General features: G+C 41.1%; 2 protein-coding genes across 4 annotated transcripts; both read left to right on the top strand.

Moving 5' to 3' along the window:
- Positions 1-31,952: 31,952 nt before the first annotated feature.
- On the top strand, positions 31,953-91,331 carry FMR1 (fragile X messenger ribonucleoprotein 1). 3 transcript variants are annotated; one of them, XM_073358398.1, is made up of 16 exons: positions 31,953-32,328; positions 43,039-43,091; positions 44,625-44,718; positions 46,766-46,837; positions 47,110-47,258; positions 49,619-49,712; positions 49,800-49,916; positions 56,785-56,955; positions 57,047-57,125; positions 60,904-61,013; positions 62,488-62,550; positions 72,185-72,271; positions 76,159-76,354; positions 79,551-79,730; positions 80,493-80,575; positions 86,346-86,420. In XM_073358398.1, exons 1-16 carry the CDS (start codon positions 32,278-32,280, stop codon positions 86,349-86,351), a joined length of 1,605 nt encoding a protein of 534 aa, XP_073214499.1. In that variant the 5' UTR covers positions 31,953-32,277; the 3' UTR covers positions 86,352-86,420. The 3 variants fall into 3 exon arrangements, with proteins under 3 accessions (XP_073214499.1, XP_073214497.1, XP_073214498.1); XM_073358396.2 differs by having other exon boundaries at positions 31,956-32,328; positions 86,341-91,331; XM_073358397.2 differs by lacking the exon at positions 62,488-62,550 and having other exon boundaries at positions 31,956-32,328; positions 86,341-91,331.
- Positions 91,332-91,471: 140 nt separating this feature from the next.
- Positions 91,472-108,591, top strand: FMR1NB (FMR1 neighbor). The gene is made up of 6 exons (XM_073358394.2): positions 91,472-94,092; positions 95,895-96,008; positions 97,800-97,940; positions 101,513-101,609; positions 105,523-105,665; positions 106,496-108,591. The coding sequence occupies exons 1-6, from the start codon at positions 93,987-93,989 to the stop codon at positions 106,552-106,554; spliced, it is 660 nt and encodes a 219-aa protein (XP_073214495.2). The 5' UTR covers positions 91,472-93,986; the 3' UTR covers positions 106,555-108,591.
- The last annotated feature ends 35,588 nt before the right edge of the window (positions 108,592-144,179 follow it).

The raw sequence follows: 144,179 nt of genomic DNA, 5'->3' as shown, positions 1-144,179 counted from the left end.
CAAAATGTTTTTGCTTCCACTCTTATTATCTCTCTCTAATACTAAACGGCTTCTAATTAGTGATACTTTACAGACAGCATATGTTTTAACTACAGGTGAAGAAGGGAACACAGAGGAAATGGTGGTCTGCTCAAATACAGGCCTAACAGTCCTAAGACATGGGTTCTCTTCCTAGTTGTGCTACCGACTTCCTGGGTTACCTTAGACGAAGTTCTACAAAGTTTTCCAAAGGGTTTATTGACTATGGTTATCTCAGTTGTTGGGCATCCAACTTGAGACACCTAGTTTGTGATCTTTAGAGATGTCGAGCACCAATAACAATTTGAAGTAGGAGCTGCGGGTGCTCAGAACACCTGAAAAGCTGTCCCTAAATGTCTCAAGGTGGGCATACACAATCAGTGGCCACACTTGCAAACAGCTTTTAGCCTGTGTCTCCATTTCCCCATTTGTAAGTGGAGGTAATAGTATTTCCCTTTGTCATTCTATTATGAAGCAAACAGTTGATGTTTTAGTGAATTCTGAAATCCATAAGTGGAAAGTGGTTTATATAAATATTCATTTTCCTTATTCCTTTTGATAATATCTGAAGTCATAAATGGTAGGAAAATACTCTGTTGGCTAGGAAGGTCTTTGTTCCTTGAATGGCACACTGATTTTCTCTTTCTAAAATATGGCTTCTTCCAGTCTGGATATCAGACGCAATCTATTAACCCTTTACTAGGCACCATTACAAAAAATCTGTTTTAGGGAAACAAATGTCTTCTATTCCCTGGAAATCACATTTATCCTCCAGTACCCGAGTAGTATCTGGGATAGGCTCTGTGTAAAAGGCTGGAGAGGAAATGGCTGGAGTTTTGCATGCTGTCAAGGTTCCTCCCCCACTCTGAACTCTAGGGTACAGATGTTGAAAAACCTGCATGAAAAACCTCCTAAGCTTATCTTTACCAGCTTAGGTCAAAACTTCCCCAAGGTACAAAATATTCCACCCGTTGTCCTTGGATTGGCCGCTACCACCACCAAACTAATACTGGTTACTGGGGAAGAGCTGTTTGGACACGTCTTTCCCCCCAAAATACTTCCCAAAACCTTGCACCCCACTTCCTGGACAAGGTTTGGTAAAAAGCCTCACCAATTTGCCTAGGTGACTACAGACCCAGACCCTTGGATCTTAAGAACAATGAACAATCCTCCCAACACTTGCACCCCCCCTTTCCTGGGAAATGTTGGATAAAAAGCCTCACCAATTTGCATAGGTGACCACAGACCCAAGCCCTTGGATCTGAGAACAATGAAAAAGCATTCAGTTTTCTTGGACTTTTAATAAAAATAGAAGTAAATAGAAATAAAGAAACCCCCCCTGTAAAATCAGGATGGTAGATACCTTACAGGGTAATTAGATTCAAAAACATAGAGAACCCCTCTGGGCAAAACCTTAAGTTACAAAAAAGATACACAGACAGAAATAGTTATTCTATTCAGCACAATTCTTTTCTCAGCCATTTAAAGAAATCATAATCTAACACGTACCTAGCTAGATTACTTACTAAAAGTTCTAAGACTCCATTCCTGGTCTATCCCCTGCAGAAACCAGCATATAGACAGACTCACAGACCCTTTGTTTCTCTCCCTCCTCCCAGCTTTTGAAAGTATCTTGTCTCCTCATTGGTCATTTTGGTCTGGTGCCAGTGAGGTTACCTTTAGCTTCTTAACCCTTTACAGGTGAGAGGAGCTTTCCCCTGGCCAGGAGGGATTTCAAAGGGGTTTACCCTTCCCTTTATATTTAGGACACATGCATATTTGGTTCACGTTACAGAAAGTACATTGATGAAGGGATACTGAAGAGAGGAAGTGGGATGTAAGAGTTCTAGGGCCTACTGTATAATGTAGGCATGTGGAGGGGATAGAAAACTGGATTGTGGTCATTAGAAGGGAGGAGATGAATGATTAAGACCTATTAAGGGCCAGATCGTGGCCAGTCCTGATACAATGCAGCAGGAAGAGGTAGCAAGGGGGCTCCTCTCCCACCATGCACAGTTCACATAAGAGCCAGGCATAATTACTGCCCCTATGCGTGGGACTGCTACAGAGTTGCCCCCCACGTATGGAAGCAATTTGCTGAAAAAAGGGTATGGAGTAGGTTTAGCCCTCTAATCCCCTCTCCCTTCACGTTTCTTTCCATTTAGTTTATCCCCTTTCAACTCAAACCACCTCTCAAACCCTCCCAGCAAAAAAAAATTTGCTATCCCCTCTCAGCTCAAACCCCCCCGACACCATCTCCTTCCCCTCCCACCCCCTCACACAAAATATTGTAAAACCAACATGACTTTTACTGTCATCACATTGGTCACTCCTCTTGCGTTCTAACCCCTTTCCCCTACCCTGTTTCTGTCCTGTCTATTCAGACTGTATGTTCTTCGGGGAAAGGACTGTCTACTATTCTGTACAGTGTCTGGCACAATGGGTCCCTAGGCATTACCATAATAAACATGATTAATACTAATAACAGCCTAAAGTGAGAGACACAAAGAAGTTGATTTGCTGCAAAACTAAAATCAAAAGGGAAGAATAACTGAAGTTATTTGGGGATAAGGCTGAAAGGAGTCTTGGATCCATTTCTTTTGTTAAAAGAAAAATAAAGTAATAGATGGAATGGAGGGCCAAAAGCAGCCATAGAAATTACAGCTGCACAGCACTTTAACCAAGGAGTCCAAAAGAAACTTAGATGGGAAATAAAACAGAAATATCGCATCATAAAATCAACATATTTGTTGGAAATTTGAGACTCTCTGCAGATGTTCCAGACTTAATCCACCACTGATAATTCCTATTTATTCTAATTACAGTTCTTTTTTTAAAAATGGAAATAGAAACTGCAATCTGTCTTCCAACAAAACTGCCAGAAAAGACCATTTACAATGCTTGTCCTTCATCTTTCTTTCAATAAAAAGGTAACTATTTAGGCTAGATATTTTACATGTGATTTGTATATAGAATGAAAGCACCACAATTAATCAAATGCATATTAAATTTATCTTCACCTAGGAAGATGTGAACAATTGAACATTCCTTTGTATATTACAAAATTAGTGGCCACTTCAGAAAACGTGACCATAGGGTGAATTGGAGACAGCTGGCCACAATATCTAGCTAAGCTTAGCTGGGCACAGTACCTAGCCAGGCTCAGGTAGCTGCTCTGAGACAGCAATCACTGCTTAGGACTTTATGAAAAACATTTTTTATCTTAATTTTAGACATCTGGATTTTTAATGCTCAAACAATTTTCAAGTACAAATTTTTGCATGTGCAGATCAGTTATGCAGAGGTCAACTTAATTTGCATCACAAACATCAGTTGCTCTCCAAAATGTACATCCCTAAAATTGGGAGCCACACACTATAAACACTCAAACTTCAGAAGCCAATTACAGACTGCTTTTTGACAAGTTGTGTGTGTGTGTGTGTGTGTTTACACACTGTACTGTTCATGAAACTCTTAAGTGCATACACAATCCATATTACAAACATTTTACAAAATATATCAGAGTTGACACAGTGACAAGACCACCAAAAACTGCTAAAATTGTAAAAACTAAAACCCTTTCTGTTCAGCCCACCTCAGAGAGAACCTGAGTAAACAGATTTTCCTATGGTCCCTGAAGGTCAGCAAATCTGAATACTTTTGGAGCAAGCATATGTGTAGGAGGTGAACGAAGTGAATATCAGTGTTGAGGGCCCTCAGTAGAGAATCTTTTAAACCCTTCTAGAAATAATAAACTGGGGAATGTAAGCAGAAGCATCTCAGCTGATCAGCTGCAGTGGTAGAAGATCATAGAATCATAGAATCATAGAATATCAGGGTTGGAAGGGACCCCAGAAGGTCATCTAGTCCAACCCCCTGCTCAAAGCAGGACCAATTCCCAGTTAAATAATCCCAGCCAGGGCTTTGTCAAGCCTGACCTTAAAAACCTCTAAGGAAGGAGATTCTACCACCTCCCTAGGTAACGCATTCCAGTGTTTCACCACCCTCTTAGTGAAAAAGTTTTTCCTAATATCCAATCTAAACCTCCCCCACTGCAACTTGAGACCATTACTCCTCGTTCTGTCATCTGCTACCATTGAGAACAGTCTAGAGCCATCCTCTTTGGAACCCCCTTTCAGGTAGTTGAAAGCAGCTATCAAATCCCCCCTCATTCTTCTCTTCTGCAGACTAAACAATCCCAGCTCCCTCAGCCTCTCCTCATAACTCATGTGTTCCAGTCCCCTAATCATTTTTGTTGCCCTTCGCTGGACTCTCTCCAATTTATCCACATCCTTCTTGAAGTGTGGGGCCCAAAACTGGACACAGTACTCCAGATGAGGCCTCACCAATGTCGAATAGAGGGGAACGATCACATCCCTCGATCTGCTCGCTATGCCCCTACTTATACATCCCAAAATGCCATTGGCCTTCTTGGCAACAAGGGCACACTGCTGACTCATATCCAGCTTCTCGTCCACTGTCACCCCTAGGTCCTTTTCCGCAGAACTGCTGCCTAGCCATTCGGTCCCTAGTCTGTAGCTGTGCATTGGGTTCTTCCGTCCTAAGTGCAGGACCCTGCACTTATCCTTATTGAACCTCATCAGATTCCTTTTGGCCCAATCTTCCAATTGGTCTAAGTCCTTCTGTATCCTATCCCTCCCCTCCAGCATATCTACCACTCCTCCCAGTTTAGTATCATCCGCAAATTTGCTGAGAGTGCAATCCACACCATCCTCCAGATCATTTATGAAGATATTGAATAAAACCGGCCCCAGGACCGACCCTTGGGGCACTCCACTTGATACCGGCTGCCAACTAGACATGGAGCCATTGATCACTACCCGTTGAGCCTGACAATCTAGCCAACTTTCTATCCACCTTATAGTCCATTCATCCAGCCCATACTTCCTTAACTTGCTGACAAGAATACTATGGGAGACCGTGTCAAAAGCTTTGCTAAAGTCAAGAAACAATACATCCACTGCTTTCCCTTCATCCACAGAACCAATAATCTCATCATAAAAGGCGATTAGATTAGTCAGGCATGACCTTCCCTTGGTGAATCCATGCTGATGAAGGGACAAAACCCCAATCTTGAAATGTACCTGGAAATGAATTGGAAGTCAATGCAGGCTATGGAGAAAAGAAGTGTAATGTGTGTCATTCAGAAAGGACAGTGCATTTGGCATTATGGCTGCTGAATTTTACAACGCTTCTTCCAGGGTAACCCTGTGTAAAACACTTTGTACTAATTTATGCAGGAAAATTGATTGAAACTATTGTAGGAACAGAATTATCAGACAAGTAGAGAAACACGATTTGTAGGGGAAGAGTCAACACGGCTTTTGTAAAGGGAAATCATGCTTCACCAATCTATTAGAATTCTTTGAGGGGGGGTCAACAAAAAGGGTGAGCCAGTCAATATACGGTACTTGGACTTTCAGAATGCCTTTGACAAGGTCCATCATCAAAGGCTCTTAAGCAGACATGATAGGATCGTCCCTCTTATCCCATGAATCAGTAACTGGTTAAAAGATACGAAACAAAGGGTAAGAATAAATGGTCAGTTTTCCCAAGGGAGAGAGGTAAATAGGGGTGTTCCCCCAGGGCTCTGTCCTGGGACCAGTGCTGTTTAACATATTCATAAATGATGGAAAAAGGGGTAAACAGTGAGGCAGCAAAGTTTACAGATGATACAGAATGACTCCAGATAGTTAAGTCCAAAGCAGACTGCAGTGAGTGGGCAACAAAATGGCAGATGAAATTCAGTGTTGATAAATGCAAAGTAATGCACATTGGGAAAACATCATCTGAGCTATACGTACAAAATGATGGGTCTAAATTAGCTATTATGACTCAAGAAAGAGATCTTGGAGTCATTGTGGATAGCTCTCTGAAAACATCTGCTCAATGTGCAAAAGCAGTCAAAAACGCTGTTTCTTCTGGCTGCTTTCCCCCAAACCAAGAAGAACTAGCTCTGGTTTGTTCTCGACTGGGCTTCAGTCAACTTAGTCTCATCCAAGCTGCACTCTCAACCAGAAATGGTGAAATGAAACAAGCAAAGGGCTAGATTCAGAAGGGGGGACTTAGGCACCTAAAGTGGCAGTTAGCCTATAGAGCTTAGCGTTATCCGCATATATCATGGCACTATGACACAAATCCAATCACTGTCTCCCCTCGTGGTCTCTTATGTACACTGAACAGGAGGGTAAAACATTACATTCAGAGTTGAAAGTAAGTCGGTATGCCCCGGTACGGCGTACCAATAAGAGCCGGTGTGCCGTACCAGGATCGGCTTTCCCAGAGGGCAATTTAAAGCCCTGGGGTAGTGGCGGCAGGGCTGCGGCAGGGATTTAAAGGGCCCCAGAGCTCCAGCCACTGCTACTGTCCTGGGGCCCTTTAAATCCCGGCCTGAGCCCTGCTGCCCGAGCGCTGGGGTAGCGGCGGCGGGGCTCCAGAGGGGATTTAAAGGGCCGGGGCGGTAGTGGTGGCAGCCGGGAGCCCCCAGGGCTCCTCAGTGATTTAAAGGGCCCGGGGCTCCACTGCAGTAGAGACAGCTGGAGCCCTGGGCCCTTTAAATCGCCCCCGAGACGCGGGGCTCCCAGCCGCCTCTGCAGCTGGCAGCTTGGGGGTGATTTAAAGGCTCCGGGCTCCCAGCTGCCACTACTGCAGCTGGAGTCCTGGCCCTTTAAATCTTGATTTAAAGGGCCCGGGGATTTAAGGCCCGGCCTCTTCTGGTTGAGGCCACGCCCCCTGCTCAGTACACCGGCATACCGGTAAGTCCTCTAACTCACTTTCACCCCTGATTACATTCCTATGACACCTCTTGTAAGAGCAATTGATTACCCAATACCAGATTCTGAGACCTCACAAAGTCTCCTGATGACCAAACAAATACTGTAATGTAAATTTATGGTGAAAAGAGAGAATCTTGATTTTTAGATTTAAAAGGAAACTCCTTTGTTTCTTTGCAGTATGTGTTCTACTCCAACAACAAAGACTGGCTGCAACAATCCCATTAATGTTGTTACCATCCTTATTAGCATATTTTTACCACAGGAGACAAGATGTTATTGTTTCTAATCTCTAACGTATCTTAGATAAAACGTTCAATACAATAATCCCGAACACATTTCCTCTGGTAGCTATTTCATTACATTTCCTGCAGATGATGCAATACACAATTTTCTACCTTGTTATTATCATTATAGCCTGTGGTTCAGAACGAAGCCAAACCCCACAACTTACTGGATATAAACTGATCCCTGTTTTGCATGTTTTATATTAGCCTAATAGGGTTAAACATTCCACTAACCCCTATTACCAAAGTTTACAGAGACACAATGAGAAATGCCTAGATGCACTGAATATTGCAATTTTCCATAAAAATCTTCAATTAATTGCATAAGTCCGTCTGCCATCTCTATAGCAATACCTTCATGCATCAGTCATCCTTCTCTTTTCAAAAAGGGCAAAAGCATCTTCAACACTGCATCTACTGAAAGGTATAGTTTGTTTGACTTGAGTTAAAGATTGGAGAGCTCATGCCATGGTTTTGGGGAAAACGCAAAACCAAATTGAATAATCACTTGTTAATTACATGTTTTCACACAGATGATGGGAAAATCAGTGTTGCAGCTTTATGACTTCATCTGAAACCATGGCGGAGATGGAGAAAGAGAACTTGTGTGAGCTATTTTTATTAAGGTTATAAAGTTGTTTTATTTTTTGGCCTGATAGAAGAAAAGGAAATTTTAAACCTGGAACTTTTTCAGAGGACACAAAATCAGCCTTTTTCTTCCCCTCCTCCCCCAAAAAAAAACTTTGCCCAACTTAGAGGAGAGGAAAGTGAGGAAAGAGATCAGGAACAGTCAGCATGGATTCACCAAGGGCAAGTCATGCCTGACTAATCTAATTGCCTTCTATGACGAGATAACTGGCTCTGTGGATGAGGGGAAACCTGTGGACGTGTTGTTCCTTGACTTTAGCAAAACTTTTGACGCAGTCTCCCACAGTATTCTTGCCAGCATGTTAAAGAAGTATGGGCTGGATGAATGGACTATAAGGTGGATAGAAAGTTGGCTAGATTGTCAGGCTCAACGGGTAGTGATCAATGGCTCCATGTCTAGTTGGCAGCCGGTATCAAGAGGAGTGCCCCAAGGGTCAGTCCTCAGGCCACTTTTGTTCAGTATCTTCATAAATTATCTGGAGGATGGTGTGGATTGCACCCTCAGCAAGTTTGCAGATGACACTAAACTGGGAGGAGAGGTAGATACGCTGGAGGGTAGGGATAGGATACAGAGGGCCCTAGACAAATTAGAGGATTGGGCCAAAAGAAATCTGATGAGGTTCAACAAGGACAAATGCAGAGTCCTGCACTTAGGACAGAAGAACCCAATGCACAGCTACAGACTAGGGACCGAATGGCTAGGCAGCAGTTCTGCGGAAAAGGACCTAGGGGTGACAGTGGACGAGAAGCTGGATATGAGTCAGCAGTGTGCCCTTGTTGCCAAGAAGGCCAATGGCATTTTGGGATGTATAAGTAGGGGCATAGCGAGCAGATCGAGGGATGTGATCGTTCCCCTCTATTCGACATTGAGGCCTCATCTGGAGTACTGTGTCCAGTTTTGGGCCCCACATTATAAGAAGGATGTGGAAAAATTGGAAAGAGTCCAGCGGAGGGCAACAAAAATGATTAGGGGACTGGAACACATGACTTATGAGGAGAGGCTGAGGGAACTGGGATTGTTTAGTCTGTGGAAGAGAAGAATGGGGGGGGGGGATTTGATAGCTGCTTTCAACTACCTGAGAGGGGGTTCCAGAGAGGATGGATCTAGACTGTTCTCAGTGGTAGCTGATGACAGAACAAGGAGTAATGGTCTCAAGTTGCAGTGGGGGAGGTCTTGGTTGGATATTAGGAAAAACTTTTTCACTAGGAGGGTGGTGAAACACTGGAATGCGTTACCTAGGGAGGTGGTGGAATTTCCTTCCTTAGATATTTTTAAGGTCAGGCTTGACAAAGCCCTGGCTGGGATGATTTAGTTGGGGATTGGTCCTGCTTTGAGCGGGGGGTTGGACTAGATGACCTCCTGAGGTCCCTTCCAACCCTGATATTCTCTGATTCTAAACAACCACTCTTAGGAGACAAACATCCACAAAGAAGGCTACAAATCTTCAGGAAAACTACTGTATGATCTTACAGAGAGTTAAAAGGGGATATCTGCTATTTGTTCACTTAGGCTGTCATCTGATAGAGATTCTTCCTTTTGTTCAAGTGGTCTGGATACTGAGTTTAGATACAAAGGTTCATGCTTTAAGTACCAGCAGTTTCAGCAGGTAGGCTGCTAAGTTTCACTCAATTCAGGTAAGAGTGTTAATGAAGATTAATTCAGCATAGATCAGTTAGCATAACAATTGTGGGGGATCTCAAATCGTGGTTACACCCAGTTGTTGTTGTTCTCCTTTTCCTTGTCCTTGTCCTTGTCCTTGTCCTCCTCCTAGTCCTATTGGCAGGAGGTCAGCTCTTCAAGTACTTCTCCATTCCAGTCTGTCTTGAAGCATTTCCTCAAAAGCTCTGCAGCTAAAAATCCTTTTGGATGACATCCATCCACCTAGTCTTCCAACCCTTCTCTTATCCTCCACTTCTAGGTTTAACACAATTTTCCTATATAGTCTTCCAATCCTCTTTCACATGCCCAAATCTACGCCTAGATTCCCTCAGCTTTTCTATAATTGGTACAGCCTTCGCCCTTCCCCGAATTTGTTTGTTTCAAACATGGTCCATCCTTATAACTGCAAGCTTCCATTTTAACATTTTCATGTCCACCATATTCAAGATCTACTCCTGTCTCTTCTTCAGTGTCCTGTTATGCGTATAAGTTCATTGTTGAGTTCTCCATTATCGGGTCGAACCTAAGTACTTGAACTTCAGTATCTTTGGTAGTGGCTACCCCCCGTCCCCTGCCCCCGACTTACAATCTCTTTGTCTTCTGCAAGGTATCATCAAACCTACAAACCATACACTGTTTTACTTCTGTTGATTGTCTTGCCATTTCTTTCACTTCCATCTCTCTAAATCTCCTTCCACTTCATCTGTGCTCTCCCCCATGAGCACTAAATCATCTGTAAAAAGCATGCACCAGGGTGCCACTCTCCAGATGATTTCTGTAGGTGCAAGTACCAATGAACAAGAAAAGGCTTAGTGCTAAGCCTTGATGTACTCTGGTTCTTACTAGAAACTGTTCTGTTTCTCCACATGTCCTTCTGACTGTGGTAACAGCCCCCTTGTGCATGTCCTAGAGAAGTCTGATATAGTCTTCAGGTATCTGTTTCATGCTCACATGCCACCAGATGACTTCTCTCAGCACACAGTCAGTCATAAGCCTTCTAAAGACTGAAGAATACTTTGTACAGGGTTTTCATCTTTTCTCTATATTTTTCCACAATAAATCTTAATGTAAAGATAGCAGCCATTGTTGATGTGCCTGGCATGAATCCAAAATGATTGTCACGGACATTTATGTCTCTTCGTAGTCTCATTTATAAATAACTTTATCCCAGATCTTCGTTGTGTGGCTCATGAGTTCAATGCAGTGGTTACCACAGTCTTGTACGTCTCCTTTTCTCTTAGAGCACCCAGGAACGACTATTTTTCTCCAGGCATCAGCCATCATGACGAAAATAAACAGTTGAGTCAATATGTTCACTCCTACTTCCCCAGGCACTTCCATACTTCTGCTGGTATGCCAATGAGGCTGAGAGCTTTCATATTTTTCATGTTGCTCCATACTCCTGCAAGTTCTTCTAGGACTGGTGCTACCAGACTCTGGTTTGCTTTTATGATAAAGCCTGGCTCTCTTGGATTTTATGCATAACCCTTTCAAAGTAAATTATCTTTCATTCCTTAATCTGGTTCTCATTGATTAACGTACTTCCATTTTCATCTTTAATTACGTTGATCTCACCAGTGTTGATAGTTCTCTTATTGTAGGTCTTTGCCAGTCTAGATAATTTTCTCACCATACTTCATTTGAAGTCAGCATGGCTTTAGCCGAGTTGATGATAGCTATTAAAAGGCATGCATATGAATTTCCCTTGTATGCACAGGCAATTAGATCAGTAAGTTAGGGTACAAATATTTTTAAGGCAAGTAATATTATTTGATTTGTAGAAACTCAAGTGTTTTCCAACTTGTTTTCTGCTCAATCTTTCCTACTCCCATTGAAATCAGTTGCAAAACTACCAATGGGCGCAATATTGGTCCCGTGGTGCTTTAAGTGTTGATTACCCTAACCTGCTTGCAAATCCTGTGCTTCAGTTTTTCCTAGTTAGTGAGTAACACACAGATTAGGGCAATGAGTCTATTAGTAATGGGCAGATCAGGAAAAGCACTTGTTCATTAACCATACACCTCATTTAAATGGAAAAACTGTGAGATGGTTCTTACAATCTGCTAGGGAGGCTAAGATATGAAAGTGGACCCACCAACCGCAGTTCTTTGCTTGTCATTCTAACTTCATAAATCATTTTAGTTTTAAAGTATGTCCCCAACTCTATCCTAAGAGAATTTTTGTTTTCTGTTGAGATATATTATTTCTTCATCCAGAGAGTGCATATAGCCTTTCTGTCATTTTTCCAGCATAGATCATACCTGCATGCTTTCATGACTGCTTGTCTCAAAATATTAAACTTGTGCTTTAATAAAAAAATCAAACAAATTCAAAGTCAAGACTACACATCAACCACAGCTGATCATGATATGCCCAGATATGGCAGAGGCTTAGGAGACCTATTGATGTGTATATAGTACCATTTGTCCAATTCTGCTCCCATTGAAGTCAGTGGCAAAACTCCACTTTGAGAACAGATTATTATTTGATATAAATATTATAACACCTGATTAGAATAATTGGTCCACTGTACTAGGTCTTGCACAAAAATATATGAAGACATGGTCTCTGTTTCAAAGAACTCAGTCTAAAAATGCCCCATATGTGTTGCAGTTTCCAAACACAACAGGACAAATTGAAGATGGAGACAGAGCAAATCCAGAGTGTTAGCTTTAACTTGCCTTCTCCTTAATTTTGTGACAATCTTACTCTTTTTTTCTCTTTCTCCTCATTGTGAACCTTGAGATCTCGTGTCTTCTCTTCACTTCCAACCCTTTGGTCTGTCCCAGTGATCACATTTGTTCCTGACTCTTTATTTCAATTTCCCCTGTATTTCCCTTCTTTTTCACCTTCCCTCTCAACCTTTCACTGTCCTCTGATTCCTTCCCTTTACAAAAAACATTTATGTCCTGGTATTCCCTATCCCCAGAAAGCCATCCCTCAGTCCTACCTGCCTCTCCTACTATTGTCCCATCTCCCACCTCTAAACATCGGAATTCAATGGGTGAAATCCTAGTCCCACTGAAGTCAATGACAGTTCCTGCATTGATATCAGTGGGGTGGGGGTTAGGATTTCACCCATTGACTATGCAGTTTATGACCAATGTGTTGACTTTGTGTCCTTTCCAAGCTGGCTTCTGACATTTTCACACTAGTGAAACTGTTTTCACTATGTCTCTAATGTGACCTGTGGAACTCGTTGTGAAGGCCAAGACTATAACAGATAAAAAAAAGAACTAGATAAATTTATGGAGGATAGGTGCATCAATGGCTATATGCCAGGATGGGTAGGGATGGTGTCCCTAGCCTCTGTTTGCCAGAAGCTGGGAATGGGTGACAGGGGACAGATCACTTGATTACCTGTTCTGTTCATTCCCTCTGGGGCACTTGGCATTGGCCACTATCGGAAGACAGGATACTGGGCTAGATGGACCTTTGGTCTGACCCAGTATGGCTGTTCTTACGTTCTTAATGACCTCTTTCTGGCCAAATCACAAGGCCTCTACACCCGCCTCACCTTAAAAACATAATAGCATAAGAATGACCGCACTGGGTCAGACAAATGGTCCATTTAGCACAGTATTCTGTCCTCTGACAGTGGCCTGTGCCAGATGATTAGGAGAACCTGCTATTTACCTCTTTCTATTGTGAAAACTGACCATTTGTTCCTACATTTGGTTTCCTATCTTTTAACCAGTTACTGTTCCAAGAGGACCTTTTCTCTTATCCCATGGCTGATTACTTTTGCTTAAGAGCCTTTTATGTGGGATCTTGTTAAAGGCATTCAGAAAGTCCAAGGACATTGTATCAACTGGATCACCCCTAGTCACATGCTTGTTGACACCCTCAAAGAATTCTAATAGAATCGTTCAGTATATCTTTGCTGCTTTTGATACTGAAGAGCTTTCTCCTCTTCTTGGCATCTTATCCTCACTGAGATTAGCGATATTGTCCTATCCTGTTTCTTCTACTACCTCTCTGTCCTGTCCTTCAGAATCTTTCACGTGGGTCTTCCTCCTCTTCTTTCTCACTCTCTGTGGGGTTCCCCAGGGCCCTGTCCTTGGCCCTTTGCTCTTCTTACTTTAGAACCTATCTTGGAGTGGGAAGGAAAGAGGGAAGCTCACACAGCTTCATGTTGAGCTGTGTTGATGACTATCTCTCTATGTTGGTGACTCATAAATCTATCTGTTCACCATAACCTGTGTCTATGACATGTCCTCTTCGATGTCATGTCATAATTTTAATCTTAATATGTCCAGAACAGAAGTCTTTATCTTTTCTCACAAATGTTCTCTGTCTAATTCCTTCACTATTTTTGTTAACAACAGTACCATCCTCTCCATCACTTGGGCCCACAATCTCAGGGTTATTTTTGACTCCACTCAAATGGCATAAGTGAGGAACTGATTAGCAATATCATTTTTACCTCATTTAAAACCTTTCCAGTCTTCAGTTAGCTACAATCTCCCCATTCTTCCTCTTGCCAAGAAGATAAGCAGACAACCTCTTTGAGCCTTCTTGCTCACAGATTGGCTATAAACATTCACTGATTTCCTCTTCGTTAAGGTGATATAATAAGAGGGATTGATCTTCCCAGCTATTTTGCTGCACAAAGCAAGTCCAACAGAGTTTCAGCTCATGTGAATTTATAGAATGTAGTTATAGTGTGGAAGATACTCTATATGAAACTGCCAGTCTATTTCATTGAGAACAGGTTCTTTCAGGAGTGAAAATGCCTATCATCATGTCATATAAGAACAATTGGCATCCTACAAGTCTGACTGAGACACCTGCCTTTTCCTTAGACATTTTGTACAGTAGCTGCACATACAGTTTTTTTCATATTACTGCAAGGAGTTTTTTCTCTGAAGTTTAAGTTCTCCTTCTGCTTAACTGAATCCTTCTTGTTCCTTGCTCTGCATCAGCTACTTTTCATCAATACCCTTCTTCTTGTTTAATGTCAGTGTGGTAGGTCCTTATGACTTTTTTACACTCTTCCTACTTCCAGGTGACATGGTTTCTAATCTAGTGATGTATTGTAATTGATTCTGCAGCTGCTTTGCTCTGTGTGCTAAAGATTCAATAAAGAGGGCAAGGATTGTCACCTAACTCTCTTTACTGAAGATATGGCCTTTTAATCTTCAGTGAAAACTGACTGCATAGGGGATTACTTTTTGACCCATCAAATGGTGCACACGTGCTCTGAAGCATGATAGTACCCTAAGTGATGGACACCTGGGGTGAAATCCTGGCCCCACTGCAATCAATGGCAAAAGTCCCATTTACTTCAATTGAGCCAGGATTTCAGCCCAGCACTGTAACTACTACACAGATATTAGCCTTAGCATTACAACAGTTATAATCTGAGACTCATGAGGAAAGGTCAAAGTCTTGAAAACTTTGTACAGGTGCACTAGTCTGCTCACGTGATCACAATGTAGGATTGTCTAGTGCTTAGGACAGGGACCCTACAGTTAGTGGACTGTCCTCTCTAACATCATCCCACGGTGCATTCAGGATGGGCAGTATCAAATAGTGCCAAGCTGCGAGGAGGGCAGAAGAGATGGGGCAGCAGGGAGCTGGTACAGAGGCACAAGATCTCTGCCTGATGTCCTTGTATGTCCAGCAGATTGCATGAGTTTGCAGGACTAAACCACCTGCTTTTCCCATGGCTCAATTATCACCTCCACCTACCCCTGTTGGAAGAATTTGGAAGTGACCCTCCATTGGTTTTCCCGAGGGACAGGGATGATTATGAAAATAGTCTACAATGATAATAGAATATTCAGAAACTAAATTTAGGTGTTTGTTTTTCCACACATACATCTTTGTTCAGTACAGAAGGGTAAATGTACAGAAAAATGTTAAGTACAAAGGGAAGAATGATTCTCCAAGGAATTGGTTTCAAAGGAAAATCAATAGTAACGTCTGACATCAAAACACTTGAGTCTTGCCAAGCCTTTTACAAAGGTGTGAATCCCTAATCTAACTCCAGGGCAGGACTGGATGTTTTGACAATGATTTGAACAAAAGCAAAAGATGCTTTATGAAAAGAAACAAGCAAGGTTTGCTACCACATGCAGTAACCTCAAACTAAAGGTATGACAGCTCAAGGAGACTCGCGCTAGCTAGCTGGGGTGCTACAAATAGAATGTAACAGGGGAAGCATGAGCACTGGGAGGGGCTAGCCACCCCAAGTGTGTAGCCATCAGAGAGTAGGTATGGATTTGTGGCCCAGTGGCAACTAGCCTCTCCCGCCGCTTATACTGCCGTGGCTACATTCTGTTTGTAGTGCACTAGCATAATGGGAGCTAGCACAGTTGTGTCTCTTTGACATGGCCGTCATACACACAGCATGAAGAGTAGACATACCCTATAAGACGACAACGAAATCTCCGTCTCTCACAATCCTTTTTTAATCCTCTCTGTCTCCACGTAAATAAAAACATCTTCCAGAACAATAATGGTGTTTACAATGCAGTGCCATTCTTTACAATTCGGATATATGCCAAATATTTCAAATACTATTTTTATTAAAGATCAACACAATTGTTAACAGTACAAGTTATTTTCTTAAGTAGAAAAAGAGAAGGTGTCAAATATACAAGAAAGGGGAATATAATGGAGCTGGGTGTGTCAAATCTAGATATACAGCTATTATCAATGTTATTTAACATATTATCTGGGTTCACTATCTGCAAATGAAGTACATTTCCAAGATCACATTATGCTCGTATCATTGATCATCTGTCACACAACAAACAATTGTGCTGCAGCAATTTTTGAAGCTGCATTTTCAAGAACAGATTTTATATTTGCTCTCACAGTTTTTCATTTGCAATAATTTATGCTAACATATAACTGAATTTGGGCTTGCAAATGAACTTACAAATCAGGTACTTGGATATCTGCATTTTTGTTATTTGGTGATGCAAATATAAAGGCTGGGTCTGAGTACACTTAAAGTATAATATTGTAATTAAGGAAGGAAGTTATTTTGATAAATTTAAATTGGCTCCAGCAGTGTTCTTTCACATTTTTCAAAATGGCAAAAAATTAAGACCATTCAATGGGGTCAATTGCTTTCACCAGTTCCATCTGTTTTCATATTGCAATGATTATTTCTCCTGGATAGAGAATAACAGTGAGACTGCGGTTAATCTTTCATGATCCTGGTTACTAAAGGGATACGGACTAATACTGAATAATCTAGCTAAGTGTATTTTTGTGTCAGTGGTTAAATGATCATTGCAGTCTAGCTGCAAGGATATATTGCTAATATTTTAATGTCCAGATCAAAGGATTTGGGGAAGGTGCTTTTGGTGAATACATAGGTAATAATAACTAAAAAATGGTTTGCAAAGTTCCTGAGAATATTGCTTGTATATTTCCACCAGTAGGTCATCAGGCCTAGGGCTTTTCTTGGCCATAGTGCTGTTACAGAAGCCTCCACCTAGGAGGATTTGATGTTCCAGTGATAGTGGAAGATATGTTTTTCTTGATACTGTAAATTTGAATGGATTGTTGCAGTTTTTTATGGTATCAAAATATGTTTTTTGTTAATTTCTATGGGGTTATATTTGGTTGAAACCTCATTCAGTGATATGTCAGGTACTGTACAGTATGTACACTTTTGTGCTGCCTGAGAAGTCTTGGTAAGAGTCCCCAGTTTTGTCTGCACACTTATAACCTGGGCTTTGGGCCCTTAAAATACAGGTACATTTAGTTCTTTTGGAAACCAAGTTCTAAGCTGGGTTGATAAAGGAGTGTCCTGCCCCTTTGAAAGAGAGCCCGGGACTCACAACCAAAGCAGCCTGGATGCAATTAAGAGGGCTTCTGGCTCTGCGCTAGGGATGGCCTATTTCAACAGGAACAGGAAGGAGGGTGAAGAAGCCATCCAGGTTGCAAGGGTTGATGATCTCTCTCCTGCTCTGAAGACTAGCTTGACCAGTGCAGAGATTTTGGTTTTGGACACTGCTATTCCAAGTTCTCCTTCCATGAGGGTTTATTAAAGGAGACACAATTATTTTGATTACTATGTTTTGGTTCCTTATTGCTCCAATATGTGAACATGAATTTACTGATGCCCAATTGGGAAAAGTAAGGCAGGATTCAACTGCAGTGCCATACTTGACCACAGGGGAGCCACAGGGACAGCTCACTCTTTTGCAAGGTGTTTTTAGGATTTTGGGACAGATTTAAAAAAAGTTTCCTAAAGTTAGGCTCCTTAATCTATATTCCAGGACCTAAGTAAGTGGCCTGATTTTCAAAAGCACTAAGTACTAAGCAGCCCACATTTTAAAATCTTTGCCTTTGTGTTTTCTGTTGTTTGAAAGGAAAGATAGGCTTGTTCCACTTCCAACATGAAGAAGATTAAGGGTTTGGGCAATTCTATATTACTCTATAGTTGAGGGGTGCTCCAGCAGCATAATCGGTGAGTCCATGAACTTATAAAGCAGTACAGGGTGGAGCAATGCCAAGGCTGTGAGTGCAAGTCTTGCCTGGAACACAAGATTTTTAGTTCAGAGAGTTAGCATGACCTGTTCTGCAGGTGGTCAGACGAGAAGATCACAATGGTCCCTTCTAGCCTTATATGCTGTGAAAATATTATTAATCTTTTTTTAATGCTGTATACAAGATTAAGTTATTCCAGATCATCGCTTTGAAAACTTCCCGACTAATGTCTCAATTGGTGTCAGATAGTTTTGTTGAAAATGTAGTTTGATTTGAGAATGAAGGGAATTATTAAAGCGAGACCTCTGAGAAGTAAGTGATTATAGAATCAAAGCCAATCTTGTGAAAAGGGAATGCTAAATCTAATTTTCACTAGGACAAAGGAAATGTTCCACTTTCAATATATGACTCTGTCTTGAAATTCTGTGGGAATTAAAAAGAAATCTATTAAAGTGAAAGAGTCACAAGTGTTGTTTGCTTTAAGGGTTAATAAGTCCGTAAAGGTTCAATGTATGTGTTTATATACTTACAGTTTTCTGATTCTTCACCTGACTTGAAGAGTACTATGAAAGAGCAATCTAGATCCTGGTTTCTAGGACAGTTTCCATTACTCATATATGTTTAACCATTATAATACTGCTTAAAAGTGCACCAGCACAATGTAACAGGGAAAAGATTTCCTGCAGAGGGCATTAGGAGTGATTATAGATTACTTGGGGTCTGCCTCAAACATTGTTAGTCCTAAACAAGTCTATAGCTAACCTTTATGGCATCATATCATATGCTAATTCTACATTAGAGTAAAATATATTACACTTCATTATGTTCTAGAATGGGTATGGGAGACATTGGCACTCTGAAGCCAAATACGTATTTCCTCATTTTTCCACATTACCTAGTGAGTATATTACAAGACAAACTGTCTTTGGATGTCCTCTTGTGGTAAGACTCAACTATTGCATTTAAAATCTGGATGGATTTTATGGACCTATTCTATTGATCCACCTTCCAAATCCTCATGTGTGGTTTGTAAAGTTACAGAAAATAAATGTTCATATAAAGTGGCTTTTGAAAACCACAAAAACACAGAAGGGTCAAAATAGATCAAAACATCTACAGCATAAATGTATGTGTATGAGCATGTAACTGAAATGTCAAGAATTGTGTTTTTGAAAATAAGAATGTTAAATGTAGCTGAAAACAAAACTGAAATCGGGACTAAAAGCACCCTAAATAGTTCGATTGCTTCTTTTGGTCTTTACTCTACTTTATATTCTCTATCTACAACCACAGTATAAGATCACAACTTTGTTTCCCGTAACAATTTAGTGCAGAAATACAAATCTTCCTGATTCTATCTGCTTTTAGTAGGGAGTGAAATGTGACAACCTATCTGTGGTGGGTGTGATGCACTGAACCTCAAAGTGGCATCCTATAAACCCCCATATTCATCATTTGTATATAGCTGTGATATTTCATACAAAGCATGCCATGTAAAATGCCATATGCTGAAACTCCTTGTTCTGTCAAAATATGTATCTCATTAGTGTGTATGAAGTTATGAGATTTTTCTACCTGTTTCTGAAATATGTTGTGAATTTGGAAGATGCCTAGCTCTCCAGTGACAACAAAGATGATGAGCCACATCCAAACGGGCATTAAGCGACCATCATGAGCCATTGACCAGCAGGGGAATTGTAAACAAAAGATTTACAATTCTGTAAGAGACAGTTGTGCAAGCACCACAGAACGGCGATTGCTCAACTCTGTGACACAACAAGGCCCACCAGGACATGTCTGCGCCAGTATCTTTCCTGGAACATGAATTGAGAGTATAAAATAAGGGACAGTGGCATCATGAGACCACCTTTCTTTTCCCCCACCTATGCTAAAGGCAACAAGAATGCTGGGAAGACAAAGACTTCGAACTGAGGAGATTGGTCCCAGGCTGAGAAGGAACTTCAGGAACTATAACATGCCTGTAACCTCCAGTGGGGTGAGAAAAGCCATTTGAGTCAACTCTTGCTTAGTTTAATAAAATTTAGTATTTAGACTGTGGTTTTATTTTTTTTTCCTTAGGTAACTATCTCTGACCTTTTTGCCTATCACTTATAATAACTTAAAATCCATCTTTCTGTAATTTGTGAACTTATTTTAATGTTGTATCTTTACCAGTGAGTTTGTCTGATGTGCTTGGGGAATCTGTTCAGATTACACGGGTTGGTGCATGTCCACTATCCCTTGACGAAGTGGTGAACTAACTAATGAGTTTGCATTGTTGAAGAGAAGGTCTTGAGCAGTGTAAAACAATACATTTCTGGGGTGCAAGCATAGGCTCCAACTTCTCCTAGGGCCAGTGGGTGCTCGACCCTCCACTCCCCCCCCAGCCTCAACTCCACCCCGGGCCTGCCCCCATTCCAACCCCTTCCCCAAATCCACTCCCTGGCTCCTCCCCCCCTCCCTCCAACAGCTTGTTTCACGAAGGCAAGCACTAGGAGTAGAAGCGGGGACATAGCATGCTCAGGGGAGGAAGTGAAAGTGAGCTGGGGCAGGGAGCTGCCAATTTTTCCCTGGGGGTGCTCCAACCCTGGAGCACCCATCGAGTCGGCGCTTAGGGGTGCAAAGCTGGAGGTTGGGCATGTTTATTGGTGTCTCCCTCTGTATAGTTCATGAGTAGTTTAGAGAGCATACATGCAACTTGGTTGCATGTATCTCTGTATGCTGGTGGCTGAGTGAAAACAGCACCTGGAGGTGTTTTCTCTTGCCACTAGCAAAGCATTGTTAAAGCCCAGGCTGGAGAGTTAAAGGGGCACAGTGGTCCCACAGTTGCAGGCTGTAACCCGGGGATGCCTGTCACTGATGGAGTGTACTCCCCACAATGTCCCTGCTACAGCTGAATTGGGCTGCAATCTGGGAGAATTAGGCCTGGGAGGAAAACCTTAATTAGGGGAATCTCACCTGTGTGGGAACAGGTGGGATTTATATAAAGACAGGACATTGGAAGCAGAGGAGGCTATCGCAGTCATTCCCTAGGAGGAGGGAGGTGTTTTGGGAAACTATAGAGACAAGTAGCCCATGGTTACTCCCTGGGAGAAGGGATTTGAGAGGCTGGCAAACCCAAAGGAATGGGAAGGGCCAGTAGTTAAGGAAGAGGCTCGGGGAAAGGCAGCAAGGTGCAAGAGGGGACCACACCTGGGCTGCTGTTTAGACTCTAAACTTTAGAGGGTCCCTGATCCAGAACCCAGGGTACAGGGCAGACCTCAGTTCCCCTACCAGCCACTGAGAGAGTGGCGGCTGGGGCAGTGAATGGGAGACTACTTCAAACTGCTTATGAGCAGGGACTTTGATACACATCCCTGGAAGGGAAAACCACACAGTGACCTGGTTGGAGGATTTAGTCATGAAGCAGAGGCTGCAGTTCCTGGAGCGAGGGAGAAAAAAAGAGTTAAACTGTAGGAAGGAGCATTGGCCATGCAGAGCTAATCCCCAGAATGGCCAGGAGGAGGTGCCATCCTGCGGTGAGTAGATCACCCCGTCACACTGTCATATTTAGTTGCAGTGTAATTCTCATAACTGTTATGAGGGAAGTAGTGTATCTTTGCTATGAAGATTACCTGAGGAATTGACTTCTCCTAGCAAGAAAAGTAAACTTTACTTGTTGATGGGCAAATGCTACACAACTACGTGAACTATCTTCATTTCCATATCATCGTCATTTAGTTAATTTTTAATTGAATGTTCATTATTCATTAACTGAATAATTAACTCATAAAGTTTACATTTGAATGCAGGAACACTAGCTATTAGTATAGAGAGGGCTCCAGTTTGTGACAGCAACATGCTGCTTGCTGCGGATATAACACACAGGCTTAATGTACTAATGATCCAAGAGATGGACGGAACCAGCAAAATGGTGTGTGATATTTTTAAAATTAAATGTTATACTTATCACCAACTTTCAAAAACAGAAATCAGAGTTAATGAATCAACAGAGAAGTATATTAAAACTGTTTGGTGAGAAGGAAATAACTATTAAGACCCATTATTCTAACACATGGAGAGCAAACAGAAAGGCAGGAAAACAGCTAGACAATTATTTCATAAGGAAACAGCATGGCAGAATGATTTTTTATTTTTTTTTAAACAGGATAATTGGGTAGCCTTGAGATTAGGCAACAGTCAAGGTATTTTCCAGGGTATTTTTTAAAAAGATATTGTTTCCATAAATTGCTGAATTCAGTAATCTTGTGACTCTTAGACTCATACTGTGACTTTCTTCGCTCAGTTTCAGAAAGAGAGAAATCTCTCAAACTGCAGCTGCAAAGTGAACAGAAGTGGCTTTAAATCCAAAAGGATTTCCTAAAAAGCCACCTGGATCAGGAAGACCCAGCGCACTGAAGAAGACTGAAAACGGTTGGTGGGAAGCAATGCTTATACAAGTAAAGGATTTGTGGCAAAATAAAGCCTAGCCAGTGCATCCCAATCCCCAGTTTATTGAAGGAGTAATTGTACGAAATGGGCGAGAAGTGGACATGAGAAGCAATGAGTCATTCAATTAAAGAGTACCTAGAGCAATGATAACACAAAATCGTTACCCATGTGTCAAATAGAGTATGTAGGATTTTTGTTTTCGATATTGTTGGTTAGATTAACTCTAGCAACTTTCCTTTGCTCTTTTTGTGCTTATACTAGGATTTTGTCAGATACTGTATAAAAAGGTTTTAAGTTACCTGGGTGGAGGATAAGATTGAACAGACATGGATGGAATGGTCTTATTTGCATACAGGGCAACATGTGGAAATCTTCTCTGCTTGAGTCTAGTGCTGCCCTGGGGATACTTGGAGATATTTTTGACCCTGTATCTTCCTGTCTGTCTGTAAGGTTGTGTTACTAGTATGCAATACTGTTGAACGTTCAGGTACTATTGGATAATCGTATTCTAAGTGTCTAAGAACACTCCCTCCTACCCCCACATTTTATATGGCCTGGAGACTGCAGTGGCTTTGTTGCTGACCTTGCTACTATAATCTAGGCCTTTGTCGTATCAAGATTAAATTACTACAAAAGACTATATTTGGGAACATATAAACTAATAAACAATAATAAAGCATAATAAACAATAATTTATTTATTTATTAAGTCTAATAAACAAAGCATCTGAAGTTGGTGCAGAATATAGCAGGTCTCATATCACCTGATGTATCTTTTCATAGTTGTGGTCAGCAGAAGCACTCCAACTTGAGTCCCCTTAGTGTGAAAGGAGGGAACTGCTGGAAGGGACCCTTCTATGAAGAGCCCTCAGTTATCCACATTGGTCCAAAATTGCCTAAAGGTGTTGACTTTCAGGGAACACTGCAAAGCTAATCTTTTTACCCAGGGAGTAATGTGATGAGGGCTGGCATTTGTGACTGAGGCAGGGTCTTGCTGGCATTTGGTTTCATGAGAGGAAACTCCTGATTTTCTCTCTTTGACATGGTTAAAAATACAGTGCAAAGATGACTAAAGCTCTGGATGGGCATTTTAAAAAATGGGTTATAAATGTAAATAAACAAAGTTTGAGATCTCTCACTAGTTTTGGGTGAGAATGCCACACGCTCAGGTCTGAGACACTCAGTTTATTAATTCAAACCTTGATTTTAACCACAAGCATTCCTTTTGATTACAATTCTTATTAAACTAAGAAATGACACATAGAGGAAAAGAGCAGTGGCCTGTTACCTTCTCCTGGAGCATAGGTGGATCATGATAAATTTCTCCTATGAAGCTCCAACTGCCTCTTACAATCTCCCACATATTATGCACATCCAAATTAGATATTCATTAGCTCTCTTCCAATCACCATTATGTAACTCATACAAGACACGTGTGAACTTTAAATGACAATTTTTTGTTCTTTGGTGTATTCGTATTAATATTTCTCTTTTTTAAAAAAAAATTGGTTTATTACTACTGCTTATGCACTCATTGAACATATTTTGGTCAGGTTACTTTGACCTGCTTCTCTGCATAGGAACTTTTTTGCCTGTTTTTCTCTAATTGCCTCTTGATATCATGTTTTATATATCCATTGTCTGCCAGTAACTCCATTCCATGTAATATTCTCCCTCTTAAGCACATCCTGTGGTTATACAGCAGTCATAAACAAGTTTACAGAATAACAAGGTCACTAAGACAACATTTCACTCAAACTAGACCAAAGCCAGGCTTCTTGTCATACTTAGGCATTAGACATGATCCTTTAAAAATAAATTCTCTATACCAGGCAATAGATTAACCCAAGCAAGAACAAAAGGGGCCTTAGGGGATAGGGCTGTCCCTCAGACAAAAAAGACATCATTATGTCCATCAACTGAGGGAAGAAGTAAATCCCAGCTCAGATAGGATTTAAACCCTCAGGTTTAAGAGTTCACTATAGCAGTTGGCATGAGGCCCCACTGTACAGGGTGCGTGGGGGATGTGGGTTTTTTGGCTTTTTTTTTTTTAAAAAAAGAACATCCAAATTAGTGGGTTGTGGGTTTTTTTTTTTTTTCCCTTCACCACAAAACTAGAGGAGAAGATGCATTTGAAGGTTGGAGAAAATAGCACATTGCACACTTGCTGTGTTCTATCTTGCTGTCACAGGCACTAAGAAGGAACTGAGGGAGGGTTATGACCACTCCACCCTTCATGCCTTTGCACTGGAGCATGAGGCAACACAGGACACGTGTGCAACCCCAATGGCTACTGCTATTACGTTTTTTAATCTGATAGTGCGTGCATGAGAGAAGTGCACATCAACAGTGGGATCTACTCTGGCCCATATATGAAGAACCCACAGTATTTTTTTCCAAACCTAAATCTATTGCATATCATTTTTTCATGTACCAGTCATTTTGTTAAAAGTTTTCCTGGAAGAGAATGGCCATTACCATGAACTTTATTTTTCTATTTCTAATTTTACAAATATTTTTTATATTTGAGATACTATTGAATGGTTCTGCTTTAGGTGAGAGATAGTAACTTTTCCACTGGACAAACACTTTAAAATCTAACTATCAACACTGGCTTTTCAGAATGACAACAAAGGGGGTAATATTACATCTTCCATATTTACCCTGAATCCATGGAAAAAAGTCTCTTGATACAGACCACAGGGTAAGAATGATGGGAAAGGTGCAGAGTCTGAAGATAAATAGCATTTTAGCTCATCACCAACCTAGGGCAAGATTAAAGAGAAACTTTTCTCACATACACCACATACTAAAGAACTCCTTTTGAGATTACACCATTGAACAAGAAGTGCTTTAGAAGTTCCTTAAAACAAGTGTATTTTATATCATTCCTGCAGATGAGAGCAAGGTAGTCCAAATGTGCTGTGCTATAAATAATATAGAATTTATTCATGCAAGGGGTGGGACCCTCCTGTGAGGACTGTCAGATCCACAAATTTGAAGGGAAGATGAGGAACCTTGCAGGATTAAGCCATAATCTGGAGTAGGTAGATGAGTTGGAAAACTGCCAGAGGCTATGGAAGAATTCAGAAAGCAAAGGGGTACTATAGTGTATTTTAATTAATTATTACCACTTCTTTCTTTATTGTGTGGATATATTTTACTTAAAACATTGCATACAATATACTTCACATATAGAAGTCAATGGAGAAGCACTCTTTGCCCTATGATTGTAAAAGATTTATTTTGAGAGAGTCCCTGTGCGTTTGTAATGCGTACATTTCAAAAGGGTCAATAAACAGCAGTCTTCTTTTGAAAGGTGGTTTTGATAAAGTGCTAATCTATTGTGACCATTACATTTTAAAAAATGACAAAGTAGAGACAGTTCAAAGAGAGCAAAAAAAATGACCATTTCGAAAACAAGATTTATGAGGAAAGGTTGAGATGTCATCTGAAGAAAATAAGACTAAACCAACTGTCTGCAAATATACAATTTGGGCTTATAAAGAGGATAGGGATTAAATATTCTCACTAGTTAATGGTGACCGAAGAAGTAGTGATGAATTTTAGGGTATTCGGGAAGAAGATAACTAGTATAGCAAGGTTCCAGCTCAAGGAAAGTTGTGAAATTATCATTTATGGGTGACGATCAGAGCTAAATTAGACATTGATCTATTCTGCGTGCTTTAGAAACAATAAAATCAATACCACCAAGGTAAAGGGAGACTAATAAATTATGGCTAGCAGTAATAATGTAATAACACCCAAAGGCTTCAATCAGCATTGTTCTAAATCTGGGTGTCAAACCCGTAGCCCAACCTAGCCTACTTGATGTATTTACATGGCCCATGTGCCACAAACAGCTTATACAGAATCTAAATTCGTTTTTAAAGTAGGTTTCTAGCTGTCACATTTATGAAGAAAACATGTAAACCAAGTGTAACCAAATACACTTTTCTTTGTGAGTTCACAGCCTGGAACAATGAATTAGAGGTGTGAACTCAGAGGAAGGAATTATTAAGCACTGACAATGCAATAGGTGCTACATAAGAGACAACAGTCCCTCCCAGAATTACAAAACGTTTGTTTATGAAACCAGCTATTTTGGATAGTAGTAGTCAATAATTGTGTTTTCCCCCTCTGCTGTAGAATCAGACTGGGATCTAAATGGCTGTCTGTCCTTTCTTATAAGGAACAGGTGTATCTGTCAACTAGCCATGTGTAATCATTTTTACTGTGTGATTCAGATGGTTAAGGCAAAAAAAAAAATCAACTCCACCACATATTGAACAAGGGTCTGCAGGGCAGAAACACAAACTATGTTAAACTGAACCATAGCTGACAGCTGCTTTCAAAAATCATTGTGACTAACATGGTTTGGGTTGTGTGGTTTTTGTTTTGTTTTGTTTGTTTTTCATTTTTAAAACCAAGGTGGCCTAAAAGACACAGGAAAACTGTGATGTGATTTCTGTATTAAATTCTTCCTTCCTTTGCTTACAGTTAACACCAGAAGAATCTCTGAAAAGATTACCTACATTTATCTCCTCTTGTTTACTTCACAGGTCCTTTAAGTAATTGTTTGATTATATCAAGTCTTCCTTTGCTGCTAGCACTTGTTCCCACACAGACTACAATCAGTGAGAATCCCTCTCCCAAGTCTTTCAAAAATTCTAGTACCTTTGTTAGGATGTCCTTGCACCTAAAGGCTTATACCATTCCATCTATTTTTTAAATGTCTCACTTGAGACCCAATACTGAGAACAGGAGTCAAAACAGGCAGCAGAATGGTGCACTTCCAGAGTAACTTGAAAGATCTTTAGATACATACACGTTTACTTTTTCTGAAGGTATGCTTTCATATCTCAATGTACATGGTTTACTGTTTAATTAGGGGGTGGTAACCTCATTGTAAAGGAAATGCTAACAGAATGTTTTAGGCAAAATACCTTTAACAAGAAAAGGGAGGGAATGTTTTGGAACTAGACTGTTCTATAACAACTGAAGACCTGCCCTCACAGACATGGAAGAGTGGAATCTGAATGTTCTGTAGTAATAGGAATGATGGTGGGCTCCTTATGCTGGTGTTCTGCAAACTGCAGGGAGAGTTTCTTTTCTCTGAGAAAGGTGGTAAAAAGCAGAAAAAAGAGAAATTTCCAAAGAGTGTCTCACAAGGCAAGAGGATACATTTATTGGCTAGCAAGTGTTAAGGAAGAATTTCTGGTAGACACAGCAGCACTTCAGAGAGTGTGGGTGGAGATTAACTGGACTAGAAATTTAAGACATTTCAACATCTTTTTCCTGTCCTGTTTTATACAGGTAGTACAGATATTGGCTACAAGGTCCAAATACCTGGACTCCTTCCTGAACAAAGAAAGACAAGCCAGTTTTATTGGCTTCAACTTTCTTTTGACAGAGTCCTATATGTAACAATTAAGCTCAGAGGGAATAGTGGGTACATACATAAGGATGGATTCACAGCATTTATCATGCAAATAAACTCATTCACACAAAAATTCAATGTTTGCACACATGTTCATTCATGAATAGCAATATTCATAAAAATAGATTCCTCCCCTCACATCTGAAAGGAAGTCACATTTTTTAGTGGAAAAGCAAATAAGAGAATAAGTATGTAGTCATATCAAATCACCAGTCAAATGCAGAAAACATGTTCACACACACAAATCTCCCTCCCAATACTGTGAATAATTTATTCTAACTCTGTTCAAGTACAGTCAGTAATGCAACTGTAAGTAAATACAAACTTCTCATTCTTGTCTTTATGGCCTGACATTTCCCCTTTGCAAGTGACAGTTAGCCAAACACAAAAGTTCAGACACCCCATAAAACCTATTCCCAACTATGCATGCTTTGTTTCAGTCCATTTTTGTGAACAGACTGGCAGCATTAAAAGACAGCAGTGAAAAGGATATCATACAGTGCTATATCTACCTACCTATTGCAGTTTTTTTACACTATAATCCAAGCACATACAGTTGTTTCATAAAATACATATCATAAGAAGTTACTTTGAACTTGAAAGTTAAGGACTCTCACTGTGATGCTCTTTCCATGGAATCCTGATGTTAAGGCAACACAAAATGAATATATGTAGTATTCCCCCTAGGTCTCACTGAAAAGGAACCTTTATTTTAGAATGCCTTTATAAACATCTAATTTTTATTTATACTATTAAAATAAGAGTTAAAGCAAAGGTCAAATATTTGTCCCACTGTGCCTCATTTATGAGGCCAGAAGTTGGCCCTTAGTGACAGAGGCTGATTGTCTGTGAAAGGCGGAGATGAGAAAATCCATGTGTAATGTCTACAGGGCTAGCTGCTCTTCTGATCCCTCTCTTGTCTCTGAGTGCACCTGCTTAAGTGTTAAGACTTTGTGCCTTTACCTTTCAAGGGGTAGAATCACATAATGTCCCAAGCCTGTTTGCCAGAAGCTGGGACTGAACGACAGGGGATGGATCACTTGATTACCTGTTCTGTTCATTCCCTCTGGGGCTGTCGGAAGACAGGATACTGGGCTAGATAGACCTTTGGTCTGACCTAGTAGGGCCCTTCTTACGATTCCCAGACCAGGCCCTGGGCTACAATACACTGCATACCCAAACAGGTCCAAACTGGTTCAGAAACTCACAGTTCTTCCTTTCAGGAGGCTATAATCAGTGATTTAGTGACCCAAAACAGCCTTCTTAACACAGAAGTCTTGTTAATTAAATCTTAGGAACAAAGCATAGCAAAAGGGGGAAAAGGATTTTATAACAAAAAGTCTACATGCATGCGTATCTTACGTAGAGTCTAACCATCCTCCCGATGGGTCTAAACCTCTCATGCACTCTCTTTCAATTTGCCTGTATCATTTGATACCCAAGAGTTACTCATAGAGAAATCAGGAAGGGGCTGAATCTCAGCATCAATGTGAATGGCTCTTGCATTGTCCCTCAAGTATTTCCTGGAAGCATTTCCCTTCCTGGGTGCATTTCCTAACAATCCTGCTACTGAAATATTATTATATGCAGAGAGACAAGGTGGGTGAGGTAATCTTTTATTGGACCAACTTCTGTTGGTGAGAGATATGAGCTTACCAGAGAGTTCTTTTTAAAGTCCTTCAATATAGGCACACAGTAAACATTTCAGTAACCAGGTCATGACCTAATATTCATAAATTATTGCAAACAATTCCAAATTCATCACAGCATCATAAAACAAATTAGTTTAAAAGACAAATCATGATGAACATTGTTTCTCATGAGATGTTAAACATTTTTACATCAAAATTCGTTTAAAACTTTTAATAAAATATTTATATGTTTAATTCCGACAACCATCCCCTACCTGCATAATACACTGTGTATATACACAAAGAAATTTGTAAACACTCATGGAAGTGTTGTGTTCAAGAACAGGCTGGTTAAGATGAAAGAGACAATGGGTGAAATCCTGGACCTACAGACATCAACAGTTTTATCACAGATTTCAGAGGGGCTAGGATTTCAATGCATGACTTTTGTGCAAAAACTTGTGAGAAAGTCAAAGTTTTGTCACAGAAGTCATGGCCATGACAAACTTATAACTTTTGGAAAAAACTCTTATCAAAATAGTTGAGGTTTTCCCCTCTCCTTTTCTTTTGTTTTAGTAGAAAAAAACAGTATGACCCAAAATAGTATGTGATCAATGTAATAAGACTATCATAATGTGTACACACATGCAACCTTACTACTGGCATTTCCTAACTTTTGAGTGCTTTACATAGCAATCTTAGTGTGCTTTTAATGTAGTTTTATATCATTTATTTGTAGTTCACCTATATTGTCATGGTATCTGGAGGCTGATATTAATAGCGCTGATTTAATTATCCTTAAAAGCCTATTTTTAAAATACTAGATCCTTTGTTACTATGATGTCCAAAGCAGGTTGCAAGCAGGTGCCTTTCCCAACCTACTCTAAAACTAAGCCCACAAGCTGTGAATTGCTGAAAAAAACAAATTATTTCCTCTCTGGCTGCGGGTTCTCCCCTCTCCCCTGGATATCTGTGCATGGAGTGTCTCATTTAATATTTATAAATCAAATTTCAGGCCCTATTGTGCATGCAGATCCACAGTACAGTAGCACCTCAGTTACAAACTCTTGGGAATGGAGGTTGTTCATAACTCTGAACAAAACATTAGGGTTGTTCTTTCAAAAGTTTGCAATTGAACATTGACTTAATACAGCTTTGAAACTTTACTATACAGAAGAAAAATGCTGCTCTTAATCATCTTAACTTAAATGAAACAGGCACCGAAAGTTTCCTTACCTTGTCAAATCTTTTTTAAAACTTTTCCTTTTGTTAGTAGCTTACATTTAACACAGTACTGTAGTGTATTTGCCCCCCCCCTTTTTTTTTTTTGGTCTCTGCTGCAGTCTGATCATGTACTTTCAGTTCCAAATTAGGCATGTGGTTGACTGAAACTCTGGTGTTCATAACTCTGAGGTTCTATTGTACATAATGTATTTAAACAGCACACACTACACATTTAAATAAATCCTACAGCTAGTAGGAGGTAAAATCAGATACAGCCCTAAGAAAGACATAGAGACAGTATTTCTGTAACTCTCAAAGGAAGCCATTGAATCAAAAGGAACATTTACAAAACATGAAATTTCTGTACTATCAAGACTGAGTGCCTTGATGTAGGATTACTGAACAGCACCAAGAACATATACCATACATCATGAAGATTCATCCAGACCATCTGTGTACAGTCAAGCTGTGCAGAAGCAATAGATAATACTTCACTTGAACTGTATGCATACATTTTTACATACTATTTTGGGATGCCGTTTGTATGAAACATATCTATTTGTTGTATTGCATGGTGCTTTCGACTAATGTCCAAGCAAAGAGAGTGGAAATTACTTAATACCACCAACACTTTATTCCCCAACAATGCCACCTCTAGGTAACAGGGGCTCCCGAAAATCTCTTGCAGATTGGATCTGCGGAACATTTAAAATATTCCAGAAGGGGAAACAGCTCCTGAGAAATGGCAGGGACCAGACCCAAGCCCCCGCCCCCCCCCCCTTTGCCCCCCAGCACGAGGAACGGAGACGGGGTTAGATCTCAGCCGCTGCCAGGTCTGACATTCAGGCCAAACAGGAAGCGCAAACCCCGCTGTTAGTCCGCGCGAGTCAGCTGATGACCCAGCTTACCACGCAGCTGCAAAGGGGCCTTCTTTAATACCTACAAACCGAGGCCCTGGCGCCCCCCGCAGACCGCCCCGCGGCGCCAGCCGTGCGGCTCCCCAGGCTGCAGGAAGCCTCCTTCCTCAGCCCCCGTCTCCCCCAGCCTTCCCCCGTCCCACGGGCCCCACCATCACCGTTATGTCTCTGGACAAGCCCCACCCCGCCCCCCGGCTCAATCCTTCGGGCCGGGCCGGTCACGGCGCTGAGGGGCCCCTTTGAAAGCCCACGGCAGCCTGCGCCTCCCCGAGTCACAGGGCCTCCCCGACGGGCGTTCCCATTGGCCGCCGCACGCGTCCATGGCGTGCCGCCATTGGGTGGCGGTGCAGTCGCTCAGAGCGCGGCCGGAGGGGGTGGGACGCCGTAGCGCCGTGAGGTTCGGTTGCGTGCACGCCGCTAGCGCGGCTGTGTGTGTGTGTGTGTGAGGGCGGGGTGTGGCCGGCTGGCCGTTAGTTGGCCGCGAGCGGGGCGTGCTCGCGCGAGTTAATTCCCCGCCCCTCCCCCTCTCCAGCGGAGCCCGTCACGTGATGCGGGTTTAATGTTTACATTCTAAGCGGGCGCCCCGCTCCCCTGTTCCCCGCGCGCCGCCGGGTGGTGACCGTTTCGCTTTCATTTCCGGGCAGCCGCGGGCGAGGAACGGAGCCGACCCGCCCCCGCCCGTCCGGCTACGGAGCGAACCGAGGCCCCCCTCCCGCGGAGAGAGAGAGGCGGCGCCGGGCCTGGGCATCCCGCGCCGAGCCGCCGCGGCACAACATGGAGGAGCTGGTGGTGGAGGTGCGGGGCTCCAATGGGGCCTTCTACAAGGTACCACGCGCCGGGGCCGGGCCTCAGGGGAGGGAGCGCGGGGCCTTGGGCAGGAGGCGGCGGCGGCTCCTCCCGCCGATGGGGAAGGGAGAGAGGCCTGGCCTAGACGGCGGCCTGGGAGAGCCGGTCCCTCCCCCCCCCACCTGAGGGGAGGGAGCGGAGCGGGGCGGGCGGACGAAGGAGGGAGGCCGCCTTGGACAGAGGGAGCTCGGGGGCCCGGAGGCTTCGGGCCTATGAGACCTTCGCTCTGTGGGGGCAGGGAGGCCTGGGCTCGCCGCTCCCGGGGTGCGAGGGGAGATGAAGAGGGCCCGGCTGGGCCTCTCCCCCCGTAGCGCGCTGGGGGATCCGCGGCTGAGCAGAGCCTCCGTGCCAGGGGCCTTGCGTCGCACCCCGGCGAGCCCCTGCCGGGCGGCCCCCCCCCCGGAAGCTCGTTAACCGGGCCCTCGGGATGAAACGCCGCTCCCGGTGGCGCTGTTAATGCTGCGGTCAGGGATGCCCGCGCCGACCTGGCTTGGCGCATCCCTTGGCCTTCAGGCCTGCTCCGAGGTCCTGGAAACGTTACTGGCCGAATACGTCTCCCACTGAAAACGTGGTTTAGCCTGTTGGATGTGAACGTGGTGGCGTGTGTGCATTGGTGGTGGGGAGAGCCTTCACTGAGGGTGGACCTCGGGCACTGCCAGTTATTCCTGCTGCTTGTTGCCACTGGGGTTACATGAAATGAAGAGCATTGGTCAGTTTACAGTAGAACATCATTTGGGTTGCAGTGTCTGTGATCCAGAAGATTTAAAAAAACCAAAACCATGAGCAAAACGTTGGGCTAGGGCCTACTCCCATTGGAGTCAGCTGTCGTGGATTCAGGCCCTTGGTCAAAGTACAGTTAACCAGAATGGGTCTGGCCTGTTCCTGCAAGGTGCTGAGCACTCCGCTCATATGGGTGTTGGATGTTCTTAGTGCCTTCAAGAATTGGGCCTAATATTCAGCTGTGTCCTGTGTTTGTTAATAAACTGGAGATGGATGGAACTGAATAGTTCATAACGTATTATAGCATGTGAGAGGTAGGAAGGTGGGTCAGGGACCTAGATAATATTGAGTTCTAGTGGTCTAAAATGTATATACCAGTATATACAGATTTTTAAAAGTTAATTCTGTTTAAAATCTTTGGTTTTTTCCTTAAAATATCTGGAGGGAGATGTTTTCATATTTGATGCCATCTCATGTGTTTTCATAGTAAGGAGAGAATATATGAGTGCCAAATAGAGCATCTGTTGGGTCTGGAGTGTTCCAATTGAAATCCCAGATCTGTATAGAAGTACTAGGAAATAAAATATTGAACACTCACATAAGTCCCTTTTTTCTTTGTCTTTTCTTCGTTTTTTCTTTATTGGGTTGATGATGATTGTTCAAAAGATAACTGAGAATATGAAGTATGCATTTTAGGAATTAAAAAGGGTTTTTAAATGACAGTAGCTTTTTATCTAATTGTGCACCAGTAATTAAATGCGTTATATATCATAGGCAGGCTTTGTAGAAAGAGGTCATTTAAAACATGTACTCTCTAGTTAATAATTGATTAAAAATATATACTACTGTGACAAGATGACAGAGAAGATATAAAGTCAATTTCATGTACTTTATTTGAATGATATCAGTGCAGAAAATTCTCCGCTTGGGAAATATTGTAAATTTCTTGATCCCTTCCATTTTTTTTTACTCTACTACTAATAATAATAAAAAAATAAGGTGATCATGTAACCCAGCACGTTTTATTTTATTACCAACATTTCTGGTCCCAGAACAAGTTAGGTGGATGATGAATGGAAGGTTTCATTGGTTCATGAGTTACTCTATTTGTTCCATAAACTGAGAGTTTGTTTACTAAATGTGAACATCATTTAGTACATCCAGACTATTTTACAACATTTCTCTGAAAAAAAATATATTTTTCTTATATTTTAGAATTCATATAAGCTCTTTTTAGCAAATAGGAAGGGTAAATAAGAAAGGTTTAAAATGGCAAGCAAAATGATCAACTCTGATGCAAAGGTTACTTAGAGAAAACAATACTCTGAGATTAGTATTTAACAAAAAAGGCATGGTTTATCATTCTAGTTATATCTTTTTTTATATTACCATAATACCCAAGCCCCTTGCACTTATTAATTAATTCTCATGCTGCCCTGTCAGATGTCAGATTATCCCTATATTACAGATGGAGAAACTGAGGCACAGAATTACATGGCTTGCCTAACATCATACTAAATTTCTGATGGGGACCAGGAACAGAACAGCTTAAACACAAGACTATCCCAATGGGAAAATAAGAAATTTCTTCAAGCAGCATCTTGATGGATCCCTCTAGAGTTATAATATTGTAAAACTGTTCATCATCCCATTTCATTTTATGGTATGTTAATATCTAGTGATCATCCTACAATTAGTACTATAAAACCACCTTAATTCACTCTGATTGGAAGACCCTTAGCAAAAATACTGTAAATACATTAAATCAGGGTACATGCTAGTATGTATGGAGTACAAGACAAAGGATGAAGACATTTACTGGCATGAGTTAGGGAATGACCATGTATTTGAGTGGCAAAGCTTACAAAGAATTATTTAGGTTATCCCAAATGAAGGTCAGTAGTCTCATCATACCAGTAACACCAACTATCAGTAATACTACTTTTATGCCATATATATTAAAAGAAAATGTTTTAGTAATATAATGGAGAGCTTTTAAAAATGTTGGATATTTTTTATCCCTTTACCAGACGCCAAGGTTGTTTTTAATACTGTAAGTCCAGTTGTATTAGTGGAGGGGAAAAGGGTAACTTAAAATTGGGGAAGCTTTTATTTGTACTGTGTCTATTACAGTGGGGTCTTGGTCTGTTTGGCATCTAATATTTACTTCAGTATACACACTGTTTAATGATCTAAAATAGGTTTTATAAATCTTAGTGTCACAAATCTAAGGACAGATACCTCATAGCCTGTCATAGCTAGAAACGAGTACCAAATCACATGTAAAAGGTAGATTTCAGAGTAACAGCCGTGTTAGTCTGTATTCGCAAAAAGAAAAGGAGTACTTGTGGCACCTTAGAGACTAACCAATTTATTAGAGCATAAGCTTTCGTGAGCTCACGAAAGCTTATGCTCTAATAAATTGGTTAGTCTCTAAGGTGCCACAAGTACTCCTTTTCTTTTTATGTAAAAGGTAGGATTTCTAGCTTTCAAATGGGTAAAGCTCTCTGGCCTGGTTTTTCAGAAGTGATGAGAACTCTGAGCTCTTATTCACATTGCAATGGGAGCTGAGAGTGCTCAGCACATATGAAATGTAGGACGCTTATTTCTAGCGATCCCTGTTGACATGAGATGTTGAACTTAGAACTGTTGCTGGTCCCATTGTCACTCAGACCCGTTCAACTGGGGGTGAATGTTCCATGTTTGAGGATAGAAAACATTTTTTACACTACTTTGTGTGTATATTTCTTTTTCAATGGCTGTTTTAAAGCTGTTCAGAGGTTTGTAGCTGTAGAAGAGCCTGACCCAAAATCTCAGATTTTGAAAATATATGAACTTTAGGCATATTTGAAATAAGCCTGACTTTTGTGGCTTGGACCTGAATCTCTTTGGACCTGAATCTCTTTGGACAGTTAAAAATTTTAAGTGCTGGCTGATATGGCATTAATGGGCATAGTGCAGGTAAAATAGTCAAAGATGCAAGATAAATGCATTTTGTCACACGGACATCACTAATATATATGTGCTGTACAGTGTTTTATTTTCAGAGAGGAATACTTAAGTACACTTACAGTTTTTGAATGGTATGTGTTTCAGTGTGGGGTGTCATGGTACAAAATTTACATCTAATGTAAAATTTACACTAGGGAACAAATTAATAAGCGGGTTTAACCCACTTGTTCTGCAGCCTCATATACAAAATAATTGGTGATGTTTTAATGTCCTTCCCTCTAAACATTTATTCCCTGTCAAAGTACTTCAAGAAGTAAAAATTGCAGTTGAGTGACAGTTTTAGAAAATGGTGTTCATTTCAGTTGCATAGGGAGAATATAAAGGATGCTGTTAATAATATAACTATAGTTTATTTTTCTACAGTATATTAGAGAACTGATTTTAATATAATATCTTAGTACTTTATATTTTCAAAGAATTATACAAATATTAACGCCCTCTAACACCTCCACAAAGTAAGTAGATAATTTTTATTATCCTAATTTTGTAGATAGGTTAAGTGACTTGTTGAAGGCTGCTCCCTGAGTTATTGATGGAAATATGATTTAGAACTAAGGAGTTCTTGACTTCCAGCTCTGTGTTCAATCTTGAAAACCATGATGCCTATCCATAAGTATTTTTCTGTAATGAATACAGATGCGGTAGAAGGCACAATACAGTATACAAAGTAAGACATTCAGTAGTGTACTTGTTTCAGTTTTATGTAGTTTTACTGAAAATTACCAGTGTTAGGTCTTTTACTGTGTTCATAATGTTTAAATGCATTATAAAACTATATAGCTTAATCCTGTCTCCCATAATACTAGTCTCACATGTAAAATTGATGCCAACATAAGATGTTGATTAAAACTTGGTATCTTTTTCTTCTAAAGTAGGTGTGTCTGTGGGACTTCTGTTGCAAGTGACCAAAGAGGTCACTTAAAAAAAATTTAGCTGTGAGCATATTCAATTATTCAAATTAGATAAGAAAATGTTGTATGCAGCTGTTTAATGGGATCAATCCTATGCCAGTGGGGTTGGAATATACTGATTGCTTTTCCTGAAAGACACTCCATTACCTCCATTATCTCTTGCCGTTGATATACTGTTAGCATCCTGAAAGAAAAGGAGTACTTGTGGCACCTTAGAGACTAACCAATTTATTTGAGCATGAGCTTTCGTGAGCTACAGCTCACTTCATCGGATGCATGCCGTGGAAACTGTAGCAGACTTTATATATACACAGAGAATATGAAAAAATACCTCCTCCCACCCCACTGTCCAGCTGGTAATAGCTTATCTAAAGTGATCATCAGGTGGGCCATTTCCAGCACAAATCCAGGTTTTCTCACATCCCCCCCACCCCCATACACACACAAACTCACTCTCCTGCTGGTAATAGCTCATCCAAACTGACCACTATCCAAGTTTAAATCCAAGTTAAACCAGAACATCTTGGGGGGGGGGGTAGGAAAAAACAAGAGGAAATAGGCTACCTTGCATAATGCCACAAGTACTCCTTTTCTTTTTGCAAATACAGACTAACACGGCTGTTACTCTGAAACCTGTTAGCATCCTGTCAGTCTGTAACGTGGATCCATTTTTGACTTCTCCATCCACTTCCTGTCTGTAGCCAAATCTTGCCATTTCTTCTTCCATAACAATATTAAAATCTGCCCCTTTTTTTTCTTTCCTAATGGTTAAATTGCTTGTCCATTCCCTCAATGACTGCAATTTTTATTTTCAATTTCTGGATATTGAACTTGTCTCCATCCAAACTGCTAATGTTAAAATAATCTTTGTCATTTGTTGTTTTAGTCCCGTCACATCCTGCAGAATTCCCCCCAGCTCCCTATTGTAGTTCCTTGTCCCTTCTTTGAAGGTTACGTAATTCATCCCCAACAGATATCTCCAACCTTGTCTCCGTTTCTGTCAATTCCCATCCCCTCCATCCTTCTAAAGGTGCCAGCCTGGACATTCCCTTTGTTTCCTTCCCCTGATGCTCCTTTGTGACGTTTTGCCATTCTGCTACTCTATGTGGAATGCCTTTTCCAGGCTTGTTAGCCAAATTGGCTCACTTTTCTCTTTCTGATTCCTTTGAAGAAAAAAATTACTTCAGCCATCCATGAGCAGCAAGTTAAATGATTAATTTAACCCCCCTAACACTTAATTTAATAGTATGGTCAATATGTGCATATGCCATACTGAGTAACTGAACATTTTTCTTACCATAACCTTTATCCCTGCTCTTTTTCTTGCCCCTCCCCTGCCCCCTCTTTCTGATCTCCAGTTATTACATCTGATTTTACACTTTAAACTCCTTGGGACAGGTACCATATCTTGAATTGTTCATGTGACATGCCTAGCATACTTTTGGGCACTGAAATAATATATATATTGGTGTTTACAGTAGCATAACTTTTACATTTGTAAAATGACTAATAATGAAATTTAGGCCATATTTGGATCACTGAAAGTAAAACTTTATTTTGCAGAGTTTGTGAATGTTGACACATTTGAGACCTCCAGTAGCATCAATATGTTGAAGGGAAAGGTTTTATTTATTTATTTATGTTAGTAATGTCAAGCACAGGGATTTAATGTTGTTCAGTTGCCATGATGAAAGTGCACCACATTAAGTTTTTCATGTCGGGGAGAGTGAACAACTTTAGTTATTTTCAATTTTTCTGGAGGCTGCTCTATATTATGTGCTTTCTGTTTTTGTGCTCTATGGCTCTCAAGCAGTAAGGGCAAACCTTTCTGCTCATTAGTTCCTAAAAAAAAAAAAAAAAAAAAAAAATTGATAGTGGCCACTAATAATCTAAATGTTCTTCTCATGGTCTGTTCCTCGCTCCCCTGACTTCTTTCTGAACATCATTCCTCTTGATGTTATATCTACTCCAACCTTTTATCTTCCCCCTGTTTTCCTTCATCTTAGTCTCCCTCTACCTTTAGTATGTTTCACACTCTACTATCTGTCATGCATGTTTGCTCAGGCTAGTCTTCCATCCCTCCTTACCCATACACCTATGAGCCTGAGATATACATATCTCTGCATCTTTATATTCCAGTTTTCCCAGTCCATCAACATTTAACTTTATATCAGCTTTGGGACTAGGTGCTTTTTTCTCTGGGCCATCTGATAGAGGAACAGAGGAAGACAGTGAAAGACATTAGACGGATTTGGCATCCACACATACGGACATCACAGCAAGAGCAGTTACATATGGGTATTGCTCTTCAGTGTTCCTGGCTTTAAGTGTTCATGTCTCTTGGTTGAGGCTTAAGCCACGCTGAAAATTTCCTTTCTGTGGAAAATGTGTATGGTAAGAAAACAGATGAGACTCAAAGAAAATAATAGATGCTAAATCCTCTGCACAATCTCTGAGTCATCTTCAGTCAAGCTAGAAAGGTTCAACAACCTCCTCTTTCTGCTACCACAGAGAGTAACTATGGCAGGGGGTTACCATTCAACCTACCTGAACTTCAGACTAAAGCCTATGAGAAGAAAGGAAAAAACATCCCCCTCAAAGGTTATTGTCCTAATCAGTTGCTCATGTGACCTTCACTTTTTCCAAGCAAAACATTTGATGGATTGTTTTAAGAACACAGAGCTTGTCTTCAATTTGACTACCCTTCTTTCTGTAATTCCCTTTCTAGGGCTATTTGAGCCGTTTCCTTATTGGATGTGGTGGAATTAACACATCCTAGCAATTGTTGAGTTTGGATAGAAGAGCCAATTACTCTCTCTGCTCCCACCCAACCCTATCCCAGTTCACTCCATGCCATTTCCTGTATTTTTCATGGACCATGTTCAGTGTTTAGAACAGCTTCAGGAGTCCTTAAAGATGGCGAAGTGCTCAGCACTGTAAAGGGAAAGGCTTCTACTCAGTGTTTCTTCGTACTAAAAAAGACATATAACATTTATCCTATTATGGTTCAATGAAAACCAAAAAGATTAAGAAGTTCAAGTTCTTCCTGCTGGCACTGATATCTGTCATTCTTACTTTTTCACTCGAGTAGTTTGGGGTTCTTGATTTAAGATGTATATTTTCATGATGTAATCAGATAATTTTGATAAGATTATCCTTGCTTTTGCATAGGTGACTATTACTAATAGTACATAGACCTGCTCTTTTGCCTTTCTGCAGAATGATAGGTTTATACAATGTGTGGTAGTGATTACAGTATACTTCAGATGTCAAGGCATCCATGTCTGTTAATATCTAGATCAGAGGTGGGCAATCTAAGGCCCATGGGCCACGTCCTGCCTGGCCCCTGAGATCCTGGCCCGAAAGGCTCACCTCCGGCCCCTTCCCTGCTGTCCCTCCTCCTCCGCAGCCTCACCTTATCATTGGGGAAATGCTCTGGGCGGCGGGGCTGCAGAGCCCGGCCTGACCCGGTACTCTGTGCTGCGTGGCACAGCTGCCTGTCCTGGTGCAGCCACGCTGCCAGCCACTGGTGCTCCAGGGAGCAGGGGGGTTGGCTAGAGGACAGGGGAGTTCGGGGAGTGGTCAGCGGTTGAATGGGGTCAGGGAACGGGGGGTTGAATGGGGACAGGGGTCCTGGGGGGGCAGTCAGGAAGGAGAGGGGGGGTTGGATGGGGTGGGGGGTTCAGTTAGGGGCAAGGGGTCAGGGAGAAGGGGTGGTTGGATGGGGCAGGGGTCCCTGGGGGGCCATCAGGGAACAGGGGGGTTGGATGGGGCAGGAGTCCCGGGGGGCTGTCGGGGGGCAAGAAGCAGGGGGTGTCGGATAGGGAGCGGGGGCCGGGCTATGCCTGACTGTTTGGGGAGGCACAGCCTCCCCTAACGGGCCCTCCATACAATTTCAGAAACCCGATGCGGCCCTCAGGCCAAAAAGTTTGCCTACCCCTGATCTAGATCAATAGCTGATTCATACCTGCACATGACACACATTTGAAAATGTGTTCACTGTTTCAGAATGGGGCAAGTCTATCCTAAGATTTGTCGAATGCATATCCTTAATTGCTGCTGTCCTGGACTTAGTATAAGCCAAGACAAGAGCAAAGATGGATATGAGATGTATGCAAAATTTGCAATACCCATATGGGTGTATGTGAACCTAAAGTTCTGTTGTCTTATGTAAATACTATTTCTATACCTATCTCAGCATGTGTGAGACGCTGAGCTCTGATGTTAGATTTGTTTTCTGTTATGCCAGAGAAAAATATTAACTGTATTTTTGCTATGTATGGAAAGGGAGGCTTTGTAAGTGATATGGCCAAATTTTATAACCAGTTTGTGTCCTTTCTGAAGGTACTTCGATATAAATAACTTTAATGGTTCCTTTAATGTTCCTTGAGTGTTTTAAAGGGTGGACATACTGCGAAAGGGGCTCCAGAGACTAACTGTGGCTTTGCTCTTTTTCACTTTGCTTTGACCTCAGCTCAAAAGAGATTATTAGTTCATTGCAGGTTATTGAGCCAGTATTGAACTTCCTGCTAGAATCATAGCTGTATTCATGTACACCTATGTCACTTCATCTTAGCAGTAGTCACTCTTGATTCTCTTGTTTGACACTTAGGTGCTTCTGTTTTGGAAGAAAAGTGAAGTTACTATGGAATATGAATTATAAAAGTGTCCCCTCGTTTCACTAAAAGTCTCAAAACTGGGGGAAGGTTAAATGTTCCACATAATATTTGGTGTAAATAATCTTGAACATTGTCAGTGGTCAAGATTATTTTCATTTTACTGATGTGCTAAAAATGCCATCGCTGTTAGTAGAACAAACTAGCATAGTCCTTTCATTCATGTCCCCCTTCCCCATCTACTTTCCTGAATACACACATGAATCAACTTCTTATATGGACAAGTGGAAGCAGAAAACCCATGCTACCTATCATCAATTATCATAGTTTTTCAACACAATTACATTTATTTATTTCTATTTTAGACACTTGCAAAAGTTCTTTTGTAGGCATTTAGTTAGTGGAAGAAATTTCAAAATTTCTACCCCTCTCCCTTCCACATAACCATGATTATCTGGAGGCTCTGAATAATACCACATAACTTTCTGTGTAACACTTTTCATCAGTACATATATCATCGATGCTTTACAAAAGTGATGAGTATCGATATCATAATTTTACAGATAGGGAAACGTAAACATTGTGAAGCATGGGAAGTCAGAGAGACTTTCCCATGGTCACCCAGCAGGCCAGTGGTGGAGCTGAGAATAGAATCCAGGTTTCCTGAGTCACAGTTCAGTTCTCTGTTCAGTAGGCCCTCTAAAGTCTTTTCCGTATTATCCCAAAGGAGAAGCTTAGGGATGAAATATTTACAGAGCCACCACCTCAGGAGGAAAATGGAGGGAAGGATATAGTGTGTCCCACTTCAATTAATCTAGAAAGGAAGTTGCTGAGCGCCAGGCAATAGCATTGAAGGGAATCTGGCTAAAGCTTGGGTGAATTGGGTATAACTGGGTCTTGTTGGTGTTACTGGAACTTGTTTTGGGGCGAGAAGGGAGCTGGGGAGGGAGCTCAGAGAGCTGAGTATTGGGATATGGGGGTGGGGAATAAAATTTTTTTGGGATTTTTGATTTACACCACAGTTCTACAGTCAGAACTACAGGAAATGTAGAATTTTAGGTAAACCTTATTTAACACAACATATTAAGTAACTATACATAATGCATTTAACATTTATACATTCTGTTGTATATTCTGTTTGAAGTGTAAGAAAGAAAGTGAAAAGAAAATAGTGCATGTATGATTTGAGTACTGCATAAGCACATCAGTGTACTGGTTGGTGCCCATAAACCAGGGGAATACAAAGATGTCAGCAACTTTGTCTCTATAGTCCCATCTTCTAGGAAAATACTGCAAAATTAGAGAGAGATGATTTTAAAACAGACTTAATTTTTGAGTTTCAGTGGTGTCAGTGGAAAAAAGAACCGTTAAGATGGCAGTATTTTTAAAATAAAGGCGCTATCCATAATTCTACTATTTTTTTCATACAGGCATTTGTAAAGGATGTACATGAAGATTCCATAACAGTTGCATTTGAAAACAAGTAAGTGTACTGCTGATGTTAGTTTTTTACAATGTTTAAATCTAATACTGTGTTTGTTTAATATGTGTCTCTAACTTAGTAATACATAAATAGTGCCTTTTTCAGTATGGGTAAAAAAAATTAATACATTTAAAATCTGAATGCTTATGCTATTGCTCTTCACAATAAAAATTATTGTATTTCATTTTAAAATTTTATTTAGGAAAGATGTAATAAAATAAATTTGTTTTATTAAAGACAGAGGTAAACATTGCCGTATTACTAATGTTATATATTATGTTTGGGTGGCTCAAAATCAGTTCCATGAGTTCAACCTGTATCTCTTGTTACTAGACTTGTTAGACTCACCAAGTTATTCTGAGTTGATTTTAAAATGTAGCAGCATCAACACTGAGGCCTCTGGCAGCCCCCCTTGCAAGAAATCCATGTGCTACCCACCCCTTTCCATTTTTTAAAGAATATATACACTTAGAGGCAAGTAAAAGAGAAAATCTTGGTAATATTCTGTATTTATGTATCTGTTGGTTTTTTAATGGAGGAAAACAATGCACATGTGCCTCTATAAACTTTCTCCAGCATATATTTGTGGTTGAGGTCACATCACTAAGTGTATGCTGGGACATTCCTTGCTAGCTCCTGTTAAAGGCCTGGGTGTTATAGGACCTGAGGAAAGAGTGCATTTTGAAGGGAAGCTTTTAACATAAGTTATACTTATGTGTGGAAAAAATAATTTACATACTATCACTGTTTACTAAAATTAGAATTCTTTTTCTGTTTTTAGTTTGTACAATACTCTGTGTATAGTCAATTTTACTGTTTCTCCTATAAAGTCATTGAACTTTCCCTATTAATTTGTTTGGGTCTTTCAAATGGCAACAGGGAAGAGAAAAACACATTATTTAAAGATACAGAAAAATGTGATTGTTAAACCAAAATAAGTTGACGTGAGATTCAGAGAAGGTGTAAAATCTGAAACTTAACTTTTTTTAAAAAGCTAGATTTCCAAGCTGTCTGTTTCTTTAAGCTATTGTGCTTGAATATCCGTGTTAGCCTGGTTATAAGATGCATACAGCACATATTTCTTAAGTTGATGAAATCTTCAATACTTTACTGCACACCTTTAAATGATCAGCTTTATTGATATGTTCTACTCAGTAAAGTTTGGAATATTTTTTAAATTCAAAAATAGAAGAATTTGGAATTTGTTTAGTATAAAAATAGAATTTCTAGGTGTTTGACAGTATTGTAAGCAAAATACTGATTTTCGGGGGAGGAGGGGATTATTTTGTGGTAAGGTCCCTGATACAGTTTTAATACTACTTTTAGTTTTAAGATGCTTAACTACATTTTAAAAACTTTTTTTGCAACATTTCTATAGTAGATTCTGTTAATTTAAATTTCATGAAGTTTTTGTGTGAAAATGTATGAAAAGTAAAGATGTGAACTTTACAGGTCTAAAACACTTGTGGTCATCCTTTTAAAAAGAAAGTGAAAGTACATAGGTGCAAGCTATCACTGTATTTTTCTTTTCAGCTGGCAGCCAGAGAGACAAATTCCATTCCATGATGTGAGGTTTCCACCACCTGCAGGCTATAATAAAGATATAAATGAAAGTGATGAAGTAGAGGTATGTATTATGTTTTAAACAGTACCTTTTTAGTGACAGGAAAAGAATGTCAGCTAAGTTACTGGGAATAAGTAGAACACTACGCCATCTCATTGATATCAAACGTTATAGAAGATAATGCTGAGTCTATTTAAGAGCTTCTTTTGACAGTTGTAAACCACATCCTTGACACTTGAGGGATTTGTATGCTACAGTTGTTTCCCTGACCTCCATGGTAATGATAGCAATTGGCTTAGAAACAGTGCTGTAAATTAGATCCTCATGTCTTCATTGATGAAGGAAATTGTGTTAGTATGTGCTTGGATTTGAATCATGTTAGCCAGAACTGTTTCAGCAGTATAGACAGGGCCTATATGTATAAAGTAAAACCTCAAGATAAAAAAGCAACTTTGTAATATGTACTAAAAAATACTACAGTGCCCATTGATAACATACCTGCCAACTTGATGGGTTTTCAGACCTTCCTTTCAATCTCTGGGGGAAACCCATCTGCTTGTGATTTAGCTGTCTTTCTCACTTCCCCAGCTGATTGACTGGGAATGCAGAGTTGATTTGTGGGCAGGGGCCCCAGAAATAATTGTGCGACTTATTGAGAATTAATTGAGGGGCTGGGAAGCACACCTTTAATTGACCCGGGGCCAGCTCTTGGATTGCATAATTGACTTACAGCTGGGGATAGGCAGATCTGTTGCTGAAGGGGCACAGAACTATTCATTTCAGGGTTTATGGAGAAATTGGAGCCATTTGCGCAATTGGGCAGTATTTTGTGCAAATTCGTGTAATTGTATGCAAATTAAAACTTGTTTTTGTCACAGGATGTTGGCAGTAATGTGATAGATTATGCAGTGGTTATCAAACTCCATTGCACTGCAACCTTTTTCTGACAACAAAAATTACTACATGACCCCGGATGGGTGGGTGCTGGAGCCCTGTTGCCTCAAGTGTGTATGGGGGAGCCGGAGCCCTGCTGCCCAGAGTGTGGGGAGGGCAGAGGGAGCCCAAGCCCCAAGTTGGAGGAGGAGAGGCTGGAGCACTCTGGCTTCAGCTTCAGTCCTGGGTGGTGGGCCTTGGGCTTTGGCTTCAGTCCCAGGCCCCAGCAAGTCGAACACAGGCCTTGGTGATCCCATTTAAATGGGGTTGTAACTCACTTTGGGGTCCAAACCACAGTTTGAGAACTGTTGGGTTATAGTATGGTATTATTGAGGGTGGGGTAATTTTCAAAGGCACAAAGAGCAACAATCAAAAGAAGTTGTTTTGAAGCCAGAGTTAACAATTAACATATTACTTCTTCTTTCAATCTTGCAGAATTACAATTAAGAAAATATAATATACAAAAATTAAGGTCACTCTAATATTACCCATCCGACTTCCTTATTTTACAAGTTTAAACTTCTTACTTCTTTCCTAAATGTTGTCTAAATTTAAAAGTTTTGCTGATATGGAAATATAGCTTATTTTGGTTCAGAGAGCAAAATAAACTGTGCCAGCAAAACCACTTCTTTACTGATAAAACTATATCTACACTAGGGCTTTTGACACATAGCTATGATGTATAAAAAATAACATAAAATCATCACATCCCTAATTGACATTGCTATCCTGGCAACACTTTTTAGTATAAAGCTGGTTTTATTGATGTTATATGAGAGGTTCTATATGTCAATTTGCTGACTATATAATATTGTGCACTGGCATGACCCGTACAATACCTGTATGTAATTAGAAGAGTTATAGATGAAATTGAAATATTAGCTGGCCTATAAGTCTGAATTCCTTTGCTTTTTTGAGTACTTCAGGATTGTCCTGACTTTTTTGCTGATTCATATGGGCTATAATTTTATATTTGCTATGGTGTTTGAACTAGGCACTTTGTTTACATTTTATATATAATTTATATAATTTACTGGCTTGAAAAGCTCTTGCATAGCAGGAGTGGTAATATCAGTCATGACTTGTGATGTGCTTTATGCAAATTCTACACAAGTTTCTTTATTAATATAAGGCAGTTCTCATCTTGCAGTGTTGTACATTATACTTTTTTGTTTAGGTTTATTCCAGAGCAAATGAAAAAGAACCATGTTGCTGGTGGCTGGCTAAAGTGAGAATGATAAAGGGTGAGGTAGGAATATATATACATGTATTTCTCTTTTCTTTTGCAAGTGTCTGGACATCAGATTTGAAGTTTTCTCTTTTTAAATTTATTCTTAAGTAACTATGTAGGCTATCCCCGTAGTAGGAAGTTTGATTAGGAGTGTCTTTTTACCTAAAACTAAAAAAGTGCAGTTTATTTGCACAATTAAAGAATACTTCACACTCAGTGTAGTCATAGCACAATTCTTGTTCTTGTCATTAAACATGTAGCTTGGATGATTTTATTATTTTTTATATCAGTTTTATGTAATAGAATATGCAGCCTGTGATGCTACATACAATGAAATTGTCACAATTGAGCGTTTAAGATCTGTGAATCCCAACAAACCTGCAACAAAAGATACTTTTCACAAGATCAAACTGGAAGTGCCAGAAGATTTAAGGCAAATGTAAGTACAAATCTGTTTGTATACATAATTTATTTTGAAATTTTGCTTGACTGTAAGAACTCAGAGAAGAGGGAATTGAAAATTGTCATTAATAGTTTAAATGAGATTTTCCTACATTTATCAGATGAAAGTGCAGAAAATGTAGACATTATTAACAGTGTTACAGTTTGGACCCATTTCAGGAAATAATGTCTGAAGTGGTACTGCAAGCCTGCAGAAATAAAGAATTTTTTTTCTTTTGGGTTTTCATAGTCTTGAAGGGTATAGAACCATGTGTTGTGTTTTGTTTCATTGTTCTACTGTTTACTGATATAAATAGGAAAAAATGAATTTGATAAGAATTGAATGTATCTTATCAAGTTATTTGAAAACTACATGAAAATACTTACATTTTTTTAACTTGATAAGCAGTTTGGATATGACAAGTGTCTATATAAATACATGTTTAATGGCTGAGGAAAATCCCATGCTGCCTATTAAGTTTAGGTTATTTTAATGATGAATGTATGGATCAAATAATTGAATAGTAAATCAGTAATGGCAGAAACTATCTACTGGTTTGAAATAAGAACAACTAATTGTGAGACTCTTCTAGAATACTGACATGTCAATTACCTGAAAATTGCGGAGAATGTAGTTCAAAAACCTCGGCTGAAACTCTGACTTCCCTTTGTAACTTTAAAAGATAACCCGAAACAGAACTGGAGAAGGGGGTCTTATAGAAAGATATTCTATTGCATAACACTCCCCAACCTTCAAAATTATAGGCTTAGTGGAATGTTCTGTAGTCCATTTAGTGAACTCCTATGCACCCTGCTGCTACTCATTTATATTGAGTAGAGAACTGGATGCATTTACAGTGCTTTCATTTGTTGTATCATCAATTCTGGCAGGCAAAATATAGAATCCGAAATCCTCCGTCCTAACAGATACATTAAAAAAAGACAGCTGGTTTTCTTTTTAAATATTTAAGATTAAACAGGCTTTTAAAGAGAAGATCTTAATGGTTTCTCTTCTAAAAAGCTCTCATTTCACTTTCTGAAAGCAGTGTTAGATGAATCTGTCATGTGCAGGAACAACATATGAGCTGCAATGAATTACACAGAAATAATTTCATCTCAGATTTCTGGTGAATCATAAACCTTTGACATTTTAACCTGAGCACTTCTATTGAAATAGTTCCTTGAAGCCTCTCTGTTTTATGAAATTTAATTGAAAATTCAACTAATCAATCAAATGCAGAATAACTGTACTTAATACGGTTTAGATAGAGTTTAGTAAATATTTTTCTGAAGTACAAAGTTAAGACTATAAAACTTGGTTATGGGAAAAATGGATGAAAAAAACCTTAATATTCAACCATTATTTATTATAAGACCCATCTATCTTAGACTATTTTGTGAAGAGAACCCTCCTGAATCACTTGATGAAGAGTTCAGGATTTGCTTATACCAATACAGTAGGTGGCGAGAGCAATCTGTGAAAACTATGATAAATTGTTCAAAATTAAATGTGGTCGTTATCACAGAAATATGGACATGTAACCAGATGTAATTAAAATGTAAATGACAAAACTTAACATTCAGAAATGCAGAAGAAAAATATATTTTACATAAGACCAAAAGAATGACCTACGTTTCAAGGTTCTAATGACACTTTCTGATGGTTGTTACGAGTCATTGTGTGGGAAGCCTTTATTGATATGTGAATGAATTGGATCCAAAGTGTTAAATCTTAAATCTACTATAACCACTAGAATTAATAATAGTTACTTAATTTTTTCTTTAAATTATAAATTATATTTCTACCATCAACTATCAGTAATGTTCATTTAATAGAAATATATTATCCTTTAAACAAGTTTAGTGTGCACATACCCACACTTGTGAAGACCAAAAAAATACTTGGAACACTAATCTTTTAATCTTGCTTAGCATCTTCAGAAATCATGCATGCATGCATGCCTGGAAAGACACTTGGAATATCTCCTTTTACTATTTTGTATATTTGAATCAGGAAGGAAGTTCTGCCTTCTCCTTTGTTTCCCACCTCCCCTCCCCCAAAGATTGTCTACATCCTTTACAGAAGAAAGGAGTATCTTTAAGTTCAGATTCTTCACACAGCAGATTTGAACTAGCTTTTTATTCACATATTTTCTTTAAAGGTGCTGGTTACCATATCTACTTGTGCCAGTGGAATTATAGTTTTCAGATATTAACTTAGCATACTTACAGAACTACCCTTGTGTTCTACAAAGAAAATATTTTACTATTAATAGTTTCAAAGATGATACATTTTATGGTTGAGCCACAAATACATCAAATAAACATTCTGTAAATATGTAACATTTTTATTCTTAGGTGTGCCAAAGAGTCTGCACACAAAGACTTCAAAAAGGCAGTTGGAGCATTTTCTGTAATATATGATTCTGAAAACTATCAGCTTATCATTTTGGTAAGTACTATTTCCCTAACTACCTATTGTAAGGGTTTGTTTGAACAGTGGATTTATCAACTATTTTGTTTTTTATCAATAATGTAGTCCATCAATGAAGTAACAACAAAACGAGCAAATATGCTGATTGATATGCACTTTCGAAGTCTTCGCACCAAGTTATCTCTGATATTGAGGAATGAAGAAGCTAGTAAACAGCTTGAGGTATGTTATCTGTTTCTCCAGGAGATAACCTGAATACTGTACTGAAAACACTTGTGCATTTATAGCTGGCAGGAGTTTTTGACATGGGTGGTGGTATAATTAAGTACCAGTATTCTCGGTGTTCTACCAGGTGCAGGTAGAGATGTAGTCCCTGACAGCAGTTTACAATTTAAGGGTCTAATCTTGCATCTGGTCCCACTGGAGTCAGCAGGGGTATGTGTAGGAGTGAATAATTGCTTCATAGGATTGGACCCTAAAATGCCAAGATTTGAGAACACTATGCTGGGGAATCCAGTGATCTGTGATAATTTAGAATGTTTGTTTTTAAATATAGGTGGCTGTGGCTATAGCATGGCATTGATGTGGGTTAATGTTTGTAGCCCTCATAGAAAAAACAGGTTTCAGATTAGCAGCCGTGTTAGTCTGTATTCGCAAAAAGAAAAGGAGTACTTGTGGCACCTTAGAGACTAACCAATTTATTTGAGCATAAGCTTTCGTGAGCTACAGCTCACTTCGGATGCATAAAGTGGAAAATACAGTGAGGAGATTTATATACACACAGACCATGAAAAAATACACATTGCAAGGAGAGTGACCATTTAAGATGAGCTATTACCAGCAGGAGAGTGGGGTGGGGAGAGAGAAAACCTTTAGAAGTGATAATCAAGGTGGGCCATTTCCAGCACATTTCCAGGAGTTAACAAGAACCTCTGAGGAACAGTTGAGGGGGGAGAAATGTGCTGGAAATGGCCCACCTTGATTATCACTTCAAAAGGTTTTCTCTCTCCCCACCCCACTCTCCTGCTGGTAATAGCTCATCTTAAGTGGTCACTCTCCTTACAATGTGTATTTTTTCATGGTCTGTGTGTATATAAATCTCCTCACTGTATTTTCCACTTTATGCATCCGATGAAGTGAGCTGTAGCTCACGAAAGCTTATGCTCAAATGAATTGGTTAGTCTCTAAAGTGCCACAAGTACTCATTTTCTTTTATAGAAAAAGCAGATTTATATATGAGGTTTTAAAATGTTTAGAGTGGGAGTCTGGAATATAAAGGGCTTTAGAGTGTGGTATAAAAGAGAGCACAACAATGAATTGGAGAAGAAAATGAAGGGAGTGATGAGACTACTGATGTTGGCTAAGCAAAGGGGATAGTATTTATAGTTGGTAGATACAATGTTCACAAATCAACATACAACAAATATGACATACTGTATTCTTATGATTCAAGAGTGTGTTGAGTGGCTGGAAAGCTCACTTGTGTTTGTACGTGGGAAAAGAGTGGGCAAGCAAATACTTACTTCGCTGTATAGTAGAATGAACTTTTTCTTACTTTCCTAAGTGTAAATCAAAGATAATATCCACATTTGTAAAGAATTTTGAGATGTACGGACAAGAACATTGTATCAAGTACCATTATTACTATGTAACATTTCATATTGGGAAATGGCACCTCTGTTCTATTACGTTAGAGCCTATATTTTCAGAGGTTTTAATTTCTCATTTTAGTTTAATGAAACATAGTGCAGGACTTCACAACTCAAGTGAATTACACGAATGTTGCTGTTGAGTTACATCCCACAGGTTGAGAAACTAAGAGTAGTATATTTTGAAGGCACTAGCACCAAGCTATGAGTTAAGAAAAGAGCAACTCACTCTCACCGTCCTGTTGATCTTTCCTGAGCCCCACTGCACCATTCTTTTTCTCTGTCCCTTGCAATGTGAAGTCCTGGGGAAGTGGTGCTTCAGGACACAGCCTCTTGAAGTGTTACTTCCCCAGAGCTAATAACTGTATGGATAAGAAGCAGAAACACCTTGTTCCTAAACTTAATTCTCTCTCCTCCTGACATACACCAGCTATCACTGACATCCTTCAGCTTCCACTCAAAACCAGCCATTGGGTCTTTGCAACCTCAAAGGACTGGGGAATTTCAGTAAATCCTGACAAGAAACCATGAATGGATTTGGGGTCCTGGGTGGAAAACAGTTGAGAATCCACTATAATAGTGGGATAAATCTATAGCTGTAGTATAGTGGGATGAAACTTGGCTGTGATATCTATCAACAGTTTATTTTTTTAAATGGCTTAAATGATTTTAAGTGACCAGAATGTATCTTTTTCCATGCATTTTTTTTTTTTTTTTTTTTTTTTTTTTTTGCCATTTTTACATATCCTATCTCTTGGCAGTGCTTACTTAAAACAGTTTTATCATAGATATTTGGGGATTTTTTTTTTTTTGTGGATTGCTACTTATGTACACTTCGATTAACATGGTAGTAATTCAAAATAAACTGATGTATAAAGAATAATAACTATTTCATTTGTTTCATATTTGTCTTAAAGATCCATCATATGCTAATATGACTAATTCAGTGAACCGCAGGAGATCACCAAGCCAATTTACTATTGGTAGAAATTGTGAAGGGACAGTTTTTATTTCCAAAACGAATTTTCTCCTACATATACTTTCATGGGCTAGCAAGTTTTGTTGTTGGATTTTTTACGTATTTTGTATTTATTTGTTCTATCATCAGAGAACAAAGGAACTAAAATGCAAAATTGTTGTGCAGTTATCAATCGTCAAATAAATCGGATTTTTTTTTGTAAGCTAGCTACCACTCTCACTAGCTCTGTTACGCCCGGACATTTGGGGATAGTGCATAATTTTACCTAAGAATTGTCCTCTGTGCGGTAGGTTGAATTAAATGCTGAATGATCTAATTGCAAAACTTCCTTGTTGTTTTTACTGTTCTTAGTTGAAATTTTAAATTTAGTTTTTATCATAACTGCAATTGGATACTTGCAACAATTCACTTAAATTTGATAATTTCACTAGTGAAGATGTGTTTTCCTCATAATAAACGTGACCCAAAAAAAATGCACTTTTTGCATATGCCTAAAAACTATGCTTGCAGTAATACAAGACTTGGGCATTGTACCACTCAGTCACTCTTCAGCAGAGCTCTCTCTCATAAGATAATTAATTACATCTATATTTTTTTATAAGGCATGAGAAGTCTTTGTAATGGATAGTTGTCAGTCAATATTTTATTCTTTGGAAATAAGGTTTTGTAAGAAGGATGCCATGTAACTTTTCTGATTCCATTGATACTTCCTTAATTACACCTTATATATTGTTACCCCAGTCACAGAGCAAAACAGTGCTTTTTAATCTTTTAAAATGCAGTTCTACCCTGGAAGGAGATTTGTAAGTTTCATTGGGGTTATTGTACTTCAATGATTTGAGCTCAGATTTGCTCAGTTTTACTAATCAAAATGAGTTTTCCTGAGTCCCAGTCCTGCAAATTTGCCTTCAGAGCTGAAAGTTGATTTTTAGTTTTAATTTGTGCAAAATCTCCAGTTAAAAAATTTCTGCAGACCATTTTATGCCAATAGTTACACTTGTATAGCTGCATTTAAAACTAATGGGACATGCAAAGATGTAACAGTAGTTAATCTGAAGTCAGTTGCACTGCACAGGTGTAGGCCCCATTTGGCCTACAGAATCTCATTACTGCCCTGCTGAGACTGGGTGCACATTTTATCTTGTTAAGGGTACATGATTGTCTCATTCACATTCTCTATTGCACCACTCAGCTGTTTACTCTAAGTTTGGACTTTATCTGTGGAAGTGCTATGGGTGATTACTAGGGCTGTCGATTAATCACAGTTAACTCATGCGATTAACTCTAAAAATTAATCTTGATTTAAAAAAAATTAATCGCAATTTTAATCGCACTGTTAAACAAGAGACTACCAATTGAAATTGATTAAATATTTTGGATGTTTTTCTACACTTTCATATATATCTTGTATTCTGTGTTGTAATTGAAATCAAAATGTATATTTTGATTACAAATATTTGCACTGTAAAAATGATAAACAGAAGAAATAGTATTTTTCAATTCACCTAATACAAGTACTGTAATGCAATCTCTTTATCTGGAAAGTTGAACTTACAAATATATAATTATGTACAAAAATACTGCATTCAAAAATAAAGCAATGTAAAATTTTAGAGCTTGCAAGTCCACTCATCCGATGAAGTGAGCAGTAGCTCACGAAAGCTTATGCTGTAATAAATTTGTTAGTCTCTAAGGTGCCACAAGTACTCCTTTTCTTTTTACGGATACAGACTAACACGGCTGCTACTCTAAAACAAGTCCACTCAGTCCTCCTCCTCCTTCAGCTAATCGCTCAGACAAACAAGTTTGTTTACATTTATAGGTGATAATGCTGCCCTCTTCTTATTTACACCAGAAAGTGAGAACAGGCATTTGCATGGTACTTTTGTCGCAAGTGTTGCAAGGTATTTACGTGCCAGATATGCTAAACATTCATATGCCCCTTCATGCTATGGCCACCATTCCAGATGACATGCTTCCATGCTGATGACGCTCATTAAAAAAATAATGCGTTAATTAAATTTGTGACTGAACTCCTTGGGGGAGAATTGTACGTCCCGTGCTCTGTTTTACCCGCATTCTGCCATATATTTCATGTTACGGCAGTCTCGGATGTGAAATTTGTAAAAATAGCTACAGTACTCAACCCAAGATTTAAGAATCAGAAGTGCCTTCCAAAATCTGAGAGGGACAAAGTGGGGAGCATGCTTTGAGAAGTCTTAAAAGAGTAACAATCCAATGCGGAAACAACAGAACCTGAAAGAAAAAGAAAACCAACCCTCTGCTGGTGGCATCTGACTTAAATAATGAAAATGAACATGCATCAGTCCGCACCATCATTTGGATGGTTTTTGAGCAGAACCCATCATCAACATGGATGCGTGTCCCTTGGAATGGTGGTTGAAGCAGGCACGTAAATATCTTGTGACGACAGCTATAACAGTGCCATGAGAATGCCTGTTCTCACTTCCAGGTGACATTGTAAACAGAAGCAGGCAGCATTATTTCCTGCAAACGTAAACAAACTTGTTTGTCTGAGCGATTGGCTGAAAAAGTAGGACTGAGTGGACATACAAGCTCTAAAATTTTACATTTTATTTTTGAATGCAGTATTTTTGTACATACACCTCTACCCCGATATAACATGGTCCTCGGGAGACAAAATCTCACTGCGTTATAGATGATACCGCATTTATATCGAACTTGCTTTGGCCCCCTTGTTCCCTGACTGCCCCCTCCAGAGACCCCTGTCCACACGCCCACCCCCTGACAGGCACTCACTCACCGGCAGCGGCGGGAAGCAGAGCAATGCAGCCCCAGCCCGCTCCATTCTGCCACCTCCCAGCCGCAGCGCTGTGCTTTCCACTGCCAGTGAGTGCAGGGAGGTTGTAGAAAGGACGCCCTCCATACTCACGGGCGGCGGGAAGCAGAGCGGCTTGTGCCCAGCCCGCTCCACTTTCCTTGCCCTGGCCCCAGCCGTGTCGCTGAGGGTGGGGGATTGGGAAAGGTCCTGCACTCACCTGCGGCTGGGAACTGGCGGAGTGGAGCGGGCTGGGGCCAGGCTGCTCAGCTTCCGCCACTGTCAGTGAGTGTGGGAGGGAATCCCTTCCCCTAAGCCCCCTCCCCCGAGCAACACGGCTGGGGCGAGGGAAGCGGAGCAGGCTGCTCCCGGCCCCCCGCTAATCTGCTGGGCCACTCTGGGATTGCGGGGCCCCCAAAAGTGCCCCCCACACACACACACAGCTTCAGCTTCCCAGATCCTGGTTGGGGGGAGCCCGAGACCCTCTGCCCCTTAACCAACCCCCGGCCTGTCACCCTTAACACTCATGGTAAAGCTCAGAGCAGCGTGTCAGAGCTTTACCATGTTGTAGGCGAACCTGCGTTATGTCGGGGCAGAAGTGTAATTCTATATTTGTAAGTTCAACTTTCATGATAAAGAGATTGCATTACAGTACTTATATTAAGTGAAATGAAAAATATTGTCTTTTTACGGTGCAAATGCTCATAATCAAAAAATAAATATAAAGTGAGCACTGTACACTTTGTATTGTGTTGTAATTGAAATAAATATATTTAAAAATGTAGAAAACATCCAAAAATATTTAAATAAATGGTATTCAATTATTGTTTAACAGTGTGATTAATTTTTTTAATTGCTTGACCGCCCTAGTGATTATTGTACCAAAATCCCGAGGGCTTTTGTCATCTGTCGAATTCTTGTTCAATTCTGCAAACTCATCTATTTTTGCATTGTCTTACATAGAAACTGATTCTTCATTTTTGCTCTTTGTGGACAGTATGTATCCATATAGTTCATTTTGTCATAGTCGTAGCTTTGAAGCTGGGGACTGTTTGAGCAATTAACATTTTTTTTCTCATATTTTCATGGGGGCACTTTTTCTGTTTTTTTTGGGGGGGAGAGGGAGCCGGGGGAGTGGGTTTCTGTAACCCCAGAGTAGCTCATCTTTCAACTTTACTATCTTGTAAAAACGTCCTCTCCCTCTGATTTCTTACCTGCATCTGAAAATGACAATTAAGCAAATAGATTGATTCCACTTTCTACCACTGAATGACACATTTGTTAGATGCAAACCATTTATAAGGCAAGTTCAAATATATATAATTTCTGATAGTACCAGTATCCAGATTTATTTTAGGATTATTATACATGCAGAGAGATGTATTTTTGGAGAAAAGAAGACTTAACTGTGATTTTTCTTTTTCTCCTTATCTTTGGGATTACCATCCCTACCCTTCTTAGCTCAAAATTTGGTAAAGGCTTCTGTCAGTTTGTCTGTTTTTTTTAATTGTACATGTTTGGCAGTTTCTCCTTGAACTTTAGAAATTAACTGATGTGGAAAGTAGGGAGGTAGCCTACATATGTATCTGGTTACCTAAATCAATGTAAATTGCTATACTTTTTTAAAAATCAAAGTTAACTAGGAATGCATTCTTTCTTTAGAGCTCAAGGCAGCTTGCATCGCGATTTCATGAACAGTTTGTTGTACGTGAAGACCTAATGGGTCTGGCCATTGGCACTCATGGTGCTAATATTCAGCAAGCCAGAAAAGTACCTGGTGTGACTGCTATTGATCTTGATGAAGACACCTGCACATTCCATATTTATGGGGAGGTAAGCTTCCAGACAAATAATAAAATTTAATAAAACTAACATGCTCTTGGAAAACACAGAACCCCTTTTATGTTTTTTTCCTATTTCTTAGGATCAAGATGCAGTGAAAAAGGCAAGAAGCTACCTTGAATTTGCTGAAGATGTTATACAAGTACCAAGAAACCTAGTAGGTATGTCAATTTTGGTGTTTAGCTCTGAAATGGTAGAAAAATATTAGATGAGAATTGTTTTAACTTTTAGAAACAATACAAGGAGGGCAATCTAACATTTTGGAGATGCTTGCTTTTTTGTTTTGTGATTGGGTTTTTGTTACTCTTTTATTTCAGAGAAGTTTTCAGCTCTCTACAGAATCTTGTAGAAAGTTTTATTAAAATGTATTGGTTTTGCTGAGGAACTGAATCCTGATTCACTTGCCCTCAGTGTACATAAGTTGACTAGAAATTAGGTTGAGAAACCCTGGCTAAAGCAATCCAGTGAGTCACAAGTGACTGACTCTCCCACAGTCCCTTTTTGATTGCAATTGTGAAAATCCATTGTAGGACAAATCAGACCTCTTTGCAGATTGGTAGTTAACGGAGAGCCTTTGTTTACAATTACTCATTCAGTTACTTGAATATGCCTTGTCCCTTGTTTCGGGATTCTGAACCAAAACGGAGCTTGCTAACCAGGAAACGGCTGACAAAAGGAGGCTGCTTTCTACATTGTCACAGCTATCCATGCATGTCTTGGACTGTGTTGAGAAATATGGCTTCTACGATGCAACACACTAAATGGCTTTTTCACAGAACTTCCTGCTACGCTTACCTTTCCTATTGCCCTTTACCTGTGAAGCTTTTATATAGGGGCAGCAGTGAGACTAGCAAAAGATCCAGCATCTAACAGCAGTTTTCCAATAAAAAGTGTCAAGACTCTAAAACATGTATCAACCCCCAGCTAAAAAATAGCTTATTGAAAATAATTCAGCAATATCAACATGTGTAAACCAACAGAAAAATGTCATCTAGGTTTGCTTGCTAGCTGGAATGAGTTTAAGAAGCAGATAACAAGAGTACCGTATATACTCATTCATGAGTCGAATATTTTTGGTAAAAACGTGACACACCAAAGAGCGGGGGTCGGCTTATAAACGGGTCTACACCAGAATTTCATGATTTTAAACTCTATGAAATCATTGAATTGAATATCTAATACATTGTCGTTTTGTTTACCTGGAGTGTCTGCAGGCCTGGAGCCCCTCAGCTCCCTGGGGCTGCGGTTCGCCGCTCCCAAGTAAACAAAATGTCTCGACCTGCCAGCGGCTTACGCTGACGGGCCGGGAGCCAAAGTTTGCGAGCCCCTGAAATACAGGGTTGGCTTATGAAAGGGTCATACAGTTTTCACTGTTTTTACCTATCCATCTTGGGGGATAGGCTTATAAACGAATGGGCTAATGAACAAGTATGTACGGTATATGTTTTTGGAGATACATATATGTACCAATCTTTGTAAAGGCAGACATCTTCATTGCATATTGAGGAGATTTTGGAAGCAATACTGAAGTGGCATGGTCTGAATCTTGTGAGATTTTAGACAAGTACCAGGATGTTACTCATCTGTTTAATTGATTTAATAAATGTTACTGTGAATTTCTTGCAACCGTAGTTCTCACTAATGATAAGCAGAAGGGGTAGACCGACTGACTGAATTTAATTTTGGATTTTTAATTGATTCCTGCTCCATGTGTTCAGGACTTTAAAAATAAAAATATTTTAAAAATAAACTACATTTTATATTTGAGCAATCTCTTTACTTCACATCTTGTTTCTTGACCTAGTTCCCACAGAAAGAATATACATTTGTTAATGTACCTATTAATATATATCCAAAATAAGTGATACTTGGAGGAACACTAGCATTCCTTTTTTTCCCCTCTCTTTCAAAGTACACATTTCGATTACCAGTAGCTTGACAGAAAACTAAAATTTTCAGTCTAGGTTAAAAACTGCTGTCAGCACTCAAATTATTTGTAAAATATAAATTAGATGTAGTAATATTTTTGTAACTTTTTTAGACTATAAATTTAATTTTAAACTAAGGTTTTATAGTAACATTCTTAAAAGTTTAGGTCCACATGAAAACAACCTGCCTGCTTAAGGACTATGTGAATTCTAAAGATTGAAGTATAGATTCCATTTCAGCATGCAAGTCTATGTTTCATACTGATTAATAATATATATTGTTGAATTTTTAGAGGAGGGGGGAAGATTAGCATTTTATTAGTTGTTGAAATAAGCAGTTGCATTTTGAATTACTTTGTTTATTATAGTGTTTGGAAATTTGTAATTTGTCCAATAAGATTTTTTTGTAGCTCTCTTCATATGCATCTATTATATTTACCGGTAACTTGTTAACATAACAGATTAAATAAAGTATTAAAATATTCAAAAGAAGCTTTTGACTCACTTGGCTGGTAATGAGCCTAGAGCAATCATCGTGGTCAAGAACAACAAATTGGCTATACTTATGTCCAGCTTTCTCTGAATATTTTCAAATTAAACTGGAGAATATGAAAATCAGCCTAAAATTATCATTACTTATAAGTAATACTTGGGCTGAATTAAGATAAAAATGATTATAATTTGCATGTAATGTAAAAACCTGGCCCTCATGAATATCTAGGAATTTAAGAAAATATTAGCAAAATTTCCATTTTGTTGTCAGATATGTACTATGTCCTGTGTGAGTAAAAGTGGGTTTTAATCAACTTGTTCTTTCTGGATAAAATCTGACCAGCAATACAAATAAATAGTTGTCTTGGATTGAATATTTTTTGCCCTTATTTTTAAAACTCGTGTCTTGAATGTATTTAACAAATAGAGTTAAATTCTAAGGCTGTTTTCTGTTAAAGATTCTCATCTTTTGTTTGTTACACACAATATCTCATTTGCATTAATCTTTTTTTAATTAAAATTTTAAATATTCTGGCTAACAGTAGGTAACTTGTTAATTATTTTTATAAAACAGCGTCACTAGCCTGGCTTTGGAGATCTAGTTTATTATTTTCTTATTTTAGTTATAAGAGCAGCATTAAATGATTGTTTCCATTGTTTTTTAATTAGCTTTAAGTATTTTCAAATTAAAACTTCCATTTCCTTGGATACATTTCTGTTCCTCCAGTTTATCTGAGATACACATTTTTGGTTATAAAGCTTTTGTGTAAGACTAATTCTGAATAGTTCTTTCCAACTGACTTTTAAAAAATTACTTTCTGATAACAGAAATATCTTGCCAAACATATATCAAAACAAAACTTGCTTCTGAGGATTTGATCAGTCTTGCCATCTGAACTTCCTCTCTGATATCAAAAAATATAACTTAATAGTGACTAAAATTTTGAAGACCTAGCAAATCAAATTTTCTTTGCTTGTTTAACCACTTTTGCCATTGGTAAACTTGTAGTATTGTAAAAGGAGAAAATTTGCATTCAGCCCCAGCATATATTTGTATGCAATTTAAAAATTTTAAATTAAGTTCTCAGAAGCAAGAAAAATGAGAATGTAAAACAGCGTGAACTTTCACTTTGACTAAGATATGTAGCAGTAAGACTAAATAGTCATATTCCACAAATGTAGGGTTTTTGTGATTGAATTTCCTTTGTTCTCTTAGTTTTCCTTGTTTTTCTGTTTATCAAATACTCCTATCTAAATATTTCTAAACTTCCTTAATTAAATACTGTTTACCTGTAGGATGATATGGCTGCTTTGGTGTGGTTACCAAAATCTATATTTTAGGTTACTCAGACATTTTAGTTCATGGCTCATTGACTAAATTTTGGTCATAAACTGTTAGGTCGGTGTTGGCAAGCCTTTGTATTGGTATTAAATTCTACTACTAAACTACTGTATAGTAATATTTTCAGATTTTGGGGAAGAAGCCTAAGGTGGAATGTTCTGTATACTCTTTCTGTAGGAAAAGTAATAGGAAAAAATGGAAAACTGATTCAAGAGATAGTGGACAAATCGGGTGTTGTGAGAGTGAGAATTGAAGCTGAAAACGATAAAAATATTCCACAAGAAGAGGTATGTTTGTAGTAAATGTGTTCTGTCTCTGTTAATTGGTGGTGATGTTGCTATATCCAGCAGTAAAATAAGTTCTTGGTGGTTAAAAAGAATATACAATTAATGTGTTTTCTGATGGAGCTTATTTTTCCTCACTGGAGTTGAAAGGGAAATTTTCACATATTGGTGCAGGTTTTTATGACCTATCACTATTGGTAATCTTCTGTCCAAGTCTTCTAAGTTGGTGATGTATAAATTCACCTTTTTAAAATCATTTTTTATTTCTGTTAGAAGCATTAATACAGGTTTCACAGTGTAATGATATCCCAGAAATATACATATAAACCTATTTTTCACACTCAGTAATTTGCTTTAAATTTGATATCTTGAACATCTTCACCGTTCATTTTTATGTTAATATTTTTGATGCAATAGTTAAGTCTGGTTGCACTTTCATTGTAAATCCTTTACTGCAGGTATTAGATTATGAGCTCACAACAGCTAATATGTGTTTTTAAAAAATGTTTGGACAGTTGGTATAGTGGTGTATACCAGATCTGCTATAAGAAGAATGCGTAAAACTCTGTTTACATTTAAAACAGACTTTTGACCTGATATAGGGTCTCAATGAAGCCTTGAACTGCATAACTTGAAAATTGGACTTTTGTGGAAGAGGGGGTGGCAGGCAAAGGAAATTTATACCACAAAAATACCCATATTTTAAAAATATGAAGATTTCATCCCAAATTTCAAAAGGAAAAGCATAGGTTTTTTTTTTCAGTTTAAACCCTCATTTATTTACCTAGCATCTAAAAATTTACCACGTAAGGAACCTTTACTACTAAGAATAAGATGTGAAATCTCTTTTTTTTTTTTTTTTTTAATTTGAACATTCTTGCTGAAAAGTTGAGACAGTTCTGACACTAGCATAGCAAAATTGTTACGGAAGAAGCAGTCGCCCAATTTCTAACCTGCTTTAATAGTGCTTGAACACTTATTTAATGGAATGAAAATATTTAAATGCAATATCAGTTTTTCATCTGACTGCAACCCAAGATAGCCACCTCCAGCATTTAGAATTAAAAGTTTCACTTGTAATTTTAAATTTTATATATTTCACATTTTACTTCTGGTAACAAAATCTTCTTACAGTGTGAAGTTTTGGATTGTTTGGATGAACAAAAGGGTCAATATTTTATTCCAAGCTAAAATTCCATCCTTAACTTTAATGGCATTACTGTGTGGCTGATGCATAAAGTATAAAAATAAGGTCTTATTGAAGCTTCAAAATTCAAGCAAGAGAGTAGCTATGACCACGTTTAGTATATTTTTAGCTTAAAAAAGCTTATTTGCATATGATTTTCAAATCCAAAATACAGCTGTTAAAGGTGAATTGAAAGGCTTTTACCTGCCAAGTCCTGAGTTCAGAGTTCTGTGTATCTCCTGTTTATAGATAACCACATCACTAACACTTGCATTCCTTACACTGCTTTAGGTGTTAGTTGTGTCATCAACTGTAACAGGGGAAACACAGAAACCTGAGATCAAATCTAGGCAGGTAAGAATCATTTCATCTTCTAAGTTCTCTTGTTTTTAAACTGTGTTTGTAATGTAGCCTACATGCATACTTGAATAGACTTCGGATACCATAGCTTTTATTTATATTTTGTAGGATAACATTTCAGTTCATTTTAAAGCTTTAAAAGCAGTTTTGGGTTCTCATTCTTATACAGTGATTCCAAAACGACGTTCACAAATTACATGACAACATTTCATAACTTCTGTGATTATATAAAGAAGAGCCACAGGTCTTGTTTTGAAGTAGTGATGCTGTAGGTGTCTTATCTTTGTAGTACATTACATACATGGTGTATGATTACGTGCAGTTCGTAGTCCTCCCAAAAATACCGGGACAAAATAATGTAGGTTTAAGTCTGCCCGCTGCAGAATCCTTCAGTGATGTCAAATATTAGGGTGTAGAGGTTCTGCCTAGAATACAGAAGCAATGTTCAGTTAATTTAAAAAAAAAATTCTAAGTCTCTTTAAGAGAGTAGAGTTGGTCTGGAACGCTGTGTGAGTAAATACTTGTCTTCCTGTTGTGACAGTTTTATACGTATTGAAACAGAAGTTTGAAAGGATTCCAGTTCTTCTACTTTCTAAAAGTTAAAGGCCACTGCAGGTGGAGAGATGCACTGCCGAAAGCCACAACTGGCAGTTTTTATGATCTTTAATGCAATTTTAAGTCAATTGATATATTTTACTATGGAGTATCAATTACTGGGCAACCAGAATGGCAAGGTAATATAAATTAATTACTCTTTCTCAATTGGAGAGTGAAATATAATCACACTTGAAAATATTCCAGACTCTGAGAGAGTCAAGTTGAATCATCTGTTTTTGTGGTTTGAGGATGGTACTAGATCAGAGCATGGGCGTGATAGGATAACAAAATAAACTTACTAGTTTTGTTCTTAATTATTTGGATTTAAATAAATTTACCCATCTGATGTGATGGGCATGTAAGTTAAAAATAGTTACCAAACTGATAAACCAGTGACAAATTATGAACTTGCCTCTCCTTCCAACCTGTCAGTGATAACACACACACACAGCATGCAGGCATTGGCTTTGGTTTCTAAGGCCTGGGATACACTGTGGGGGGGGGTTCAAACTAAGAGATGCAACTTCAGCTATGCTATTTGCTGATGGAGAAATCCCTCAGGCAGCTATTTGCGTAGCTGAAGTCGAAGTATCTTAGTTCGACTTACCTGGCTGTCCTCACGGCGGTGAGTTGACAGTGGTGGCTTCCCCGTCGACTCCGCTTACTCCTCCTGCCGAGGTGGAGTACAGGCGTCGATTCGGGGATGGATTTATCGCGTCTAGACAAGACACGATAGATCAATCAGTACCCGCCGATCCGGCGGGTAGTGAAGATGTACCCTAAGGCTTTCTAATTGCTATGCTTTTTTTCACCTATTATCTGGCAGGTGACTCCCCTGGCAACCCATCTCCCTAAATCAGGAGTATTTGAACTGAAATCATCCTTAAATTCCTTGGAAATTTACTCATTTTCAGTAACTTAGGGGGATATTAAACAAGCTTTGTAGCTTGCTTTTATCTCCTGAGTAATCTTTTAGGGTTCTTCACAATGAGTAGTTGCCACTGTTTGAAATACCTTGTGAATGCCCTGGGATTCTGCACTGATTATACCCATGCTAGTATTTACATTACAAGCAATTGATCTTGAGGCCTGTCTTCATGACTTCAATCAGCTAAAGTTTTTCTTGTCTGCAGTAGAAGGGAATGACTCAGTTACAGTAACAGAACCTCTGTGTGGGTTGTCTATCCTTAAGTATTTATAAGGTCTTGAACTTAATTCAGCAGTTTTTTCACAATGGGCCCACTGGTGCTGGCGCAGATTGGGAGTACTTATTGGGTTATATGCTCCAGACTGGCAGTCCCTCATTTATGTATTACTAAAGACAGAATCAGTTCATTAATACTATTCCAAAGAAAAGAATTTATTTTTATAGTTGCGGGTCCATGGCTCATAGGAGAAAATATCTCAGCTAAGTTCTAGCGCACAGCACCAAAGATTACTTGTCACTTTATTTTATGCAAGTTAACATTTTTATGAGCCATGTTATGGCTTATCAGAAGCCTATGAATTATTTCATCAGTGCCTCCAGATACAGGGTTGGAAAGACGAAGCCAGAATGTTTCCCTTCCTGCATTTTGCAGAGAGCCTGGGAGTGAGAAGGGGGATTCTCACGTCTGCTGTCTATCTCCTGCATAAAATGTGTACACTCATGCATCCATAGCTAAAATTAAATTTACAAGAAACCTAAACATATGAAAAGAGAATTCACAGATAATGTACTTAGTCTTAACTCTGCCCCCGGTGATGTGATGAGAAAATTGTAATCTCCAGTTACTTTATCTAATCATAACTTTAATTTAATAGTGACCACCAAAATTAGAATAATTTTATCTTAATCAGACTTGCTGTGCTAGCTTTGTACCACTTTGTTACACACATTCCACATGAAAAAGAATATTTTGGTTCAGATAAATAGCATACTACCTCCCCATGAATATCTGTTGTTCTTTGAGGAGTGTCCATGTGGTTGCTCCATTTAAGTGTCTTGATGCCCTGCGCTCGTAATCGGAGATTTGTGGTAGCAGTGCCCGGTTGGGCCACGCACGTGCTGTAGCCATCTCAGACACGCGCCCAGTGATTACATAGCAGTGCGCAGCCAACCACCCCCCAGTTCCTTCTCTACCACTTTTGGCTTGAGTCGGAGCAATCAGCAGCACCCTCTCCTACTTCAGAAAAAATGTATAGTAGATAATTCATAGTGGTAATGTTATCTTAGTTGTAGTAAGCTTCCCTATCCCCTTGCCCTACTCTAATTTCATTGGGGGAAAAAAAATTTTCCCCTTCTACCTCCCCTGTCTCTCTAGCAAGCATACGGCCTTAGCATCAAACAGGGATTACCCCATTTTTTTCTTTGAGACCAACTCAGGCATGCCAGGCTCACCTGGTTTTAAACGCTGCCTGACTTGCAGACTCTCCATACCGCTCTCTGACAGCCACACTCAGTGTGCACTTCCTCAGCAAGACACACATTACTCAAAGGTACAGAAAGCTGACAACCAAGACAAGAAAAGCCAGGGATCTCCAACTGAAGCTCCTCATGATGGAGAAATCCCTCAGGCCAGCCAGCGACCCTGAGTCCAGGTCACCCCCTGGCCAAAAGTCGCCAGTGGCAGCCTCTGACGGGCTTTGCTCCAACAACAACGGCCAAGGAGCCTACTCCTAGAAGGACTACAAAAAAGCAGTCACAGATATCTCCTCACCGAGAATCACCCAAATGAAAGCGATCTCCTACTGAAAGATCTGCCCCGGTACCTATGGCACCGAGAGCATCAGACTGCGAGGCACCAGGAACGTCTGGCACCAAGAGTTTCCGACGAGCTAAAGATCCTATGTGGGCAAGCTCTAATGCAGATTCACATACTGAAGTGAAATCTTCCAGCGTGGCACCCATGGAGCTAAAATTGATCTTGGCACTGAGCAGTACAATGGCGCCACCTGCTGTACCTGTGCTGCACAGCTATAAATCCTCGGCACCAGCAGCTTCAACTCATGCTCCTAGGCCATCCACTATGCCATCTCCAGCACCGAGCCTCACGGTACCGCAGCAATTCATGAGGCATGTGGACCTGATAGTGACCTCGGCACCTAAATCTCTTCTACTCCAAATCGAGGGCACCCCGACCAGATTGGTACCAAGCCAGCTGACTACTCCCTGCAGATCAGCCCCTCCTGTCTCCAGTGATGAGGACGAAAAGGATGATGCAGCAATACACTCCTTGCCACTCCTCACCCAAGCCATGACCATCTCATCACCAACCAAATGCAGATGTACGAGGATGGTATGGTCACCCATGGGCACCTCCCCCCATACCATTCCCACCTAACTGGTCATACTGGAATCCATGGGCAATGTATAGGGCCCAAAACCGCAGGGCCCCTAGCCCGCCTAGGTCCAGAACAACCCGGTCCCCTTCGCCAACTGTCCCGGCACCGTCAGAACCACAAGAGGAGGATACTGAGGAACTTGAGGACACAGCCGAACATAACACTTCACTGCCTACTCACTTCTCATTTTCAGACAGAACCATAATGCCACGATCCCCTACTACGAGGGATGATTTCAGATCCTTTCAGGACCTCTTCAGAAGGGTTGCTGAATCTGTAGACATTTTGTTGGCACAGCTACCAGGAGCCCAGCATAAGCTCACGGACATATTCCAGGCATCCCCATCGGCAAAGATAGCCCTGCCGATAAATGATGCTATTATGAAGCCTGAAAAAATCATCTGGCAGACTCCAGCTACTGCAGTACTCTCATGGAAGAGGTCTGACAAAAAATATGTGCCAGCAAAAGGAATTTTTATTCACACATTCCACACCAAACTCCTTAGTGTGGAGGCGGTCAATCAAAGGGGGAAACACCACTCCCAAATGATCCCATATGATAAGGATTGGAAAAGGCTAGATCTTTTCAGGCAGAAAGCTTATTCCTCCGCTACACTTCAGTTCCTCAAAGCCAATCATGCTGCCCTGCTGGCCAAATATATATATGCACAATTCTTTTACCAAAATGTCAACTTTTATTGAAAATTTACCAGTTGACAAAAAAGAACAGTACAAGGCAAATCTTTCTGAAGGGGGTCTCATCCTGAGGACGGCCCTCCAGGCTTCCTTTGTCTCTGCAGACACGGCACCATGATCCATCGTGACATCCGTGGTCATGCGCCATGCCTCGTGGCTCCGCCTCTCCGGATTCCCAAGGGAGCTCCAGGCAACAGTCGAGGACTTACCTTTGGAGGAACAGAAACTATTTTCAGACAAAACCAATTTCATTACACACTCTAAGAGACTCAAGGGCCACCTTAAAAACCCTTGACATTTATGTATCTGCAAACAAAAAGAAACAGCAGGTTTTCTAATCGGAGATTCCAGTCTACGCAATTCTCTCAGCCCCAAAGACAGTACGACCAACAGTGTACCAAAGACAAAACAGACGTCGGCAGAACCACGATCAACTTTTGATGTTTCAACGGTCCATCTCTAAACAGTCATTTTGAAGGTGTGGTCGAGGGCACGAGACTTCCACACTCTGAATCTGGAACCAGAAACCGTCCCCCACCCGTTCGGAGACCATTTGTCACCATACTGCCCAGTCTGGAACACCATCGCAACAGACAAATGGGTTTTTGAGATTATCCAGAAGGGCTACTCCATCCCTTTATTTCTCTCCTACCTATCCACTCTCCTTCCCCGTCCCTCTTAAGGGACCCCTCTCACAAGCACCTGTTACAACAGGAAAAAACCACCTCGTACAATTAGGTGCCGTCGAACCCATACCATTATAGGTTTTGATTCACATTACTTTCTAACTCAGAAAGACCAGCAGATGGAGACCCATGCTGGATTAACGAAAATTCAACAAATTTGTGAGAACACGACATTTTCACAATGGTGACTCTAACCACAATAATTCTGGCATTAGAGAAAGGAGATTGGCTCTCAGCCCTTGACCTTCAGGGTGATTTTTCTCATATCACCATCCATCCGTCACACAGAAGATTCTTGAGATTCACCCTAGGGAAACAGCATTTCCAATAGAGTGCTACCCTTCAGCCTTTCCACTGCCCCAAGGGTTTTTTCAAAAGTCCTCACTGTCGTTACAGCTCGTCTCCTCAGACAAGGAGTGATATTTCCATACTTAGATGACTGCCTTATAAGGGCACGAATGCAACAAGAAGCAATAAAGGCCACTGAGAGCATGATAACCTAGGGTTCACGGACCTAGGGTTGCAAATGAATGTACAAAAGTCCACACTGGTTCCTGTCCAAAAGTTGGAATTCATAGGAGCCTACCTCGAGTGTCTTACAGCAACAGCAATATTACCCCAATAATGCTTCCTCGCTCTAGTCAGCCTAATTTCAGTGGTGATGTGCAGCCCACGAACATCCGCTCGAACATGCTTACAACTCTTGGGACATAGCTCAGCGACAATGTTTGTTGTAAAACATTCCAGAATCCACCTGAGATGCTTGCAGGCCTGGCTTTGAACAGTGTATATATACCGCACAGACACTCTCAACAGACTCCTCACAGTGCCATGCAGAGTAAAAGTGGTGGACATAACCAAAGAACATCTGTGCAAGAACCAAAGTGGTTAACATGGTGGGCACAACCAAAGAACGTCTGATCAAGAGTCCCTTTCCAACAAAGAACTCCAACCACAACAATCACGACAGACATTTCACGACAAACATTTCCCTAAAAGGTTGTGGGGCACATCTACTCAACAATATTATCCAAGGCCACTGGTCCCCAGCAGAGTCCAACCTGCACATAAATTTACTAGAGCTATGGGCTGTCTGAAATGCATGCGACAACTTTCTCCCTCTAATCAAGAACAATGCCATCAAGATCCTGATGGACAATATATCATGCATGTTTTATATAAGCTACCAAGAGAGAGCACAATCATACTCCCTATGTACAGAGGCAATACGCCTTTGGAATTGGTGCATTACCAACAACATAGAGATATCGGCATCCTATCTGCTAGAATGTCGGAATACAACAGCGGATCTACTAAGCAGGGATTTCTCACAAACCCACGAGTGGGAGATGGATCCTGGAATTCTCAAATTGATATTCAAACTATGGGGATTCCCCACCATAGACCTATTTGCAACAGCTCAGAATACCAAATGCCCACAATATTTCTCCAGAGCAGAATTGGGACACCACTTCCTAGGCAACACTCTCCTCATAAAATGGTGCCACTGATGTATGCATTTCCTCCGACTCCACTCCTAAGCCAAGTCATTCACAAGATCAGGCAGGACTATTCCAGGGTCATTCTCATTATGCCCACGTGGCCCAGACAAACATGGTTCCCATACCTGCGTCAGATGGCAGTGAAACTGCCTCGAACCCTTCCCTTGGTACCTCCCCTATCCCAGGATGCAGGACGCATCCGTCACCCCACCCTTGCAGTACTCCACCTCAAGGCCTGGTTACTCCATGGCTGACTGGGGTCGAGAGTAGGGATGTAATGTTAACTGGTTAACTGGTAAGCATTAGCCTGGCCAGCCCTGTTAACCATTTAAAAAAATATATTTTTAATTGTTTAAACAGTTAACTTTTTAAACAGTAATTACATTCCTGTTCAAGAGGGCCTTTTCTGAGGAAGTAAAAGATATATTACTGAACAATCGAAGATTAAGCGCAAGAAAGACATATCCATAAGTGGAAACGATTCTGCACCTGGTTCCAAGGCAAACAGATCTTCTTACCACAGTCATCCCCCCTACCGAGGATTCTCGACTATTTATTAGGACTTAAAAAATTGGGGCTATCCACAAGCTCCATCGGAGTACACTTGGCTGCTATTACCTCCTTCCACCACAAGGTGGACGGGGTCACTGTTTGCTCGCCCAACAATTAAACACTTCCTTAAAGGCATTGAAAATTCTTATCCCATACTAAGAAACCTTACCACCTATGTGGGACCTCAACCTTGTTCTTGAGGACTCATGGGAAAACCATTTGAAACCTTTGCAACTTGTTCTTTGTTGCACTTATCCATGAAGGTGGCCTTCTGCATTGCCATCACGTCCGCAAGACGAGTGGGAGAATTAGGTCCCCTAATGGCGCACCTGCCTTGTACAACATTCTTTAAGGGATAAAGTAATCCTGCAGCCACATCCTAAATTCATACCCACGGTTGCCTTCCCCTTTCATTTAAATCAACCCATTTACTTACCTGTATTTTTTTTCTGAAGCCACATATGGACGAGAGGAAGGCCTCCCTCCCGTCCACATGTGGCTTTGGAAAAAATACAGGCGACTGTGGGTATGAACTTAGGATGTTCTCAAAGCATTAGCTTTCTACATTGAAAGAACAAAAACATTTAGAAAATCACCTAGAGTATTCGTTTCCATAACAGAAACATTTGATGGGTCAAATCATCTCAAAACAGAGACTATCCAAATGAATATCTGGGTGTATCTATTTGTACTACCAAAACAACAATCTACAACCTCCACCGGGAGTTTGCACACACTCCATCAGACCGTTGGCAGCATCTGTGGCCTACCACTGACATTTACAGATCAGCTCCCTGGGCATCAGTCCATACTTTCACTAAACACTATGCTTTAGAACAACAGTCAGCATCAGATGCTCACTTTGGACTTAGTCTTATCCACTATCAATAGATCGACTCGGAAGCCCCTCCCCTCCACTGAGAGGCACTACTCAACAGTCACCTAAAGTGAAGCACCCACAGGGACACTCCTCAGAGAAAAAGAGAAGGTTCACTACCCTCCCATCTCCCATCTACTTTGGAGTTTCAGGCCGATTCTCTGAGGTAGAGAAGGAACGGGGAGGGTTGGTTGCACACGGTTATGTAACCACTCGGTGCGGTGCGAGAGTGCTATGGTGCATGTGCAGCCCAACCGGGTACTGCTACCACAAATATCCGATTACAAGCGCAGGGCATCAAGACACCTAATGTGGAGCACCCACAGGGACATCTATCTTGAAGAACCTCAGTTACTGCCCAAGGTGAGTAACCTTCTCTTCCTGTGAAATTCTAAGGGACCTTAGCATATCTCTGAATTTGCCTATGAATATGTACCTAAAGCCCTTAAAAACCGTCCTTGTTACAAAAATAATACATCATACAAAATAGTTATAAAAGATACAGAAGGGAAGATGGGAGGCTTATGTTTGTTACAACTACAGAATTAAGGTATTTTAACTTGCCCGTAAATGTCAGTGTTCTCAAATGCTGGAATTATTGTGTTCAGCTTCATAACTGAATTTCCTAAGCTTCTAACAAATGATTGTTTAAACTATTCGTGTTTTTGAAAAGTAATGAACATTCAGACCACTGGTGGTATGCCTGCAGTCCTAACTTCACCTTAATGAAGATTTTTTTTATTTGTTCACCTTTTACAAATTACTTTATAGGATCCAGGAGAAATAAGTGCCATTTTATGCACAGATTGGTTGGGCTTATGTTTTAAAGTGCTTAAATGGTTTCTTTCCTGAGGTGGTAGATTAAAAGAACCTTGCACCTAGAAGCTGGTACTGTATGGAAAAACATTGTTTATATTGAGTTTGAGGGAAGATAAGATGGCTGAAAAGTTTTGCTAATTGATTTTTTAACATGGTTCAGAAAGTATGATCTAAAAACATGGCTTTATGATGCACACTACCGAAATGTAACTCCGTCTAGAATTTACTTATCCCAACTACAGAACTTACTTGCCCACCTTTATTGTGATAACTGTTAATGGACAAAATGAGATATGAATTTACTTTTCCCCTCCAAGATAAAATTACTATCCTTGGATGAGTGGAATATTGTAAGGCTAAGTTTACTATAGGTACAAGTAAATAAGTATGTTTTTACTGCTGTTAATATAGGTGATATGTCAGTTGTTTATGAAATTTAGAATTTAATGAGTGTCCCCATTATGAAGGGTGTTCTTCATATATTTTGTAGTCATGCTTTAATATTTATTACTAGGATCACTGTAATTATGTAAATATCATTGCAAGGATTTACAGAATATATACTTGCTTTTCAGGGAATGGTACCATTTGTATTTGTGGGAACCAAGGACAGCATCACTAACGCAACTGTGCTTTTAGATTATCACCTAAATTATTTAAAGGTGAGGAAAATTATATTACACTACTTCAAAGCTTTTGTAATAATTGACAAGGAAATTTAACAATTAAAAAGGATCTTAAGTGCTTGAACATGAGATGAAAAAAGTCTTAAACCTTTAGGGTTCCTAGTAAAGATGATTTAAAAATATAGTAAAGATGTTTTAAAAACTGTTTCTCTCTATATATATCATGAGGGACTACATAACCGCAGAAAATTGCTCCTTTAATTTTAATAGCTATGTTGCAGCTGATACAGGAGCAGAAGACAGATACTACCTCTCCTTCATACACAAGTGTTTTGCCAAATGTGCCTGCTATTTTGTAAAGTTAACCAGGATTGTTTGTGGAAGAGGAAGGTAGGGAGACAAATTAGAAGGGATGAAGAGAATGAGAGATGGCTGTAATTTCTGGGTAAAATCACCTAGATCGATCAGTCCTTCAGCCCTCATGTAGATTGCACCGATCACAACACATCTTCCATTCTTCTCTTGGCCTTCCTTCTCCATGTGTGACCATGCCTTTTCATGATAAAATCTTATCTCTTTGGAGGTCGGCCAAGTGGTTGTTTCAGTTCCTGTGGGTACTACTCAGCTGCAGTCCATTGATTGTCAGTGAGCCTAGCTACATGCCTGGCCCATCGCATTTTATTACACCTGCTTTCCATAACAGCCTCCTGCACTCAGCTCTGCTGTCTGATCACTTCATTAGAGACTCCATCGCAGATGGAAATCCCCAGAATTCTTCTTTCCATTGCCCTCTCCGTGACAGACAGTTGTTGTTGTTCTGTCTTTGTCAGTGCCCATGTTTCACTGCCGTACAACATTGCCAGCAGTATGGTTGAGTTGAAGAGGTTGGCGCATGTTGCCTTACTGATTTTTTCCTTGGAGGACATCCTCGATAGAATTCAGTGCGTACCAACCAGCTCTCTTCCTTCGCGAGAGTTCGCCTTCCTGATTGTGGTGCATGTTAATTTCTCGGCCCAGATAGACATTGCTCAACTTCTTCTAATTTGTTCTCCCTTGACTATTATTTGGGCCTTTTGGCAAGGCATCAGACTTCATAAATTTCATTTTAAAGCGGTTCATTTTCAGTCCGCTATGGCTGCTTTTTGTGTCGAGTTCTTGCAGCATGTTTTGTAGTTTGATAGTGTTTCCGTCAATCAAGACGATATCGTCTATGAATCTGAGGTGTTTTAACTGCTCTCCTTTGATGCTGATTCCACCATTCCAGTTCATTCACCTCATTACCATTTTGAGGCAGGCTGTGAAGAGTTTTGGTAAAACCATGTCTCCTGGCTTCACAACTTTTTTGGCTGGGATTTGCGACGGGAGTATCAAACTGACTTATAGCTGTAGTGCAGTGACAGTTTGCTTCCTTTAGTAGTTTGAAATAGTTTGTGTCAATGCCGTGCTCTGCAAGAGCTTTCAGCACTGCACTGATCTCTACACTGTCGAATGCTTTTTCATAGTCAACGAAGGAAATACATAGAAGGCATTCGTATTCCCTTGAGCGCTCCACTAGCTGGTTTATAGTGAATACATGGTCCATTGTGCCGAAATTCCTTCAGAAACCTGCCTGCTCTCTCGGCTGCTGCTTGTCCAGACTCTGTAAGAGTCAGTTTGCTATTGTTTTGGTGAACAGTGTGTAGACACGTGAGAGCAGGCATATGGGACAATAGTTCTTCAGATCTTCACAATCGCCCTTCTTGTACAGCTAAATGGTGTTGGACTCCCTGCAGCTAGATGGTACCCTCTGCATTTCCAAGTAACAGTTAAACCTCTGAGCAAGGGCTTCTCAGAGGTCTTGGCCTCCAGCTCTTATCATTTTGGTTGTCAGTCCGTCTTTTTCTGGAGTTTTTCCTTCCTTCATTTGGTAAACTGCATGTCGAACTTCGCTGATGAGGACTGGGAGTACGTGCTCGTTGGTCTGTTGAAGTGTTAGTAGTGGGACATTTTATTTGAGATGCAGACAGCTGGGTGCAGAAATCTTTGCAGACCGCTTCCATCCCTGTTCTGTTGATTACTGCTTTTCCATCCTTGTTCTTCAGCACCGTTATTGTCGACCTGTACAGCATCAATTCCCGATCTCCAGCCATCTTGGAGAGCCTTTCATGTTCGTACTTCTTGAAGTCCCTCCTGTAGTCATCTTCTCATCAGCTTGCAGAGAAGGGAGTACTCAAGTTTGTCACTATCATCTTGCTTCATATTCCTCTGCTTCTGTAGCAAGTTCCTCATTTCTTCTGAGATTTTTCCCTTCACTCTTTTCAGTCTTTCTTTCTCGGCTAATTTCACACGTGGCCTCAACTTATCAGCGAAGTTTTTATTGTCCTCGTCGTATTTATATAAGACTCAAGTCTTCCTTGGAAATGTTTGCTTTCAGGATTGCCTAGTCTCTGATTTGCCATCTGTAGCGCTTTCTTCTCCACCTTTTCATTGAAGTTGAGCCTCGCTCTCAGCAAACGATGGTCACTGCCGGTGTTGAACGATGGCACTACTTGAGATGTCTTGTACAATTCACTGCTTATCAATCAGAATATAGTCGATCTCATTCTTGTTCTTTGCAGTGGGTGCGATCCATGTCCACCACTACTTGGCCTTCTTAAACCATGTGTTACCGATGAACATTTCTTTGGTCTCTGGCAAAGTTGCCAGTCGTTCTCCTCATGGATTCCTTTCACCAATGCCATATCTTCCAATGAACTTTTCGCCTTCTTTCCCTCTTCCAACCGTGGCATTGAAGTATCCCATCACAATCATATACATGAATTTTTTAGTGAGAGTTTCCTCGAGCTCCTGAAAGAATTCTTTCTCATCATCATCTTCACTTGTGCTTGTGGGAGATCTGGATAATCATGAGGGTGCTGTTCTTCCTCAGTTGGAGGTGTAGCACTCCAATGCATGATTACTTGAACTTGCAGGAGGAGATTTTTGAAGACCATTCCTTGTTGACGATCAAACCAATTCCTTCTAGCGGTTCTCATGCCTTCTCCTTTTCCCAACATGATGGAACTTCCGTCTTTCCACTTCGCTTCCATCTCCTTTCTTCGTTGTGTTTCGCAGAGACCAAGGATGTCGCAGGCTGTCCTTGCCGCTGCCTCCTCCGTTAGATGGTTGATCAAGTCCATTTCTTGTCAGTGTCCTGCAGTTGTAGGTACACACTGAGAGAGCAGTCTTTTTTTTTTTTTTTTTTTGGCCCCTCAGACTCTTAGCAGCCCCTAGTCGATAGAACTCCACTCTGCAACCGTGGAATGCATTGAGGGACACCCAAAGAACTGGGGCACATTTATTCGTGTTGTTTTAGCCATTTCTTCAACCACTTGCTGGCTATGCTGTCAGTGGCACATTTACCTCCTCAAAATCTTACTGCAAAATCCTACCACAGTGCCTCAAAGCAGCACAGCAGTGACCCTGGCTTGTCTGACAGGAGTGGATGAACAGCATGCATAATCATATCTTTAAATCATCTAAGTAGTGGTGTCTGAGCTTCTGGTTGTGACTGCCTTGTGCTCCCCATATTTCTGGAGCCTGGTACAGAAAAAATAAGAACCCCTGAACTAAAGGAAGCACATGCCTCACTTCCTCTGCCTTTGAATAGGTTGTTTGACTCTTAAACTTAAATGTGAAATAGTTAGGGCCAGAAAGAAAAAGCAGCAGCCTTGCAGACTTTTCTAGCAACAACTAATTTTGAAAAAGTAAGGTATTTCTAGTATGTTGACTTGAAGGTTACTGATCTCTGTTTTTCAGGAGTGAGTTTATAAACAAAAAATACACACCTCTTTCATGGCATGTTGCTCTGTAGTTCATTTTCAAAAACTGGAAAACATTTCTAATTTCCACATTTGGGTAGTAATTTAATAGCAGTTATGTGACAAATTGTTTATTTTATATAGGAGGTAGACCAGCTACGTTTGGAAAGATTGCAGATCGATGAACAGCTCCGACAGATTGGAGCTACTTCTAGACCACCACCAAATCGTACTGACAAGGAAAAAGGATATATGACTGATGATGGTCCAGGACTTGGACGAGGCAGTCGACCCTACAGAAACAGAGGGCACAGCAGACGTGGTCCAGGCTATGCTTCAGGTAGTTACTACCAGTATGTCTATAATTTAAGATTGGTCTTCTGGACACTGACTTTGTTGTCATAATTTTCTGAAATTGTAATCTAGTAAAACATAGGGCTTGAGCACTGGATGTTTCAGGGGATTAGTAGTGGAGCTTTTAAAATTAGATTAAAATTGTTATTCATCAAGAGTACTATTTATAGGAAGGCTGCCCAATGTCCTACTTGGAAAAAACATGTAGTTATTGTTCAGTGATTACCAAACTTGTATATGTTATCTATCTTAATATGTTGAAGGATGGTAATAGAAAAGAAGCCATTAAATGGACTGAAGTACTGAAAACAGAACCCTTTTGAAGTAAAATGTAAACTTTAAGATTTTACAGGTAACTAAAAAAACTGTAATTCATCATCATGCTCATTTGCTTGTATGTTTTTCCTATCCCTAACCTTTCAATGTGTCCTTTAGATTGTAAACTTTCCAGGGCAGGAACTGTCTTTGCATTTGTACAGCACCCAGGATAATGAGATTCCAGATCTCATTTTGGGCTTTGGGCACTACCATAAAATAAATATTAATCAGATTAGGTATCAAATTTGTGCTTATCTGAAGAAGCGCATGCAGTTGTTTTCTTCAGATTGTTTAAGATCAAATGTGCCACTGAATGGAACTTTTGTGTGTTCAGTGGAAAAGTGTAATCTTCAAAGTGGAACTAGAATGATACTTAAAGCTCACATGCCACATCTCCCAGCAGCTCTTTAATATCTTGTTCATTCAAAAGCAATCTGTTCATTTCATACCCAGAAAATAGTATAGATCAATTGGTGATTATGGCATAATAACTGAAAGGCAAAGACTTGAACTTGATAAGACCATTGCAGCCTTCTTTTATACTAACATCTTCAGTGGAGCACAGAATTAACTTTTAAAATCATTTACTGAAGCACTTTGCCCTGGTTAATACTACGCTAGACTGATATGCTCACCGGTCCACTATTAAAAGCTGCGAGTGAAGAAATAAAAGGGGGTAGATAAATAAAAGAATCAACCTTGACACTAGTGCAAAAGGTTAGTTAACATGATAAATGACCTGATGATAGCTACAAGCATCATACAACGAAAATTTTTTTCCTACTTAATATTGATTGTTCACCTGAAAAGAAAACTGCAGAATATTATTCCCAGTAGCTGAAGATTCTATGAAGAATGCAAGTAAAAGTGTAACACAGGTCTTTGCCATTTACTTGGACAGTTAACAGAAAATGAAAAAGATAAGAACTTCTGAGGTGAAATCATTCCAAACGTTTGGTATATGGAAGTTCAGTATGCTCTTTAAAAGCCCTTGAGAAAGAAGATATTCCGTATCTTCAGCCTCATAATTAGTTGATTGAAAAAGGGGGGATTAATGTCGCCGTTTCCCAGTGACACTTGCTTCCATGAATAGGTACCTACATTTATAAAAGCAACAGAAGGGAAAGTTTAGCATGATTAGATGGATTCCAGGCTGGTGGCTGCTGGTTGTAGTCTCTGTAGAAGTTTGGCTTGATCTCATTAAAGAACTGTAACCTCACAGAGATTTTTATCTATATCTATATATCTAGAACTATCTAGATATATAGAGGGGTGTGTGTATGTATGTATGTATGTACATATGTATAACCACTTTTCTACTAGAACTTTACAGTTGCTTAACCAGCATTTCAGATTCTAAATGCAAATGAAGATCACATATTGAACCCAGAACAGGAAGAGGCAGAACATATGACCTGGACAGCTATCTAGAGTTTGTTCCTTCTCTTGTAGCATTTAGAATCCAAGATCTGAGATTTCTGCTCCGAGTCTGTTTTTGAAGAAGGCTGTCTGTTTACCTCAAAATGGCAGAAAAGTGAAAGTACAGTCATGGAAGATGGGAGAGTTTAATTCAGAATTTTGTCAGTTTTTTAAACTGACCTCCATTTCTGTCCAACCATAAAGCATTAGTCATGTGTGTTCTTAGCACATTTGAGATGGTTTGGTCAAAATTGCATAATATGCTAGGTAATGAAAAACAGCAAATAGGTTGATAAAAGCATATTATCCAAAATTTAACTAGCAGTACTCTATGTTGCTATTGTGTTAAGAATTACAGACTTTTCACTTTGGATGATTTGTGCTTTTTTTCAGTTTAAAGCATAAATACGCTAGTGAAGTGAATTATATACTTTGTGTTTCATTTAGTAATACCTTCCAGGCTTGGAGTGGGGAGGTTCTTTGGGTTTCTTTTACTATTTTGTGGGTGGGGAGGATACAAGCCAGTGTTTGGGGGGTTGGAAAAAATAACAGCAAACTTGATTAAGAAACTCATTTTAGTCCTTGACCCACTTCTGCTTCCCACATCAGGCCACCACACACGGTCTTCTTTTTACTTTCTCCATTCAGGGCTTAATAGGCCAAGAAGTTCAAAAATAGGAATCTAAAGGTAGACTCCTAAAACCCACACCTAAAAAAATGATCTGATACTTAGACGTGCAGTGCACCTATCAGCTCCAACTGAAATCAAGTTCATTTTAAATGAAGGATGTCCTGGCAGGGACAAATTGAAGTGGATTTATGGAATTTCCACCCATCCACTAACTTGAGTCTTTATTCAGCAGTAATATGCTTTTCGTCAAGTTTTGAAAATCTAGCTTCAGTGGTACAATATCAGGTAAAAAGTGAATGAGCTAGTTTTTAGTTATTTCTCCAAAGTTCTACATTTCAAGGTCACTTTTAATATGGCTATTGCAGTGTGCCACTGATCTTCACTGGAGTATATTATATATATTATGAATATAACATACAGAATAATGAGACCCCAAAAACCTTTTGATAAGAATGAGTGCTGTATTCAAACTTGGCTTTGTCTATTCAGAGTATGATCTTTAATTTTGAACTTCATAAGTTTACCATTAACGACAATTGAATTTAATTATCCCTGCCCGGTGGGTAGATATACAACATGACTTGCCCCTGGGAACTGGAGGATTTTCTTCTGAGGTTGACATTCATGTTACCTAAGTGAATTGGTACATAAACTCTGTAACTAAGAGCTTTATTTCTGTCAACCATGTTCTACTGATGATGGAACAAGAATTTTAAGTTCACTCCTAAAAGGAAGCTTGTTGCAGTGTTGGTTGATTTTTCTACAATAGTCCATTAATGAAAATAGACAATGACTTTTTTTTAACTCTTGATAGGAACTAACTCTGAAGCATCGAATGCTTCTGAAACAGAATCTGATCACAGAGATGAGCTTAGTGATTGGTCGTTAGCCCCAGCAGAAGAAGAACGAGACAATTACCTTCGCAGAGGAGATGGACGAAGACGTGGAGGTGGCGCACGAGGCCAAGGCGGGCGGGGTCGTGGAGGTTTCAAAGGTAAATTGACTTCAGTGGGATTTGGATCAGGCCTTTTATGAGTCAATCAGTGTTTGTCCTACTCTTGGCCATATAACACTAATACAGTACTCTTGCAGAAATACGCCCATCTTTTCTTCTTATATCCGTGTATGACTAAAACTTAGTGTTGTAATTTATATATGCAGTAGGAAAGAATTAGCAGGAGTAAAGTGGGAGAAGCAAGCTTGAAGTCTAAACTTAACTCAAATTCTCACTTTTAAATAATATTTGATATATTTAGCACTCTGGTGATGTACCATAACTTACATAATTATGAAGTCTTCAGAATAGAGGTTTTCTTATTTCTTTTCCCTAGGCTACTTTTTGTTTACTTTGACATATCAAGATCAGGGAATCGTGCCACATATGATATTTTTGGGAACAATAAAGCTGAGCTTGGAAAATAAATAAGCTGTCAGTAGAAAACTTTAAATAGGTAATACCCTACAAAAATTGATTCTTCATCTTTCTCATTCTGTGGATCACTTTCCCAATCCACAGGATGGTTTTGTTCCATTATACAGACCTCCACAAAAGATTCTGTGAACCAGCGATGGGCCATAGTTTGTGAACTTCTGCTCTACTTTATCTAATCATTAAGAATATTTTTGATGCTATTTAGCTTTAACGTAACTCCATGTTAACTGTGTACTTTTAACTGCTTAGAGAAAAATCAGGGGAAAAAATTTACAAAATTAGTTCTGAGAAGCAACTTTGTTGAATATTGCGTCCTCTTTATAGGAAATGATGAACAGTCACGAACAGATAACCGTCAACGTAATTCAAGAGATTCTAAAGGGAGAACAGCAGATGGATCTCTTCAGGTAAATTTTCTTCCTTTGTTTGTTTAAAACCTGCTGCCTATTACTTTCATTGTGTGACCCCTGGTTATGTGAAGGGGTAAATAACACTTGCCCATTTGCTTTTTCCACATCATTCATGATTTTATAGACCTCTATCAAATCCTCCCACAGTCATCTCTTTTCCAAGCTGAATAGTCAGTCTTTTTAATCTCTACTCATATGGAAGCTGTTCCATACTCCCTTAGTCATGTTTGTTGCCCTTCTCTGTACCATTTCCAATATATCTTTTTTGAGATGGGTGCACAGAACCACTCTCCGTATTTAAGGTGTGGGATTTATATAGTGGCATTATAATATTCACTGTTGTCTTCTCTCTTTTTCCTAATGGTTCCTAACATTGTTAGCTTTTTTTGACGGAGACTGCACATTGAGTGGATGTTTTTAGAGAACTATTTACAATGACATCAAGATTTCTTGAGTGGTAAGTTAGTGTAGACCCCATAATTTTGTATGTACGGTTGGATTTGTTTTCCAATGTGCATTACTTTGCATTTATCGACACTGAATTTCATCTTCTATTTTCTTGCCCAGTCACCCAGTTTTGTGAGATCCCTTTGTAATGCTTGGCTTTGGATTTAACTATCCTGAGTAATTTTGTATAGTCTGCAAACTTTGCCACCACACTTTTTTATCCCTTTTTCAAGATCATTTATGAATATGTTGAACAATGCTGGTCCCAGTACAGATCTTTGGAGTACCCCAGTATTTACTCTCTCCACTGTGAAAACTGACCATTTATTCCTCTCCATTGTTTCCTGTATTTTAACTAGTTACTGATCCATGAGAGGACCTTCCCTCTTATACCATGACTGCTTAGTTTGCTTAAGAGCCTTTGGTGAGGACCTTGTCAAAGGCTTTCTGACAGTCCAAGTACACTATGTCCACTCGATCACCCATGTACACATGTTTGACCCCCTCTGAGAATTCTAATAGGTTGGTGAAGCATGATTTCCCTTTACAAAAGTCATGTTGACTCTTCCTCAACAAATCGTGTTCATCTGTCTGATAATTCTGTTCCTTGCTACAGTTTCAACCAATTTGCCTGGTACTGAAGTTACGCTTACTGGCCTGTAATTGCTAGGATCGCCTTTTTTAAAAATTGGTGTCTCGTTAGCTATCCTCCTGTCATCTGATAAAGAAGCTGATTTAAATAATAGGTAACATACCACAATTAGTAGTTCTGCAATTTCATATTTGAGTTCCTTCAGAACTCATGAGTGAATACCATCTGGTCCTGGTGACTTATTACTATTGAATTTATCACTTTGTTCCAAAACCACCTGTGTGGAAACCTCAATCTGGGTGAGTTCCTCAGATTTGTCACCTAAAAGGAATGGCTGAGGGAATCTCCCTCACCGCTTTTGCAGTGAAGACCGATACAAAGAATTCATTTAGGTTCTCCGCAATGGCTTTGTCTTCCTTGAGTGCTCCTTTAGCACCTCGATCATCCAGTGGCCCCACTGATTGTTTGGCAAGCTGTTTGTGATGTACGTAAAAAAAAAAAAAATTGTAACTCATTCTTCATTTTAAATTCAGTTTAGTTTCCCTGGCTTTTCCTAGTTTTCACCAATACCTTTTGTCTCCTTTTGTCTTATGTGCTTAGAACACAAGTACTATAATGGGGGGAGAAGAGAAGGAACTATAAAACATTAGAAAAAGCTTTATTGAACGCATGAAAAATTAGTACCCTTTAGTAAGAAACCAGTATAGCTTTCTAGAGGGGACAAGGTACATCTTTAAATTTAGTTATGGTATTAAATTAAACATTTGTAATGTTTCATTACCAATGAACTAGTCAAGCAGTGAGTAACTGTTTAGAAAGCAAATTAAAATCCACATAAAGGGACACTGAATTCTACAGTTCATTTTGTTTCCAATCTTTTATGACAAGTAAATGTTCCCTTTGTGGTGTTTGACAAACACACCAGCCTAGGAATGTGTATTTTCCTGTGTATGTAGTGTCTTCTGAGGAAGCACCTCCAGTGTACTTCAGGCCTTAGGCATGTGCAGAGTGTCTTCTGCCACTTAGTAAGAGCTGCCTTAACAGAAGGAAAAGAGGAGCTGCTTCTACTTCCTCCTGCATGGTGATATGTGAAGTCTCTGCTTGGAGAGTTTGTGGCAACTTTGCTTTGGAAGGACCCCCTGAAGAAATAAAAAGCCATTTCTGAGAGGCTCCAACTCCTAAGTAAGGTGAACAGGTTTTGCAGAGCGGGGGCCAAAAAGCTATTTCCTGGATGGGGTGAAGTGGAGTTGGTAGAGTTGATGCCTTCTCCCCCACACAAACATGAAGAATAAAACTTTTGTTTGCGGAATTTTGCAATGACATATGATTTACAAGTGTGCATTTTCTCTTTGCTAAATAATATTTTTGAAGGAAATAAAACTGAGAAATTTTCTATCAGGAAGACACTTAACCTGTTCAAGTGCTGGTCCCTTTGGGTATTCCACGCTTCATTATGCATGTGCACCATGGTCCGAGTCCAGAGATTTCTAGCAAGTAGCCTTTGTTAGAATGCACATGCACAGCTGTTCTCCTCTTGCTCCAAACCAAGGTTATAAGGGGCACTGTGGACCTTGTCTTTTCAGTTCCTTATTACCACAACATGGCCTGAGTCGGAATCTTCAGTGTCCACAGCTCCTTCAGTTTTTCTTCAATGTAATCCATATCATGTGAATATTTCTTAGTTTTGATAGTTTTTACCATTTAGCATAGTTAGTGTGGTTTAGTTAGCTTTTCCCCACCTTGGGAAGCTTTTTCCTGTGGGCAAGGACCCCAGAATCTTGGGGTTTACACACTGCATATCCTGACCTCCCTCCCTACCCCCCATCTCCCCCCCACACACACACATCTTTTCAGTGAGCAGCAAACATCAGTGTTGCCTTTATTGCCTTGGTGAGGCTCATATCTCAGCTAAGTGCAGTATCTGCCACTCCTTCCCTTCCCAAACATGTGAGGTTTGAGAGCTCCGGCTGAGTAAACATCCCATGGTGAAGGCCATGTGACTCCAGTCGGATCTTGGCTGGGGGGACCCCCCGGTACTCCGAGCTCAGTCAATAGGCAGTGCCCCTCCAAGCATGAGCTCAGGAGCCCAGGCTACAAGTTCTAAATCTTAAGAATCCCTCTCAAGGACTTCTCATGAGAGTAAGGGGCACTCAGGCAAGGCATATCTTTACTTCTGGGAGCAGATTTTGAAGAAGATCCTTCCCTGACTCCATCCAAGTCTGGTGATTCCTTGTACGTGGGTCCTAAGGACCTAGACCACTTAAACCTCCTCAATTGAGTGTAACATGAAGAAGTAAGGATCCGTTGGTACCGACCTCAGTTCAGATGCATAAACCTGAGGATAGGCACCCACTGGGCACAGTCTATGAGATCAAGAGTAGACTCTTTGCCAGTACAGGCCTGTTCCTAAAAGGACCCAATGTCCGCTGTAACCAGGGAAGTATCAGATCCAACAGTCTCGTTCACTGGTATCCTGGAGATAGTCATTCTGTTCTCAGTCTCCTCTCCTCTCTGGTCAGACTTTGTTCCTCTGGTGTGTTCCTGAATAATCTGCTTCAAGAACCCTGGGTCACCACCCTGTTCCCTCCGTGAGCCAGAGCATTTGACCGGTAGCTCCACCAGTTGAACAGGAACCTGCCTTCTCATTGGACTACTTGAAGGTTCCAGATGAACACAAACACCTGTCAGGGATGGTCTAGATAATATTTAGTCCTGCCATGAGTGCAGGGGACTGGACTAGATGACCTCTCGAGATCCCTTCCGGTCCTATGAGTCTGTGAATCATCATCCCCACATAGGGAGATTAGTCTGGTTAGAAGCTCCAGAAGATCTGGGTTCCATCATCCACCCAGATATGACTTCCTAGCAAACCAGCGACTCGCAATGCCCCAGGGTCCTCCCCAATGGATCAAGCTGGCATACTAGCATTATTGGTGCCCTGGGATCCTTAAACTAGACCTCCTTGGATCCATGCATGAACTTTACACTCTCCTAGCCAACACCTACTAACTCCGTTTGAGTATGAGGAAGAAGCTGAGACAGATCCGACAGTCCCAACAGATGCCGCCCTCTCCTCCTCCAGATGAGGTGGTTGCTCCATCTTCACCATCTCTGCATTGATGATCACAGGCAATATCAAGAACTCCTATAAAGATTAACATATGAGCTTCAGATCCAGCTTGAGGAGTTCCAAGAGACGTAGTATAAGCTGTTGGACATTTTGCAACCTTCAGGGCTGAGAGGCATTAGTTTGTTCCAGCCAAAGAAGAGAAGTTCCTGTTTTCTCAGCCAGCACCTGACAAGTGGCCACTGAGAGATCTAGGCTGCTACATCCCAAGGCAACACATTCAGACAAGGGCACCAAACTCCTTGATTTCCTGGAAAGACAAGCTTTTTCTTCAGTTGGTCTTCGATTGAAAATTACTAACTGCCTGGCACTGTTAGCAAAATATGATTTCATCAACGATGCAAAATGTTAAGACTTCAAGGACAGACTCCCCTAGGAGGACAGATCTCAATGCTAAGCCCTTATTGATCAGGGAAAACTCGTAGCAAAAACATCTCTTCAGGTTGCAGTGGCTGCTGCTGATACTGCTACCAGTACTGCAGATCTCTGTACCAATTGTATCCTTGCACTCCTTCCTGTTTGACTACTGCTTAATAATCTCCCACATATAGAATACATATAGGGACCAGCACTCAAAGAAGAAATATAAGTTAATTCCACTACCCTCCCTCCATCCCCTCTGCTGCGGATCATGACTGGATTTGCAGTAAGAAGAGAAACTAAAGACACCAGTCCACATTGCCTTATACCCTCAGTCCAGAGCACAAGGAGAACAAGTACGCATGTGTGGACCAAAAGACACTACTTGCTAGATTCAGGCATACTGTGCAAATGCGTACCCACCGGTCGAATACAGATAGGGACCACACATCTTGAAGAACCTCCAGTTACAGGTAAGTAGCCTCCATTTTATCAACATATCATGAATTCTTACTCTTCTGAGAGCTGTATGAGATACTCTAATAAAATAAGCGCTTCAGAATGTTGATGAATCCTCCGTAATTACTGGCTAATCAGGAGGTAAATAAAGTGTTTTTTAAAAAACAAACAAAAAAAACCAGTATGCCAAAAATGGATTTAAAGGTATTCTAGTATCATCAAGCTAAAAATCTTGCATTTCAAACAAAATTCTTCTTGCCCACTTTGAAAGCCACAGCTCTTTTTGATTGATTAAATTCAGTCTTAGCAAAGGGTGGCAGAGTGGATTTTATTATTGTTAGTATAGTTGCATCACAGCTTTGCAATGTCGATTTTCAAAAATCCTTCTTTCACTGTATGACTAGGAATATCTTGATTAAAACTGAAACAAGCTTAAAATCTTTCGATATATATATTTTCAGTTCTGCATGAACAACAAAACTATAGTAGATGGATCCGTTTTGCTTTCTGGTTCTCCTATACTAATATAGTGCATTATGGTGTTTGACTTTCCAACACTCAATGAAATGTATATATTTTTAAAAGTTACAGGTGTTCATTGAAATATTTAAAAAAAAAAATCAGGGGAATTTTGTTTCATACTTTTTGGTAAAGCTAGCTTCCTTTTTGAATAAAATCTTAAAGATGGCACCTAAATTATTTGACACCGCTCTCTTTTAACAGTTAACTTCAGGAATATTTAAAGGGTATGCTTTATATAACTGTAACTTGTTTCAGATCAGAATTGACTGCAATAATGAAAGGAGCGTCCACGCTAAAACATTACAGAATACCTCCAATGAAGGTAGTCGGCTGCGCACGGGTAAAGATCGTAATCAGAAGAAAGAGAAATCAGACAGTGTGGATGGTCAGCAACCATTGGTGAATGGAGTACCCTAAACTGCATAATTCTAAAGTCATATTTCCTATACTGTTTCAGTGATTCTTATTCCACATTAGAGAAACTTGTTAGGCCAAAGACAAATAGTAGGCAAAATGGCGCAGGGCATGAAATGAACATAAAAGTTCTGTTAGCCTTTTTTAACATCAGCAGTATGCAGTTGTTTTCAGAATAAGAAGTTATACAAATATTTGCATAAAAATATCTGAACTTCTGAAAAATGCTTTCAAGTACATCTTGCACTTCAAACAATGAGATTCTTTTCGTTTGTTTTAAAAATACTGAGCTGTGCATTGGTATACTTTTTGTTCAGTTGTACCATTTTAACGCATTGGGTCAAAAATCACTGCTCAATTTCAATTTTCAGAATAAATAGTGTTTGCAGTAATAAATTGGGCTTCTGTTTTCAATCTAACTTACAAGTTCTTCATGAAATGCTATGTCGTTTTATGTCCTGTGTCAGTTCACATTTTGGTCCACTTTTTCAGTATTTTAGTGGACTCTGAAATATGTGTGATGTAACAATTTGTCATTTTCATTAGCAAAAAAAGTTGTATGATCTGTGCCTTTTTTATATCTTGGCAGGTAGGAATATTATATTTGGATGCAGAAATCAGGGAAGATGAGTTGGAAACACTAAATGTAAAATATATGTAGCAAACCTTGTCAGACATTAGTACTTTATAGAAGAATGCATGCTTTCCATAATTTTTTCCTTACATAAGCATCAGATTAGGCAGTTATAAGAATAGGAGATTTCTTTTGCACTGAAGATTTGGCAAATAGTGTTATTGAGACGGGGTGTAATTTTTTTGTAGACAGTACAAGAAGTTTAAAAAAAAATCTTTCCATTTCTGGGAAATTAAAAATTCATTGTTACTGAGGGAACAAATGTAACTTGTTCACAAGCTAATAATGTGTGCCTGCTTTTTGGCCAGATGACCAATTAAAAATAACCTTTCTTCATCCTCACAAAAGTTTTGAAATTGTTCAAAATTTTAATTTGGAGCTTATCTCAAGGGAGATAAGAAGAACATTCCCACATGTGATAACCTGTTAAGTGCAGGGAGTAGTATAGCTAACTAACATTGGAGGCAGGAATAATTCATAATTTTTTTGAGGTACAAGGTCTGATTCACAAGCAGGTTTGGAAGGAGTTAGGGAACTTGATGCAAAGTACATAAAGGGGGATTTAAACGTACTTTTTTTTCTTTTTATTTCTGATCATGAATTAAATTTACTGGGTAAAACTGTATGAGGACTTTCATTTTAATCTATTTTTATTAAACTTACTCCAGTAGGAGTGCCACTGATTATGTACAGAACTGTACAAACATGATCTTGCCTCTGATGTATTTTGTGAGTTTTGTTTCTTTGCTTTTTTCATTCCACTGTTTTTCCTTGCATACAAGTACGCATATAAAAATGGCAACAAACTGCACATGATTTAACACATATAAAAATGTCTTAAAAAGTATTGCCAAACATTAATGTTGATTTCTAGTTATTTATTTTGGGAATGTATAGTATTTGAAAACAGAAATTGGTACCTTGCACACATCATCTGTAAACTGTTTGGTTTAAAATACTGTAGATAATTAACCAAGGTAGACTGACCTTGTAATGTAACCGCTCTTGGGCAATATTCTCTGTACATATTAGCTACAACAGATTGGATTTTATGTTGACATTTGTTTGGTTATAGTGCAATATATTTTGTATGCAAGCAGTTTCAATAAAGTTTGATCTTCCTCTGCTAACTGATGTTGATGCAATCCTTATAAATGATTGCTTTTAAAAACAGTCCACTTATAACAAGTAGAGAGAGCCTATATTTCTCTGTTAAAGTTTAACTGTAGCCATTGTTCCATATGTTGTAGAAAGCTTCTGAAACGTTACCAGTTTTCAAAAATTGGCAGGTAATGCTAAAAAAACGGAACCTCTTTGGTGAAATTGTACAATACATGTTGAGCTATTACAATATGCACTAGATTTTTTTTACACTCAAAGGCTGAGTTCAATAAGGTGCTAACTAGGTTATATGTGAATTACTAATTACTAAAACTTCAATTTGATGGGCTAATCACATTCCATTTTCAAATGCATTTTTGGGGTAATGGCATATTTTACAGTATTTCTGTGTGCTAAAGTTAAACATGTATCCCTTTCAATTCAAATTTCAATGTTTTTAAGTGTTAGTAAATTTCAAAAACATAAATTGTAAATCTAAATGTAAATTTTATTTTGAAAAATCATGCATTGTTACAAAGCTTGAAAGTGCAACATGTCTGATGCTTGGGTTCAGATCCTACTGGTAACTTATAAAGTATGGTCTAATGGATTAAAATTATTTTAAAAAATAAAGTTTTTTTTTTAAACAGTGAAAGGTATTTGTGAATGATGCCAAAGATTTAAGCTCAATAGGATTAAACACAAACCCTCTAAAATAACAAATGTATCTTCAAAAGTAAGGAGAAAATCACTTTTCCTTTCTTTGTTTCCCAGCTAGTTTTTATTGGGAGGGAGGTTTGAAAGTTGGCATATAGCCTCATCAAGGAGGATAGGTGTTCTATTTATTGATCATAAGAAATCTAGTATAATAGGAGATTCCCTCACCCCACCACCCCCTACTTAGCAGAATTACAGGGGGAAATTCCCCATGGGGAAAACAAATAAATAATAAAACTAACACTGTTCTCCTGCTCACCTTCACTGAGTGCATCTTGGGGTATAATTCTCAGTTTACAGTTCCCCTGTTTACCCTCACAGAGTGCAGCCTGGCAGATGAATCACTGCCAGGCACTAGGGATATGCTAAGTACTCAGACACAGACACCCCACACAAAGGCAATTCTCTACTCACGAGAGGAAGGCCAGCAGTCCAAATCAGATTTAGAGAAACAAATAGTAAAATAGGTTTAAATATAAACCACCAGAGGATAGACTGTCAGGTAAGAGAGTACTCAATATGGTATTCTGAAATTATGCTTAGGTCAGCAGCAGCCCTGCTCTAGCTACAGTTACATATTCCTCCTTATGCAGCCTGGGAAGGTGTAATACAGGGAGACTGATTTCCTGCCACACTTAAAAGATTGGAGAAGTATCAGACTGTCATCCCTAGCTGTTGTGGGTCACCCTGCCCCAATGTGCAAAGTATTGTTCCCAGTTTCTGTTGCAGGTTACCATGTCTCACCACCACCTCTACCTCCTTCCCACAGCAGATGACTATGGAGTCATGAGAGGGACAGCAGCCCAGATGTGGAAGAGGCAAGTAATAAGGGTCCTTTTGGCCCACCATTTCTTTATTTTTGTGCCAGTCTCCATTTTATAAGGCCAAGATGTTCCTCATTGTGCAGCAGTCAAAATTTAATGTGGTGTCACTACCAAAGAGAAATGTGGCCATCTTCTCTGGTGGCCAGGGATTATGCATTTCTAACGGGGGGAGAACTTTAACTGAAAGAGTGGCCTTGCTATTCAGATCCCCTTTGGGCCCCGGTAGCTACATTCTGGGAGGTGTCATCTCAGCAGCTTCTTTTGGGCATGAAAGCTCTGAAGTGGCAACAACAACAAAAATATGAACTGTCAGCTGATATCCTAAGTGGTCCAGACATCCTTTCAGAAGCAGTGCTCACTTGAGTGGATGGCATTGCAAGGTATGGTCTGTCTCAACCTAAAAAAAAAAAAAAATCACACATCCTAAAGGGCGGGGGAGATAATGAGATTCAGTTCTGATTCATGCATGTATATGAGGCTTTGATCCTTGGGATCTGGTGCTCTGGCATATCAGTTCTCAGCTATCTTTGTGATACTGTGGGAAGCTTTATGGAAAGCTGAGGCTATTCACTCATCAGAAAAGTCAATTTAGACTCCTGACCCTTGCCAGAATTTATAGAAAGGAATAGAGGTGATCAGGCAAGTTTGAAGTGTGTGAAGAGCAACAATAGAAAATACTGCTTTACATGTGATACTAGAGCAAATGTAGGATCAGTAACTGCACTCTTGCCCCAGAGCTGGAGTTAGACCCCTGATCAGTGCCAGGCTGTCAGGCAACAAAAGGGCTACCAATAGCTTTGATCAAATGAGGTCCATCATGGGTATAGTCCAGAGACGGTACCCTGTGGAACTGTGCAAGAATTTCAGGAACAGCTTTGTCCCATTCCCCACTTAACTCATGGAAAGGCCACAACATGAATGAAATCATCCATCATCTACTTCAGAACATTTTAATCTGCTCCCAATCTTATTTCTAGCCTCAGAGAATCAGAGACTAGCAGAAACATCTAAAGTTCCTAAAGGAGTCTTGTCTTCAAGTATACCCAGTTTACCAGCCTCAGACCTTTGCAGATGGATGGATGGCAGCCTTTTTAATTGTCCCAACTTTGATTATTACTACTTGATCTTGCATGTGCCTCTAGAACATCTGTACAGGATCTTGATAGCAATAATACTGGCTTTTAGGGAAGAAGGAAATTAATTTCTTCCAGAATAAAATTTTTGATTAGGGTTTTGTACAGAGAGTTAAAGGGCAAACACAGCGATATGGGAATGGGTGCCAGAAAAAGAGAGCACAGTGTTCACCAGTTGGAACAAAATGATTCTCCTGACCTGGATGGAGCAGTGTCCTATCTCAATGTGCACAGCGTGCTCAGAGATGAACACCCAAAATTTGCCTGGCAGAAGTCAGCTTTGCAGAATGGCCCCAACACCCAGAAATAGATCACTCACCGTAAGTTAGTTTGGTGGGCTGGTGACCAATCTGTAATGTAGGAAAGTAGATTTGAATTACCCTGACCATGGAAGGTTTCAGAGGAGTAACAGCCGTATTAGTCTGTATTCGCAAAAAGAAAAGGAGTACTTGTGGCACCTTAGAGACTAACCAATTTATTTGAGCAGAGCTGTCGTGAGCTACAGCTCACTTTGTAGCTCACGAAAGCTCTGCTCAAATAAATTGGTTAGTCTCTAAGGTGCCACAAGTACTCCTGACCATGGAAGTTTTCTCAACTGAAGGGAACTTCAGGAGCTTTGGGCATTCACTGCTCAGCGACTGACAGGTGCAGCTGCCTCCAGGCTGCAGTACCTATTGTAAATGATCTGTGGACCTTATTACACAAAGGAAGTTTTCAGGTAAACACAGATTTCCGTAATCCTGCAGCCCAAGGTGAAACTCCTAAAATCTTAAAGGCTCCAGAAAGGCACTTTTAGTCAAACGGCTTCAGAAAATAGAGAAGGATTTGTGTTTTAGTTCAATTCACTCAGATCTGTTAAGTCATCTCTCAATTCTCCACTGATACATGAGTTTGGGAGTGCTCAGATATAGTCTCTTTACAATGAAGTTGAAACAAATTATGTCCTGCTGTTTCCCATGTCGGTGTTGGGGGTGGGTGGGAAATAAGGCCTGTACCTCTAGGTCTAGCACAAGGACAGGAGCAGTCTAAGTTATTAGGCAATAACTTATGCTGTTCCAGTTGGTACTGGCTTCTTCGGGGAATAAAATTCCCTATCCTGCATCTGACTTGACTTCTCCCTTTCCCCCAGATCTCTGACAAAAGACTCTGGCGCACTGCTATCACCTGTGTATTCTCTATTGTGACCTATCCCATTGGTAACAGAGGTTCCTATTGTCATGGACATTGCTGCCTTACTATCCTTCCTCTCCTGCCCCGGACAGCTTTGCAGTGATTATACCTGCACAAGGGACTCCTTGGCTGAGACATAACATCCCACATCTGCCTGTTTCTGCTATGACTGCGGCGAAGGTAGATAGCAGAGATGTGTCTGGAGCAGGGAAATCAGGAATTTTCCTCCAGTGTCTTCTGGCTCTTTGTTCCTGTTCTCTGACACCAATCCTTTTCTATAGTATTCTACAATATTAATCCATCCCACTGCACAAGTGTTTTTCTCCTCCTTTAGCAGCGTCTCACTGGGTTTCCTTGATCACTCAAAAGAAAACCATTTTAAGGGGACTATGAATAAAATGCCATCTTACTTTTATATCCGTTTGTCCAACACCTTGCACAATGGTGTCCTGATCCCCTCAATTGGAACGCCTAGGTTTTACCACAATACAAATAATCATGATGAGCCTTTCATCCTCAGGATCCCAGCATGCTTTAAAAGCTTAATCTGTATGACAGTTGAAGAGAGAGTCATCAGCAGGGGAGAAAATAAGTTAACAGCCAGATCAATGTTGCGCAGCATCCTGCAGAGTAGTGGGGAGGGAAAATGTTGTCTGAAGATACCAGGTCAAACCAACTGTTAAAGTGCCATGAGACCTTTTGTGACTAGGCAGGATGGACAGGGCCTCTGTTGTAATGCCTTCATCCAAAAGCCCTTCATACTCTGACAGGATCTCTATTGACCAAGCTTGGAAGGATGAAGAACTTAACTGGCTGAGCGATGACTAGAATCTCAAGACCCAAAGGCTTTGCTTTTTCAATCTTGGCCTCTTAACCTGGACTAACACTCTGAGGGAAGATTTTTAAAGATGACTAGAGATTGGGTTTATCTCAGTTTTAGACATCCACCCTGAGATTCCCTCAAACGGGGAGTCTCTTAAAAAAAAAAAAAAAAAAAAAGTGCTGAATGCCCTGCCCTCCCTCTGAAAATCAGTCCCCTTTTAAGGTGTCTCACATTAAACACCCAAAATTTCAGATACCCCAAATCTCTAGTCACTTTTGAAAACCCCTGACCATCACATTTTGGAAGTGCTTCGTTTGTTTCTTTGTTTCTTTAATGGAGGAAGATACAGTTCCTTCTACTGTGGCTCTGTCCAACTTCCTATGTTGCATTTTTACAAACCTACAAAAAGGAAAAATCCAGAAAGGCTTTTGAGTTATGGTGACTTAAATGCACGTATAACTCTGATTTGTTGCAGTAATGATGCAAATGGTGACTGGTACTCACTTTTGGGGGAACTGTGTGATTTTGGTGATGTCTCCTAGCATCTGTCCAAGTGAGTACTGCAAAAAGTATTTTAATAGAAGTAGCAAGTAATTTTACTATTGGGAAAGTAAGCTATTGTCTCATCAACGTTATTTTTGGCTGCAGTACGCCAAGTGCTATAGAAATTCCAGTGTTTCAAATTGCACAGGATGCTGCAGATTGATTTATGTTAAATTTTAAAAAAATATTTCTCTCCCCAAATTGTAGCCCATCTCTTTTGCCTGTCTGTCCAGGCTTTAGATGGGAAACAGCTGTCTGTTGTCTTCTACCAGGTATTGAATTTTATTCTTTTTTACCTTTTTTATAGATTTTTCTGCCATAAAGAAATAATTAGAGTGATCCCATTTGACAATCTGACTCAGCCTGTCAAAGGGTGAAATCAGGAGAGCCAGAAAGCCTGTTAAGTGACGTATTTGGGCCCTGTACAATGATAGCACGGAAGGCTTAAGGGGACTTATGGCAAGCCAAGTTGTCAGGCAATGGGTGCTATGAGTAGAAGCACACCCTGTATTGTCAAACACGCATAACAGAACAATGCACACATGAGGGATCCACGCTCACATTTGACCCTTTGCTCTTCGGGATGTCACACCACAAATGCAGCACACTTTGCCTGCAGGGAGAGGAAGAGCCATTGGTTGCTCCGCTGTGAGTACTTTTCAGGAGTGATATTGAAAGGGTTCAGACACATCTGGAAGAGTCCGTTGCTCTAACATGAGGGGAAATTACTTTTTAATCACCTTCAACTCCTAATAGTCTAGGGAGAGTTTACATCCAGCCATGGATGCACACACTCAGAATCTCCATAGTACAAGCTGTGTTTGTGCATAGAGTCCTGCCAATCTGCAGATATCTGCTTTATATCCACAGCTATGGATGTAAATACAGATATCCACAGACCATTTTAACGGATGCAGATCCAGATTTTAAGTCTAGAGCCCTGCAAATCTTCAATATCTGTGGATCATTTTTGCGGATCAGATACAGATATAAATTTTTCAACCGTGCAGGGATCTATTTGTGTGCAGGGTAGTTGCAGCTTCGTAGCTCTCTGTTCTTAGTATGGAGCCACATGCATGTTCCTTTAATAGGCTTGGATTGTTCTCCATAAGAAGGGGAAACCTGGGCTCGACCAGGTTCATCAGCAGTATAATCAGTTGCCCCTGCCACTTGATTACAGGAGTAACTCCATAAGCTGATAGCAATAGTAGGATCTTATTCTCTTATATGGCCTAGCCTCTGGAGGGGAACGTGTAATTTCACAGTTTTTCCAAGAAATGGCCACAAATTTTATTGAAAAGTAAGATGACTGCTAGCCAACCAACATTTCCGCAATATCTGCCACTAATATCTCAGCTATGAGATGCTGGAACTCAGCCTTGTGTTGACTCATGAGTCCTGGTGATTCATTACATTTTGCTCTCAGGTTTCACCACCTCTCCTTTTAATCCATCTGTTGATATTGCCTCAGTGGTATTGTGTAATGAATTTCTTCATTTTCAATTATTATCTTTGTTGTACCAAGAAAGAGGATTGTCTTGTGGTTAAGACACTGGCCTGAGACATAGGCAGTCTGGATTCAACCCCTGCCTTTGCCACAGATTTCCTGTGCGGCCTTGGCAATCTCTCTCTGCTTCATTTCACCGCTTGCCAAATATGGATAGTGATGATACTTCCTTTCCCCTACCTTTGGGCTGGTCTACACTACAGCTGTAAGTCGACCTTAGTTACGCTACTTCAGTTACGTAAGTTACGTAACTGACATCGACATAACTTAGGTAGACTTAGGTGTCTACACTGCACTGTGTCAATGGGAGATGCGTTCCTGCCAACTTACCTTATGCTTCTTGGGGAGTTGGAGTGCAGAAGTCAACAGGAGAGTGCTCTGCCATCAGCTTAGCAGGTCCTCATCAGACCCTCTAAATCGACACCGCTGCATCGATTGCAGCAGTGTCGAGCTAGACCTAAGTATAGACATGGCTATTAAGTTTGACCTCTGTGGGGCAGAGACTGGTTCTTATGGTTGTTGGTACAGTGTACAATGAGATTCTGATCTCAGATGAGACCTTAAAGGGCTGCTATTATATAAATAATGAAAAGGAAATACATCTACTGTTATATGGTGCAGGTTTTAAGTAATCTACAGCTTGTGTATGAACAGTAATGCTTTAGATCTTGACAATTTCTGATGGAAAGTGTTCTTTAGTATAATTTAAATTATACAAAGCGATAGTTCTTTGTTCATCTTGCTTCATGAAGCAAATTAAAGTAATATAATTGAATAGAGCCAAAAAAGACATTTATACTTAACCCTGCTAGCTATCAGTAGGCACAATTCATAATGACTATAAATGCCTTTGTAATAAAAGATAATCAGTATGAAAATGTCATTGCATGTAATTAATTATGTATATATTGGTAGTAATGAGCTAATCATTATGAGCTTTCAGGTTTTGCTTCACCACTTCAGGATGTTGTAAAAAGAAGTGAAGTGGCACCCAACAAACCTAAAACGAAGCTAGAAGATATATCGGAAGCTCTATTAAATTTCTTCAATCCTGGGAGTAAGTGTTGCTGTGATCATTGTATTGTATTCTTTTTTTTTTTCCGTGCATTCAACGTATTTGAAACATTCAACCCAATCGGTAAAATCTTGTTACAATGTCATTTAGCAGGTTCTATTAGAAGTGGCATTATAGCCATGTGACATTATATCTACATTTGGAACATAGATTTGCTTTCATTGTTGCATGATTATTGCCTGCTGTAAGGTCCTTCACTCTAATGACATGTTATAGACATGTTCGCAGTGTTATATTCATGCCATGTAACACTGGACACTTGCAAAGCAGTGCATGAAAGGAAGTAGTTGATGTGATTTGTCCATAAATATTGCTGTAGACATTGACCACATGATACTTGATGCTAAAAGTCTTCACTCACCCAGTGCTCCTTTGATTTCAATATGGGACTTTCAGATGTTCAAGGACTGCAAGAGTAGTTCCCTAATGAGATCTGAGAGCAATAAGGAAAAGGGAAACCGTTATGGGCAGCACTATAGGTATGCAGATCCTCAACTGGTGTCAATCTGCATAACCTCACTGAAAGTCATTGGCGCTACACCAATTTATACCAGCTGAAGATCTAGCCCCATAGACATAACAGAGTAACTGATTTAAATACCTGATCCTGTATTACTTAACGGAACTGGCCATTTACTTCAATGGGTACAGGATCAAGGATGCAATAAAAGTGAATTTAGCAGGATCTATATGATGTCCCACAATTGCTGTGTAAGTGCCTGACAAGGGAAGATACGTAGTCGTAGTTTTACTGAATGCCCTGTTCTCCCCACGCCCCGTTTAATAATTTCTAATGTTCATATTTGTATCTAAGTCTTTTATGTGAAAGTACATATGCTTTGTTTGGGAAATACAGTTACTTTCTTGAACACTGCAAATACCCGTTTTACTGAAAAGTAAATTGCACATAACATGTTGGAGATGTCCAATTATTCATAAATATTTTATACATTTAGACCTTTATACAGAGTTTCTGAAAAAATTAGGTATTAAACAGCAAATTTTAAATATATTTCAAACGTACTGTAGCCATCTGGATGATATTTTCTTAGGTTTTTTGTCCCTGCTGGCTGAAAATGACTTCCCAGTAGGTGCATACCATTAAGTATCAGGCAAAGAGATATATAGGTAGCTGCAGCATACCGTGTGGTCGGTCTTTCAGAAAACCATGTACTAGAATGAAAACTTATGAGGGTTTTTGTGTTGCATTTTCTTTATGAGCAGATCTCTGCTCAGAAAGCTAAATCTCCTTTTCTAGTTATTTTTTAAAACTTTAAAAATTAGAAGCACATGACACTGTGCGATTTAGATTATACTTAAATATATTAAGGTTTCTGTTCCTAAAACATCAACAGTTCTTTCAAGGTGTCTTAGGTTATATGATCGAAGCTTCCTTTGAGCTTTAGTTGTTGTTGTTTTATTTATATATTTTATTTTATTTTATTTTATTTTATTTATTATCACCACAGCGCCTAGGCATCCTAATCATGGGCCAGGACCCCAATGTGCTAGGTGCTGTACAAATACATAAGAGATGATACCTGCCCCTAAGAAGTTTATAATCTAATATGGAGTGATTGTTCCATATCCAAAAATTGATTATACCATTCCCTTGAATGTGTTCCCCATGAAAACATGCTGAATATATATAATTATCATAATATTATAAAATATACAACTGTATAATTATTGAATAAAATTATAATTATGTAATTATTTGATTGAGATTTGTTCTGAGAACTGAAACATCATGCTTTATTTAATTTTTGAAAGCTTGTCGGCCCAAAGAAGATCAAACAGTAGTTGCTTGCCAAGCAGGAGAGAATATTAACAAGACTACTTGTCTGAAAAATAGGTGTTGTCACTCTTCCAAAAAAAGCAGTCAGCTGAAGTGCTTTTCTCCACTCAAAGACAGTAAGTTAGTCCTGTGAATTGTTGCAGAATTCTCTTAGCCAAATGCATCATCGGCTCAGATTCTGTGTTCTTCTGTTTATTACCCTAACTTTTCAGTGTACCACTCTGACAGGTAAGCTATAGCTTGTTGTCCTGGTTGCATATAATGTAATAAAGGGGTCAGATCATGTAGAAAATGTAGAAAAAATCCAAAATATTGAATAAATTTCACTTGCTATTCTGTTGTTTAACAGTGTCATTAAAACTGCAATTAATCATGATTAATTTTTTGAGCTAATTGTGTGAGTTAATTGCGATTAATTGACAACCCTAATGGATATGGGTTTATATCCAGGGCACTGTCAAAGACAAGATACTAGACTAGAGTGGTTCTGGGAGATTTGCCATTGACTTCAGTGGGAACAGGATCAAGCCCTAAGAAAACTCTGAAAAAGTTAGACATCAATATTACAATGGAAGGTAATTTCTAGTTGAGGTGGGCCAGACTTTACAGCTCATATAAACTAGCATATCTCCATTGACTTGAATGCTGCTACACCAATTTATGTGAGCTGAAGACCATCACCATGTTCCCATTACGCCACTGGCATTTAGGCCAGTGATGAAACTCCTCCACTCCTGTCTTTTTCTGGCAAGTCTTTCAATAGTTCCTCAGCTGTGCCCCAGGTTTTTCAGCTCGGCTTCCACAGCTCTTTGCCATGTTGTGTTCGGGCGGTCTCATTTTTGCTTGCCTTCAGGTTTCCATCTTCTTGCTACTCTGGTGAGGGAATCAGTTTCCATCCGAAGCACATGGCCAATCCATCTCCAGTGCCTCCTGGCAATGATGCTGCTCATATCTTGTTGGCTGCACTGTGTCAATAGATCTTCATTTGAGATTGTTCTGGGCCAAAAGATACAGAGGATTTTTCTGAGGCAGGTTGTATGGAATGAAGACAGTTTGGACGTGTCATACTTTTTCATGCCCAAGCATTCTGCTCTCTAAAGTAGTGCTGAAAGTACATAGCTATGATAAATCTTGAATTTGGTTTTGGTGTTGTATTTTGATGATTTCCAGACTGTATTTAAGCTCCTGAAGGTGTTCCTGGCTTTACTGATTCTGTTTCGGCTGTCCTGACTTGTTCTGCTGTCCTGGCAGATGGTGCTGCCAAATATGTGAATGTTTCTGCATTGGTGAGAACATAATCCTCTATCCGTACTGGTGATGGTTAGGCAATATTAAAGGTCAAATCATCTGTCTTTTTGCAGTTGATTTTCAGTCCAATTTGCTGGCTGAATGCATTGAGTTGAGTTGTTTTTTCTTGTATGTGGTGTTGAGTATGTGATAGGAGAGTGAGATCATCTGCGAAGTCCAGATCTTCAAGCGATGAGAAGGGTGTCCATTTAATGCCTTTTGGCACGTCTTCTGTTGTACGCCACATTACCCAGTTGACTTCAAAACTGAGCTTGCTGTGATCAACACTGCATGTTGGAATAGAAGCTTTTAATAATGTTGATTATATAGAGAGGAATTCCATATGCCCACAGAATGCACCATAGCCTGGTCCTGTGAATGCTATCAAAAGCCTTCTCAAAGTCTATGAAATTTATGTAGAGTTGTCATTGCCATTCTAAGCATTGTCCTATTGTTTTGTAGAGTGAAGATCTGCTCTGTGCATCCACACACACCCTTTCCAAAAACTGGCTTGCTCTTTTCTGAGAACGCTATTGATTGCCTCTGATATACGCTGGACTATGATCTTGCACAATATTTTGCTTGGCACAGATAAAAGTGTGATGATATGCCAGTTATTTCAATCACTGAGAGTTCCTTTCTTTATCTTCACGATAATCCCATTGGTCCACTCACCTGGCACTTTTTCCCTTTCCCAGACTGAGGTGAATAGAGGGGCCAGGATAGATGCGGCTAACTCAGGATTTACCTTGAACAATTCTGCATGCTAGTTATCCTTGCCAGGAGCTTTCCCATTTTTTAAGGATTTGATGGATTGAATGATGTCTTCCTTAGTGGGGGTGTCTGTATTGTTATGAAGATCTGGCCTCATATTTCCATGAAATCCCAAAGAAATATTCATAAGTTAATTCAGTTTCCATTTATTTGAGCACACAGCACTAATAATGGAAACAACAAACCAAAGTAAGATCACATTCTGATATCTTTACTCCAGTTTAGTACCATCTTATTCCAGGAGTGATTCCACTGGCTTGAGGGGGAACTATTCACAGAGTAAGGTACTATTCAGTGTGAGTCAAGCTACCAGCATCTGTAAATTAGTGAGAGGCATGACTCAGTCATAAAGTCTTTAATAATATTCAGTCTACGATTTGGCTATGTTATATGTAAAAAGACCGGTCGCCATAGTGGAGACAAAAGATATACAGTGAATTACAGCTCTCTACTTCAGTTCCAGGACATGCACGGAAATGAACATTAACATTAAATATGCTTATTTAGCAGCAACTGCTTGATTCCTCATTTAATTTAAGCTTTTATTGTTTGGAGGTAAGCATCAAGGGCCTAATATTTTACCTAGTTACCTAGTTGTAAATTCATTGGCTCTGTGAATACTCCAGGGTGTAAAACACATGTCCAAAGAAAACACACACACTTATGGCCCTGGAAACACATGCTGTGTGCATCATAACTGCAGAGATCAATCTGTTAACAAAAGGCAAGCACTTAACAGACATTAGACTCAGGGCACTCACATTTCTGTAGGGGACTCAAGGGCTTGATCTTGGGAGTTTTGCTGTTGACTTTAATGGGAACAGGCTCAGGCCTTAAGAAAATGTTGCAAAAGCTGGGGCTTGGGGGTCGGGACCCTTCAGGGCGTTGCAAGCTGTCAGCCTCCACCTCAAATCCCGCTTTGCATCCAGCATTTATAATAGTGTTAAATATTTTTAAAAGTTTTTAATTTTATAAGGGGGGGGCGCACTCAGAGGTTTGCTATGTGAAAGGGGGTCACCAGTGCAAAAGTTTGAGAACTACTGAGCTAGAGACATCAATACTGCAACAGTGAAAGGTCATTTCTAGCAGAGATGGCCAGAGGTGCTGGAACTAAGGGTCCTGGGGGTGCTGCTGCACACTCTGGCTTGAAGTGGTTTCCATTATATGCAGAGTTTACAGCTTGATTCAATGGCTCTCAGCAGCCCTACTATAAAAATTGTTCCAGCACCTCTGGAGGTGGTTCTGAACTGGAACAGCAGCCTAAATTTTCATGACTGGCTGGTGATTTTATGTGTCTTAATTTTTGGGGTGCCCAATTTGAAATACCTTTAGAGGAGCCTCATTTTTAGGCTCTAGGCATACATAATCAAAAGTTACTTCTAAAAAACTGAGGCTTCCCTCTGAACCTATCAAATATCTGTGATGTTTGGATTCAGATCAGATTCCAGATTTGATCTTTTTAATCTGGACTCATTTCTAACATCTGCTTATTTTGCTCACATAACAGGACTAGTTAAACACATCTGGTTTTCTTAGATGTTGTTTTCTCAATTGCATCAGTCAAGTATGCTTGAATCTAGCTCTCTAGATCACACATAATTAATATATACTTCTATTGAACCAACAGGACTTCAGCTGACACTGCGACTGTTTGCACTTGGAATAGGAGGAATGATTATTTTGGGGTGTCTGCCATTTTTCTGCTGTACATATTTACAGGGAAGGTAAGAAAATATTGTGACACTGATCTAAACACATATCACACTACCGCAGTAACTTGGAAGTGTGGACTGTAGACTTGTTTAAAGCCATTAAGGGGGAAGAGGGCAGAAAGCAGTCAAGTCTATTGTATAAACATAAAAAAAAAAGTTTTACTTTAAAACCCCCCGTAAAAAGTAAAAACAATTTGACTTGGAAAAAGTTCTGGCCCAGCAGAAGTGAGAGCACGGCAAGGGGAGTGCTTCTGGGACACATGCAGGGCTGGGAGTGAGTGGGGAGCGACCCACCTAGGCCCTTCCCAGTACCCCATTGTTTTAACCATTAAAAGAAATTTGCCAGAATTTCTGTTTGCCGGAAGCTGGGAATGGGCGACGGGGATGGATCATTTGATGATTACCTGTACTGTTCATTCCCTCTGGGGCACCTGGCATTGGCAACTGTTGGAAGACAGGATTCTGGGCTAGATGGACCTTTGGTCTCACCCAGTATGGCCATTCTTGTGTTATTTCCCCCATTATCCTCCCCTAACCCAGAGTAAAAGGGCACCAACAAGTACAATTCATGAACGCAAAGCTGACAAACAAGAAGTAGAACAAACCACATGACCACTTTGGGCCAGATTCACAAAGATCCGTAGGCACCTAACTTCCATGGAAATCAATGGAGTTAAGTGCCTAAATAATTTTGCCAATCTGGGTCTTAGTCTGGCAGTGTCTCAGTTATTTACAGGGGAAGCTGCAGTGCAGCAGCTGGGGTGAGGACATGAATAGCAGCCCTGGTAACCCACCCAGCTCTTGCCCAACCCAACATTTGCCCAACCCAACATGGGCTGGTGTCTAGATGGTGGTTCACCATGGTGTCCACTAGCAGGTATCCTAGATCCAGAGAAAACTCAGAAACAGCAGTGAAAGCGAGGGGAGGGGAAATATTCCCCCAGTGATAAGAGCGATTGATCGTTCTTTGTAATATAAGGGTAAGTGGAAGGAAACAAGAAAACAGCTCCATATTTGCGCCATCTCTCCTCACCGGTAGAGGGAGGGCAAAACCTTTTCTTTCACCTCAATCTTAGAGGACAGTTCTGCAAAATGGTGAAGTTATTTAAGGTAGAAAAATGGCTTTTGCACAGGTAGTGACATGCAACTGTGAATCAGGAATGTATGAAACATTAAGTGAATGTTATGCAAACGGTTTACAATATTGATATTATGGTGCCGTTCGGAATATATATGCTGTTATGGTAATGGGGAAAGATTTATTCGCCTAAGGTGGACATTCATATTGAATGGATAATACTTCATATAACACGTATAGCTCAGTTAAGGTGCCAGAACTGCCTTTTTTTTTTCTTAAGAATGTTTTCCAAGTGTGCAATTTGCTGTACTGAAAAGATAACAGGAGGCTGTGTGTGGGCATGCATACACACACTCCCGCTAATGCTGCGGCTTGCCAGATGGCTATTTGCTGGAGAGTTCCACATTTAGACAAATCCTGCTGTGCCAATTGCTACATTACAACTTACACTATGCTCAACAGCTGATGTTCAGAATGCAGAGAGCTACACTGTGCTGTCGGTGTCTCTGGAACCAGGAGGCGAAAAATTAGCATAAAATGATCTTCAAAAAATTGCTTGAAAATGAATTAATGTTTGTTCTTTTTGAGAGAACTCGCGTTAAAGTTTAAATGCTCATTTTTGTGGTTTTTTCATTACACAGTTTAACTAGGAATAGTGCTCTTTTGCTAAGAGGGCTTTTGTAATCTGGTGATTAACCAGATGCTAAATAGTTTTTATTTTCAGCATCATATATTGGAATTCTAGGAAAGAAGCAAACCTATAATGTAGTAACTTTGATAGAGTTTTGGTAGTTTAAGAAGGCTGCTGATAGAGGAGGGGGCCTTGACAAACATTCTTCTAATGGGCCATACCTTGGTATCTGGGAGGAATTTCTGATGGCTGCATCAGCATCCCAGAGACATGGCAGAACAGTTGACAGTGGAGTCCTGCATGCAACATTAATGTTGTTTGTAATGTAGCTGGTGGGGTGGGAGTTATAATTACGTTCTAGAGCTACAAAAAATTGGCTTCCGTGATGGCTGGCAAAACTCTTGGAGCATCGGGCCGTGGATTCACCAGAAACACCAGGCTTCTCCTAGGCCTGCCTCAAACCTCCCAATAAAAGATTACGTAGAGAGCTTCTGCAGAGTTGAGCTCCTCATCAGCTGCCACGAATTATGCCATTTTGCACAGCAGCACTTGCACCAGTTCTGTATCTAGGGACCTCCACATCTACAGGCAGAAGGGTGGGGCGGGATTTCTTTATATGTACTCTAGCCTTCACCTCTGGTCCAGTTCTAGCTCAGGTCACCAATTTTCTGGTTGTCTTCCTAGTTCTAGACACATCTCCAGATCACCATACGCTTGGGCATAGTTAGAAATGATTGGTTGTCTACTCAGGAGATGCCCCAGCACTTGGATAGCTAAAGTACTTGCCGAGCTCCGACCCGCAGTATGCCTCATTCTAGTCAATGCTATAATTAGTCACTACAGTCAATGGGTTTTTGTTCTTCATACTTCCTCACTAATGGTCTCTCTCTCTCTCTGCCTTCTGTCATGTGGGAAATTTGAGCTACACAGGATACACTTCTGTTATTTCTCCCCTACCTTTTCCTTTCTATTCTGTTGTCCCTCTCCTGGGCTTTTTTTGATGTTCCCATCCCCATTTCACATAATTTTTCCTTTCCTTGAGTTCTGGTTCTTGTACCATGCCCATCACCATGGTATCTGAGCTTCTCTCTTTCATAGCCCTGGTGTTTCCTCTTCTGGCTTACCCGTCCCACCTCCTGCCAGGATAAGTGGGAAAGGTGACCTACTGGGCAGATACTTGAAAAATACATGGATAGTCTACAGCTGAGTCCTACTGGTATAGATCTTTATTGAGCACCTTTCATTTCATACTTCAGAATTCCTAAAGGGGTGCTGTAAGATAGGGTTTGGTGTTTTGTAGCTATGCAAGAACTTGCTGGCCATATTTGCCGTACTAGAATCATTGATTGACACTGGGGATGGTTGAGCCTCATGGAGTTCGTAATTTTGCAAATCGCATGAACTATCTTTGGTAATTCCCAAAAGTAGCTCCAGGTTGAGAATCTCCCCCACCCCCATGCAATATCCATGTTTTATCAAGGGTGATCAAATACAAAACTAAATTTAGCTAAAAGGGAAACCTATGCTATGGGTTAAGGATAGAAGAATACCAAAATGCTATTCTAACACCAGAGGGCCAGATCCTCAGGACTGGTCAAAGTCGCACTGGCTACGGCAGCCCCTCAGGTCATTCCAGCAACCAGGGACTGTTGGAGTGCAATTCCATGGTTGTTTCCTTGGCCATGTGATCTACCCTAGGGGGATCCCAGATGGCCATTTAAACAGATTTAATGGGACCAAGGATTTGATCAACAGTATCTACATTTTCATTAGATTTTTTTTTTGCTTTCTTCCTCTTCGCTTCCATTGTTCAGTCTCTCCTAATTTAAATTTAAATAATAATTTAATTTAAATAAATTTGAGTGAACCATCTGAACTCACATTGTTCTAGCTGGTTCAAAATTATGCAAAATAAATAGACGATCTCTAGTTCAAAGATATGATAACTAAAGTAGTTGATGCAAATGGATTTTATAAAAGACTGGGAAGGAGGTGTGGAATATATGGTGAAAAAGCAGAGAAGGCCTTGGAAGAAAACCTCAGAGATGGCAAAGCCTTTGTCCGGGTGCTTTTCCTTGCCTGAAACTCCTTTAACTTCTAGGGCTGAAATTCTGGCCCTACTCAAGTCAATGCCAGTTAGGATTTCACCCTAGGTCTTGTGATCTTTCCTCCTTTGTATAGGACTCAATTTCAGTTGCAGTTTTAATGTGTTGCAGTAAGTGTGCCAACCCTTTGCTCAGAGCAAACAAAGAAGTTGAGCAAATTGTGCAGAAGCAAACAGATAGGAGTGAAAACATTGGTGGCTATTTACTGGATTTACTTAGAGAAGATGCTAAGGACCACAAGCGCAAGAAGAAAGGTAGGGATTTGATTTAAAAGTTAATCTAAACTGTTAATTGTTAGAGTATTACCTCGGTGTTTCAGTTAGTGTTGTTGCCTTAGTACCTATTCCTTAACTGTATAGTAATAAACACTGGCAGCCAGCCTCTAGACCAATAAACTATGCCAACAGGCCCAATTTATTCGGTATCACCCCAATTTTTTGGCATGGGAGAAGTAGGGGATCTGCATGGTGAAAAGGAAAAATCCTTTCCTCTTCCCTAGGATGAAGAATGAGTCTCACCATGGCCAATACTGCAGCCCTGAGTTTGCAATAGCCCCCACTGCTCCTTCAGGTGCATCTGTGCACTGGTGGATACACTGGCCCTGCCCCCTCTCTCCTCCCAGTCAGCCCCAGCTCTGCAAAAACTCTCGTGTTGGGTGCATGGAGGAACCAACCAAAGAGTCGGGTTAACCTGCTCACAGGAGGTGAGGATCCATTGCAAAGACCTGATAAATCCTATCCTGCCACGCCAGCATGGAGAAGGATGGGCAGGATTTAACTCTGTGGTCTCTGCATGATCCTTTAGGGTCAGATTCTGCCACCCTATCTTGCACGGAGGAGCACTTTACTTCACAAGTAGCCTCATTGAAATGAATGGGACTGATGGTGGAGTAAAGCGCTGCTCCCACTGTGTGAGGATACCATAATCTGGCCCATAATAAGTAACATTTAACAGTGGCGTGAAAAGAGCCATGAGTCAATGATAAAACCTGAAAGCAAGAGCATTAGTTTAGAGCAAAGGAGATTTTAAACACTACCCTAACTCTGCCTTTACACTGTGTTTGGTATTTCTTTTTCCTTTATAGAGAAAATGCCAGCTGATCTTGAACAGCCTGGGCAAGACAAGGATGCCAGTGTAACCTGAGTGTATGTCAGAAAACAAGTTGTGTTTTGTTAGTGTCAACATCTTGTGATAACTGATGCTGAGTTTTTGCACCAGAAATTCTTAATATTTGATAAACTTACAGCTTTATCAGCTTATCCACCTCCATTTCATTTAAATATCTCCTGGGAGGAGCACCGTCATTGCTAAGCAGGCTTACGCTACTGGGGCCAGTTCCTCAGTCAGTGTTAGTCCTCCACTAGTAAGATAGTAGAGTCCTCTGAACTGTAATACCCCTGAGCAAGGCAAGTAAGAGCTCCAACGAAGAGAAGAGATCAGTTAAATTTAGAAGTGATGGTTGCCATTCACTACATTTGTTGCCAGAGTGACATCCCAGTTAAAGTCCTCTGATTAAGTGGGAGGTATGTGATTATAATGCCAGCAGTTTACACTTTCATAACCAGCTAAATTCACTATCCTTTACTGGAAAGTATAAAATCTACATGTAAAATTTCCCTGAAATCAGGAGATTTAGGAGGACAAATTAGCTGATGTGGCCTGGGTTTCAGACTAGCATAATTAATTAATTAAGCCCCGTGTATCCTGAGGGGCAGTTATTGCTAGATGTCCAAGTGTAATAGTTGGAACAAGCTTCTGTTGTGTCTGACATTTTTTCTTAACATTTCACCTCCAGTAGTGGTAGCAGTGGCCTGGTCACTTAAATCACTGTGTCTCAGGAGCTTTGCCGACCCTAGTGAATTGTGCTATTAGAAGTTGAACTGATGTGATTGAGCCAGTGTGAGTAGCTGTGATGCAGTGCACAAGCCACCCTACTTCAGGTGCAGTTCTCGCCTGTGTCCACACGCAGCACTCGAATCAGTTGATGCAATTGCACAGTCACTTGGGTTCTTATCCAATGGATTCTGACAGAGCTCCTTAAAGCACTGAATTTTGGAAAGTCATGCACGGTGTTCTGACATCCTAAAGGATTTGTGGAAGGAAGTCCCTTAACTCTTGGAGAATTGCTGGCATTTGGGCAATTTATTCTGAAAAGGGAGCTCAGGCTGGGGTGATCAGAGCTCGCTCTCTGCTAAGTGAGCATATTTGGTGACTGAAGACCTTAAAGTTCAGCACAGATTGTCCAAGGAATTCCAAAGGCAACAGTGTAGAGCACGTGGGCAATCAGAGACCAAAATCAGTGGTTCATGGACTTCAAGCTACAGCTCTTGGATGCAGGCATTGCTCTCTCTGCCCCATGCTAGCCTGTTCCAGGCAGAGCAACACTTTGAGGCCATGACTACGACTCATTAACTGGTAGAACAAGTTGTTCTTAGGACTTGGAATGAGTAGCACTGACTGCAGAATTTCCAAGGCATGGGAGACATTTCTGTGCCTGTTTGAGGAACTTTCCACCACATTACAGCACCAGGCCACCAGAATGAGGACTCTGATCACAATGGAAATAAGCATGGTGATCACCCTGTGGAAACTGACTACCTTGGATGCTTACTGGACGCCAGTTGTGGGTTGGGAAGTTCATTGTTCAGGGTGTTGTGCTGGAGGTGTGCATGGCAAAACTTCAAATGCTGCTGGAGGTGTGATTAAGGTGACTGGAGGGTTTTGAACACTTAAGTTGCCCAAACTGTGCAGGTGACATTGAGAAATAACCCCGAGCCCATTCTGAGCCAGCCATGTCAGCCCAAAGAAGATGGGAATATCAGTGATTACCGCTCCATGGTGATGCAAGCACTGGTGGACCCTCATAACCATTTCTTGGAGATTTTCATCATTTGATGTGCGTAAAATGCCAGAATTTTGAAGAACTCAGCTGTTTTCAGGAGAGGACAGCGTGGGGCACTCTTCACGAGCCAGAGAATAACTATTAATGTGGTCTCTGCCCTTACTGTGATTCTGGGAGACTGCATACCTGTTGAGTCCTTGGACTTGAAATCGTGCCATTATCACAGCAGTCGTGACAGACGGGGGGGGGGGGGGTGAGAACCTGGATTTGTGCTGGAAATGGCCCACCTTGATTATCATACACATTGTAAAGAGAGTGGTCACTTTGGATAAGCTATTACCAGCAGGAGAGTAGGGTGGGAGGAGGTATTGTTTCATGGTCTCTGTATATATGATGTCTTCTGCAGTTTCCACAGTATGCATCCGATGAAGTGAGCTGTAGCTCACGAAAGCTTATGCTCAAATAAATTGGTTAGTCTCTAAGGTGCCGCAAGTACTCCTTTTCTTTTTGCGACTTCAGACTAACACGGCTGTTACTCTGAAACCACTTTAACTGCAGAGGCAGCAGGTGGAAGATAGTTTGTGGGGGAGGATGGGGTGAGGGGGCATATGCATTTGGGTAGCTTATTGTAAGGAAGAGTAGCCTGCTGCAATGCAATGACAGTGCAATCAGTGACCTTGCTGCTGATTATGCACACCTACATGCAGGCCCTTTAGAACTTGATATTGCACCTACTGCCAGTACCAGGTGAGGGACCTTTGGCAGAGCTGCTTTAGGTATTAATTTTGCAAACAAACGAGCCAGCGATGCTTTTGATGTTGCGCAGGGGGATGACCGTGACTAGTGTTTGCATTTTAGAGCTGACTTCTGTATGGTGTATTTGCTGGTTCTAGATGTTGTTGTCATGAATTGTGATGTCTGGCAAAATGCATTTAGACTAAAACAAAGAAGAATTTCCTTGTCCATGAACTTAGGGGCACTGTCATTGCTGAAATATGCATGTGACAGATCAAATATATCCTGGTGGCTGCTGCTGATTATGGGATAGAGAGCTGTGCTTTGGAGAAAGTTAGGCTTTCATTTGGTGCACCATGATTTTGATCTGAAGAGTAATAAATTCCTTTTGGTTACATATCATTGACAGTACGGCTGCTTTCAGTATCACATAACATCTTGACAACGAGAGACGCTGATAAAATAACTTTATTTAACATCAAACAAGCAGTGTGGCTACAATAACTGTCTGGCAGCACCATACCCAAATGAATGGAAGCAAAAAATATAGGCCACTGGCAGATACTACAAGGAATGGAAACGTGGTACAGTTGGGCTTCTGTTCTCCCTGGTCTGACTATAGTCTGGTGTAGAGTGCATTAACTAGGAATGCAAGGAAAAGATGTGACAGCCCAACTTGTGGAGTTGTCACATTAGTGAGGTACATGCTGGAGAACTTGTAAATGGCACATTGTCTGCATAAATTCTCTATTGCTCCTGCTGTCTCATCTCAGCCAAGATGAATGTATTCCCTCATGGCTTCAAAAGCTTCACCCGTCATGGGCCATAAACATCTGAGTTGGAATTTTCAAAGCCAGGTAGGGAATTTAGCCTCACAGCTGCCACTGAACTTGAAAGCTGTGCAGCTAAATCCCCCAGTCAGCTTTGATTTCCCCCCCACCCCTCACAAAAAGTTATGTCTCTTCAGATTCTTCTAATCTACTCTATCACTCTCACCGTTATCTCTTCTTTATCTAGCTCTAGAAAGAAGTCAGTCCTCCTTCTTTACATTTTGGCTCTAAACCTCTGACTGCCAGAAGTTGGGACTGGATGACAGGATGGATCACTCGATAATTGCCCTATTCCGTTCATTCCCTCTGAAGTGTCTGGCAACGGCCACTGTTGGAAGACAGGAAACTGGGCTCGAGGGGCCATTAGTCTGACCCATTATGGCCATTTTTATGTTCTGATGGCCCTTAGATTTGTCAGGCTCTCGCAGCCTCTTGCATTGCAGGATGCCTGCTTACTTTTGGTGTGTTGATGGTTCACCATTTCCCACATGCACTGGCTGAATACCTCCTACTTTTATCAGAGTACAATTTGCAACAACCTTTCTAACAGTTCATGTTTTGGTCTTGTGAACTTACGAGAGGTAAAATGATTCCTGTAGATTTACAAGGGAATTTGTATTTAAACCTCCTTCCTCTCAAATACCTCATCTATGAGAGTCAAGTCATAGGGCTTGGCCATGCTTAAGTGACATCAACTTATCACGAGCTCAAAATCTTTGTTTGGAAGATTTTTTCCTCCCTGTTCACAACTTTGCTTTGTAATACAGGTGAGTTCCAACTCCTAGTAAATAGCAACACATTTTGAAAAAAGACATTGAGGTTGCATGCCCCTTCAGGCTAATAAATACTATACTTGGTAGGAAGTATCTGCAGGCTCAAGCTCTTAGTAGTTCTCTTAATCATTCACGTTATTAGTATTATAATTCATTAGCCGTATTGTGATAGCACCTAGAAGCCCTAGTCATGGACCTGGACCCCATTGTGCTAGGCACTGTACAAACACCATGTTTCTCTGTCCCGTTCACATAGTTTAAGACTTTTTGCTACAAATTGGCTCTAAAATGGTCCCTTGCTTTCTATCTGGGGAAGACTAACGTTCTCAAAAAGTGAATCACAAGTTTGGTTCTTTTGGCCACATTGGATCAGTAGTTATCCAATATTGTGCTCTAAGATATGTTAAAATGTAATCAAATAATTGCTATCGGTACCAAAAATGCCATGGTGTCTGTCTCATTATCCAGGGTCAGCTCTGTCACTTGAATGTCACATTACAGAACATGAATTCACACCCACAACAGTGCAGACTCGTACTGAGAGATACTTAGATCAGCTGTTATGTCGCAAAAGTTGTTCACCCACATTTGCTATCTATCCAGACTATCAAAAATTTAAAACTCTATTTTGTAAAGGTCATTTCTGTGAACATGGTAAATCTGTCTGGGCCTGATTCTGATCTTACTTATTACCCTAAGCCATCCTGGTATCCCTGAGTCTCCCTCTGTGCAACACAGAACTATTTGTAACAGTACCAGCCATTCTCCATGGGGTTGAACCCCTTTTTGCTCAAAGAAGGGGGTATGGCATAGGTTAGGAGGCAATCAAAGCATGCATATTGATTGGAAATGTTTTCTCCATCCCTCCAACACACACTTCCTCCCCTCCCCACACACGCACCTCGGTGGTGGAATGTGACGGAAGCTGTAAAACATTGTGTGCACAGTTCCCCAAATACAATCGTGTGTCATCCTCAAGAACAGAGCTTCCATCAAGTGAATTTACAGGCATTAGAAAATGTTGTAGATGTTAGAATAATCAAGAGCCACAAGATGGCACTGTAGGAAAACATTTTCTCTGAGGTTTTACTTTTGCTGGGTATGATGCAGTTGCTGCTGCTACTCTTTTTTAAAGAAAAGGAGGACTTGTGGCACCTTAGAGACTAACCAATTTATCTGAGCATAAGCTTTCGTGAGCTACAGCTCACTTCATCGGATGCATTCAGTGCCACTGTATTTTCCACTGAATGCATCCGATGAAGTGAGCTGTAGCTCACGAAAGCTTATGCTCAAATAAATTGGTTAGTCTCTAAGGTGCCACAAGTCCTCCTGTTCTTTTTGCGAATACAGACTAACACGGCTGCTACTCTGAAACCTGTCTTTTTTTAAAGAAAATCTCTGTTGATCTTTACCTTTTACACCATGGTTCATCAAGTCACAAGAAGGCAGAAATGGTACAGGAGAGCAATGGTTACACAGTAAAAGAGACAACCTAGTACAGCATATGATGACAAAGCTTTAGGAGACTTGCAAATGTCTGCTTGTGGCTTCAAGTCTGATGTCTGTTCTGTGTAGGTGAACCAAACCAAAACACCTCTCAATCATGTTTCCTTATCTTCATAAAGCTTATGTAAATACAGGACTGGCTCTAAGTTTTTTGCCACCCCAAGCTCTGAGAGCGCAACTGCCCAAGCCAAAAAAAAAAGGGGGCAAGAGGGTGGCCGAAATGCCGCCCTGGAATTGTGCCGCCCCAAGCACGTGCTTGCTTTGCTGGTGCCTAGAGCCGGCCCTGTTTAAATATACAGCTAACCAGCTGCCCAACTTTATAATAACCAAGTCTACTCAATTACCATTCTTTTTTTTTAATGTTAATGTAGAGAATTGAAAAGATTTTGCAAATAACTTGTTAAAAAGAATGCTGAGAGCAAAGTCAAGTTATGACTTTCTAATATAAAGAGTGATGCCGACTCTCACAGTATTTGGTGCTTTTCTTTAAGGCCCAGCTCCTGGAGTCATGAGCATTCCATTTTTTAAAAACGAGGGCTAACTCATTGCCCTGGGAGCGGCAGAGAAAAGCTGGAAGACACGAACCAAAAAGGTACAAAAACTCAAAGGCAGACAAGACTCAATTTTTTAAAACAGCCTCATGATTTTTTAAGCCAATCTCATGATTTTGGGGGCCTGCCATGTGATTTTTTTTTGAAAGCATGAGGTTGACAATACTGAGAAACTGATGCTTTGCTTAGTTTATTTCACCTAACTGGATTGCATGTGAATTCAGAAAGAGCAGAGAAGAACATAATTGGTGGCACAGTATAAAGACACAATAAATAATTATTTCTATCTTGTGACCATGCCAGGGATACAAGGTTGAAATGCTACCTGTCCTTTTCTGGCACAAACTGGGAGCAATGCAGAGGTGGGATGCTGGGCCCTTGTGGGAAGAAAGTGCTTAATGTTCCTCTACAAAAACCATGCTGGCAGGTTCCAGAATTCCATTAATTTCTAGAGGCAGGCATGCTGAGCTCTTGTTGGTTACAGTGAGCAGACTGTCATCCTGCCCTATGCCTCTATGGGTAGGTGGAATAATATGGGAAAATGTGGGTATTCTCAGGGTTTATGTGGGGCTTGGAGAATTGTAGTGGGGTAGAGAAGATACTAAGGCCAATAGAGTAACAGTGTCTTCCTTGGCCATATCTGTTTCAGTTGATCACATAATCTCTTTTCATAAATGTGGGGTTTGTGTCTAACTGAACTCAATGGGCTAATAAATTGACAATCTGTGACAAAATATGGTGTAAAAAAAAAACTCAGCCAGGATCTGGCCTTATGTACAAAACTGGAGACCAGAAATAGACTCATAATTTGATCCAACATGGCATTTTTACATTTCAGTCCTCCCCAGTCCCCGATATCAGAATTGTCCATTGATATTGTATATTGATCATTAGGCCACACAGCCCTGTAAGGAAGGGCAGCCACATTGACTCTGGCCAATGGGCCATGTAGCCCTGCAAGAGAGGGCAACCACATAGGGCTACGTGGCCTAGTGGCCAGAGACAATGTGGTTGCCCTCTCCTGCAGGGCTATTTGGCCCAGTGGCCAGAGTCAGCCAAGGATGCTAGTTATCCTGACTCTGGCCCCTGGGCCATGCTGTCCTGAGGCTAAGGGCGGGCAGGTGGATGCAGTCATGGGGCTATAATGCTCCCTTCCTGCCCCAAGAGGGGGATGGGGCATACTTGCCCTGTGACAGTTCCCATGAAGCAAACACAAGAGGAGCATACCAAATCAAAGTCATTAAAAAACCCAAGTAAATATTAATGGGTAAACATGTTTGCAATATTCAGTCAGCACTAATATTAAGACTGGTGATATTTTCTTACTTCCATAGGACTGATTCCTTCATCTCCCCTGGGTAGTTACAGAAGCCGCCAATTACAAAATCTGACTTAATCTGCCATCTCGTTGATTTCATGGCCTAGACTTTTGTTGTCCAACAATGTAGCTTGTGAGCATTGACATGTGCTCTCCTGAGATGTCATATTTTTTGTCCAGGACCTCAATCAATGCTGCTAATGAGCTGACCCATTTTTCAACTTGGCAAAGCCAATAATGAAAGTCCTAATCAGGCTCCTATACTCCCCTCTGCACAGCTAGGGGGACAAACAGCTTCCAGGCTTTAACTCAGATTCAGGGTCTGTTCATTTTCCCCCTCGATCCATGATGCCAGTGGGCTAGGACCAGAGAATAAAGCATAGTCTTGGGGATCTGCAAGTAACTGGGCCCTGTTTCTATGGATCGTGGCTAATTATGAGGAGGAATTTTTCCATTCATGCTCTCCTGCAATACCTCACCACCTTGCCTTGGTAGCAGGACAAGACCAGTAGCCATGCAGCCATTGGTTCCCTGCCCATGGCTGTGCTATGGGAGTTTTACTACAGATCTTCCACGTCTCTTCAGTAGGAGCTTCCTGATGAGTGTGCTTCCATCTCAGAAACTTGTCCCTTGCCCTGCTTGCTTTTTCTGTGTGTCCCACAATCCACGTGGATTTTTTGCAGGTGCTGTGTAGACAAGAAGCCATGCCGGGCAGAGCAGCATTCTGCCACCAGTGGCTTTGCTTCACCTCCTCCAGCACAGGCTTGACCAAAGGCACTCACATTGTGCTGGTGTCATCTTATACAGAGGGCTGCCCTGCAAACTAGGAGTTTGCTACAATTCTTATAAAAAGTCCTACTGCCGCCCTTTTCCTTTGTTTCCAGGTATCTGATTTTTAAGTCTATAATGCCAGAGAGATTCAATATGCTGCCTACTGTAGATCATCAGCTGAGATGAAATGAAATGAGTAAACCAATCAGACTTTAAAAAAGATATTTGGTTTGATCCAGCTTTCTGCTCTGGCACTGCACCCAGGCTCTAGTGTCAATTCTTATAGACTCATGGAGATTTTTCCATTTTCTTATTCAATGCATTGAGATCTAGCCTTTGCACATAAGATCTAAAGGTAGAATAAAGAAGGCAAGACTCCAAAAGTATAGATAATATTTTGCACCAAGGACCTGTGCATCGTTGGGAAACCTGCACCAGTGAAATTGAACATGTTGCACTGGTGTAAAATAGTTGCTGAAGTAAATTGTGCTGTTGCAAGCTTTGTCTACATTAGGCGTTTAAACCAATGTATCTACATTACTTAGTGTGGCTACCCCAGTGCAATTTTCTCTAATGCAGAGAGGCCCTAGGAATCTCTTATCTTCATGTGATTGTACAAGGGGCTGGTAGCTTTAATATAAGGCAGTCTCCTGAATTAAATGGGGTTTGATAAGTTGTGATGGCTGGTCCCATGAGGGAGTGGTGGGCAAGCAAAGATGACGGGTGAGAGAGGGAGAGCAGTCGAAGGGTTCTCATGGGACAATGTCTGCCAAGGAGGATGTGAATGAAACTGAGGACCCAGCTGGACCTGCCACTTTTGTATAAGTAACTGGCTAAATCCTGCTCACCATGCACCTATGAATAATACTGCTGAAGACAATGGCCCAAATCCTCAGAAGGTATTTAGGCTCCTATCTCCCACTCCCAATGCCTAAATACCTTTTTGAGGATCTGGCACATGGGACTACTCAAGCAAGCAAGATTGGCTCCAGTCTCACAGAGAGGCCAGAATCCAGAGGCAGTATCCTCCCCTAACCTGGAAAGAGAGTGATGGAGAGATCATATGTAAATGTGTGGGGAATCCTTTGCTGATGGAGATGACTTTTACCTCCATGATAATTCCATGACATTTCCATTTAGGAGATCATCTCACTTAGGCCCTGTAGCAGGGTGCTTTACCCTGTTAAGGCCCGCAGCTTTTGGGCCAGCCAGCCCTGTCCTGACATGTAACCCCTTTAAGAACAAGTGTTTGGCCCTGGAAGAGGGAATGATCAGACACAGCTGGAAGGGGTTTGGATGATTGCCTGCAGAGTGCCTGATTCCTGTAAAGGTTGAAAGAACTCAAGTTGAGGGGGGAGCTACAGAAAGCAGGTGTTGGTGGCTAGACAGACTGTCTCTAGAAAGAGGAAAAGGAGTATTAGTGGCACCTTAGTACTCCTTTTCTTTTTGCGAATACAGACTAACACGGCTGCTACTCTGAAACCTGTCTCTAGGAAGAAGCTTCTAGAAACAGGAGGATTGACCCAAGGAAGCCCTTGGGTCAGGGAAAGTAGCTGTTGGATTTATATTGAGTGGTTTTATTTTAGGGTTTGCTAAGGATAGTTGGTGCAACAAGTGAACAGTGCCCTGAAGAAAGGACCTGAATGGATGCTGGGTGTGGGGTTTACTCCTTCCTGGGCTGAGGAGACAAACAGCTTCCAGCTGCTTTCTTAAGAACTGGTTCTTTGATGTGCAAGTTCCCGAATTGCTGTGAAAACTACTGTAGCACCTGCTGAAATGCAGTGATTTCTGAGCTGGAGAGCCTCAATTAATTGGCATGCTGCACAACAGTACAGAGACAAATTTTGGCCCAGAACCACAGGGAGAAATCCTTACTCTTATCAAAAAAAAAAAAAAGTCAGGAGATATTTAATGCTCATGCAGAATGAGGCAGAACTCTGCTTATTTGTTAAGGTCACATTCAAACCTCATTTGCCAACTTGCAATAAGTTACGGGATCGAGCTGATCATTCCTATCAATAGACTGGTCAAACACCAGAGCCACACGTAATCCCAGCCAGCCACTGGAGCTAGTTCGCCAGCAAAAGCTTAGAAGCAACTCAAAATCCTACCACGCTAGCAGTTGCTCAAACGGTTGTTTTACACATGCAATGGCATCATCCAGTTAAGATCAAGCTGCGCTTCTTTGCCAGCAACTGCTAGCAAACGTTTGCCCACCTTCCCTGCTGCTGAGTCGTATCAAGATTAGATGCAGGGAGGCAAGCAGGCTTACAGCTTCATCTGTCGGCTCCACAGGAATGCAGGAGCGGAACAGCATGGCAGGAGGAAAAACTTTTGAAATCATCAGTTATAAGGTCTTACCTTGAAAGGGCTAGCTATTTGCCTGGGGGAGGGGAGTCTTCCTCTGTTTGAAAAATAACCCAAGACATCCTCCCCCCCACCCCCCCCAACAAAGTCGTCACAGCTGTGTGTTTGTTATTCATCCCGGGAAAGTGGGTGGTAGAATTTTGCAGAACTGCATCAGGAAGTGTAAGATTATAGATAAAAACAGGTCATCATGGAATGTAAATCCTGGCCTTACCTGACTCTGTTAGGAATACAGTACAATTATTTTGGGAGCCTTAGTACCTTTTGCAATATTCGTAAGTGATGGATAGTTTTCCAATAACCAGCAATTCTCTCCTTCCCCCTCCTCTCTGGCAGGAAGCCACTTTTCCCATCTACTTAGGAAAAGTTTGAATGACATGGGGGCGGGGGGGGAGGATTATATTTTCAGAAAGGAAAGGGGTAGGAGCACAGAGGGTTGATGTTTCTGAGCATTTATCTCAATTACTACAAGCTCTTGGAAATAGATGAAGTACGCCAGTCAACCCCTGGTTCTGTTAGTAGAGTTGTAAGGCTAAAATCCCAGCAGTGAGCATTTCCACCCACCTCAGAGCAATGGCTTTCAAGATGTGCGGCATCTGTCATCCTATGCCATGTGTCCCATGCAGGCTCACATTTCTCAAGGCTATCACTAAGTTCAGGATATCACAGCCTTTTTGGTCAGATAAAATGTGTTTTTAAAAAAAAAATCTAGGTTGTTACTGCATAGCAAGGACTAGCAATCTGGCTGAGCTCTTCCTGGCAGCAGGGTTGAATGAGAGTCGGGGATAAGTTGCCCTGCTCATTGGGGGAGCAGGGCACTCAGTATCTTGCAAGAGTGGGCTTATTTTTAAATGAGTTGCAGTGACTGAGTCTACAGAAAAGGGGGCATGTCAGTAAATTACCCCCACTTGTGCATACCAGTTAAGGACCCACCTAACTACTTTTCTCTCGAGATGGGCAGGATTTGTCAGCCTTCATGGTAGGAGAGTAGTAGAACCTCCCAAGATCTAAAGGTAGTTTTGGTCCTCACAGGCAGAGGTGATTGGTAGGCATTTCGGTGCTTTCTGCTAGCGTTTTAGATGAGCTGCGTGGAGTGTTTACAAGGAGGACTAGGCATCCTTTTCTTTCTTCCCATCCTAACCCCTCACATCTCCCTTCTATCCCCTATACATGTGACTCGTATCTTGGTTACCACTCTGAAAATCTGGTCCCCTAACTATTATAGTTCTAAAAATATTGCCATGTTGTCCTTTATGGTCTATGATGTCACAAATTCTCATATTAAGCAATGCCTAAATACCCCTAAACCATAGGCTCAAACAGCCTACTGGGCCCATAAAGTGCCTTCAAAACAGGACTTTACAGATTAAAAATGAAAGAGACGAACCACTCCAAAGCAGCCTTTGTGGTCTATAGTGTCAATAACACACATTAAAGAGCCCCTAACCAGATATTTACACAATAGACCTAATGGCTCCACATGAGCTGTTATGGTCTAGTGGTTAAACAATATGAATAGTCAAGAATGCACAGCGTAAATCCACAGGAGTTTCTTTGATCTGTTGTGGCAATTCTCATGTTCGGTTACTTCAATAAAATAGTCTACATTTAACAAAAAAAATTCTCCTTTCTCTTCACTCAAAAAAAAGAGAGAGAGAGAAAGAAAGTAAACCACAACGGCTATGTAAAGATATATTAAGAGTCTGTCAAGGCCACACAAATCAGAAAATTCAAAATTGGACCTAAAACTCCATCCTTAGTTCACCATATTGTGCCAAGGTATTTACAGTACACATGGTACATGGGCTTTCCACATATCAGCTGGTGTCATTGAAAATTAGAGTTAAAGGGTATAGAGCTAGGTTAATCTATAACTCAGAATTTCCTTTTTACAGTTACTTTAATGTAGTCTTCTGTTGTTAAATAGTGTCTCTCTAGGCAGGGAGGAACTTGCCCACATGTAGACATCCTGGTCATACTGCTTTCTTGTGAGTCATTAGCTGTCTCCTATGAGTTGGGTATATAATTTACTTCTTTTTTCTTCCATAAAAGACTGTGGAAGCAAATTCACAGCCAGCCACATTATCAGGCCTACTGAGTGTACAGCAGCTTGATGACCAGGAAGAATAGGGTGGGTGGATCATAACAATACTTAGCCCTTCTATAGCACATTACCTCGTCAGAGTGCTTTATAAACACTGTCTAATCAATAATGTTTTCCTCATCACTGGAGATTAATGAAGGGGCCATCTGATTCTGCTGCAGTTACGTACTCAATTGATGGTGAAGCACCCAAACATTTGGCCCTTCCATTCTTTTGTACCTGTTCTTTCAGGGAATTTTTTGATGTTTCAGAGGGAATTTAGTTTTCATGAAAATGAAAGAAGGGCTAATGGCTTGTGCTTGAGCTGGAGATACGCAGGCAGGCATCGGACAGGACAGCACTGCATGGAGGGGCAACACACTACCGGGTCCTGACCTAGTTATTACAGCACTGAAAGTCTGTAGTGGGTTTCCCCTCTCCACCAGCTGGGTTGCAGGTGGGTGTTGTTTGAGACACTCTTGTACTGTGCCCTCACCTTTTTTTTTATTCAGATACCCAGATGCTATACGCTCCATGCCTTACTGACATGGATGAAGGAACGATTCCTTGCTATGAGGAATGTTGTCTGAAGAGGCAAAATTAGGACAAAGCTGAGGCTGCGGGAAGCAAAGTGACCAGGAGATTATCTTTGGCCTGTGGTGGCATCAGTTCCATGGGATTGGGGTTGTTGGAGGGCCGAGTAGGGCATAAGGCTTTCATGGAAGAAGTGTGTTTTGAGGAGGGATGTGGTGGTCAGAAAGGGAGTTCAAGGTGTAGGGGGCTGCACAGGCAAAGGCATGGGAGGAGGAGGAGAAAGTGATGGTTAGGCATGAGGATCTGGTAGAGCAAACAATGGGTAAGGGGAGAGTCAGGAAGAGGCTGAGCTGAGCAGAGCTTGTCGGTGAGGACACACAGCTTGAAATTGAAGTAAAAGGCAGGAGTGATAAAGGGCCTTGACATGGGTGGACGTGGTCTGGGGATAACCTGTCCCTGCATGCCCCCCCACACTGAGGGTCCATAATTATGAGGGAGCACAGCAGGGAACAACCAGGGCTGCAGAAAAGGAGCCAGAACAAAGCTACTACAGCTCCTCCAGCTTGTCACTGGGTGTGGGTGGGAGGAGGTGGGGCAGGAAAAGCTACCACAGCAGGCCCACCCATATTGCAGAGCTCAATCAGTTCAGCTCCATAGCTCCATCAGCCACTGGCTCCTCCATAGCAATCCTCTGCTTCTAGTCTAGCCAGCTGCTTGCCCCATTAAGCGGAGAGGGAGCCAACCTGTACAGCACTGGCTGATCCCTGACAGGCCTCCCCTTCCCCAGGGAGTCACCGACAGAGCAGGTAAATATGGGGAGAGAATGAGCCCCAACTGAGCGGCGGGGGGAGTGAGTGAGCCTCCTTCAGGGGACTGCAGCAGGGTGGAGAGAGAGAATGCACATTATCAGGGGAAGGTTGGAGAGGTGAGGACAGACACCCCCACCCTCTTACACACACACAGGAGATAAGGAGATTTGGGGAAAGTGAGAACAGGGGAGGGTTGTGGTGAGAAGGGACACTTACCCTCCTACACACACAAGGGTTTGGGAACTCGGTGGTGAGGAAGTGGGGAGTGGGTTTGAGGATGCAGATGGTAGGCCTCTGGTAGGCAGTTGCCGGCTATATGAAATACCATGACGGGATTTATGAGTAACCAAGAAGGGCCTAGGGGGATTCCACCCTTCTCGTTTGTGATTTTGCACTTCCCGCCGGCTGTAAGTGGCCTTGAAAGATTCCTGATGCTTCCAGAATTGGGATATTTGACTCTGGGACATCGCATTTTTGGAAGCAATTTGATGAACAGATTTGATGCGGTGAGTAAATGCGTCACGTCGGCGTAGGTGCATTGCTAGTGGAACTCAAGCTAACACAATGTGATTTCCCCCTTCTTTCTTCTGTAGTAGCTAGGCCACATAGGAAGGTTTGAGTCTGCTACTGCTTTCATGCTGCTGACCTTGGCCCTTTAGCTCAGAAAGTCCAGGCTTTTTTAAACCCAGAGGTCCTGGGTTCAGTCCTGCCGATGACCTGACTATGGTCATCACTACCATAGCATATTTTGGAACTCTTACACCCCTTCTCTTTATGGAAGCAAATTCTTGCAGTAAGTCTGTAGGCAACTACAAATGTACCCTGTAGTCTTTAAGTTGCTTTTCTACAAAGTGTATATGTGAAACATTGAAGCTACTGCAGTTGGGGGATTAAATTTAGTTCCAAAATATTTGACTTGACTCTGACATCGCAAACCACTTCTGAAACATTTATTCATGAGTTTGATTATAAAAAACCCATATGCCATTTACAGAAGAAATTACTTATGAAGGCATCAAATTTTATACTTAAAAATAAGCTTTGAAAACAAGACCACCAAATGACAAAACAGGCTATTTAGAGCCCAGATGGCGGCATAAAATAAATAGCCATTTCCTCAGTGGAAGCATAGGCAATTTGGCTGCATGAAGCTGCAATTCCAGCAGAGATCCTTGAAACAGATGTTGATATTGCGTGTGCATCAAAACTTTAGCAAAAAGCAAGATGTTCAGGTAGCAGGAATGTACAATAACTGACAACCTCAGATTCTTTTGTCCATGGGAGAGATCTATTTAAAACCCAAACATGACTTTTCTGGCACATTGAACATAAGCACATGCTAGGATAAGGTTAATACAGGTGCCTAGTCTTGTCTGGGATACTAAAAAGCTTCAGTATTTTTTCTTTTTAAAAATATCCCACTGTTCTATCATTAGTGGTAGAAAAAGGTAAGGGGGGAGATCCAGGATGAAACTGGAAAAAAAAAAAATCCTCATCTTTATCCATGCAAGAAAGAAACATGAAATGAACCAATTCCCTACCATTTGAAAAATACCTCCTATTGCTTCTTTTATGTCTAGTTAACTTAATGTCCCAATAGCCTTTAATAAGACTGTATTCAACAAAACCCTGTGGACAAGATTCTGATATTTTGTCCATATTAAGCAGTTTCTTACACCAGGTTTATTCCCATTGGTTTTAATGGAAGCAAGGTACTGCCCAGGATAAGAATGGGATTGCAGTCTGCTCCAAATTATGTTTTGGCTCAGGCTGTTCATGAGAAATTTTAATGCCAGAGGTAATTTTTTGGAGACAATGCTAAGCAATGACAAAAAATTGTGGTTTTGAGTGGAACAGATTTTCTCCAGGTGACGAGCAACAGCAGTGGCAGCTCTGAAAACCTTGAATTCTTCTCTGATGTAAAAACAAACATGCTCACAATTTACCGTGAATCAGTTCAGTGCCACTCCCAGTTGATTTCTTGAACAGCAATGAGGTATGCTGCTTATGGCTAGTGCTTCCCGCACATTTGGTCGGTTGTCCCGCTTCAATCCTATTGCAGTATATAGAGGTTAGATGGCCCCCACTGAAGCCAATGGGAGTTTTGTCATTGGCTCTAAAGCATGCCGGGTCCGGCTGTAAAGGTCAGGAATGACTGCCCCAGCATGGATGTGCTGGGGTGAAGATAGGAGCAGGTAGCCCTCGTTAAAGGTTCTGTACAGGAGACGGTTATAACGTGGCTGCTTGCACTCCCCTTGTCCGTCAATCCATGCAAAGACTGCTATTGAATCCAGTGAGCTTTAGATGAGGCCCTCAGCGTCACCGGGCGTGGTGGCTCTCCTTGGCAGCAATGGAGGAGTGTCTTGGAGGGGTAGAGTGTGGGTGTGGTCCTCTTTCTAGGCAAGCAACTGCAGGGCTGTGTGGAGAGGTAGCTGCTGCTGGTACGTCTGCTTTTTCTAGCACTGCTTGGAAGCTTCCTGCACGAAATGCCTCCAGACACTCCCTTGGGTGTTGTGCATGCATGCTCTCTCGCTCGCACGCTCTCTCTCTCCCCAACAGAGTGAGTCAAGCTCTTGGAATGGATGACCCAGTGGTTAGGACACTAGCCTAGGACTTGTGCGACCTGCGTGTACTGCTCTGCTCCACCGCACGCTTCCTGTGTGGCCAACAATGGTGAGTCGCTTGGCTACTGTGGTGATGGGGGAGCCATGTAAGTTCCTCCAATAGATAACTGAACCCCCAGGCCCAGACACGCCATTTTGGGTTGTCGGGGGTTTCTGTTTTCATGAGAACTTGCAGCCTATATCGTTAGATGGGAAAAGTGCCAGCCCAGTTGCAAGCTGCCCCCTTCCCTTCTGCCCTTGTGGAAACCCCTCCATTGGCGCCTTGTGGGTAAGGAGGGAGATTAGGATGGGGCAAAAGGGTTTGACTACCCTTTGTAGCAGCACAACTCGCCCTCCGGCCTCATAAGGAACCCTTGGAGTACATGAGTGCTGACCCTGTCAGAATTAACATATTCCAGTTTCCCCACTACGATGTGATTTCTCCCCCCGACCCTGCCCTGTACCTCAGGGTGATATCTGGGGCTCAGCACTCAGGGAGCAGAGCTTCTGCAAGAGACACACAGGATTTGTGCTGATGGCCCTGACTTACTGCAGGCTTCCCAAGATCCATCACAGGGTCTCAAGAGATCCATGCATTTTGAGAGCCAAACCCAGGGGCAATTCTTAGCGGGGGCAACTGGCTCCCTTGAAAATGATCACCTTAAAACCTTCATGTCCAGATTTTCTCAGGTTATTCTCCCCTATATAGGAGTAATTTGAATAAGGATGATTTGATCTGTAGTTACACAGTGGCTCTGTCACCTCTGTATACTTACTGACCTGTGGATGCCCAAGGAATTTTGTACACCAGATTAAGTGAAGTCATTTTATTTTAAAAAAAATTTGAATAAGAGTATACTCTCATTTAGTCTCATCCACCTCTCTGTAACAGTGCCTTTATAGCCTGTCCAGACCACGGCTGCGTTTGCCCAAAGAAGCCATAGCAATCTGGTAGATAAAAGTAGTATAAAGAATTGGAGGGTATATATGGCTATTACAGGGCTCTCCTGGATGGAGTCAGAACTCCTTAGCTGAGTCAGAAGCCTTATAATGGCTATGGAAGATTCTCCCTTTCAGTTAAGCAATAGAAGCATGGGGTTTTGGTGCAGGAGGATGTGGAATCTATCCCCAGCCTCACAATCACAGTCTGAGTGGTCATATTATCCAGCAGAGTGGCAACCGAGAAGCCCTAAATGGCCACAGGTTTGTTACAGTATTAAAATGGTTTTGTTTTGGGAGTCGAGGTGTGTAGTGGTTGGAACAGGGGGCATGGGAGTCAAGAATCCTCAGATGTGTTCCAAAATCAGCAACTTCACACAGTCTGATCTTGGTTAAGTCACCTGATCTTACTTTGTCGCATTCTTCCCCATCTGTAAAAATGGGAATAGTAACAGGTGCACCTTTGTAAAGGAAGTTGAGATCATCAGCTGAAAGGCAAGTGTAAAATATAGATACTTATATAAAAGCCTGCTACCTTACTGAATAAAGCCATCTTCTCTTCTATGGTAAATAATACTGGCCATAATGTCTTACTACACTGATCTTATAGTCAACCAGCTAAATACTATACCTGTTCGTATTAATTTCAATGATCTTGACACTTCTGTGTCAGTGTGTTAGAGTTGCTACTCCCTTGTCAGCAGGTAGTAAATGGGAGGGTGTTGACAGCAGATAAGGAGCCAATGCATTATATCCCAGCAGTGCGCGTATTCTGACTTCTAAATGCTGAATGTTTATATGTGCCGTGTATATTAACAATTGACTGGGGTTATTATCACTGTTCTCAGTTAATCTATATTGCTAATGTTATTACAAACTAACTGGTCCTTGCTGTGATGGTTTATCCCTCCAGAAGAACTCCCTTGTTTGATTTAGCACCAAGAAATCTAAGGGTGTATCTTTGGTTTTCATGAATATCTGAGACATACGTGTATAACAAGGACTCCTCCTATTGGGGCACCTGGAACTCCCTCCCTCTCAGAATGAGACAATAAAATCAAAGTAAAAAAATGTATTCAATAAAGGTAAGTGGATAACATCACAGAATATAAAGTCAGAGAAAAGTAAATTCTCTGCACCCATCACAGCTGTTAGTTGAATGGAATTGCCTTTCCTCATGGAAAGGACAGCTGCTCCAGCCCTTCAGTCTGTAGCGTGCACTTCCTCACAGTCCAGTAGGGGGCTCCAAAGCAGTGGCATAACTTCATTTAAAACCTGGCAGCCCTAGCAGAATACAGAGGGACACTTTCAAAAGTGTCCTGAATCAATTATGTACATATGGAGCTAAAGCAGCAACACACCCAACATTTTCACCTAGAGCTGCCCCTGGGCCAGACCCTCAGCTGGTGTCAATCAGCATAGCTCAGCTGAGGATATCGCCCAGGGTATGCACGTACACATATAAATGTCTCCTTCAGGCTGCCCTTGTGCACATTCAACTTGGCACACCCTGTTACGGTAGCAGCACCTGACTTACCTGCACAAGCCCTTTCCCAGCATTAATAGGCATTAGTGCTGTAAAAGAGTCTGTGCAATCTTGTGTACACTCAGGAGGTGGCTGGGGTCTAAACATCAGGCCTCCAGATTTGCCACAGAACTTTCCTTATAATTTTGTGTCTGCAAATAACTGTACCCATATCCTTGCACTTTCAGCTAATTGTGGGTACAAATGGAACACTTAGGCTATGTCTACACTACGAAATTAGGTCGCATTTATAGAAGTTGGTTTTGTAGAAAGCGTTTTTATACAGTCGATTGTGTGTTTCCCCACACAAATGCTCTAAGTGCATTTAGTCGGCAGAGTGTGTCCACAGTACAGAGGCAACCATTGACTTCCAGAGCGTTGCACTGTGGGTAGCTATCCCGCAGTCTCTGCCGCCCATTTGAATTCAGGGTAGAAATCCCAGAATGCCTGATGGGGCAAAAACATTGTTGTGGGTGGTTCTGGGTGCATACTGTCAGGCACCACCTTCCCTCCCTCCTTCTGTGAAAGCAATGGCAGACAATCGTTTCGCGCCTTTTTTCCTGGGTTACCCGTGCAGACGCCATACCATGGCAAGCATGGAGCCCGCTCAGCTCACCGTCACTGTATGTCTCCTGGGTGCTGGCAGACGTGATACTGCATTGCTACACAGCAGCAGCTCATTGCCTTTTGGCAGCAGACAGTGCAGTATGATTAGTAGCCATCGTTGCCATACTCCAGGGTGCTCTGTTAGCCGACCTTGGTGAGGTCGCTCAGGGCACCTGGGCAAACATGGGAGTGACTCAGCCAGGTCATTTCCTTTTTAAGTTTCGCCTCATGGTGAATCAGTCCTGCCGCAGTCCTACTGCACCATCTATTAATGAGCAGCCAGGAGACGACGATGGCCAGCAGTCATACTGCGCCATCTTCTGCCAAGCACCCAGGAGATGACGATGGCCAGCAGTCGTACTGCACCATCTGCTGCCAGCAAGATGTATAAAGATAGATGAAGTGAAATCAATGGCCTGCTAAACCCAGGGTTTTGAGTTCTATCCTTGAGGGTGCCGTTCTGTTTCTCCTTGATGCAAAGCCACCCCCTTTGTTGATTTTAATTCCCTGTAAGCCATGTTTTCAGTCGCCCCTCCCTCCGTCAGAGCAGGGGCAGACAATAGTTTCGTGCCTTTTTTCAACACAGATGCCAGAGCACTGGGAGCATGGAGACCGCTCAGATCATCGCAGCACTTATGAGCACTATAAACACTGCGCGTGTTATCCAGCAGGATATGCAGAACCATAACCTGCAAGAAAAGCAAAACCAGGCGAGGAGGAGGCAACTGCAGCACGGTGATGAGGACCTGGACATAAACTTCTCACAAAGTACAGGCCCCTGCAATGTGCACATCACAGTGTGAGTTGGGCAGGTTCATGGCGTGGAACGCCGATTCTGGGCCTGGGAAACAAGCACAGAGTGGTGGGACCTCATAGTGTTGCAGGTCTGGGCCGATTCCCAGTGGCCGAGAAACTTTCGCATGCATAAGGGCACTTTCATGGAACTTCGTGACTTGCTTTCCCCTGCCCTGAAGCGCAAGAATACCAAGATGAGAGCAGCCCTCACAGTTGAGAAGTGAGTGGCGATAGCCCTGTGGAAGCTTGCAACGCCAGACAGCTATCGGTCAGTCGGGAATCAATTTGGAGTGGGCAAATCTACTCTGGGGGCTGCTGTGATGCAAGTAGCCAACGCAATCACTGCGCTGCTGCTATCAAGGTTAGTGACTCTGGGAAATGTGCAGGTCATAGTGGATGGCTTTGCTGCAATGGGATTCCCTAACTGTGGTGGGGCTATAGACGGAACCCATATCCCTATCTTGGCACTGGAGCACCAAGGCAGCGAGTACCTAAACCGAAAGGGGTACTTTTCAATAGTGCTGCAAGCACTGGTGGATCACAAGGGATGTTTCACCAACATCAACGTGGGATGGCTGTGAAAGGTACATGACGCTCGCATCTTCAGGAACTCTGGTCTTTTTCAACAGTTGCAGCAAGGGACTTACTTTCCAGACCAGAAAATAACTGTTGGGGATGTTGAAATGCCTACAGTTATCCTTGGGGACCCAGCCTACCCCTTAATGCCATGGCTCATGAAGCCATACACAGGCAGCCTGGACAGTAGTCAGGAGCTGTTCAACTACAGGCTGAGCAAGTGCAGAATGGTGGTAGAATGTGCATTTGGACGTTTAAAAGTGCGCTGGCGCAGTTTTCCTGACTCGGTTAGACCTCAGCGAAACCAATATTTCCATTGTTATTACTGCTTGCTGTGTGCTCCACAATATCTGTGAGAGTAAGGGGGAGACGTTTATGGCGGGGTGGGAGGTTGAGGCAAATCGCCTGGCTGCTAATTACGTGCAGCCAGACACCAGGGCGGTTAGAAGAGCACAGGAGGGCGTGGTGCGCATCAGAGAAGCTTTGAAAACCAGTTTAATGACTGGCCAGGCTATGGTGTGAAAGTTCTGTTTGTTTCTCCTTGATGGAAACCTTCCCCCCCCCCCAGTTTCACTCTACTTTCCTGTAAGCTAACCACCCTGCCCTCCTCCCTTCGATCATCGCTTGCAGAGGCAATAAAGTCATTGTTGCTTCACATTCATTCATTATTTATTCATCACACAAATAGGGGGATAACTGCCAAGGTAGCCCGGGAGGGGTGGTTGAGGAGGGAAGCACGGGGTGGGGTGTTGGAGGAGGGAAGGACAAGGCCACACAGCACTTTAAAACTTATTGAATGCCAGCCTTCTGTTGCTTGGCAATCCTCTGGGGTGGAGTGGCTGGGTGGCCGGAGGCCCCCCACACCGCATTCTTGGGTGTCTGGGTGAGAAGGCTATGGAAGTTGGGGAGGAGGGCAGTTGGTTACTCAGGGGCTGTAGCGGCGGTCTGTTCTCCTGCTGTCTTTCCTGCAGCTCAACCATACGCTGGAGCATATGAGTTTGATCTTCCAGCAGCCTGAGCATTGAGTCCTGCCTTCTTTCAGCAAGCTGACGCCACCTACCATCTTCAGCCTGCCACCTCTGCTCGCAGTCATATTGTGTTTTCCTGCACTCTGAGATTGTCTGCCTCCACGTATTTTGCTGTGCTCTGTCAGTGTGGGAGGACAGCATGAGGTCAGAGAACATTTCATCAGAAGTGCGTTTTTTTCGCCTTCTAATCTTCGCTAGCCTCTGGGAAGGAGAAACATATCCAGCTGGTGGAGGGGAAAAAGTGGGAGAGTGGTAGTTAAAAAGACACATTTTATAGAACAGTGAGTACGCTCTTTCACAGTAAACCTTGCTGTTAACATTACATAGCACATGGGCTTTCATTACAAGGTTGCATTTTGCCTCTTATTGAGGGTCTGCCGGTTTGGTGTGAGAGATCACTCACACAGGGCCGGGCAGCAGAATTCGGCTTACAGGCAGCCATGGTAAGCCACAGTCTTTTGGCTTCTTTAACCTTAATAACATGTGGGAATGGCTTCAAATAGCAGCGCCCTCATTTCCCATACAAAGTAGCTGTTGGGTTGGCCATTAAAAATGGGTTGGCAATTTAAAAGGAGGGTCTGTGGTTTCCGGTTTCACGTGCAGCAGAAACCCAACTAACTCTCCACCCCTCCCCACTCACACACACCCATTTCTCTGGGATGATGGCTTCACCCCTCCCGCCACTACGTGGCTAACAGCAGGGAAGATTTCTGTTCAGCCACAGGCAAACAGTCCAGTCCACCTCTGAATGTCCGCTTACTAAAACCACCCTATTTCAACCAGGTGACCATGAACGATATCACTCTCCTGAGGGTAACGCAGAGACATAAAGAATGGATGATGATTGAATGCCAGCAAAAACCATACGCTGCCATGCTTTGTTCTGCAATGATTCCCGACTACATGCTACTGGCCTGGCATGGTAAAGTGTCCTACCATGGAGGACGGAATAAGGCTGCCTGCCCCAGAAACCTTTTGCAAAGGCTTTGGGACTACATCCAGGAGAGCTTTATGGAGATGTCCCTGGAGGATTTCTGCTCCATCCCCAGACACATTAACAGACTTTTCCAGTAGCTGTACTGGCCGCGAATGCCAGGGCAAATTAATCATTAAACACGCTTGCTTTTAAACCATGTATAATATTTACAAAGGTACACTCACCAGAGGTCCCTTCTCCGCCTTCAGGGTTCCGGGAGCTGCCTTGAGTGGGTTCGGGAGGGGAGGGGGGAGACTGGGTCCTGGGTCCAGGTCCAGGGATGGAATACTTTGCTAGACATGTACACAGTACACCTGTTTGCTGTCAGCAGAGTAAGGGTGAGACTCAGGAATCCTTTGTATAAGGAATATTCAGGGAATTAAGCTGTAAAACTATATAAACTCTACTGAGCATGTGCAAATTGTGATTATTTTTTTTAAAGGCTCATACCTTGGCCAAATTTGGGTGGATTTTCACAGGGTTGACAAAAGTTGCATCCCTGACACAAAGGCCACCCTGCTGCCAAATTTCAAGTTCCTGAATGGAGGTGCTAGAGCTTTTCAGGAAAAAAAATGGTCGTCAGAATTTTTTAATGTGAGCAAAATAATGTATTATAATGTATTAGCCCCTAGCCTTGTTCTTAGAAACTGCTGACCCTTTTCAGCTGAAATTTTCCAAAACAATTCAGCCTGACGCAGACATCTAGCTTGGAAAATTTAACCCCAAACAGTTAGTATGGCAAAATTCTAAGCTACTGAAAACAGGGACTTATAATGGGGAAGTATCAAGCAACCTTAATAGAAGGTAGTGCTGCCAGCCCCATCTACAATAATATGATATTTTTTAGGTAGGGAAATTACAGTCCAAAGTAAGAGGCAAATATATGTACTCATCTATTACATTTTTATTAGAACTAATTAATGAGGCTGGCATGCTTCTGAAAATTTGATAATGTACTTTCTGATTAACAGGTGAAGGGTTCTGATGAATACCAAAGTTATAATTTCTGAATTTCATACTTCTGGAGTGTATAAATCAGATCACTGCTGATATAAATGGGAAAGTCCCAAGTTATTGTTTCCATTGTACACAACATCATCATCCTTCGTTGTGGATTTACGTCGTCATTAGTCTGCTGTGATTTCCATATAAGGCTGCACGACCTTGACTTGAAATTGGAAACTATTCTGGATCTAACAGATCTAACTGTGGCAATTTATTACATTTTTGCTTCTAAATGGTGACTGTTAGACATTTTCTTTTCTGTGTGACACACAAAATAACTTCCTTCTAGTTTTGCTCTCAATTTTATGCAAAATGACCTTTGCATTGGTGGCATGGTGCTATGATTTCAAAACAGTGCTCTTGCTGACAGACAGTTTTTGCTGTGTATATTTTTATTTATTTTATTTGTATTTTTACCCCATGTAGCTCATCTGGGAACAAGGACATACTGTGACAGATTCTCTTTCATACCAGGGTCTGTAATTAATCTCCTCCTACTACTTAATATCAGTTAATATTTTATCAAAATAGTGTCTGGCTAGCCAAAGCTGCATTCACAGAAATAACATGGAGTTGTTATAAATAAGTGGGTGTATATTTGCTCCTTTTAGATACACTTATATTTTTGATTCTTTTGTAGTTCACATTAAAGGATGGTATTCTCTCCAGTCTGCTGTAAGGCTTTCCACATCCCTAAACATCCAATGAGTCCTATATTATGGCCAAAATCCTTTCCCAATCCTCACCCCAAGAAACTCATCTGGAGGTTAAGGAACTCTGCAGTGGTCTTCGCTTCCTTGGCTGCAGAATGCCATAGAAGTGATCCCACAGCAGCTATTCCCACCAACTGGTCCTTCTACATCATTCTTTCCCTTTGTTGGGAGAAGGATGGAATGACCTGTCTAGTCACCAAACTCCTGTCCTCTATTGGTCAGCTCCTAAATCTCCCATGCATGCTGGCATACAAAGATTACCTGGGCAAGATTTCCTGCAAAACAAGGTGTATTCCTGTGGTGAGCTCAAGGAATGCTGCCTCCTGTCAGTCCAGTGGGACCATATATGTCCTGTGTGGACAGTCTTGTATGGATCCTCTGCAGTGGGATGCGTTAAACCCCAAAACAGCATGACACACCACGAAGAGCACAGTGGTTCACTCCATATAAACAGCCCCTATTTGGCTTTCTGCTACAGCAGGCTCCGGCTGTGCTGTGAAGTTGCAGTTGCAGGCTTTCCCCTCTCACTTACCTGCATTGCATAGCTGGGAAGACAGTTGCCAAAGGAAAGGAAAATTTGATTCTAGAAAGGCAGAGAAAGGCCCAGAGCATCTTGTTGACTAACTAGAACAGATGGAAAGCATATAGCTATGCCCTCCTCAGCAGGTTAGAGTCTGGCTGCTTGGGTAGGAGAGTTAATGTGGATATGTGAGAGAGAGAGATTCTTTGCTCAAAACTGTTTACAGGATTATTCGTTTTACTGATAAATCAATAAAATCAAAACATTTTTCCTTTTCTGTATGAACAATTCCCTACAGACCCTCTAATTGCAGCTTGTAGCTGTGCGGTCCGATCTGCAGGACCCTGCTTGGGATTTCACTTCTGCTCCCCTTGACGTTGTTACATCTCCCAGTTTTGCTCGGAGGAAGTCTCTCTCTTGTGAGAAAATAAATTAGCAATTTCTAAAGGATGACCGTAGAGAACCCATCAAAGCAGCGTTGCTGCTCGCACAGTTCTGGACTCTGACAAGCCCTATAAACACTCTGTGTCACATCCTCCTGGGGTTTTGCATTTATTTTTTCATACATTATACACCAACATGGGTAGCAAAATATGAAAAAAGAGAGACAGAGCAGAGATTAGGGGGCTGAAAACATTTTCGCAGCAGTATCTTGTCAGCTTTCCAGCACTCTCTGACTTATTGAGATCCAAACACGCACAGCTGGTGCATATTTTAATGCCAAATGAGTGGCATGGCTGAAATTGGAATTCACAGTCTCTCAATGTGCCATACTAGTACATTTAGTCAGCACATCGCTTTATGTAACACTTCTAAAGTTAAGTTACATTTCAATGAGGGCATTTTTATGGAGGCACTGTGAACTTGCATGGAAGAGAGAGGGCAACTGAGTTTGCCAAGTGGCTGTATGTCTGATAAAATTAGAAGTAAAACAACATGAAAAACCCTGCTAATTTACTTCCCTAAAATTGTCAATTAAAGAAGTGCCAAGTAGCCTGGCAGGAATTCCAGGTTCTCCAAGCACAGGGTAGCCGTGCCAAGGCAAGAGCAGAAGAAAGGGAAGGAAATATTTGTTGACTCTATCCAATAATTGGTCACATAATAATTGGGCAGTACATTCCCCCAACCTGAATTGTTTTCCTGGTGGTAGGAACAATGCCTGTTTTTTAATGTGTTTTAAATTTCCCAGACCATGTATCACATTCCAGGTACTGGTAGCACCATGGGTTGTTGTGTGGCTGATGTTTAGTTACACATTGTCAGATTTTCTGAATGGCATTTAAACAGCTCCTTGCAAAATAATACATTGCCTGAGACATTTAAACAGCTATATTGTTTTCAAAATGAATATCCAGTGCTTCCTCGAGGAAGAAGGGTTTGGAAACGGGAATGCCTTAACTGTGGGAGGGTCAAATCATCAGCTGGTGTAAATCACACTCATTCCATTAACTTCTGTGGAGCACGTTGGAGGCTGGTGGAATTCATTGATTGAGAAGGACTGGTGATCTAGTGGTTAGGAGTCAGTGCTCTCATTGCTGTAGACTGGGTTTGATTCTGGTCAGGAAACACAATCTTTCAACAAAAACATTGAGTTATTCCTCTCTTGGAGTTGAAAGAAATATACCACTTTTCCTGCAGATGGCTAGCTATATGGAGAAGGACTGATGGTTGGGAGGAGTGTGAGACTGCAAAGGGATCCATAAGGATGGACCATATCTCCTCTGGGGAGTCCTATTGAACTTAATAGGTGAGGCCTTCACCCTTCTATGGTCCCATTTTCTCTACCTAAAAGGGCCAAAGTATCATGAAACGGCTCTAAAAGCCCTGTTTTCACGTGGGGAGGATGCCTCTGGTACAGGAATTGAGGAAGGCAAATGGTAAGGCTGCCTTCGAGGCCCCCCTTATAAGGCCCGAAATGGGTGGCATACCAGGCGGGATGTGGATGGGAGAGGGTAGATCTGGTGCATGCAGTGCTGTGGCTAGGCGAGGACAGGCTGCCACAACTTGGACAGGCCCCTAGAGCTGTCTAAATTACACAAGGACCATGGATTGGAGCAGCCCAGGCTTAAAGCAATCACTGGACTGAGAGCTAGCTCTCTAAAAGATGTGGCAGAGAATCTCACCCAATGAGTTTAATACAGGGAGAGTAAGGGGTTCATGTAAGTGATCCCCTTTGCAGTATGAGGGTTTAAGAAAGTTTAGGTCTTTCTGTGAGCCATATGTTGACAAGCAGTTAACACACCAGATTAATTTGGCGTGTTGACAGCAATGATAAGAGGGGCAGCAAATAAGAATTTATCAGCACTTCTACTATAACCTTGGCTATGAGTTATTTACTCTCTGCCTTTAATTTGGTTTGAGCCTAAAGTTAACGTTCACTGTTTTTCATCTCCGATCACATTTTTAAATGATTTGAAATAGGTTCAGACACTGGAGACTTCCAAAATAGTGTATATTTTAGCTATCAAACCCATTTTTGAAACAATTTAATGGGCTAATTTAGCCCCAAAAGAAGTGTGAAAAGAATAATAGGGCAAAAAAAGTTCGGCCACTTAGCTATGTCAAGAAGATGGAGAGGGGTTGGAGTTAGGTCTGATGACTGATTGAAGAGTGCATTGAAAATGAAGTGGCAAAAAGGTGGGAGGAGGAAAGCTTTGAGAAGGAATGGAAAGAGACGATGAAACAGCCAAATGGGCAAGGAGAGCCAAAGGAAAAAGGCTAGAAGGTGGTAGGACCAAGGGACTAGAGTCTGATCTAGGAACAGATAAAGAAAATCAGCCTGGCTCGTGTGGTCTATATTTTTGCCTGTTTTGGTGGACCAGAGACCACTTCAAGGTCTGACATCCCATGAACAACAAGGCTAGAAACTGGGACTCAATTTTCAAATAGAAATGCCTGAAGATAGGCACTGATAGAAGTGACCTGGTTTTTTTTTGCCATGATGAGTCACTCCTGAGTTACCTCTGAGACTACCTAAGCCTGATCAATCATCCCTGAGCCTGAGTGTGTGTAATGACTTGCAGGTGTTGTGATAGACTCCATGCCATTCAACCAGAGCTCAGCCAATCTAGAGGTGAGGACCCACCCCGATGATCCCAAGGCAGGTATATAAGTTCCTAAGGGAAGTAAGTAGTCTCTCCAGTCTGCTCCACATCACTACCTGGCTGGGAATACTTCTGTTGCCCGGTAGTTCTGACACTGCTCCGGCTCTAGTCCACACCTGTTTCCATGCGTTTGCTCCAGCCTGCATCTGCTCCTGCTTCAGCAGGCCCTTGGCAGTTCTGACACTGAACATGTGCATTTCCCATTTGAAGGGCATGAGTGTTTTGCCACTGACTTCAGTGAAAACAAGGTCATGCCTATGAGCAACATAGTATGCTGTTGTTACTGAACACACTATGGAGCTGCTGCTTGGAAAAGAAAAATGCCACCGCTAGAACACATGGTAGTTAGCCTACGTTGTAGGCTTCTACTGCTGCTTGCTTGCCAGAAGCTGGGATGGGCAACATGAGATGGATCACTTGATGATGACCTGTTCTGTTCATTCCCTTTGAAGCACCTGTCATCAGCCACTGTCGGAAGACAGGATGCTGCACTAGATGGACCATTGGTCTGACCCGATATGGCCGTTCTTATGATATTGCAGAATAATTTGTCAAAGTGTCAAATGGTGAAACCAAATTGGTGGATCATTACATTTTGATAATTGAATATTTACATTCATAAATAAATCACTACCCCATTGGTTTTCATAGCTGGACAATCGAGACAGTACAAAGAGAGACTAAGTGGACATTTATCTAGAAATAGATTGCATATTTCATGCAAACCCCAAATCCTATTGAGTTCAGAGGAAAGTATATAGATGCAAAAGGTGTGCAGGATTGTGCCTATACAAAATAGCATATGGAACCAGATCAAGCTGTGTGTTTTGGCACTGAATTCCGTGGGAGTGGGAATGGGCCCGTGATCTAGATAGATTGTCATTCCCTGCATCATGTGAAAAGTAATATTAAGCGAAATTGCCTCTTGCACTTAGCATTTATGCTTAGCCATCAGTTCGGCTCCATATTGTCTCCTTAAGGTTCCCATCCCCATACTCATTCATAGATTAGGTACAGACCTTGACATTGCTCTAGTACTGTGGCTATTTAATACATTTTAACATAAATTATTGCCAGTAGAGAGCACTATGAGATTAGAATTAATAACAGGTCTTCCATGAGGAAAGGATTATGTCTGCACCACAAATACATTACACAGTGTGGAATTAAATTGATTGATTTTAAGCAAGCATGATGTGTACTTGTAAAAGTAGCTTATTTTTGTCAATTGATTCTTTAGAGAGCACACATTTCAAACTTGCATTTGCATGTAATCTAAAAATTAAAAATTGACAGTACTAGATGTAGTTTAATTTAAAAAGGTTTGAATACTAGAGATAATATTGAATCTTGCCTTTTTCCCCTTTATGTCTTGCTTTAAAAGAGCAGCTGTTGTAAATAAAGTTTACAATGTGTGGCATTTACTTTTATTTCTGATCTTGTATCTGAGAACAAATGTGAATATAAAACAGGTTTTAACAGCAAGTACAGCATTATATTGTTGCCTTCATTTAAGTTTACTTAAATTATTTTTATTAATTTTCATATTAGAAACATAAAGCCTGTCTTCCATCAGAAACTCCATGCATAGCAGTTAAGATCCAGTAAATACTAATCATTGCACAAAATTAGTAAACTGAAGTATTGACTTTAAATATCCTCCTGTTTATAATGGATTAATCTACATATTAAAGAGCAACTTTGAAGTGCAGCAGAATTGGAATCATGTCCATTTTATATTTTTCTCACCATATTTGCAAATTACCGTAAGCTTTTGGGTGTTTAAACAAGAGCTGACACTTTCAAATCCCATTTTGTTTTCGATTTCATCTTGCAGTATAGTCATAATGTTGACTTGGTCCTACCCTCGCTGATCATTTGGAGGATGAAGGGGTGTTATCTCATCATAATTTCACTATAGAATTTACCAGATAGGACTGTTTGGGAGAAATCCCAATTAAAACACAGATATCTTTAATAACAGCAAAGGGTAATGGTTATGTTTAGGTATATGAGAGGGAGGAAGGGGCAGTTTCATAGGGGTTATTCAGAAGCCTGGGCCTCAGACAAACGAGAAGGGTGATAAATGAAAGAGAGGGCATCTACCGTATGCAGTCTCATTAGTGTATGAACAATCAGCATGACTCATTCCTCCAACAGTCTATCCACACACAATTTGTTACGTCATTTTAGGCTTGTAAAAACACCACTCTAACAAAGTTCTGGGTTTGTATTTCTTCAAATTTTACTCGACACCAAAGTTAAATTATGGGCACTAACAATTTCTCTAAAATTGAATAATTTAGTCTTGAAAACAATGGTGTGTTTGCACACAAAGGGCCTGATTTGCTCTTACACAAAGTCCCTTTTACGCCACTCGGGTCGTGCAAAGTGAATTAAAGTTCACCCCTTTCTGGTGCCAGAGTGTTGCAAGAGGGACTTTGTGTAAATGTGAATCAAGTGCACAGGATGTTAAATCTTCATGCTACCAGTAGCTTCTGTATACAGCAGTACATGAAATAACATAAACACCAGTTAAAGAAATGCACAAGTCAGAGCCATGTGTTTTTTATTCTTCTTTTTAATGTTCTTAAATCACATCCAGGAAATTAAAATTAATGTACACTTTCTGGTAGTAGGGAGTGCAGTTCAGATAGAAAATGTGAACATTAAGGTTTATGTTAGAGAGGGGCTCAAACCTCATCACCACCTCGTTTGGGAGAAATCCAGATCCAGACGTGCAGTTCCTGGCTTGGCCTTATCACGGTTTCTTACAACACACTCATATGGCAATGTTGTGCATATATCAAACTGTCTCTTCCTGGCTGTCTTGTTACATCGATCATTTATAAAGGCACACTTAATACAGCACTCTTTCTTTGCACACAGTACCCCCAAAAGTACTATGTGGCAGGGTTAGCAAAGGTGAAAGAAACTCTCATTTTACATTCCCTGACCCATTTTAATTTGACCTGTATGGCCTTAACCTCGTACCATTGTGCTTATATTTGGATTTATTTATAAACTGGATTGACAGAGGGACTCTTACCCTTCCCCAGTATTTCCTAATAGCGTACACTTGCTGTAGTCTGTATATATTAAAAGGAAGATTAAATGAATAATTGCCAATCACTTGCTGCATCCAGGCTTTATTATTGTTTGTTTTATTAGAACGTTTTCCTAGCTGAGAGCTCTTACATGATATAAATAACTGAGCCAGAGAGCAAGCGTGCAGAAGCCTATCTGAGTCTTTATCACTGAACAGAAGCTGCCATTTCTTGGGTGCGGTTCACTTGTTTATTTCATGTATTTCTTGCTTTAGCATCAGCCAAGCCTCATCCCCTGAGAATATGTGGTTGCTGTTTTTCTCATTGCTGATATCTCAGGTTCCAGTTTTGTTGGTTTTAGCTCTCTTGTGGTGGCGGTGGTGTCTCTCCACAAACTCCCTAAAATATAGGGCAATGGGGCATCAGGTGGTGCTTAAACTCCTTATCTTGGCTGGAAGTTTTACCTCATGATAGTGTGGGCTTTGAGAAATTAAAGATGAGAGGCTTGCGGTGATGGCCTAATGCAAAAATAATTTGGAAACAAAAATTAAACCTCATATTACTGAAGAGGAAGTGAAAAGCTCAAGAGTATTAATGTAATTAATCACTCATTGTTTTATTTCTCTTTGCAACAAAAATAATCCGGCCTTTCTGTTGTGCCTGGACTTTTACATTTATATATTTTAAAAAAAAATCTGTGTACAACAGCACTTTTCCCTTTGTTTTTTAATCGGTGTGGGGTGCTACAGGAAAGCTTGATCCTGATGCACAAAAATGTGTACGTAACTTCCTGTGCAATAAAATGAGAATGTTTGTAGGAAGGAACTTGGTTTTTAAATCAGTTATTGGGGGAGACGGGGTTGAAATGTTTTCCCCCTCCATCTTATACAGGGAACTAAGATGATAAACTCTTTTGGGTAGGGCCTGTCTTTCCTCACTCCTGTCTGTACAGCACCTAGCTCAATGGGGATTTAGTCCATGGCTAAGGCTACTATGTCTTAATGCAACAAAAATAATAAATATTAATATTTTAGCAGCATCAGTTTTCAAAGGTATTTACTATTATTTATAACGCACCAATCATAAGTCTATAGTGCATTAACAACTCTAAATATACAAAAACATCACACCTTCCTTGTCCCAATTCAAGCCACATCTTCCAGAAAAGGCCAAAGTAAATAAACAAGCACTGGTAGTCAGTAAATACTAAGCCATCCCATCACTAAAGGCTGTGTTATACTGCGTATGCATAAGGGACAGAGTAAAGGTTAAGTTTGTCATTTTCGATCTTAACAGTGCAACCTCAATGTTCTCTTAGCACAGGGGGATTTTTTTTGAATATTAGCTAAATTTGACATTTTTATTAAGTTTTTACAATGGAAACTTATTGCTGAGTAATGATACTGTTTTTGGAGATGTAGACTTCAGAATTTACTGCACTTTCAAACTAGGGGTATGTCTATACTACGAAATTAGGTCGAATTTATAGAAGTTGTTTTTTTAGAAATCGTTTTTATATAGTCGATTGTGTGTGTCCCCACACAAAATGCTCTAAGTGCATTTAGTCAGCATTAACTTGGCGGAGTGCTTCCACAGTACCAAGGCTAGTGTCAACTTCCGGAGTGTTGCACTGTGGCTAGCTATCCCACAGTTCCCGCAGTCTCCGCTGCCCATTGGAATTCTGGGTTGAGATCCCAATGCCTCATGGGGCAAAAAACATTGTCGCACGTGGTTCTGGGTACATGCCATCAGGCCCTCCCTCTCTCTGTGAAAGCAATGGCAGACAATCGTTTTGCACCTTTTTTCCTGAGTTACCTGTGTAGACGCCATACCACGGCAAGCATGGAGCCCGCTCAGCTCACTGTCACCGTATGTCTCCTGGGTGCTGGCTGACATGGTACTGCATTGCTACACAGCAGCAGCAATCCATTGCCTTGTGGCAGCAGACGGTGCAGTAGGCCTGAAAACTATCCTCATCGTGTCTGAGGTGCTCCTGGCCACCTCGGTAAGGTCGGTCAGGAGCGCCTGGGCAGATATGGGCTCAGGGACTAAATTAGGAGTGACTCGACCAGGTCATTCTCTTTAGTCCTGCAGGCAGTCCTATTGTACCATCTTATGGTGAGCAGGCAGGAGATGAGAATGGCTAACAGTCCTATTTTTCTTTATCACTGTTCAGTAAGAAACCTGTTTTCAAAACACTAGTATAAATGCTCCCTTGCACTACAAGGTGCGGAGGGGGTGCGAAGGAGGAATAAAACAGGTTACAAGGGCCTTTACCTTGTATGAATGATGGCCACACAGCATGATCCTCCTTTCTCCATGAGCCTGCAGTGCTTCTCTACATGAACAGTGAATATTTAACCATTCACTAAGTTGAGGGATCATGTTGGAACGGAGCTGAAGAGCAGTTGCTACATATGGCACGCTTCTCTGGCAACATGGAGTATTTCCAGGAAGGAAATATATACTAGAGCTAACTTTCTCTGGGACTATCTCCTTCCCAGACAGTGGGATCACTGTTAGCTGGCTTCTAGAGGCCTGGTTTCTCTTACAGAATCCACTCTGCCACCTCCATGTCTCCCTCATTCATATTCATCATCTCTTGGCATACAGACAAATGTTCCCTCTTGAATATTAACATATCTATGAGTTCCTGCATGTACATCCCCCCTCCCTTTAGACACCGAGCTCCCAATGCAGACTCCCTCATATGACACATGGAGTTACCCCCAGTGATGAACAGAAAAAGGACTGTGTTCCATTCTGTGGTACTGACAAGAAGTGGGTCCTTTTACACACTGACCTTGAAGGAGCCTTGATTTGCCAGCTCTGACTGGCGATAGTGATTGATGTAGAAGTGAGCAGGCGGACGAGACGAGTAGATGAAAAAGGAGAAATGCTTTGGCCCAGATTGAGGGATTCAAAAAATGGTAAGGAACCCAACTCAGCTGCACCAGCTTGAATGTCTCTGAATAGGTACCCCATGGAGGTGTGATTGCTCTGCATTATGTATTGTAGGTCAAAGTCACAAGATGACTGAGAGCTGGCAGTCAGATGCCTGGGGCTTCCTCTTCTCACAAAAGCAGTAGGGAGTGAAGCAAGGGTTTTTTAGAACCAGAAAATTACAGTTTTTTCCTATAAGCTTATCTCAAAATTTTGCTCCTATCAGTATCAATAGAAGAGGCTTGAGGAAATTATGGCCATTTTCAGGCATGCACACTTATTCAGAGGTGTCCAGCTTCACTTTTTCTGTGAGTTTTTGCTGACAAACTGCCCTGTGTAATGTCTGAGTGTCAGTCACAGGGGATGGGGCCCTGTGCAGCAGAAAATACTGAGTATTGGAATGGAATTTTTTAAAACATAACCAGCCTTAAGGAAAAGAGAATTCACTAGGTTCATCAGGAGTTTTACTTTGCTTCCCCTTTTTATTTGTTCATTAAAACTGCTCCCACTTGGAATATTTAACAACTCATTGAGAGAAATACCATATATCTATTTGATGTCTTTTATAATGGGTTCATCACCAAGTATCTATAGCATTGTCACTGCATTGTAAAGACATATCTGAGTCTGTCAAGGGATATTTTAGTCCACCAATGAGATCCACACAGGTTAAGAGATTTGGCAAAAGCCGCACAAAGACTCCAGAGCCGGAGTTAGCACATATTGGGTCTTGGCTCTCAGTCCTGAGTGCTCAACCTACTAGACCACTCCTTGACCTGTTATCTATCTCATCAGCTGTTTGCTGCCCCAGCGTCTACTCATTCAATATTGTCTCCTCCTTTTTCTGTGGGGAAAAAATGCCTGAAGTCTTCTGCATGGTTTTAGGTTTAGGCTCCTATGAGGGGATGAAAGGATTAAACCTAAGCTTATCCTGGGAGGTCAATTATGCTACCTGGCTGCACCTGGAGAGTGGCCAGGATTAGTTAAAGATGACTATAAAGAAAGGAAGAGAGAGAGAGAGAGTAGGGAGGAGGCAATGCAATGCAACTCTGCAGTCATTCTTTAGAGCCAGAGAGACCAGGAGCTCCAAAGAGGAAACTTAATAAGAGAGTTGGCTCTGGGATCTTCTCCTAAGTAGAGAAGGCTGGCAGGAGGCTAGGAGAGCTGTAGAGAAGCCATTAGAGATGGAGCAGGCTCAGTGGGGAGAAAACCCTGGGAGGCATTCAGTGGAGGAACAGCAGGGGGAAATTTAAAAGGTGTGAAAGGTCAAGCCTCAGGAGGGTAGAATTGGTTTAAGTTTATACATTTTTAACAAGATTTATTGGTGGAGAGCCCTGAGAATTGTGATTCTGAGAGAAGGGGGATGTAGAGAGACTCAGAGAGACTAGCTGATAGGCTATGGTAGGGAGAAGTCCAGGGAGGCAAAAATAAGGAGCCTGGAGGAGCAGCCCTTGGCTGGTGGTTATAGGGTCCCTGGTGTCATAGGCGGGTCTGGGTTCCCCCTGAAAGAGAGATAAGGATGACAGAGAGCCATGAGAGAAGGGTCTGAGGACCATAGGGCCCCAAACTGGGGTTGAGACTTTTTGTAATGGATGTTGGGCTATTTGTTGGACTCTTTGTCCACCTGAAAGGGGCAGGACTCAAATGTGACCTGGCTGGAGGCAGACCACTCCAGGACCAGAGCAATGCCAGGGGATGCTAGAGAGAAGATCATTGCTTTGCCATGTGCAGCCAGGATGGGTTGCCCAGGTGGCGAGTGTGCCTTTCTGCAGCTCCCATCTCTTTTTAGTTCTGTGTTCCGCCCTCTTTTCTGTGTCTGAGTGCATCTCCCCTCCCTTCATTTATGTGGATACAATTGTTGTTGTTTGTGTTGTCACCCCGAAAGCCTAGTCATGCGCCAGGACTCCATTGTGCTAGGCCTTGTACAAACCCAGAACAAGACTGTCCCAGCCCCAAAGAACTTACAATCTAAGTAAAACACATGATTTCCCTCCCTGCTCTAGGCCCTGACCAGCAGCCTGGTTCACACTGTGTTTTTCATCCATTTATTCTGCGTCCCTTATTTCTTCTAAGCTCCTTTCACAGGGTGACTGAGTGTGCTCCTGCAAAGGTCACACCATTGGCTGCTGTCTGTAATTTGACCAGTGGGCAGCCACAATTAACCCATCCATTTGTGAGTCTCCGTCCACTACCCTGGATATAAAAGCGTACAAGGGCTCTGACTACACTCCTGAACCTAAAGATGAGCTGGGCTGTCCTTGTGTCTATTCCAAGTACAAAAAGTTTATTTGAGTCAGTTAAACTGACTCCTTTTGAAATGTAAGAATCCTTGATGTCAGCTATGAGACAGACTCTTCCCTTCCCTTAAAATCCACTCATTCAGAATGTGTTATGCAGAAGCCCTGTTAGAACAATTATATGCTTTCTAAGGTATTGTGACAAATACTGGGTATGGTAACTGGTAACTCACAAGAAATGTGAATGCCTCCTCTCCTGGTGGCTTTTGTATTCCTTCTAGTAGCTTTAAATTGGGATGGGTTTCTTCATTGTCACAGCACATTAAGCTCCGACCTGCAGGGATTTTTCTGTAGGAACTTGTAACCTGACCAAGAAAGAAATACCTGTTTGACTGCCATTTCCCTGCCGCAGCTTACCTGTTACCACTCAAGACATTCCTCCCCCAGCCTAAATCTTTCCAATGGCTCTTATTAACTCCTCCCTCCTTTTGCTAAATTCCTCTCTCTGGCCTCTGAACCAGATGCCTTCTGTTTCCTCTGCTCTAGCTGAGTCCATCCATCGGTATTCTGACGTTCTCCAGTGATTCCCACTGACCCACACTCCCCATCCTATTCAGGGTATTCCTCCCTGAAATTCTACACATCTCCCACCCCTCATCACAGGGATCATTTCTGTATACTCTAATTTAATCAGTTGCTACTTCCTCTTCATGAGAAGATCTCTCAGCCCTTCACAAACACTAATGGATTAAGCCTCCCAACATCCCTGTGAGACAAAGAAGCATTTTAAAACGGGGAAGAGGGGGAAACAGAAGCCCAGAGAGGTTAAGTGATTTGGCTAAGATCAGAGTGAAATGGTGGCGGAGGAGAAGTCAGGACTGCTAATCCCATGCTTACACCAAGCTTCATCTTCCAAGAATAGCAACTGTTTCTATTAAAGTTTTTTTTATTATCGAACATTGAACGTAGTCCCAGGGACTAAAATAGGACACAGCCCCTGCCATAAGTGGACAATCTAAGTAAATTGCAAGA

The sequence above is a fragment of the Lepidochelys kempii genome, chromosome 9, assembly GCF_965140285.1.
Source record: "Lepidochelys kempii isolate rLepKem1 chromosome 9, rLepKem1.hap1, whole genome shotgun sequence".
Taxonomy (NCBI): Eukaryota; Metazoa; Chordata; order Testudines; family Cheloniidae; genus Lepidochelys; species Lepidochelys kempii.
The sequence above is the reverse complement of the archived record's forward strand: the minus strand, read 5'-3'. Positions and strand labels throughout refer to the sequence as shown.

Coding starts and splice junctions, on each gene's coding strand:
- FMR1 (XM_073358396.2), top strand. CDS start 32,278: ATGGAGGAGCTGGTGGTGGAGGTGCGGGGCTCCAATGGGGCCTTCTAC. Junction 43,092..44,624: donor ACAGTTGCATTTGAAAACAA/GTAAGTGTACTG, acceptor TTTTCTTTTCAG/CTGGCAGCCAGAGAGACAAA. Junction 56,956..57,046: donor CATTCCATATTTATGGGGAG/GTAAGCTTCCAG, acceptor CCTATTTCTTAG/GATCAAGATGCAGTGAAAAA.
- FMR1NB (XM_073358394.2), top strand. CDS start 93,987: ATGAGGGATCCACGCTCACATTTGACCCTTTGCTCTTCGGGATGTCAC. Junction 94,093..95,894: donor GAGCCATTGGTTGCTCCGCT/GTGAGTACTTTT, acceptor ATGAGCTTTCAG/GTTTTGCTTCACCACTTCAG. Junction 105,666..106,495: donor CCACAAGCGCAAGAAGAAAG/GTAGGGATTTGA, acceptor TTTCCTTTATAG/AGAAAATGCCAGCTGATCTT.